At 44.1% G+C, this 108,373-nt stretch overlaps 2 protein-coding genes across 17 annotated transcripts in view; both read right to left on the bottom strand.

The window, feature by feature from the left end:
- Nucleotides 1-218: 218 nt before the first annotated feature.
- LBR (lamin B receptor) lies at nucleotides 219-57,972 on the bottom strand. Of its 4 annotated transcripts, XM_067028382.1 has the most exons (15): nucleotides 57,738-57,972; nucleotides 37,803-37,922; nucleotides 23,122-23,300; nucleotides 21,072-21,287; nucleotides 18,251-18,334; nucleotides 17,801-17,993; nucleotides 16,512-16,708; nucleotides 14,559-14,613; nucleotides 11,426-11,617; nucleotides 10,584-10,687; nucleotides 9,542-9,667; nucleotides 6,353-6,521; nucleotides 3,486-3,566; nucleotides 3,270-3,392; nucleotides 219-2,181 (listed from the first exon to the last, which is right to left on the bottom strand). In XM_067028382.1, exons 3-15 carry the CDS (start codon nucleotides 23,284-23,286, stop codon nucleotides 2,021-2,023), a joined length of 1,866 nt encoding a protein of 621 aa, XP_066884483.1. In that variant the 5' UTR covers nucleotides 23,287-23,300; nucleotides 37,803-37,922; nucleotides 57,738-57,972; the 3' UTR covers nucleotides 219-2,020. The 4 variants fall into 4 exon arrangements, with proteins under 4 accessions (XP_066884483.1, XP_066884488.1, XP_066884499.1 ...); XM_067028387.1 differs by lacking the exon at nucleotides 37,803-37,922 and having other exon boundaries at nucleotides 57,738-57,951; XM_067028398.1 differs by lacking the exon at nucleotides 57,738-57,972 and having other exon boundaries at nucleotides 37,803-37,982.
- A 21,029-nt stretch (nucleotides 57,973-79,001) lies between these two features.
- The window catches only part of ENAH (ENAH actin regulator), a 157,726-nt gene continuing 128,354 nt past the window's right edge, over nucleotides 79,002-108,373 (bottom strand). For 3 of the 13 annotated variants that reach the window (XM_059065678.2, XM_059065670.2, XM_059065708.2), the window contains 11 exons: nucleotides 103,463-103,767; nucleotides 101,478-102,260; nucleotides 99,186-99,490; nucleotides 98,076-98,221; nucleotides 97,856-97,913; nucleotides 96,547-96,595; nucleotides 92,908-92,974; nucleotides 89,992-90,054; nucleotides 86,471-86,549; nucleotides 82,804-82,861; nucleotides 79,002-82,234 (listed from right to left, as the gene is read on the bottom strand). In XM_059065678.2, coding sequence (XP_058921661.1) covers nucleotides 82,197-82,234; nucleotides 82,804-82,861; nucleotides 86,471-86,549; nucleotides 89,992-90,054; nucleotides 92,908-92,974; nucleotides 96,547-96,595; nucleotides 97,856-97,913; nucleotides 98,076-98,221; nucleotides 99,186-99,490; nucleotides 101,478-102,260; nucleotides 103,463-103,767 — 1,951 coding nt within the window. In that variant the 3' untranslated portion in view covers nucleotides 79,002-82,196. The remainder of the gene's footprint in view (nucleotides 82,235-82,803; nucleotides 82,862-86,470; nucleotides 86,550-89,991; nucleotides 90,055-92,907; nucleotides 92,975-96,546; nucleotides 96,596-97,855; nucleotides 97,914-98,075; nucleotides 98,222-99,185; nucleotides 99,491-101,477; nucleotides 102,261-103,462; nucleotides 103,768-108,373) is intronic. The other 10 variants (XM_059065699.2, XM_059065689.2, XM_067028467.1 and 7 more) reach the window with 5 other exon arrangements.

The following is a 108,373-nucleotide window of genomic DNA, read 5'->3' on the forward strand; positions in this document are numbered from 1 at the left end:
CCTCCACTAACCCCTTTCAAGCTCCAACTTCTGAGAGCCTCAATACAAACAGCAGTTTGCCAGGGGTCCCAGTTTGCCTTTTGGATTCCTTGTGGTCCAGGAGGGTCCCAAAGAATCCTAGAAAAAAACAGGTTGGGTGGAGAGTGGTAATCTAAGGGCTCCTGTTTTGGTCCCAATGATCCCAGAGTTACAGGCCAAAAAAAAAAGAGAGATTCCAAAGTGATCAAAGCAACATCTTATTTTCAACTTTATTTCCAACTTAAAACTTCATTATAAAACTTGTCAAATAAACATGTCAAAAACAAAATGAAAAACAAATTGTAGCTGCAGCACTGTGTTGGAAACAGCTCTTTTCTCATTACCAAGGAAAGAATTAAAGGTCCTTCTTCCTCCCCTAAAGCTTCATTGGTGAATCTAGTATAGAATAGGTTGGGACGCCATTTTTTGATGCCAGGAGAGAGGCATTAAAAAACTGCTTGCATACAGCAGTACTAATAAAACACTGAAAATTTCACCAAAACGATGATTAAAGACTAGAGGATGCGGAATGTTCTTCATGATCACATTAATGTAAGTTCAGTTATATACACTTCGAACTGCAGCGTAGAACAAACACTGCATATCTAAATGGCTCATATGTAAAATGTATAATTAAAAACCCAAACATATACACTATATTTATTAGATTCCCCTCTATGTTTAAGATTCTGGAGAACAATTTAACTCTGAATACAAAACCTTAGTGAATTTGCTACTGTTCCATTATAGGACAATTAATAATGAGACTATATCAACTTAAGTAGAATCTAATGGCTAAAGCTACCTTATGCACAGCTATTAAACTAAAAGAAATGATTTTAAACTATTCCCTTAAATTGTATTTAGATAAATAGATTTCTAAAGATGAATACAACACTCCTTTACAGGGAGTAGAGTTTTGTAAATATAAAGGCTATGCAAAATACAGTATAAACTGCCTGAACTAACAGTAGCAAAAACATTTTAATTTAAAAAGTCAAAAACATATAAAAATATTAGCCTTTCAGAAATGGCAAATTTTCAAACACCACTCTGTGTAAAAATGTTTAAATAGTGATGTTATTCCAAAAATATATATTTATTCTATTTGCAACAGCTTATAAAGGCAAACAAACACCTGCGATTGAGGTAGCAAAGCCAAATTCACAAACTTTGGATTAGGAAAAATACCCTTCCTAGTCTTAGTAGCATCTTTCATACAATATTAAATGAATTCCACTTCTTTCAAAATGCTTAGTTTGCATGTAGTACTTTACAAAACTTAATTTAAAATACTGCAAATGTTTGTTAAAAAGATACTTAGTCCCGAAAATTATTTCACATTCAAAATACTATACAGAAAAACCTGAAGTCACCATATATTACATAAAAGCTATGTATTTACAGTTTCAAAGTTGAGGTTAAGCAAACCACTACTAATGGTCTTCATTAAACAGTGTCGACTATCAATCATCCCCCTTCCCGCACAGCACTGAACAGAGAGGACCAGCTTTTACTTTCAAATCACATAGCTAGTAAACGATTTAATTTAATGGGAAACAAATGAAAATTCTCTTCTCTTAATGCAATAAAACATAAATGTACTTTAAAATGTAACGGTGTTTTAATTTAAGAAAAGCCAACTGGACAAAGGAATCAAACTTTGAAAGGTAATCAAAAGCCCTAAACATCAACAGTATTCAGTGCATTTGTAAGACTATTTTCTGTTTTCAGATTTTTAAGGATTGAAAATTTCCTATTAGAATGCAAATTCTAACATCTTTATTTATATTTTCCTTATGTTAATTGTTATGATTTAATAAAAATAAACATGGCTACATTAAAAGACTTATTACTACTTGGCTCTATAGTCCTGCCTCAAAAAGAAAGAGAAACATAAAGATCCTGTCAGTGCAACGAAAGGTTCATTTTGGGTTTTTTCTCTTTTTTTGCCAATGGAAGCCAAAACTGCAGGAGCATTTAGACAGCGCCTAGACCAGGATCAGTAGATGTACGGGAATATGCGGTACGGGACGCGCTGGCAGTACTTCTCCCACGCCAGGCCGTACTTCTTCCTACAGTGGTGTTCATCGCGAGCCTCCCGGTGCACCAGCAAAATGGTGAAATAAATCACGTAGAAATAAGGCAGGATGTGATTGAAACCTGGGGACAGCAACAGTAAATAGTACTAGGTATTTTTATTATCACTACCCAACTACACAGTACCATTTCCTGCTGGTCCCCAAATCGTCTAAAAATGGACCATCCCATTACTTCATTTTCTCCAATGGGGGAAACAACTAAACCAGTTCATAAAATCCCACTAGTGTGTGGCAGGAGGTAGTATTTGAATTAAAAGCTATTCAGAGAACAGTGATTAATCCACCTTAACAATCCTTCAAAATCAGAACCTCTGGGGACCTCCCTGGTGGCACAGTGGTTAAGAATCCACCTGCCAAGGAAGGGGACACGGGTTCGAGCCCTGGTCTGGGACGATCCCACATGCCGTGGAGCAACTAAGCCTGTGCGCCACAACTACTGAGCCTGCGTTCTAGAGCCCACGAGCCACAACTACTGAGCCCACGTGCCACAACTACTGAATCCCACGCACCTAGAGACCGTGCTCCGCAACAAGAGAAGCCACGGCAAGGAGAAGCCCGCGCACTGCAATGAATAATAGCCCCCGCTCGCCGCAACTAGAGAAAGCCTGTGCACAGCAACGAAGACCCAACGCAGCCATGAATGAATGAATGAATGAATAACTTTTTAAAAAAATCAGAACCTCTGTATTTAAAGCAAATCTCCCCGTTTCCTCCCCGCCAGTGCTCGGGAAGAGGACGGCAGGCCAGCAGTGTGGGGCAGGGCGGGCAGGGCTGACACGGACACAAACAAAACAGAGCGCGCCTTTTCTTCTTCTTCAGAACCGAAGTTTTTCAGAATCTACGTACACTGAGTCACGAATAGAAAGTTAATTTCTACGTGTTCTTCTTAGAAAAAAAGCTACCAGGCACAGTGTAAAACTTAAAATTTTGCTTGCAGAAGTTTAGAGTAAAACTTCGGGCTCTGTGAATTCCTAATTCCTCTCAGACGCTGGATGAATGAGGTGCTGGATACACAAAAGCGCAGCACCCAGATGGGGAACGGGCAACCCAAACCTCCAAAAGGCGACACCCAGACCCAACGAGCACACACACATCCTGCGGTGGCCGGAGAAAGAGTCAATCAAATCAGTTCTCCTCTTAAATGCTTACCACATGGGAGGGACCACGCCAGGGCCATGATGAGATCACCCAAGTAATTGGGATGGCGAACAAAACCCCACCATCCAGAAACGAGAAGATTTTTTCCTGTTGAAGTATGGATGGTTTTTAAATCTATACAAAAATAAAAATACATTTTTAATGATCTCTAGACAGACATAAAATCTTTATGTGGTATAAATACTATAAATATAAACCAATACTTACGTGCAAGCTTTGGATCAGTGGGATTTTTCCGGAATGCATTTTTCTGAGAATTTGCACATCGGAAGATTACAAATCCACACACTGTAATTTTTTAAAAATTTCATTTGTTAACAATTTAGATATAATCTTTATTTAAAAGCATCTGTAATTTCATTTAGAAATTATTCCTGTGCTCCAAGGAAATGTCCAAAGTACAGAATAGTTTGATTTCTTAACAATTCAAAACCTCTCAATCTTAGAAGGTCAAAAGAAGATATGATCCTGGTATCTCACTATCATACAGCTTTGATCATCTACCTAGAAGGCAAAACTAACAAATATAGTTACATCCATGAATAAAATCTAATGCAGCCCACATTACAATAAAATCAATACTGGAGTTCATCTGTTAGTTATGATACCTACTGGCCACAACATGAATGCTTTATTAATAAAACTATAGCTCAGAATCTGCACCAGAACAACTTGCACATAAATATATGCTGAATCCCACCGTAAGCCTCCAAGTTGGTAGCTTTATTTCAAATTCCAAAATGTCAAAATTAAGAGGCCCTGACACATCACTATTTATTATCAGTCCTCAATAAAGTAGTAAGAAATAACTCTACTCCCTATTTTTAGCTTAACTGTAAAATACACATATCCTGTCTTGAATAACACACAGGCACGTTTAACCAAACCAATGAAGAAACTAAATCTTCATTTCAACCAATAGCTTGAATTTCTTCTTCTACCATAAATACTGATTAGTGTAGCAAAACTAGCAATATTTGAAGTCCAGTGCTAATTTTCCCTGCCTTCCCTCTGGCAGAGGTGTTTAACCCACAGTGAAACGAAAGAAAAGCCATCCTGAAGCTAACCCACGAGCACCCGGCCAAAGTGTGCTCCTCACTCTTCTCCAGCATCCACCCTGGCCAAGCGGTTCCCTCTGTCCCATGTATCTACCCCCCCATCCCACTTTTCCCCACTACACCATATCCTCCAATGAGTTTACACTGATGCTCCCCCCGAGAGACGCACTCTCTACCTTAAACTCCATCACATTTGGTCTGTAAGTCCCTCCTCTCTAGACTCTTCCTACTCCTCAATGCAGTGTCTGAGCGTCTGATTTCTCCTGTTAGAATGCAAGCTCTAGGAAGGCAAGACCAGTCTTCCTACTTTTTAAGGTGCTACCAGAAAAAGCAGGCACTCAACAGAAAAAATGAATCATTACTAAGACAATAAAATTGTACATTAACTTATTATTTTAAACTAAATTTAATAAATTTTAAAACCAAATGGTTTGTTTAAAATTATGTTTAAAGAACCACTGAGAACCCAAGAAAGAAACATCCATTCTCTTTGTAAGATGCAAGAATCTTTTTATTACTCAACTCATCCGTCACAGATTACTTCAAACTTGAGCCAATCATGGCCATTTAAAAGGGCACGCTAATCACTAATCACTAGAGAAATGCAAATCAAAACTACCATGAGGTATCACCTCACACCGGACAGAATGGCCATCATCAAAAAAATCTACAAACAATAAATGCTGGAGAGGGTGTGGAGAAAGGGGAACCCTCTTGCACTGTTGGTGGGAATGTAAGTTGATACAGCCACTATGGAGAACAGTATGGAGGTAACTTAAAAAACTAAAAATAGAACTACCGTATGACCCAGCAGTCCCACTACTGGGCATAAACCCTGAGAAAACCATAATTCAAAAAGAGTCATTTACCACAATGTTCACTGCAGCTCTATTCACAATAGCCAGGACATGGAAGCAACCTAAGCATCCATCAACAGATGAATGGATAAAGAAGATGTGGCACATATATACAATGGAATATTACTCAGCCATGAAAAGAAATGAAAATGAACTATTTGTAGTGAGGTGGATGGACCCAGAGTCTGTCATACAGAGTAAAGTAAGTCAGAAAGAGAAAAACAAATACCATATACTAACACATATGGTTAATCTAAAAAAAAAAAAAGATGGTTCTGATGAACCTAGGGGCAAGACAGGAATAAAGACGCAGACGCAGAGAATGGACTTGAGGACACAGGGAGGGGGAAGGGTAAGCTGGGACAAAGTGAGAGAGTGGCATGGACATATATACACTACCAAATGTAAAACAGACAGCTAGTGGGAAGCAGCCGCATAGCACAGGGAGATCAGCTCAGTGCTTTGTGACCACCTAGAGGGGTGGGATAGGGAGGGTGGGAGGGAGACGCAAGAGGGAGGAGATACGGCGATATAGGTATACGTATAGCTGATTCACTTTGTTATACAGCAGAAACTAACACACCATTGTAAAGCAATTATACTCCAATAAAGATGTTAAAAAAAAAAAAAAAAAAAAGGTCCAGGAAAGACTAAAATTCAATCCTGATTTTCCAAAAGAGCTCAAGGTTCAGAGAAAACAAGTAACCTGTACACAAATACACAGCTAGTGTCAGAGCTAGCATCGAGCCCCGTTCTCCAGACGCCTTCTGCTACCTAAGATGATATCTTATTATGTCTGTGTCTTCTGTCCTTCCCTCTCATCAGCCTTGCTTTTCTCAGTCACCTCATTCTGATAAGATCTGTAGTTGTGTCTTATTGCTAAATAACTGCTCCCAGTGTATCATAGCATTTTCTTTTACATGACTCTGCCATATTTGTCCCTTTTATAAACATGAACTTGGTTACTTCGTACTTAATTGGGTTGTTGGGACTAAGTGGTTATTTATCCATTTATTATAATAAAAAGAGCCATTCAGACTTGAAAAAAATAAAAAAATAAAAAATAAATAAAAGGGCACGCTATAAGTATGTAGATACCACAGCACAACAGACTCGGCACACAATATTTAATACACAGAGACTGGAGGTTAATACTCACGTTTCAGAGCAATGATTAGAGAAGCCATTGGCCAAGACAGTTCATTTGGATGACTGACTAAATAAAAGGCTTGGAAGCTGTAGGTAAATGGCACCCACACTAAGTCTCCAAAAGCCAGCATGAATCCAAACCCGTCATGGATAATGTCCATGGTTGTCAACAGTGCTTCCTACAAGGGTGTGAAGAGGGGGAAAAGTTTTTCTTAAAGTTTGGGGGACAAAAGCTTCTATGTTTAAAGCATTCAAATAAAGTTCTAGCTTACAGTCAAATTTATAAAGGGCTAAGGGAAAGTACACCAACCAAAACCATTTTAAAGTGGGAGTGGGGATCTGGTTCCCTCGGCACGTGTATCATTCTGTTCTTCTCCTGTCGCTCTACCCTCTCCCTCCACGATCCTGAAACAACAGAGCTGCCAACGCCCCTTGTGCCTCCACGCCTCTTCCTGGAACACCCCACTCCAACTTCAGCTGAAGCCTCGCCCGTGCTGCTTTCCTCAACCCTCCCCCTAGACAAGGCACTTCTCAGATGCCACCACCCACCACCCGCTGAAGCCTGGAGCGACCGTGGGACTGTCCTGTAAATAAGCGACTCTTGCCACTAGACTAGAAGATGGAAGGCGGGGAGCACGGGTTTCCACCTGCCACCCCTGCACCCAGCACACATGCACCAACCTAACTTCTGATAGCAACCTGGCTTTTCGTGTAGCTTTTCCACACTACCCGGCAACATGGGAAAATGCCTGCCTCGCTGCTCAGGGTAAATCAGGACCTGAACGCACTCACTCTCTTGTGGATTTGGTCAGCGCAAGCCAGCAGCCAGATCCCCCTGGACCAGAAACCTGCAGGCCCGGCTCTGGAAGTGGAGACGGCCCTGCCCAAGGGCATCTCTAATCTGCCTCTGACACCAGTACTCACCCCTGACTAGAAAAATTAGCAAGTATAAGTAAGCTCTGCTGAAGAATCAAACCAACGCGGACCTACTGTATAGCACAGGGAACATCACCTATATGAGAAAAGATCCTAAAAAAGAATGAATATACGTATAACTGAATCACTTCGCGGCACACCTGAAACTAACACAACATTGTAAATCAACTATACTCCAATAAAATTAAAATTTTTTTTAAAAACTCAATATTCTAGGTTAAAGAAAACGAGTGATAATCTCCAAAATGCATTTTTTTCCCAGAAAGCAAGCGAAAGGACCATGGAACAGAAAAATGGATGTAACAACTCCAGGCCCTTTGGTTCACCCTCTAGTCAAGAGCACCTATCCTTATGCACACGCGAGCAGGTACAAGAGCAGACCAGTGGTAACCACAGGGCACACGGGAGTGGGCAGTGAGTGAGGGACAAGGTATAAAGAGCTGGTGCCAGCAGGGGCAGAACCCTCAGCCCTACCCAGTTCCTGGGGCCTCAGGGGATTTGCCAGACAGCCGGCGGAGGCTCACAGGAGGGTCATTTATATTTACGCGCGCATTCTCCATTTTCTAAGGAGTGGCACGTGGACACGTAGAAGAATTTCTATCACCCAATCTAATACGAAAATCATTAAGCATCTACTAATTGCCCGAAAGTGTGCCAGATACTAAAGAAAATCGTAAAATCAAGTCCTTTCTTCAAGAAGCCTACTATAATCTGGCTGAGATACTGATAACATATTTTAAAAAATAACTTCCCAACTTTAATCCACTACCCCTGGTGAGAAACTGCCTTAACAGTTTTGCCTTAAAATACAAACATTTTCTGTTAATTAACAGAAATCAATGTTTGTTTAAATCTCTAGAAAATATGAATTTCTAAGTCACTTCAAAAGTGACTACCAGGACACGACAGAACACCAGAAGGAAGAAATTACTCATCTCTGAAAAGCTTCCAGACAGGAAGTTAAAAAAAAAAAATCTCTGAGGTGATAAAGCAACAGAGGAAATATCATCTGACTTGTAAAAGTAACCTACCATCTTCTTATGAGCCCTTTCTTACATAATCAAAGAAAGACCTACAACTGGAAAGACTAAGTGCATTTACAAGAATTGGGATGTTGTTTTTTTAATTTCAAAAGCATGTCTAATTTTGAGTTGACCTGGAATTTTCAAAGGACTCTGTATCAGATGCTCCCACAACCTCTGCAGCTTCTAAGGCTGAGCCCAGATCTGTGTTCAGTGGCAGGAGATCAACAAGAATCCAAATGTGGCTACTTGCACTGGAGGTCTGTTTACCTCAAAAAGGCCCTAATCTCCTCCCAAAGGAAAGGAAGGTTATCAACAAATCAATATCAAGCTTTCAAAGTCATTTTGACGGAATATGACCAAATAAGACAGTTTTTAAAAAACACCTTAAAGGAGATGGACCTTCTCTCAAAATGTCAACAGACTGCCAAGAAAATTTATTTTGTAACATTATGACATAGGGCTGCCAATTTTTTTTTTTTTCCAAACTGAAAGAAAACTCAACTTGGAATTCGGAGAAGATGATGACAAAGATAACAGTAAACGATAAAACAGTTGTAAAACAGACCCAAGGAAGAAATTATTTTCAAGAGGAATATAGTTAGGTGAGACCGAGATTAGCAAACATTTACCATCTTCAAGTAGCAGAAAAAACTGATGATGCATCAACGTATGAGAAGAGCCAAGTGTTAGGAAATTAGCTTTATTTAAACTGGTTTCCTCAATGTATCATGATTTCTGGTTTTATATCCATCTAATTAGAGCTACTCTTTTATTCCGAAACACCAACAATAAAACATCTCCCCCTTTATTTGAGAACTATCTGCCCCCTGACAATCCAAAAAACACTATCTTAATTTGATGCTAATCTGTCCATCCATTTTCATCGGATAGAATCACTAAGAAATTAATGTTAATTAATTCATATAAATAAAGTTTTATTTATGTGAATCGGTCACACCCACAAAGCCAAGATCCACAGATCTTAAATATTTAGTACCTGACAGAGCAGCTGATATACACGGAAGTATCACCAAAGTTCTCGACACCCACCCTCTGTCAGTGCTCACTGTGCGTCAGCTCAATGCGTCACGTGGATCCACAACTCATTTAATCCTCACAAGCCTTGCAGGCAGGTTATATTCTCCTCACTTTGTGTGTAAGAAGCTGAGGCTCAGAGGAGTCAGGTCAATCACCCACACTCGACACCATCTGACTCCAAAGCTCTTAAAATTAATTACCTCATTCCAGAGAGCATCCACCACATACAAGAGCTGGAAACTGTTAACCAAAATCATCGCTAAGGATGGAACAGTGCGCTCCTGTAGCTTCATCTCAGCCAAAAGCATCACCAGGTTAATGACCACCTGAAACAAAAGGGGCAGGTACAGTTTCTACAGAGAGAAAGGTGGTAACTTCCCAGCTGAGAAAGCTGCAGACACCACCTTACCGAGAAGCCACCATCAGTGATATCAACCTCAGGAGTCCCTTGATAAGATGCACCGAGATGGACACTTATTCTGTGGTGTTCTTGCCAAAGACGTATAACTCACTCCAATCATGAGAAAACGCTGGACTAACCCAAACCGAAGGACACTCTTACAAAATAAGTGACCAGTGTCTTCAAAAGTGTCAAGGTCATGAGAGACAAGGAAAGACTAGCAACTGTTACAGACTAGAGGAGACTAAGGCCAAATAACAAATAAAGGCACTGCCGGACCCTGAAGAGGATTCTGGAACAGGAAAAGGCCAACAGCATGAAACATTGGTGAAACTCAAATAAGGTCTAGGGATTTAATTAACACTACTGTAAAAATGTTAATTTGTGGGTTTTTTTCCTTTTTAATTGCTGGTTTTGATGACTATACTACGGTTCTGCCGGATGTTAACATCGGGGAGAGTGGTTATGAAGGAACTCTTTATTTTTGCAACTCTCGAACAAGTCTAAAATTAAGTCAAAATACATTTTTAAAGGGGAGGAAAATACATTTTTTCTTAATTCATACACTATTATTTTCCTACATAAACATAAACTGATATAATCAAAATGAAACAAACTCTTTTAATGTTTAATAACCTGTAACAGGGCACCTTAACCCTCTGGACTATATTTACAGCAAGAAAATATTTTAAGTAGACAGATTTATGCAACGCTGTGATTATTCCTAAAAACATACCACCCACAGCTTACTTTAACATTGTCTACAATCCTTTCTAAATGCAAGACTAATTTGTACTACTGAATTGAAAGTAAAAAAAAAAAAAAAAAAAAAAAAGACATACCCATCCAATCAATCCGGGGCGTAATTCACAGAAGTATTTGAGATCAAAAGTACCAATGCGAGGATTTAACTCACGGCCAACGAAGAAATCATAGACAGCATTTCCTATGAAGGGAAAAGTCCTTATCCAAACAGTATTCCCAACCCAATTATGAGGCTTTAAAATTGCACTGCTGTCCACTCTCCAGGGTCACAGTTCAATCACCTCCAGGAGCCTGGCAAACAGCCAGCGAGGAAAGGCATGGCGGTGAGAGCCAAGAGGGGCCGTGAGGACACAGGGGGCAGGGGATGCTGACCCCATCTGGAAACATCCATGCTGCTATAGGCATGGGGCCTATGGGGCCAGATTCCTAGATTTTGAGGGAACTAGAGCTTTTTAAAATGTAGACTCACAATTTTAAAAATAAGCCACTTAATTTTTTTTTTAATGTTTAAGTACTTTAGGTTAGAATCAACCAATTTGTAATCTCTATTATTTGTTGTTTGTTTTTTTTAAAGGATGTTTACTATTTTGGACAAAAAATATTTGTCCTAAATTGTTATAATACTAATGTTACTAAAATGCTGTAAGTTGTTAAAATGTCTTACTGTCATCAAGTGACTAAAAAAGGAAGAAGAAACAAATAGGAAAGCACGAGGAGAAAAAAAATCAGATTTTCTTCCTTTTATTTTTCTCTAAATTTTTTCACCTTTTTTTTTTTTTTTTTTTTTCCTATTTCTCTTCATCTCTCATAAACTGAAGCTAGAAGAGAATTCTATGAAAGCCTAGAAACAGATGCTGGGGGGCCAGTGGGCTGAGGGTGTGGGAGGCATTTGCGGGACCCACATTCTAACACTGCTCACCAGAGCTGGCCGGCGACAGTTCATCCTGGGGCGCTTTCAAAGCCCTGGCGTAGAGATAAACACTCAAGACCACAGAAAAAACAGTGGCTGCAAGTGCACACTGAAGGAAATGATTGTACACATAATAAAGCTCTACATCCCAGAAGAAAGATGCTCCGACGAGCGCAGATGTCAGGATAAAAGCGTAGAATCCTTGAAAAGAAAGGGGTGGGGGAGGGCAAAAAATTAATGTTAACCCAGGGTTCACATGAGCTTTACGCCGTTATAAAATAATACAACATTATTTTGTAAAATCTTAGTTTCATTATTCAGGCTACAAACACACACAAATATATATGAACGAGCAGTGCCCCTGAGGTCAGCAGTCTTCGATACAGATGCCTTATCTCGCACACAATCTGTGAAATATTCTCACACATTTAAGTTATTATTTTTCATTGTGAACAGTCATCTGCTTTTAATGAAGAGAGAGTTGAAAAGAAGTGCGCAGAAATTCACTATGAAAAAGCTGAAAAGAACCTCAAAATTCACATAATCCAAACCCCTCAGGCCAAAGTCAGATGGCTAATTATTGACAGAGGTGGGCCAAACACACATTTTAAAGCCTTTAGGGCAATGTCAGTGGTTATAAATTATAAATATTTTTACCCCAAATAACTTATCAATAAGGGTTTCAAAGGATCCTGGTCATACTCTACCGCCCAAACAAAGACCTCAAGACCCTGCCCTCAAAGAAGAGGCCACGACCCAAATGTTCCCCAGGGCCAGGCAGGAGACTGAGGGGACCAGCCGAGCGCCGACGTCAGGGAGGGACTGCCAGGCCTACAGATGTTCATTCCAAAGTCAAAAGCACCCACAAGGCCCCACAAGAGGAACTCCTGTTCCGAGCTAGCCCTGCTATGGCTCAACAGACAGAAGCTGAGTGTACTGGCTGCTCTTTCTTTGGACCCAAGACACAGTTTTCCTAACAGGAGCTGAGTGCCTGCAGAAACTGTTCTCTGAGTAAGCAGTCAAATCACATTTGGATAAAAACCGTCTAACACAGAAAAGACGCAGGTGTTATTTCTATAAGAATTCTAAAACCAAAGCTTTTGTAAAGTCAAATGGTCACCTCTAATTTACTACTTAAATCCACATTTCCCACAGTGTCAGGTTTACTCCAAAGAGTAACTTTTAACTTTTTAAACTTTTTCTTTAACTTTGTAAAGCCTTCATTTAATGCTCATAAAATTTATGAATATTAAAGAAAAAGAAGGTAGATGAAGCAGTTTCTTGCTCTCTAGCCTACGTGGATTAAATTATACAAAATGTCTTAGGACTCTCCTTAGTTGATGATGGTAAAATCTCGTAATACTAGAACCAGAGTAACGAGGAAATTTTCAAAGGAAGGATCAAGCAACTAGTTCAGCCACTGCCTGCTTTTTGCTCCGATAGCTCCGGGCCCAGTACCCCTGTTCTCAGCCTCCAAGTGAGCCACGCCCTCAAAGGGAAGCAAAAACAGAAAAGAAGAGCACTTAGACGAGAAGTAAGTGGGTACCTAGAGAGAAGCCCACAAAACACGAAGAACAGCGACAGACCTGATGGCCCAAAGGGAACACCCCCACCCCTCCCCAGACTTGGCCTCACTGAGGCCGCAAGGTGCAGGAGAGAGGGTGCCTTGGAGATTCTAAACCTGGTTCCAGCAGCAAGGAATCTGGTAAAAGTAAACAAAGTAGGGCTTCCCTGGTGGCGCAGTGGTTGAGAATCCGCCTGCCGATGCAGAGGACACGGGTTCGTGCCCCAGTCCGGGAAGATCCCACATGCCGCGGAGCGGCTGGGCCCGTGAGCCATGGCCGCTGAGCCTGCGCGTCCGGAGCCTGTGCTCCGCAACGGGAGAGGCCACAACAGTGAGAGGCCCGCGTACCACAAAAAAAAAAAAAAAAAAAAAAAAAAGAGTAAACAAAGTATCTGACAGTAGCAGCAAGTCAGTGCTAAGCACCTACCACGGGTCAGGCGCTGAGCTAGGTTCAACGCCTCACCCACTTGGCACAAGAGGCAGTCATCTAAAATACCTCTGGCTTCCCTTTTAGAGCCCAGTCAGGTGATTTCAGATACAGTGGATGCTAGATGAGTCACTGAAATAAGCATCCACAGTTCAAAAGGTGAGAAGTGATAGGATGAAAACAGGCCAAGAATTAAAATTTACAATATAATTCCCAAGAAAAGGAAAACAGTCTACCCAATCTAGTTAAAACGGAAAATCATTTAAGGGTGAGTACACTATACACGTATTTCTTAAAAGCAGGTTCACTGTACTTTGTCCAAGTCTTCACGTGCCAGAGGTGGACTGTTCCTCTTACTCAGCACACACTCCTAGCCCAGGAGGTGCCCACGTCAAGAGGGACCATGCCCACTTCTTGAGATACTCATCGAGACTTCCACTCCGACCACTCAGGGCTCCTACCAACAAGCGCCTCCTACAGGCCAGTCCCGTTGCTGGCACCAAGGGTACCACAATGAACACAGCCAAGTCCCTGCCCACAAGCCACCTTCTAGTGGGGAGATCCCAGTGAAGAGACAAGTACACTGATGTCAGGAAGACCTGTCATACAGGAAAATAAAGCAGGGTAAAGGAAAGAAAGGGATCTGAGGGCTCCTCTGAGCAGAGACACGTCAGGGATGAAGCAGCCGACACTTTGGGGGAAAGTCTTCCAGGCAAAAGCACTGAGAATGTAGCCTAGAGACGGCCCGGAGGCCAGTGGCTGGAGCAAAAGAGCAAGAGCTCCGGAGGGCAGGAGTGGCCAGGAAGCCCGCCATCAGTGCAGAACTTCTTAGGCCATGGGGATGACTCAGGATGATGAAATACATAGTCAAAATTGCTTCAATGAGTGATAAATGCTATTAAGAAAATAAAACTGGAGAGCGGAAAACAGTGACTGAGTGGCTTGTTACTTAACGTGGCATAATTTTGACATATTGGCTGCAGGTGCGAGCAGTTTATTTGCATGCTCTTCGGACTACTGAGAGAAATTTACTATTTACTGCTCTGGCATAATCAGCTTTGACAGTTTAAAGAGTGCAGCACCCAAAAGTTTGAGCTATTAAGTCATCAATTTGAGACTTGAAAAAAAACAAAAAAACAAAAAAAACTCACCATTTAATCTGTACTTGAGTCTTCTTCCATCAGTAAGAGGTGTTCCTTCTACAACCTTAAAAGAAAAGGTTTTTTTTTTTTTAATTTAAAATTTAAAAAGCACAACACTTTACCATGATATCTATGTCTTGTAAAATCACCTAAATTTCAACATGCCCAAGGAGGATCACCTTTTAGTAGGAAACTTTAGTAACAAGTCTCAAAAGTCTTCATGGCACACCCTTAGGTAAAGTAATTCCACCTTCAGGAATTTATCTCAAATACAAATCTAGCAATGACTTCTCCGTGTACTGAGACTATTGCAATAGCCACTCTCCCCAATGATCCCATGTGCCACCACAAGACTAAGATGTGTTTTCAAAAACCTGTACATCTAGCCGTTCTCCAGCTCAAAACCCTTCAGTGACTCCCCACTGCTTACGAAGCAGAAAACAACTCCACTATCTCATGTTTGTGTCATCCTTTCAATCGGGTTCAACCTCACTTACCCAATCCCAAGGCCCAATGTGCTATTTGATGATACAGACTCATAGACTTACTTGCTCTGCTATTTATACGTATACGCTCACTTAGTTATTCAATCATTTCATGTGATTCTTTTATCTCCAACAAGAGACCGAGAGCATGTCCACTGGACCATTTCCTCTCTTCATCTGCATCACCCACAGCATCCCCATATAAAAGGTACTCAAGAAACACAGTACTTGAACAGGATGAGTTAAAACAAAAAGTCCACTTGCCCAATGGCAGCTACATTTTACTCCCCAAAATAACTATTCAGAAATGGTGCTATTCATTCTAAATTGTAAAATACTAATATGGTATCACTTGTCTTAGGCCAAACTACTTTACCCTTTCATAAGCTATGAAAGGGAACCCAGGAGAAATGTAGTATCTGTTTGAGATTACAGGATTAGCAAAACCCCACAGGCTAATTTCAAATGATCCTTATCTATTAAAGGTATCTAACAACTACTGCGCTGGGTTTTAGTCTGTGGGAAAAAAATAGATATATAGCTATATAGATATAGATATAGATACAGACATATATATATATATTTAACCATCAAAACTGCTTTTCTCAATAAATATTATCTAGTTTGAACTAGCTTTACCTGAGTTTATCTGAATTTGTGATTTTTTTACTTTAGAGCCTTATCACAAAAATACCTGAAGGTTCACATCACAAGAATCCTCTCTAGAGCCAATGTTATGGTGAGGTTCCAAAGTATTTCAAGTCTGCAGCTCTATCCTCCTATCACTGGCATTTGCCACCCCTAATAAAACTGATCCTTTGGTTTACAGTTGGCAAACTTGCAAAGCTCTAAGAACAAGATCTTTAAATGAATTATTTATTGATTAGGGAATCTCATGTTCTTTTAAATATATCCAAGTAGAGTATTCTAATGAAAGAAGAAAACACTACACTTAGCAATGAGGACAAGTTTTAAAGACACTGCATGAGTCTGAAAAGAACATTCAGTGGTCCAGACAACAAATTTCTAAAAGAGATGAAAATCAGAAACTCATCATATTAAAAAAAGAAAAAAAAAAAAAAGTAAAAGATACAGACTAAAGACCATTGAGCTCAGTAGCTTATCAACTGGTAATTTAAAATTCTGCATCTGAAATGACATATAGTGAGAGGGAATTTTTTTTTCCCAGCCACCTCTCTACCATTAGTCAGACTATTTTGAAAAATGGCTTATTCTTCTCTATTTGGTTTGGAAAGTTACACAAGAACCCTCAATCAGATTCTTTAAGTTTCGCTTAATAAGCATGTGTTACAGAATACAAGAGTAAACGATTAACAAACTAAAACTAAGTAAGTTTGGGTAGTTATGACCAAGGACAGCTTTTAACCTTAAAACTACTATAAACGTCTTTATATAAACATGGGAACGAGGGGAAGAAAATCTCATAATACCATATGCCCCACCAACAAACCCTTACCTTCCCAATCGGCAGTAAGTAGAACAGAGCCTGAAGGAAAAACCAGAGGAGGTAGGCCCCAAATACCCTGGTTTCCCATAAATCGTACAAAGCTGGCAGAGGAGGCGGGAAATTCAGAAGACTGGGCTCTTCCTGTTTACCCATCAACAGCAACAGGAAGAGGAAAGCAGGCAGGCCAAGCGTGATGAGAAAAACACCTGCAAATAATTAGTGAACATTCAAGGCTCTAATTTCAATCCAGGTTGTTTTATTTTAATTTTTTCCAAAGATCACTTGAATTTCTAAGGTCAGAACTCAAGTCTGGCTAGCTGTTTGAAACCAATTTCTAATGCATCGTTAGAAAGTCTTAACTCTACCTGTCACATCCTGTGGGAAAGCAACCACAGGCGTGAAGGTAGTAAAACGGCAAACGCCCAGCACTGAAGAGCTAAATTCCACCTCGGAAACCAAGCTCTAAAACATTTAAAATCCAGCCACTATGGGAGCAAACATGTTGAAACTCCAGCAAACTGAAGACTGGAACATCTGAAAACTATCTGTCTCATCTTTAAAGAACAAAAAACTTTATACCCCTAAGTTTCTAACAATTAAAATAGTATCACATTCACGTTACATGTGCACAGACTTTTAAGCGATGCTGGACACCATCTTTAACAGATTCAGTTAGCCAAGTTATAAATTACAAAATACAAAGCAGTTAAGCCACGCAGGATTCTGAACCATTTAACCAAGAAGTACTTTCTCTTACTAAGTCATAAGACCTCACCAGCTCCACCCACTTAATAACTCCAAGCCTCTGAATGCTTCAGATCTTTGACCCTCAAAAGCAACCTGTCTAACAGGTAGGGTAGACACCATGAACCCACTGGAGGCATGCAGCTTATTCCCAGTGCTACTGCCAAGCCAGGCCCTGTCACGGAGATCTGATGATTGGCAGATTTCCCAGTCACGAATAGCTCACCGTCCTTCCTATATACAACAGTCACACCAAGCTTGCTTTCGTCACTTCTTTGCGCTTCTTTGCTCAGAGCCTATGAAAAGATTGCTAAAAGTTTTCAATAGAGCCACAATGGCACCCTTTCTACTCTACGATAAACCCTCAAAAATGCTCCTACTCAGGCCTTTGCACCTGCTGTTCCTTCTGACTGAAAACTCTTCCCCAGGCTCCCACCTGGCTCACTACCTGGCCGCCTTCAGATTTCCTCGGAGAAAGCCCTTTCCTGCTCACTTCATAGCAACTAGCGTTTGCCTACCCTGCCTGCCCTCCCTAGGCCGGTTCCGATGCCTACCAGGTACTCCTCCAAATTCTAAGTCCTTCTGCCGTGTGGCTGTCACTTCAAAGGTTCTCAACGACGTAGGTCCTTTTGTAGCAGTTTTTTCTTCCTTTGCATCTATTTCTTTTAATTTGACCTCTTCTCTTCTTGGATGAAGGCTATACTGTGTAGGTATATAACTACTCTCTTGTGACAAAGGGAATTTTTCCTATTTAAAAAGTAAAAAGTATTAAATATCTGTAGTCAGTAAGTATCATTAATGCTACCACAGTAACTAATTCAGCATCTTAATGTAGCCATATACACTAATAAGAAGAAATTTGTTAAATTATACTCAGTCTTAATTTAAGGACAGAATCTTGGAAAAGATTCTAAGAAAAATTATGGTTTTCAATGTGCTTCTTTAGAGAAAGTCATTTTAACAAGGAAAAAAATTACCTGAGAGGAAAATGAACCCCTTTGTACCTGTGTGTTTTTGTGAGGTATGTCATTCCTCTCTAAGTGCTCACGCTCCCCGTTATATCTGTTGATGCTATTTCCAAATGGCTTCTAAATTGAAGAATATAAAACATTTTAACCATAAGAATGATAACTTAGTAAAAAGGAACATGATGGTAAAAATTCAGTATTGTGAAACCAAGCAATAAAACCAACCAAAGATTTTCACAGCCGTAATGCTGAAGAATTTCAGCCCACTTCTGTTAAAAATGAAATGGAACAAAATTGATTAGAATTTCCCAATCTTCAAAAGATCGGCTCTTACAGTAGAGGTTTCCACATAAGATCTTCCATCTTTTAAACAAAATTAGACTAAATCTTATAATTTCACTGTTTGACAACAGATGCTCTAATAATATTCACTATGAGAGGTAGATACAGTAAAAATTGGTAAATCAGCTCATTAATTGGTTAAAAAAAAAAAAAAGAGGAAAAGACATTCACTGCCCCCAAACAGCTAATAACAGGAAATTAAGAAATAGTGGCTACTTATGGAGTATTACCAGTAACCTACAAACTGCCTACTTTCAGAATTTCATCTGCCTTATTTCTCTGTAACCTTACATTTTCTCTCTGTAATGTCTCTTTTCTCAATTCAGTCTCTTTCCTTGAATGTCATTCTCTTCAGGCAGTGGAGGAAATTTCTTATTGACTGTACAGAGGAAGGACTTTCGCTTACAAAACATTTTCCAGGCAATGTATTGCTGAAATAGGTGACTTTGCTCCTTTAAAATCACTGACAGATTAATTAAAAAGACAAATATATCTTTTCGGAGCCCAGCTGTCAAAAGACAGCATTAATATAGTATCAAGTTCTAGTTCAAATCAAGGTCTAACTGAGCAGTGACAGCATTCAACATATACTGAAGTTTACCGAAGTGCCAACGAGCCGCTTAGCAGCAAACGGTTTGCTAAAAACTACACTCTCGGTTTTTCAAAGGTCCAATGTGTAATCCACAGCAACCACAAATGTAATCCTGTAACATAGCTAGTCAGCTGACCCTGAACTGTACTGACTGCAAATTGACAGGGTATTCACACAGCGAGGCAAGGTATTGCAAAGATCACAATTAGGAGTCCAAAAGAATAAGGATGATGTGATGTCAAGCTACGTGCAGCCTAAGTACAGTCTTTCACACACGTCACCCCATCCTCAGCTCAGTGATGGGTCCACGGTGAGCCTAGGGCTCAGTGGGCAAGGGGCAAAGCCAGTATGTGGCTCTTGGGCCACCAGGACTATAAGGAGGTCACACTGTAAAAAATATAACGGCCACTGAAAGCTGAAAATGAGGGCTTCCCCGGGCTTCCCCGGTGGCGCAGTGGCTGAGAATCTGCCTGCCAATGCAGGGTACACGGGTTCGAGCCCTGGTCTGGGAAGATCCCACATGCCGCGGAGCAACTAAGCCCGTGCGCCACAGCTACTGAGCCTGCGCGTCTGGAGCCTGTGCTCCGCGACGGGAGAGGCCGTGACAGTGAGAGGCCCGCGAGCCGCGATGAAGAGTGGCCCCCGCTCACTGCAACTGGAGAAGGCCCTCGCACAGAAACAAAGACCCAACACAGCCATAAATAAATAAATTAACTTATATTTTTTTAAAAAAGCTAAAAATGAAATGTGACAGAAAGCATACAGCATCTGTTCCTTACCCTGAGTCACCTGACTAGTAAAAAGAGCCACTAACAGAATGTCCAAACTCACTAGTAATTATCAAAATGCAATTTAAAATGGTGAGTTGAAAATCTTTGACAATCATACTGGCCAAAAAAAAACAAAACGAAAGAGAAAAAAACCTATTAACTATTATACTCAGAATGAGAAAATGGTCATTCATACCCTACTCCCACTGGTATCAACTTTCCTGAAGCAATTTGGCAATATGTAGAAAAGCCTCAAATCTGCTCTATCCATCTGACCGAGCAGTTCCACTTATAAGAATTTATCCTAAGGATATATCAGATGTTGTGTAAGAATATTTGTTTATAATAATGAAAACTTAGAAAGAAAAAAAAAAGCTAAATGTCTATCAACAAGGGAGCTAACAACTGCATTACCTCTATATAATTTATGATAAATCCAAATAATACCATACAACAACAAAAGTGATGCAGGAAAATACAACACAGAAAGCTATGTCCAACATCTTAAAATTTAAAAATCTGACTACAAAACACTATGTAATAATCCAGGTTTTTAAGGTTATCAAAAATCTGTGTGCATTTTATCCAGAAAAGAGGTAACATTAAGTGAACAGAATAAACAACGACCTTTCTTCAATTCTGTTAATTTATAATTTCAATTTGGTCTACTATCTAAAATATTCATTGTGCAAGGTCCTCCAGGCTCTGCACACCCTAATATTTCCAACCTTGAACTCTGAAAGTAAATTCCAGTAAAAGTATCATCTTTGAATAGGGAAAGCAATCAAGTACAATGATACTAAGACAGCAAGAATATGTTTTTATAAGATACAGTTACATCTCATTATTTTCTACATGAACTTTTATTCACTATAAAAACTATTCGGTTCAGTCTATAATCTACATCTACTTCAAGTGTAAACACTGCTTTTTTAAAAAAAGAAACACAATATTAAATTGCACTCCTAACTTAAAAATGTTCTTTTTCATGGTATTTAAAAGCATTATACCTTCTATTCTTCCAAACATTCATTTTTTTAACGTAATCTTTAATATTATTAACTGCAAATCACTTGAGTACACATAAAGGGGAAGACACGATTTGGGCAGGTTAAACACCGTGGAAGGTGGGAGATCTCCCAAACACACGCACCAATACCAGCGGAGTCAGTTTAACCTCCAACATCTCCTTCCTTGCTTCCTTCTTTGCTTCCTTAATGTCAGCCTGGTGCGAAGCTGAGACGGACGGGCGGGAACCTTTTGGGGGCCGACCAGGGGATCGGGAGCGCGACCTGGAGCGGCTCCCTCTGCGTCTGGAGGGAGAACTGGAAGTTGAGCCGCTTTTCCTTTGCCTGAAGGAAGTTAAAGGCTAGAGGGAGGAGAAAAGGCAGAGCTTCACCGTAAGTCCTAACACACGCAGACCCACGCTGCCAGAGGGCAGCCATGGCAGTGACTGCGCCAGCGACTCTAAAACCACCCTGGGAACTCATGGGGTCTGAGCACCCATCAGATGAGGCCAATAACAACTTCAGCTATAATGACCCATCTCTCCCGAGACCAAAGCAGCCTTTCCACCCCTAACTCTTCTTCGAAGGTATTGCCAGGAAATGAATGGTCTAAACCAAGCAGCCGTACATTTCCTAATAACATATATAAGAGATACAAATGACATTGATTAAAACTGAGATGATAGGACAAAAAAAAAAATTGGAACACAAACAATAACAAGAAAATTCATCTCACAGTTTCACTCTGAATAAAACACGGTCAGATCTTGAAAACGAGTCCAAGACTGGGTTACTCAGCCATGTTTTACCCTGCCCTCATCTACTCCCAATATTTCCAGGAACCTAGACCTAAGGAAGGCAAACTACCCCCCAGCCCAAATCCCTCCCACCCATTTTGGGTGGCACAGGAGCGAAGAATAGCTTTACAGTTCTCAAATGACTGCAAACAAAATCAGAAGAAGAATGAAACTTGGTGGCATGTGACAATCACCTGAACCTCAAATTTCAGTGTCCATGAATAAAATTGCATTGGGACACAGCCATGTCCAGAGCTGCTCCTGCAGTGCACGAACTATATTTACAAGTCCTTTTACTCAAAAATGTTGCCAACCCCTGGTCTAGAGCGCTCAGACTGTGATCCATAGGCTGTAGGCTCAAGAACTGTTTGTTACTGATCTACAGCAAGGAATGAAACTGAGAAGAGGTGGGCAGCAATTTTTATAGCACTTTGACAAAGTAATTTTATGTCTATTGAACCTGACAGTGAAAAGTCAGGGTTTCCTTTTTTTATTATTATTATTATTATTATTTTTTGTGGTACGCGGGCCTCTCACTGCCGCGGCCTCTCCCGCTGCAGAGCACAGGCTCCGGACGCGCAGGCCCAGCGGCCACGGCCCACGGGCCCAGCTGCTCCGCGCCACGTGGGATCCTCCCAGACCGGGGCACGAACCCACGTCCCCTGCATCGGCAGGCGGACTCCCAACCACTGCGCCACCAAGGAAGCCCAGGGTTTTATTTTGTACCTTTTTTTTTTCCCCATTTGCCTAGTAATTACAGTATGTTACGTAAATACTTCTATACCATGGACCAGATATTTGCAAGCTCAGGTCCTCACCAGATAGGTTGAGAAGCCTTGGACTCAAATCTAATTAATGTCACTCTCCTGATTAAATCCTCGGTGTCTGGGATGAAGCCCAAACCCCTCCAGTTCTGGCTCCTTCTTTCCCCTCCTCTGGCCCTCGCCCACCACACCCTTTCAGCATTAGTCGTCTGTGTCCCCCGACCCAAGCCTTTGGCATGCTGTCCGCTGTGGAAGTCTCCCCACGCCATCACCTGAGTTTTCCCTATCTGTCCTCAGCACTCAGCTCTGAAAGCCTTCCCCAAAACCCAGTGCCCTTCCCTACCCTTGATGTGCTCCAACACCACGCACAACAAACTGTCACAGAATGACAGAGTGCGTTAAACCAGGGAGAGGACAATGTAAGTGTCTGACTTCAGCAGACTGACAGCTTCTTAGCAACAGGGCACTGTGCCTCATTCATACATTCCCAAAGCCAAAAAACCAGGATCTGACCTAAAGCAGGAGAGTGACCCTACACCTGCAGAGAGCCAGACCTGACTGCTCTAAAGCTTAAAAACCACACCTACAGTGATTTCCCAATTATAAACATGCTCTGTAAACCAAAGGGTGCTTACCTTGATATCACTCTCTTTCAATTCAAGTTCAGTTCCATCTTTGTATTTTACGTTGTAAAGCTGGGAGTTGCTGTCATGGCTCAGAACTTCTACTTCATAATAAAGTGAACTCCCGGGCCATCGACCTCTTACCACCTCACCATCGGCAAATTTCCTACTTGGCATTTTTGAAAATCAGTCTGAATAGTTAAAAAAAAAAAAAAAAATTAGAGTCAGCGCATACACACTTACATTTGTCTTTTTTCACAGATTAAACACTAAAATACAACTTTCCAAAATGTTTAACTGGTCAAGACTCAGGCTACAAAAGCCTCTAGAGGAGAGGGTGAACAGCTCCTATTTTAAAGGTGAGAAAACTGAAGCTTAAAGATGTTAACTGTTTTGTTCAAGGGCATAGAAACAGATGGCATGAAGTGGCAGAGTCAGGACATAGAGGTTGTTCTTTCTGCTACACCATATCTCATTGGGAATCACTTTATACAGCCACTGTACACAGAAGTGGCACTAAGGATTAAATGTAACAAAATATAAAGGCTCCAAATGATTTGCACCATGCAAACTGCTACCCGCCTACAGTAACTATACTTCTTTAATTAACAAGGCACAATCTCACAAAGGACACACATTTTCTGATTGAAAAATCTGCATATACAGTAGTGCCCTCCTTATCCAAGAGGGATATATTCTAAGACCCCCAGGCATCCCTAGTGGATGCCTGAAACCACAGATGGTACAGAGCCCCACACATACTGTGTTTTTTTCCTATACATACATACCTATGATAAAGTTTAATTTATAAATTAGGCACCGTAAGAGGTTAACAACAACAATAATAAAACAATTATAACAATATACTTTAATAAAAGTTATATGAATGTGGTCGGTCTCTCAAAATATGTTAAAGGCACAAATTTAACGCCTTTTCCATCTTAACTAAGCACTTAACCACGCACTGTGGCTGTAACTTTTGCAGTTTGAGGTACAACAGCGAAACCAGCATGAATTTGTTTCCTTCTTCACAATTTCAGATAGAAGATTCGTTCTTACCATAGGTCTTAGCAACCTCAGCATACGATTTCTTTTCTTTCCCTATTAAGCCAAGAATTGTCACCTTTTCGCTTAAAGGAAGCACTTTACGGCTTCTCTTTGGCATATCTGAATTGCCAGCGTCACTATTCTTGTGCTTTGGGGCCATTATTAAGTAAAATAAGGGTCGCTTGAACGCAAGCACTGTGATATCAGCTGATCTGAAAGCCGAGATGGCTACTAAGTGACTAACGGGCAAGACGCACTGGACGGAGGGACGATTCTCACCCCAGGCTGGATGGAGAGGGACAGCCCACGAGTTCACCCTGCTGCTCAGAGTGGCACACAATCTAAAACTTATGAACTATCTATTTCTGGAATTCTCCATTCAATATTATTGGACCTCAGAAAGTGAAACTGCGGATGAGGGGGGATGACTGTAGTCTTACAAAGGTTTAAAGATGTATTATCTAATTTTTAACAGATTACCTTTACTAAACACAGTAAACTACGCAGCAGACTGGGAAAATCAAGGCTGTGTAATTAGCTTTACTATAACCTACCAACAGGGAGAAAACTAGAACTCCAAATCTAAAATGAATAGCAAATTTGGGGTTTTCACCAAGCTTTCAAGTCTTACAGCTGAAGTCTCAAATGCATACCAAGTAACTGCCAACCACATACCTGCACCAGCATCCTAGCTCTTTTTTCAAAAGCCTACAGCAGACATCAACCCCCAGTTATAACCCTCTTCTCTCCATTGAACCAAAACATGGCCCATGAAGCCTGGTATAAAAACAACACTCTAAGAAGCCACAAGCAATCTGCAGGAATTGCCACTTACATGAGGCCTGGTTTTCAAACATCAACTGATTGCTGGGTGCTGCAAGCTCTTAGGTAGTAACGTTTCTCCCTCCTCGGACCAGCAAATTCACATTTCCACAGGACAAAACCAGCGCCTGCCGACAGCTCCAACACCAACTGAACTAGCTGGGCCTCGTCTAAGAAGCAGACAGTAGGACCAAAAAATCTCTCCCTACGTCACCCTCATCCCACCAACTAAGCAATTCCCAAAATATCCTTTGGGCACATATAAGATACATTCCTCACCCAGCTCCTGTCAACAAAAACAACAATTGAGAACTTCTGAAGACTCTCCTGAGTTAAGAAAGGAGAAAGATTACCACACCCCTCCAGAGAAAGTCTTTCCCAAGCACCACATTTCTTCACTGTTAATCGCCTGAGGAAAAAACTTTGCAAGCTTCACTTGCTTAGATAGATAGGAGATAGGTCAGTAGATGAAAGAAAACACAAAAGACTTCGGTGGTGATTAGAGGATGTCAGTCCATTTACACATTAGGTACAAGAGATGGCTTTCTTCCCAAACCTACCTGAGATAGCATCACTGGGGTAATGAGAAAGTTTGGGCTTGGGGGGGGGAGGTCGGGGGTCGGGGCACGGGGAGGACCCCAGACACTCTGGGGATGAAGTCACACCTGGCTGAGGAGTCACGTGAGGGGCACTTGGGAAGCAGAGGGCAGTGGACACCTTGGGACCCGGAGGAGGGGCCCAAAAAAGGAAGGTGACAACAGCAAGTTTTGCCTATTTCAACATTTAGCTCTGAGCCTCCAAACACTGAGAAAGAGGAAGGAAATGTGCCTTCCTTCTCTCGTGCCCCCTCCTTCTCCTCGGACCCCCTAAAATCAAACCACTGCTATTAGTACTTGTTCTCTGACATTGGTCAACCAGGGTTGGCAGAAGGCAATTACATCTTTCTACGTGAAGATGCCACCCGAGTTTCAGACAACTCTTTATAAACTTTTGAAACACAGGCCCTCAGGACTTGGGGGCCACCTAGATTTTTTAAAAGGCCCTTGAGCAGATTCTGTCCTTTTTGGAAAATTCATTTATTGGCATCTTTCCGTTGTACCTATTTTACACCACGCAAACAGTATCTGTGCAATACTGGACACAGGTCAATGCCAAAGAGGTTTTCCTGTTATCCGTTAAATATTTGGGGTTAAACAAATTAAGATAGCTGGTGGATATCTGTTAGGTCTCTAAACTTTTTTTAAAAAAGAATTAGGAATTAAGACTCGATAATGATCTTTCACATAATGGCCGAAAAAAAGAAAAAATAGGAACAAACCAGCACGCTCCTTAGGAGACCACTGTCTCTCACACACAAATGTTCCAAAAGGTGAAACCACCAACATTATGTGCACCTCCACCTTGCACAAGATCCACACAGTGCATCACATCCTAATTCTGCAGGAGTGAATGAGCCAGGTAGGACAGGAAAGCCCCAGGACGTTCGTGCACATCACTATGCTCACCTGATGCGGTCAAAACACGCAGGGATGGGCCTCCCTCAGAAGGGAGGTTTTAGCCAAGTAGGTTGGCAAAGAAAGATTTTGTTTACTGAACACAATGTCTTCATTCCGCATTAGCAGTGGAAACATGGGGACCCTCAGGCTTTTCTCTATTAAGTCACATGCTTGCTAACTTCAGTGTCAATTGGCACCGGAATCCCCACACATATCAGCTCCAATATGTTACTGTTTATCAGCACAACAGAATGTGCTATTCTCTGCTGATCGCAGGGTTACAGAGGCCTTCGGTCATCTTTCCTCACTTTCCCAAGTTAGTCTAAACGTGGTAGAGAAAGGGAAGCTCAAATGAAGTTTGACAGCTTCCCTTTTCAACACCTGGGCCGAAGGCTGGCCTGCCAGGCAAAACCCAAACAGGAACCCCTGGCCTACCTCCTGCCCCTATCGCAGGATGCAGAAGAAACGCCACCTTCCTGGCTGTAGAAGCGGAATGGCCTGACTTCTCCCCTAAGCAATATAGAGAACTGAAGGTAACAATAATTCCCCTCCTACTGACTCTTTTCCCTCCTCCCTAGACAGCTCTCAAAAACTAAACTTGAACTGGACTTGGTGACCAAGTCTAAATTAGCACACACACACACACACACACACACACCCTTTCCTCCATGGCAGTTGCTACAAAGTGTAATCACACACACACACACACACACACACACACACACACCCTTTCCTCCATGGCAGTTGCTACAAAGTGTAATTACAGATTTGCACGTATTTATTCGCAAGGTCCCTGAGGGCTGGGACCAGAAACGTGGATCTAGCTGGGCTCCGGCCCGGTGCATGCCCGTCACAGCCGGTGAGCAAGCTCGCTCGCTCCAGGCTGAACCCTTGCACTGTCCACGCGCTGTCCAATGTATCTACTGGGTTGTTCTGAGTATCCACAGCCTGACTCCCGATCAGACCGTGCAATCATTCTGATGAACCGCCTGGAACCAGGCCCTCTGCCATCAAGCGCTAAGTGTCCCTTGAGAGTGTCGAAAGGTGTCATTACGAAGAATGTTTTTAAAGCCTTTAAGAAGATGAAAAAATAGGACCGAGCTTTAGCTGGAGCACGCAAACCTGCCTAAGTACCCATTTTTTGAGTGTGCGGAAACACCGGGCGAGGGAATGCAACGCGCGCAGCCAGCACTGGAGAGTCGCCGAACTGAGACCGCCACGACCCTCAAGGCCAGTGACAACCAGCGAGAATTAAAGGCCACTTTGCAACCCCACTTCCCCGTCCGCCAGGCTGCCGCGCCTTTTCTGTCTCCCCGAGAGCAGGGCCCACCAAGCCACCGCTAATCTGTCAAAAAGGCGCTCGGAGACGGCTTGGGAGGGCGGGTGCTGCAGGGCGGGGACAAAGGGACCGGGGTGGGTCACCCACCCACACATCCTCCCCAGCCAACATCATTTTACTCCGACGCGGCGCGTCCAAAATGGAGGGAAACGTCTGCAATTTAAAACCGCAGCTCCATTTCCGCAGCTGGCCGGGCCGGACGCACCTTGAGCGTCGCCAGCAGCGGCCCGGACTGACTCGGAGGAGGGGAGGGCGAGGCCGCGGCACCAGGCCCGGCGCCCAGGGACCCCGGCCCACCCACCGCGCCCGCCCCGCGGGCCTCCCCCCGGCCCCTCGAAGACTGCGCCGCGGGGAGCGGGGCAGGGGTACGGACGCTCACCTGCTCCGGACTCCGGCGGGAACACGAACAGCTCCGGGAGAGTTACGGAGGAGCAACCCGGTGGCGGTTCCGCGCGCGCGAGACACTGCGGGCTCTCGCGCTCTCGCGCCCCGCGGTCCCGCAGCCCGGGCGCGCGCCTCCTCGGCCCCGCGCCTCCCCGGCCCCGCCCCCTCCTCGCCCCGCCCCCTGTCTGGCTTCCCAGAGCTCCCATTGGCCCCTCGTTCTTTTGAATAGTGCCCGGCGCTGTCGATTGGTTCTGCAAGATGGCGCGTCCGCCCCGCCCCGCCCCACCCCGCGGCAAGGCCAGCGATGGGGGAAGAGGATCTCGGCGGGTCTGGCCGTGGTGCGGCCTACAAGGCGTATTTGAGCGGGCCTTATCTCAGCCGCCAGGCACTGTTGTAGCCCGCTGAGCGCGCGCATTCCCCTCCCTTTCCCTCCCGGCACTCGCCACAGTTGTCTGGTGATGCACAGTTGGGAAATTGGTGTGCGAAGTGGCTTGGCGAGAGATATAAAAGGGCTATAAAGTAAATTTGCATAGTGATAACTAAAGATCAACTGACCGAGACCGAAAGTACTTCTTGCTAAAATACTATTACTGCTCTCCTTACCGTGTTAAAACAAAAACAAAACCAAAAAAACCCCAGAAGACTCCAGGCCAAGCAGTTGGCTACGAAGGCAATCTGGGGCTCCTTTGTCTTGGCGATGGCTGCACGTCGGTAGAAACTGACCTGGACCGCAGCTTGGGGGCAGTGAGGCCAGTGGGTGGGAGGGGGTTGGTAAAGAATGTCCAAGGGTTCCCTACAGCTCGCAGCGTTCCTAGGCCGACTGCCGTTGAGGAGGGGGATTAACATTAAGTGGAGGTCCTGCAGAGATACGGTAGAAAATATTCAACAACGTGCGGCGTGGAAGAGAAAATTCTGTGCCGTACACAGTGAGATGCCACTTGACGTGGATCCCACAAGTCTGGTTTTACTTGGCCTCCAAAATGCTGAATCATTACATTGTTAACTCTGAATCTGTTATGCATCCTAAATCTTTTTTTTCTCTCCAAGTTATCATTATTGGTTAGTTTGTTTCCTTCCTTTGAGGTCAAGAGTTTAAAGCAGTCCATTGAGGTTCCCCATTTTGCAGTGTGGCTTTTTAATCAACGTATTTCTTAACCCAGCTACTAGGTTAACCTAACTTACTAGGTAAATTTAAGTGAATTTCTATTTTGGAAGCATTATCCATTAAATTATAATAAGTAGGCTTTACCATTTATAGCCCAGCTTCGGGTGCAAGAGCTCTCATTTTCTCACACTTAATAACTACAAAACACCCAGGTTTACTACTACAAAAATAAGAAAAAAAAAATTGAGCTTTCTCTGTCATTCACATCCGGTGTGAATCAGTTCATCCGAGCCTTTCCCTAGAACAAATTCTGACATCAAATTGTCATTGTCATCAAATTGTCATTGTCATCAAATTTGCCCTGGGTGGAAATCTGAGCTATAGGAATGCACACTGCACTTCAAAGTCAGAAAACCATTGTGATTTTTGGCAAAGCCCTCAGCCTCAGTTGTCTTAGCACTTAAGGTGAGATAGTATTAGTGCTACCTCATTTTTTGCAGCAAATGACACAGAAATGAAAACACTGTAGCAGGTATGTGGGGACCTAAGATAGTAACTATTCCTAATAGCCATGAAGAGCTTCATTATTCCTTTCTCCTATCTTCTACATAGAACCAAGATTTCACTGGATTTCCCTTGAGGTACACATTTCCTGGATTTTTTCCACTTATGAAATAAAAGAAGATTCATTAAAAAACACACACACTTCATTTTAAAGGTCAGGTTTATAAAGTCTCGTCATAACCAAATGAAATTAAAAGATCGTAAATCACTAGAGTTAGCGTAGTTAACATTCTACCTTATAAATTTTTAAAGACATTCTTTTCTTTCTTTTTTGTGGTACGCGGGCCTCTCACTGTTGTGGCCTCTCGCGTTGCGGAGCACAGGCTCCGAACGCACAGGCTCAGCGGCCTATGGCTCACGGGCCCAGCCGCTCCACGGCATGTGGGATCTTCCCGGACCGGGGCAGGAACCTGTGTCCCCTGCATCGGCAGGCGGACTCTCAACCACTGCGCCACCAGGGAAGCCCTTAAAGACATTCTTAAAACAGAACTGCTTTTGACATCAGAGAAACTAAAGAATAATTACTGTTTATTTCTAGTTAGTGGATTGGAGCATATTTCAAAAAAATCAGATGAATATCTAGGCTACTTTTCAGTGAAGGAACTGTTGGTATTTTCCTCTCCTTTTTCTTTTTTTAGAGACTACCAAAATTATGTAGACTTGGGAGTGGAGAATTTCCCAGTTTAGTTCTCAGAGAGATGCTTGTCAACCGCAATTAGCCAACTGTGGATTTTCAGAATATATAAAAAGTCACTTGAAGAGCTGTGTCTTGGCATCGGTGTTAAAGTGGCCATGAGTGGCACGGTCCCCTTCTGCACTTACAAGGAAAAGTAGTGGAGAAGCAAAGCCCATCAGCGCTGCCACTAAAACAGCCAAAAAACACACATGGGGCCAGGAAACCAACCTTACATATGAAATACAAAAACTGCAGTGTGCTGTCTTCTGTTGTGCCCATTATTTGGCTCTGCTTCCCAGAGGATCTGGACTGTCATATGTGTCAATAAAATTTTAATGCATTTGTTGTTTTTTATCTAAGTATCTAAATCCTTTGAATCCTCCTGTAGTGCTTTTTTTTTTTTTTTTTTTTTTTTTTGCGGTATGCGGGCCTCTCACTGTTGTGGCCTCTCCCGTTGCGGAGCACAGGCTCCGGACGCACAGGCTCAGCGGCCATGGCTCACGGGCTTAGTTGCTCCGCGGCATGTGGGATCTTCCCGGACCAGGGCACGAACCCGTGTCTCCTGCATCGGCAGGCGGATTCTCAACCACTGCGCCACCAGGGAAGCCCCTATAGTGCTTTTTAAAATATAAGACTGCTGTACCTTCAGTCTTTTGATCTATACTACTCTAAGTGAAAAATCTAACCCGCTCACCGGATTTCATCTTAAAACTTAAAGATCCTTTGTTCAGAAAGTAATTATTATTCAAACATTTTGTTTTTAACATTTGCTGATTAATAACTTTTTTAATAACTTTTTTAAAATTAGTATAAAATTTGTTTTGATATGTTGGGAGTCCTGAATTATTTTTCTGCAGCAAAAATTCATACTTCATAGCATGACATACAGGAAAGGGCTTCAAAAGCTCTTGCCCTCGGGGCTTCCCTGGTGGCGCAGTGGTTAAGAATCCTCCTGCCCATGCAGCGGACGCGGGTTCGAGCCCTGGTCTGGGAAGATCCCACATGCCGTGGAGCAACTGGGCCCGTGAGCCACAACTGCTGAGCCTGCGCATCTAGAGCCTGTGCTCCGCAACGAGAGGCCGCGGTAGCGAGAGGCCCGTGCACCGCGATGAAGAGTGGCCCCTGCTCGCCGCAACTAGAGAAAGCCCCCGCACAGAAACGAAGACCCAACACAGCCATAAATAACTAAATTAAAAAAAAAAAACTAAATTAAAAAAAACCCCAAAAAAACTCTTGCCCTTGTAGATCTTTGTCAGGGTGGGCCCCTTCTGCTCCTTTTTATGCCTATCTTACCTTTCCCACTCACTGCACCCTCCATTTCTACAAAATTTCTAATGGGGCCACAGACATGTTGCTTGAATGCCTTCTCCCTTCTTCTGAGAATGGCCTTCTTGCTCATCCTCAGCAAAGCTTCCCCTGTCTCTCTGTCCGCATGGCACTTCCCACATACACCTGATGTTATGGGCATCCTGGGAGGCAGGAACCGTATTTTATTCCTCTTTGCATCTCTCCCCATTAAAGAAATGAATGATTAGTTAATTATGAAACTGTGTCATCTATGCTCCTCTAAAAGCCGGACTAAGTAAATTCTCTCCCTCTTGGTCTAGTTACTAAGCTTCTACGAGGCTGCATTAAGGCGAGAAGCAATGGAACCTTCGCTGGCACTAACTGTTCCCACTAACTAGGGTAGATGAAGAAGCTTTCTGCCTTGGGAGCACAGCTTGACTGCCCTCCCCTCTGCGCCTCCCTTGCCCTCTGCCACTGGTCCTGCTTCCTCGCCATCGCCATCCACTATGCTGGCTGCTCTTCCCTCTGCCTTGGTCTTTTGTTTGTTTGTTTGGATCTTTTGTTTTGGCCGCACTGTATGGCGTGGGGGACCTTAGTTCCCTGACCAGGGATCGAACCCGTGCTCCCTGCATTGGAAGCGCAGAGTCTTAACCACTGGACCACCAGGGAATTCCCCTATGCCTTGGTCTTGATCTCTGCGCCCTCATCTCTCTCTCTCTTTTTTTTTTTTTTTTTTTTTTTTTTGCGGTACGCGGGCCTCTCACTGTTGTGGCCTCTCCCTTTGCGGAGTACAGGCTCCAGACGCGCAGGCTCAGCGGCCATGGCTCACGGACCCAGCCGCTCCGCGGCATGGGGGATCTTCCCGGACCGGGACACGAACCCGTGTCCCCCGCATCGGCAGGCGGACTCTCAACCACTGCGCCACCAGGGAAGCCCCTTCATCTCTTTTAATCCAGAATATGTTTCAGTTAAGACCCTGCTGTCTGTTTCACGTGGGGTTGCACAACTGCACCAACACAAACCATGCACAGCACAGGTGCTAAACTGTGAGTCCCTGAGGGTGGCCTTCCACCCCTGCCTCCTACCCAGAGTCTGTCCGGGGCAGACTGGGGGCTCAAGTGTAGAACAGAGCGTACTCGTTTATGTAATATGTAATTGCCATGTTGATTCGCTTCTCGCCAAAGCTAAGCCTTAGCCACCAGTGGTACCGTTCAGCACTCACACTTCTCTTCAGTGATTGCTGCGACTCTCTCACTAAAACTGCTCCGTGCCCTCTAGGAAAAGTTGGGGAGCACCTGAAGTGGGCATCCAGGTGGTGAAGAAAGGGACATCATGCGGAGGGGACTAATGTGTAATGAGACCTTGCTGTGTGGAGAGCACTTCCATTCCTTATCTTATTTATGGCTCAAATCAACTCAGTGAAAGAGTTACCATTATCCCCATTTTCAGGATGACAAAATTGAGACTCAGGTCAACAAACTTGCACCAAGTCACACCCAGCAAATAAGTGCTGGAGTGGAAATTCTAACCCGGGTCAAAGGATTCCAGGGCATCTGGTCTTCCCACCGCCTGAGCCCCCCTGATCCCCGGGGCCGCCTCCTGGTTCTCCTGGCCATTAACTCCCAGTTATTATATGACCCCACTGTCATATCAGCTGGACGCTTCACAGGCTGATCAGAATACGGCTTGTGGGCTTTTTGTCTACATTTTGGGGTCACGGAACCCCTGTGACTATGCTCCTCTGAGCACACCTGCTGTGCAAACTTACCCTTGTCTCCACTTTTGATACTTTCCGCCATGACTCTTAATTCTGATGCCCTAATTCTGGACTCTGTAAAATTGCCTGTATGTCTTCCTCTTCCTTCCCTCTTCTAAGGGGCTGTCTTAGAAAATTCACTTTGAGATAGCAAGAGCAGGATCACTGTAATCTTTGTAGTATATTTACTACAGTATCCAGTGCAATTAAATCTGCTTAAAACATGTTTGAGGGCGATGATATAAAATATTTGAGTTGAATGTTTAAAATCAGTTTTGCAGAATTCTTTTAAATTTCTTCATTTTACTTGAGCAAGTGCATCCTAACTGATTGTACAACGTAAAACCGATTTGGAGCACAGTAGTGTATTATTTTATTCAGAACACACACCTACATAAATGACGGACAATACATGTGAATATTATATCTATTAAAACAGATGAAATGTAACTGCAATATAGATGTATTTGAAAGCTGTACGGAATCAGCTTGAACAGCCATTAAACAACTCTAAATATTATTTGACATGAATAGTTGGGCAGAAAAAAATTGCATCTTCATACTAAGTTACTTAAGATATTTCTTTGCTTGTTTACGTTTGATACAGAAGGCTAGGATCCCAGAGATAACCACTGCTATAGCAAAGCAAGTCATGGTACTCTGAACTGGAGTCTTCTCCAGGGTAAGTCACACTGTGGAACAAAATGCCGTTTTTGCCTGTATGAGTACAGTTTTTACATACTTAGATTTCTGAAATCTCAGGAAAATAATCTTTTGTCTATGAAATATAACAAAGTCTGGGACCATTCAGAATGATTCCATTTGTAAAGTACCAAAAGTACAAGATTATAAGCCTTCCCATAGCATTAACCTACAAGATAGCATAACAGCAGCACCCATCAAAAATGTCATTTCTACAAATATACAGCCCTCCTTTTATTTTAATTTCCACTTCTTTTTCCCGTTTTACTTTCCATGATGTTCTCTGTGCTCATTCTGTTGGCCCTAGAGAGAACTCGTATTGCTTCACAAGTCAAGGCCAAGACACCGATCCTGATCGGAGGAGAGAGGCCCCAGTTTCCTTTGGGTCTCCTTCCACTGGCCAATGCAGGCTACTCAGATCCCTTTACATTCATTGTTTTTTTAATGGTCTACGTTTTGAACACACTTTTGCTTCCCATATGCCTACTAGACAATGTATATGCTTGTGAAATAGTCCTAGAGTGCTGACCATGCATTTAACAGGATGCCCTTCTTTATGTTCTCAAAGCATAAAGTCAAACTAGGGAATTCCTATTCTTTATTATATCCAAAAGGGCAATATAAATTCCTGTCAGTTACTTTGAAAATCCTTTGCTCATTAATAATATTCAATAATATCTATAAATACTACCAAATTTTTTTGCTTCTTTTTCTAATTGGGGTAAAATACATATAACGTAAAACTTTTCATCTTAACCATTCTTAAGTGTGCAGTTCAGTGGCATTAAGTACATTTACATTGTTGTACAACTGTCATCGCCATTCATCTCCAGAACACTGTTCATCTTCCCAAACTGAAACTCTGTACCCATTAAATAATTATTTCCCCTTTCTCCAGTCCCTGGCAATCATCATTTTACTTGTCTGTCTCTATTAATTCAACTATTCTATATACCTCATATAAGTGCATTCACAACGTACTTGTCCTTTTGTGACTGGCTTAGTTCACTTTGAATAATGTCCTCAAGGTTCATCCATATTGTAGCATATGTCAGAATTTGCTACCTTTTGAAGACTGAATGATATTCCATTGTATGTCTATACCGCACTTGTTTATCCATTCACCCATCGACGGACACCTGAGTTGCTTCCATCTTTTGGCTATTGTGAATATTGCTGCCCTGAATACGGGTGTAGAGGTATATGCCTTCCTGTTTTCAATTTTGGGGGGGGGTATATATCCAGAAGTAAAACTGCTGGATCATATGGTAATTCTATGTCAAACTTTTTTCAGAAACCTCCATAACTATTTTCCATCGCAGTGTACCACCCACAGGGTACAAGCGTTCCAATTTCTCCACATCCTCACCAATGCTTGCTATTTTCTGGGGTTTCTTGGTTTGTTTGTTTTTGATGGTAGCCATCCTAAGGGGTGTAAAGGTGGTACTACCAATGTTTTAATAAAATAAACATTTATGGGGGCATCTCTGGCAGTCTAATGGTTAAGATTCCATGCTTCCAATGCAGGGTGCACAGGTAGGATCCCTGGTCGGGAACAAAGATCCCACATACCTCGTGGGATAAATAAATTTTAAAATATTTATGATTTTTAAATATTTTTATAATAACATATATGGTTTGTCAAACCACACAAGGCGCCCTGGAAATTTTGATTCAGGATACGCCCATTAGATTAAAAATTATTGCGCTGGGCTTCCCTGGTGGCGCAGTGGTTGAGAATCCGCCTGCTGATGCAGGGGACACGGGTTCGTGCCCCGGTCCGGGAAGATCCCACATGCCGCGGAGCGGCTGGGCCCGTGAGCCATGGCCGCTGAGCCTGCGCGTCCGGAGCCTGTGCTCCGCAACAGGAAAGGCCACAACAGTGAGAGGCCCACATACCACAAAAAAAAAAAAAAAAAAAAAAAATTATTGCGCTAAGAGACTAAGAGGTATTTGTGTCATGCATTTTTTTTTTAAGTACAATACCAGTTAGTGTCATATATAGTATAGATCAAAATTTGTCTAACTTCTTTAGGCCAAGGCAAGAAAAATGTTTGCAAGTAAGTGACAAACTCTTCCCATTTCCTTAGGAAAATATGACTTGAGAAGAGCTAAAATATAAAATATTAACAAGAGTAAATTAACACAAAAGCAACCTATTGCCTCAAGTCACTTTCATCTCAGGATAATTAATTCAAGGAGGAGGAGAATTGAGCTTCAACATGTTTACTCTTTCATGGGACTGTCCTTTGCAAAGCAAGGAAACATTTTTTCATTGGTGAATGTATGAGTAGAGGCCGGTGAAGCGACAGTTCACCAGCCCGGTTTCCGAGGAGGGAAGAGAAGTGTAAAAGCACGTTGGCTGTACATGTTTCGCAGGGTAAACTTTTTGGACACATAAGCATTTAAAGTCCAGTAGCCATCACCCTTTGGAATATACATAGGGAAGTGATAACTAAGAGGCAGGATGGTTTCCTTTCAGTTCCAAGAACCCATGATTAAAAGAGTCAGAGGATTACTGATTTGGCAGGACGGAGTCCCACAGAGAATGCGGATTTCAGAGACTGGGAGACCTGCACTTGAATCCTCGCCTCTCCACCTACACTTCAGACCTTAGGCCCTTAAATTTTATCTTCAGACTGTTTATCTATAAAATGGGGAAAATAATATCCATCGTTCACAGCGCAGTTGTGAGGTTTAAATTTAACAATAAGCAATCACTAAATAGTTCTGATTCATTAATTTGTTAAGTCATTTCATTCAGCAAATATATATGAAACTGTTACGATGGAAGAAATTTGAAGACAAAAGTTAAAACAAATTTTACAACAAATTCCAGTAGTGCCTGGAATTTTTATGTTTATCTAAATGAGATATAAGTTCATACCAGGAAGGGGGATGAAGTACGCTGCTTTTGAGGAACAAGCCTTTCCAACAAGGATCCACATGGCAGTCTGGAATTAGACCGCCTGGAAAAGTTAGTGGAGCCAGCTAGCTATGGTTCAAAACACGCCCTCCCACAAGAAGGAGACTGAGGTTCCAGTTCCCTGAATTAACACGTTGGGCTGGAAAATCATCACCCAATCCCTGATACCAGTGACACTGGACTGACTACTTTATAACCAGATAAGTTCTTTGGCATCCCTAAAACAGCTTAGAGTAACTAAATTGGAAAAATATCTTTCCGAGAGTTTGGAAATACCTCAAATCCAAAAATACCCTCCCCCAAAATACTTGTATTGTTGGTGATTTTGCAAATCACCAGGTGATTCTAAAATGCCAGGGACCATGAAGAAAGTCTTTCAAATGACTCTTTGCCCCCCACATACAAACCAAGGCCTCTAACCTCGTCCTCTGCCTTTAAGTTGATTTGGCAAGGAATACTCACTGAGTTCACACCAGGGCCTTTAAGAGCTTACCAGCGGGTCGGTGTTCACTGAGGATTGATGATATGGGTCCAGAAAGAAAGCAATCGCCACCAGTAGAGAGAGGAGGACATGGGACGTGGTACATACCAGCTTTGGCAATCCGACTTGGGGCTCCTGAAAAATCACATGGCCATCGATGCCCATGTTGACATGAGCTTGCTTTGTCTGGCCACAAGCTCAGCAGTGTTTCATGACGAGTTTCTCTCCCTGTCGATAAGATTTGGATCATTTTTCAATGTTTTCTCCCGTTGCCCATGTGCCAAGTGTTAGAAATTCTGAATACGCTTAATTAATAATTAATGACATCCCTGAACTCCCTCTGCTGGCTCTGCCTCAGCCAGCTATGGCAGGGGAGAATTCTGCTTCTATCTCTTTCACAAAGAGAACAATTTATAATCCACAAACCAAGAGGATGGAGCGGGGGATGCTTTAAAAGTAGCTAGAAGTTGATGGACTGCCAGGTTCACTTTCAAGGCAGAAGTCTGGATTGTCTGTGTGGTTCTTGGCACGGGTAAGTGATACACAGCTCAGGAAACCTTCTAGAACCTTATCGCAGTGAACAGATGAAACCGAAAGCAAAGGGGCTGGAAACTTCTCTGTTTGTCATGCACCTAAGGAGTTCAGAGAGAATAAAACAATATCTGACCCCCTTTGTTTTGTTTCAAGTTTCTAAACAGGAAGAACAAAAAAGGCTTGATTCACATGACAACCACTCCAGCCTGACAGGGCCTGGAGGCACTTGTCTTTGTCCCAAGGAGGAGGAAAGGGCCGTCCATCAAAATGTTTCTGGGAGCACTGCAGAGAGTACCCTGCCTGGATTGGCCAGAGCCCTCAGAGGGCTGTCAAGTATAGATGGGAGGGCTGTCAGGTGTAGATGGAGGGCTGTCAGCTATAGATGGGAGGGCTGTCAGGTGTAGATGGAGGGCTGTCACTTATAGATGGGAGGGCTGTCAGGTGTAGATGGAGGGCTGTCAAGTATAGATGGGAGGGCTGTCAGGTGTAGATGGAGGGCTGTCAGCTATAGATGGGAGGGCTGTCAGGTATAGATGGAGGGCTGTCACTTATAGATGGGAGGGCTGTCAGGTGTAGATGGAGGGCTGTCAAGTATAGATGGGAGGGCTGTCAGGTGTAGATGGAGGGCTGTCACTTATAGATGGGAGGGCTGTCAGGTGTAGATGGAGGGCTGTCAAGTATGGATGGGAGGGCTGTCAGGTGTAGATGGAGGGCTGTCACTTATAGATGGGAGGGCTGTCAGGTGTAGATGGAGGGCTGTCACATGTGGATGAGGCCCAGCACTGCCAGCAGAAGGGCATGTCTTGGCAAACAAAGACTTAATGCTGCATGTCCCCCCTCGTAACTGGTATCACCACACGTCAGAGAGCGTGATGTGTGTGCTGGTTTCTAACTCCAAACTGAAGATGTGCACCATTTCATCATTTTAGTGGGCTTTGTGTCCTAGCCTTCGTATAGGCTCACGGTATAAAGATTTGTTGGATGGATAAGAAAACAAAACAAACAAACAAACAAACAGAAACACTTGGGGGAATGAAAAAGGGTAAGAAAGAATGAGAAGAACAGAGGAAGAAAATGTACCACCCTGGAGGGGTGACGTTGGTTGCTATGGTGACGTGGACCTATTGGCCCGGAGAGTTTCCTGACTGTCCGGATCTGCCCAAGTCACTCTCCAGTGGCACTGCCCCTCAGCGTGCTGTACCCTCACCTGGGGAGGGAAGTGGAAGATTGCTGGCTGCATGCAGGGCCACACCAAAGAAGTGTTCAGCGGTGGGAGCTGGGGTTGTATATCCGGGCATGATTATTTTAAAGGATATACTGGAGGGGAGGAAAAAATAGGGAAATGTGAAGGGTTAGGCCAGTGCTTGGACCTGCCCTCTGTCCTGCGCACAGTAATGCGGGAGCCCACTGCAGGCCAGCCAATATCCGCGAATACAAAGATGCATGATCTACCTAACACTTATTAAAACTCCAGGGCTTCCCTGGTGGCACAGTGGTTAAGAATCCGCCTGCCAATGCAGGAGACACGGGTTCGAGCCCTGGCCCGGGAAGATCCCACGTGCCGCGGAGCAGCTAAGCCCGTGCATCACAACTACTGAGCCTGTGCTCTAGAGCCCGTGAACCACAACTACTGAAGCCCGCGTGCCTAGAGCCCGTGCTCCGCAACAAGAGAAGCCACCACAATGAGAAGCGCGCACACCGCAATGAAGACCCAATGCAGCCAAATAAATAAATAAATTTATTTTAAAAAATAAAAAGTAAATAAAACTCCACTAAGTGCCGGGATCTTGTGTGCAGATAGCTCTATTAATCCTTCCAACAGTCTGATGAGGTGGGAACATTATACCCATTTTGCAGGTGAAAAAACTGGATAAAAGGGCTGACTGACTTGCCAGGTTGACACAAGGAGCAAGTGAGAAGAGAAACCAAGAGTGACTCAGAGCCCATGGTTACCTGCAAGGGGCTAAGAGAGGCCAGCCAAGAGCAGCTGAAATCCCAGCTGGTTCCCAGAGAGTTGGGACGGGGCACAAGATATCCCTGGTGGTAAGTCTGCCCCACCCCTCAGAACCAGTAATTATATACCCAGTGAGAGTGGTGGCTTGCTGTGGGTGTTGGCTCATGAACTGTAGGCACCAGGAAAGCTAGGACTTGCCATGTGACCTCATTATCCATCCCCTCTGCTGGCAACCAGGGCTGTACACAGTGTGGTGAACTCACCCAATCAGTTGCTTGCTGTTTGCGCAGCTGTCTGTGCTCTTTGTAACAACAAAAAACCAGCCCCCTGCAGGGCTATTTGATGTCACAAAAACCCAGCCTCCAAACTCTCCATCAGGAGCTCTTTCTTTTACACCTCCCCTGGGAGCCTCAGCTACACCACCAAGGGAAAAAAAAGAAATACAAGAGATAGAAGATCAACATCTTTATGCATAAGAGTAGCATATTTCATTCCTAAAGGCTGCAGTTTATGAGATTGGCTGGGATTTGTTACATAAATAATTGCAGTTTGTTCTGAAGATAAGGCAATTCTGAGTCGGTGACCAGGCTGGGGTGTCCACCTCACAGAGTCGCCTGGCTATTGTTCAGGGTTTGCTTTTGACTTCATTTCGTGGCATAAAAGGTCGTTTCAGAGCCAACACGTGAGCAGGAAGTGGGCAGGGCTTGTTGTCCTGCCTGGTGGTTCACGAGAGGAGAAACACAGAGAAGTCATACATAACCTCTGCGGTTTGGGGTGTGTTGCAACGTGAAAACCCGGAAGCTTATCTTAGAGGAGGCTGATGGGTCAAAGTCGGCAATGAAGTGGAACCTTTACTGTTGGAAGCTTAGGAGGGGAGTGAGTCTTTGTCCTCCAGAGAAGCACCCAGGTCCTGGCACCTGAAAGAGTCCCCAAAGTGTAACCCGGTCCCATCAGAGAGAGATAGCCAGAAGAGTGTTTACAAGAATGCAAGTTGATTTTTTTAAAAAATAGTTTGATTTTCTCTAAAAATTACCAGCCCTCCTTATGGTTTGAGTTGAGTGAGAAGCACATGGGTCAGTGGTGACAGGAGATGGAGGAGACATGGGTGCCCTGTCCCTCCCCACCCCGTGTCTCAGGGCGTTTCAGTGGCTTGAGCCAACCTGCCTGTTTAAGCCTGGGGATTTGCTTGATCTTGAAAACCTGCCAGGTAGTCTCACAGATGATCGAAAATTGCCACCTGGATCGGTGCTGACACAAATGCTAGAACATACTGCTTCCAGGCTAGCCAGGAAAACTTTTTACCGGAAAATTGCTTGAGAAGAGACCACAGAGTTTCAGTGAGGATATGCCAATTAATGATAGAAACACTTAAGTTTCATGAAATGGGGCATCCTGACGGAGCCACAAGAAGACATACTCTCTGAGAGTCACATCAAAGGCATCCTGAGGGCACAGGCAGTGTGAACCTCACTGGCTCCCAAGGTTTCGGGGACCCATCAAGGGGGAAAGAACACAGCCTCCCTGCAGCTCTCTGCCACCTGCTACCCCTGGCTCAGCAGGTAAATAAGAGGGCAAAAGCAAGACAGGGAGTGGTTCTACCATGCTTATTCGAGGAAACGTCTGAGTGTCAGCTGTCAACATAGTTCCTCCCAAGTTTCTCATCATTCTTAAAGATCAGACACCTTTAACTAATTTCCAAGCACGCCCCCACGGCGGACTATGATGTTGGCAGTTCCCCGAGAGAAGCCCTTGCAGGCTGGTGCCCCTGAAGGACTGGCAGGGGCTGCGTCACCTGTCCAGAATGCGGTCCTCCAGAGTGAACAGCAGAGTCAGTTTGATCTTAATTAGCATTTGGGATATGAATATAAATACCCAGCTCCCAAGACAGGGAGTCCGCCCCGGAAAACCCCAGGATGTGGAGTTCTCAGGGGTTGGGGGCAGGCTGGCCTCCAAAGGCCACAAAGTGCTCTGCAGCGAGCCGGGGTCACGGCTCACCTCTGTCCAGCCACGCCGGATGTTTCCGGAAGTCCCCTCCCAGCTTTGGCCCTCCTGGCTCTGTTTGGTTCCTGAGAACAAAGAGAAGAGCTGTGCGTGTGACGGGGCCTGAGACACATGGGAAAGCCATTGCTGGCTCGGCTGACAGATGTCAACACACACCGGCCCTAAAGCTCCAGGAAGACGGCGCCATTTTGCATGGAGTGGAGGGAATATTTTGATACAGGCGGAGGGGACTATGTCTGCAGAGACCCTGGTTCCCAGCCTTTGGTGTATGGCCAAAGGGACCTCCTGGGGTGGGGGGGATGCTAGGGAGCTGGTGAGCAGGGGGGCTTCTGCCTCAGGGGGCCCCTGCTCTTCCCCTAGGAGCCCCTCTTTGGGTTCCTGTTTGGACAGGACATTGGCTCTGTCGCAGCCACAGGCACTGGTTGGGCTCTGTTTCCCTTGGAAGGTCATCCTGCCAAGTTGTTCCTGGAGCGTTTGGGAAAAGGGCCCTTTCCCAGGGACAGTATTCATTCTGTAATTAAAAAGTTGCATTTCAAAGATACTTCTAATGATCCAAAATACGGTTGCCAGAAAGAAAATGATTCAGTTGGCGCCCCTGAGGCACTGCGTGGTGGGCCTTCTGCACAGCGCCTGGAGCGGTGAGCCCGCAGTAAAGGCTACGCCCGCCTCAGGACGCTGGAGAAGCGGCTTCAGGCATCTTGCAGATTGAGAGCGGACAGACGTTCACTCATTCAAGACGTCACCTCCGGAGCACCTGCGGTTTGCAAGCATTGTGCTAGGGCCAGGCCACAGCCCAGTGGGAGAGACCATGGGGCCCAGAGGGGGGAGTCCAAGTCAGACCCAGCAAGCCGTGGGTGGGAGGGAGGGCATCCTTGCAAGCAGCCCCCTGAATGGAGGGGGCCGGGACTGAACTTGGAAGGATTCCGACGGCACTTGGTATTTAGAACAGGAAGAGGCTGCTTTCCTCTCTCTGCCTTCTCTCCTTTTCCTTCCTTCCTTGTCACCCTGGTTCCACACCACTCCACTGAGTCTGCCTCCAGGGGGACACTAATCCCTGCCCTCCCAGGACCCAGGGTCTCCCTGAGGCTGTGAGGCATCTCCACTGCCCCTCCCTCATCTGCTGCCCTCTGGTCTGGCCTTGACCTCCCTCCCCGGATTAGGGGCTGGTCTGGAATTGGGCACACACCACGGTGAAGTGGTGGGCAGTCACAGCTGGTCAGTCTGTCTTTCTGTCTCTTCTCCTCCAAAGATTCAGAACAGTACCCACTATAACGGGCCTTCTTCACGGTATTCAAAGCATCACCATGGGGTCTGATTTCGTTTTTCCTCCCAATGGAATTGGACTTGGTTCTGGAAACATGATGCATTTTATTCAGTATTTTATTGACCAAAAGCATCTCTTTGGGATCAAGAGATCTTTGGAGACCCACAATGTTCAAGGAAAACATTCAGCCGTCTTAGACACTTGTCTGTCGTTTGCCTCTGGACTTTTCATTCCTTTAGCCCAGAATAACATTTATTCTTTGCTTCATCTGACTGAATCCCAGTGAATGTACCTTGAACCAAGCACACAGCAGAGAATGCGAGGCTTGGGGGATTTTTGCAAAGCTGTCCTGGTTCAGGGTCTTGCAGTTCTCCCAGAAGTTTACTCTCCTGGTGTGAATCTGACTCAGAGATTTCTCACAGCTCTCCGTTCTCAAAAGCCTCTCATTCTCTGGCACTTGGACCCGAGCATTCGGCTATTCGACAGCGCAATAAGCACATGCAGGGCACTGCCTCCCTGCTCCCTACGGTCTGGCCCCTCTGCCGCCGTGATCAGAGGTTTGCAGCCAGACCTTGGCTTCTCTTCCTTCCCAGCCCCCAACTTCCATCCTGTCCCTGCCAGAGATTTAAGGAGAAGGAAGCTCAACCCAGTTGGTTTTCAGCTTGTCTGTCCACTCTAGGGAGGAAAGGAAGAGTCAGCTTAGTGGGGGAGGCCAGGGTCAGCCCTCGCAGGGTCTGGCACCTGGCCGGCCTCTGGGGTCCAGCCCGTCCGTCTGTCTGGACGTCCCTCATGGTGCCTGAGGCCTTCCGCCTTGGCTGCCCGCTGTTGGTGCAGCCTGAGTACAGACCTGGCCCTCCTCACTCACTCTGTGCCCCAGGAGCCTCCCTCAGAGCAGGAATTCTAGAAACACCCTTTCTGTAAAGCTGAATGAGTGAAGGAACCCGCAACAGAGTGGAGAGCTGAGATGGCGGGGCTGTATCTGAGGAAAAACAAATGTGACCTTTCTTGTTTTCAGCCTCTGCCTTTGCCTGGAGCTCTGCTTAATTCAACCTTTTATTTTATTTTAATGGGGAGGGGAAACACTCCACTTTCTCAATCCAGTTAAAGAGGCACCTGTATGCCACTGGGCTGGGCTCAACTGTCGAGCTCACAGGATGGGGAAGAATCCACCCTTGTCCCTGCAGAATCTGCCCTCTCGATTGAGGTCCGGAGAAAGGAGGAAATGTGGGGTGCAAGTACCCGACCACAGGGGGGGTGTAGCTCAGGGCACAGATACCCTTCTCGCCTAGGCCCACCTCCATGCTGTCCCCAGGCCCCCGTGGAGGACTTTGGGGGGGGGTGAGCCTGTGGAAATCATTCTGCAGCTGCATCCCATGCTAGAGCACAGGGCTCTGTGAGCGGTGATTTGGGCCCCTCTGCCTGCACCCTACCTCTCTCAGGAGTCTCGTTGCCTCTCTGGGACCTTGCATCCAGGTCCTTCAAGGTCTGTACTCTCAAGGTAGAGTGTCGTTCCCATTTCACAGATGAGGACAACCAGATTCAAAGAGGTCAAGCGACTTGCCCAGGTTCACACCGTCGGAAGGCTGCAGAGCCGGGCCTCCGCCCTCCGGCCTCAAGGGAGCCTGGCCCTCCTGTTATGCACTGCTGTCCCCACCACAGTGAGAGGAGGGCTCCTGTGCTGGGGAGACGCCAGCAGGGGTGACAGGAGCAGGCGGGGTTCCAGATGGGCCTTGAGGGGTGGGCAGGTTTTCAGCGGATGTAGATAAAGTGGGAAGAGGGCAGAGAGCACAGAGAGAGTGCGTCAGAGAGACAGGAAGTGCAGGCCAGGCCTCAGGGGAGGCTGATGGTCCAGGAGGAGCCCAGGTCATCGGAAGAGGCAGCCCCTGTGTCTGACCCGCCAATCCCCTCTGAGGCAGGACAAGCTCCTGAGGCATAGCTCACCATTAGCCAGTGCAACTCCAGCTTTACCAACTGTCCCAGCCAAATGTCAGGGGAAGGTCACATGTCAGGGGAAGGTCACAGTGGCCCATATAAACCCCACTCTGCTACACCGCTGTGGGCAGCGGCCCTCTCTGATCTGTGGTCTATGCAGTAAGGACCTTTGCAGTAATTTGCAAGGAGAAAAAAGTGGCTTATGCAAAAAAAAAAAAAAAAAAAAAAAGGGAAATTACTTTTTTGGTGCCTTTGGGGGAAGGGCAGGGATAGATCTGGTACTTCCAGTAGAGCTTGATCCAGCGGCTCACGTGATGCCATCAGGAGACAGGCAGCTCTTCGCTCTACCTCTGCTGAAGGTTGGTTTCATTGTCAGGCCCCAGCAGCTCAAGATTCAGCCATCCTTCCTGTTGTTAGGTCCAGTAGGGAACGTCTGACCCAAAGATCCTCTGGAAAGGCTCATTTCATGTCATTGCTCTGCCTGGGACATTTACCCCTTCCCAGTGAGAAGCTCGTGAGTCCCATGGCCGCCATGTTGCTGAGCTGGATTTAAGCCCCCGGCCCAAAGTTCATGATCTAGGAGTGGGGAAGGGGTGCTACTCTAGAGGGTAATCAAGGTACTCCATCCAGGGGAAGCGTGCAGAGGAAAGATGGAGAAAAACAGGGGCTCACCCTACACACATTACAAAACCCAATTCTACCAAAGTCGGTTCTCACCTGGTTTGGGGAACCTGGAGGAGAGATAATGACCTTGAAAATGTGCAGCCCTCTCACCATGGCCTGAGGCCAGGCTGGGGCACCAGGCCTGCCTGCTAGGGCAGCCAGCTGCTAACCAAGCCAGAGGATGGGCACAGATCATGCCAAAGGGAAGCCACACTTGAATTTCAGGGTCAGAAGGTGAGAGGTCAAAGCAGGGGGTCAGGACAAGGTGGGATCAGGCCCTCGGCACCCTAAGCACCCGATCGGGTGGGACGCAGTGTAACACATCTGCCTAAATCTCAAGTTTCCATCTTTTCTCTACAGTGGTGCCACTTTGAAAGGGGCCGGTGGTAGGATCCCTCAGTTGCTTTTTTTTCCTTTCCTTCTCGAGCATTCAAATGATTCCAGAGCCCCAATTTTGCCTTGTGCAACCCACATCAGTCCAAGTTAAAAAGACTTCCCGGGCTTCCCTGGTGGCGCAGTGGTTAAGAATCCACCTGCCAATTCAGGGGACACAGGTTCGAGGCCTGGTCCGGGAAGATCCCACATGCCGCGGAGCAACTAAGCCCGTACTGAAGCCCGCGCACCTAGAGCCCGTGCTCCACAACAAGAGAAGCCACCGCAAGGAGAAGCCTGCGCACCGCAGCAACGAAGGGTAGCCCCCGCTCGCCGCAACTAGAGAAAGTCCGCACGCAGCAACAAAGACCCGACGCAGCCAAAAATAAATAAATAAATTCATTTAAAAAAATAAGATTTCCCCAGAGAATGTTTTCTCCTGTAAGACTGGCCACAGAAACTACTCTAACAGGGAAGATATGAGCTCACCACGTCATCCCCTACCTGCATCTTCCCTTCTCTGCCTCAGCTGCTGAATTAGGGGCAGCTGGGGCTGCCTGGTCCTCTGTCTTGTGCAAATTAGAGAAAAAAACTAAAAGAAAACAAGGAACATTCCTGGGGCAGATGCAGCCCCCCATCAGGGGGGGGGGTCTGAAGCGGGGCACACACAGGCTGGATTTCAGCAGCCACTGCATCTCACCCAGGAGCCCTTGGACAGGGCGCAACCTGCAGAGCTGTCCGTGGCACTTTGGGTAGGTTATAGGAAGGGGAAGGTCCCCGACCCCAGCACAGCAGCACCCAGAGGGGAGGCACAGAGAAGGGCACCCCTCTCTCTGGCACCCCCTCCCCAAGGTAAGAGACTCCACTGATGGAGAGAAATATAACTGTCATTAAAATAAATCAGCAGGTTTTTTTATTTGGCAGAAGCATGGCACTCTGTAGCTTGCAGTGAGTGGTCACCCTGTTTCTCTTTTGATCCTCTCAAAAAGACCTGTCGGGTAAAGGGGCAGATATTTCGCACTTCCTTGTTACAAATAAGGAAGCTGGGATCTAAGGGGTTGATTTGCTTATCCTTGTCTCATGGCTAGCAGGAGGCAGAGCCAGAACTATAAGCCAGGCTTGTTGAAATCGAATCCAGGATTCTTTTATTTGTTTCTATTCTATGTTAAAATAGAAATATCTGACCTGTCAGGAAATCCTGTTAGCTTTACCTCCAAAATGCTGCATATCCAGAATCTGACCACCTCTCATACCCTCACTACCACCATCTCTTGCCTGAATTATTGTAACAGCCTTGTAACTGATCCCCTGTGTCTGCCCTTGCCCTGCAGGCTGCTTTCCACACAGCCACCAATTGATGTTCTCTTCATAAATCTTGAGGACATGTCATGTGTCTGCTTCAAACCTTCTGGTGGCTTCCTTTCTTTCACAGTGGTGCAGAAGGCCATGCCCACACCCTTCACTGGCCTCATCCCCTGACATCCCCCCTCTGCCCACTCAGCTCCAGCCACCCTGGCTTCCTAGCTGTTGGCTTCCACCGCAGGGCCTTTGCACATGCTGCCTTCTCTGCCTGAACATCCTCCAGCGCTGCCGGGTGCTTTCTCTCTCTACTTCAGGTCTTACCCCAATGTTACTTTCCCAGTGAGGTCTTTCTTGACCACTCTGTTGAAAATGACAGCTCCCCACCACCCCATATTCCCTTTCCTTTTCTCCAGAGCCCTTTCCACCCATGTCACTCCATTCACCAGTTTTTCCAAGCTAGAATCGTTCCTGCAGCGCAGGGAGTTTGTCTGTTTTCCCAGTCCTAGAACAAGGCATAGCAGGTGCTCCCCAAATGCTAAGGGAGCGAAAGACTGAACACACTGCCCTGGTGCGTGAGGCAGCTTGCTGTCCTTTCTTCACAAGGACAGATGCGGTGGTGGTGTAATGAGATGCCCTCTGAATAGCAAGTGTGGAGAAAGAAAAGTCTCCCTTCATGGAGTGGTGGCCCTTTGCAGCCAGTCCCCTGCCATTCAGTTACTTCCTCACCCAGTGCTGAGTATCATAACCTGGTGACCTTTTGGAAACCCGCACCTGAGAGACTCTTTTGTTAGGGCAGAACCGTATCTCCCGGAACCTTTTTTTTTTTTAAATTAATTTATTTATTTGGCTATGTTGGGTCTTTGTTGCTCTGCACGGGCTTTCTCTAGTTGCGGCGAGCAGGGGCTACTCTTCGTTGCAGTGCATGGGCTTCTCATCGCCGTGGCTTCTCTTGTTGCAGAGCACGGGCTCTAGGCGCGTGGACTTCAGTAGTTGTGGCTCACGGGCTCTAGAGCGCAGGCTCAGTAGTTGTGGCACACGGGCTTAGTTGCTCCGTGGCATGTGGGATCTTCCCAGACCAGGGCTCGAACCCAAGTCCCCTGCATTGGCAGGAGGATTCTTTCTCTTTCTTTTTTTTTTTTTTTTGGTGGTACACGGACCTCTCACTGTTGTGGCCTCTCCCATTGCGGAGCACAGGCTCCGGACGCACAGGCTCAGCGGCCATGGCTCACGGGCCCAGCCGCTCCACGGCATGTGGGATCTTCCCAGACCGGGGCACGAACCCGTGTCCCCTGCATCGGCAGGGGGGTTCTTAACCACTGCGCCACCAGGGAAGACCTCCTGGAACATTTATTTTAAACTTTTTAAAAAGTTTCTAGGAACTGTGCCTGTCAGAAATCTTCAAACTCCCCTTGCTTTGTCCCCACTTGTCAGACATGCTCTGGGGAGAGGAGAAGACAAAAACGGAGGTCAGGAAAGGAAACAGGGGTGGCTTGGATGGAGGACTGGGGGTAAGTGGACCTCTTCGTCTTTCCTGAGTTGGCGTCCCCTTGGGGATGAGGACGGCTGGGCCAGCCGCCCCGGCAGCCTATAGCAGCAGCCACTCAGAAGCCCCGGAGCAGGTACCTCTCAGCATGGAGCCCCCAGATCCTGTGCTGCTCTTAGGGTCCTTGCTGCCTGGATTCAGGGGGAACGGGGGCTTTCAGGTGCCAGGAAGAGGCAGTAAAGCAGTGGAATAAGACAATAAAACCCAGCATATGTCCTCACAGCCAGGCGGAGAGGTAGGTGCCCAAAGGGATGGTCAAGGAGCAGTGGTGGATGGTAGAGGAGCCAGGGGGCAAGTGAGGTGAGGTGACAGCACTTCCTCCCCATCAGCTCGGCCCTCGGGACCCCCCACTGAGGCCTTGATTTCCTTGATCAATTTAATAAAAACATGCTCCACGGCATGTTTTCCATGTTCACGGCAGCATTATTCCCAACAGCCGAAACATGGAAGCAACCACCGTCCCTGGACAGATGGATGGGTGAACAAAATGTGGTCTATACATACAGTGGAATAGGATTCAGCCTTAAAAAGGAAGGACATTCTGACACATGCTTCAACATGCATGAACCTTGAGAATATCAGGTCAAGTGAAGTAGGCCAGTCACAAAAGGACAACTGCTGTGTGATTCCACTTATACAAGGGGTCTAGTCAAATTCATAGAGTCAGAAGGTAGAACGGAGGTTGCCAGACGCCAGCAGAGGGGCGAATGGGGAGTTGTTTAGTGAGCGCACGTGCAGTTGCAGTTTGAGATGAAATGTTCTGGAGACGGAGGATGATGATGACGGCTGCACAACGTCAATATACTTAATGCCGTTGAACTGTACACTTAAAATGGTTAACAGGGGGCTTCCCTGGTGGCGCAGTGGTTGAGAGTCCGCCTGCCGATGCAGGGGACGCGGGTTCGTGCCCCGGTCCGGGAGGATCCCACGTGCCGCGGAGCGGCTGGGCCCGTGAGCCGTGGCCGCTGCGCCTGCGCGTCCGGAGCCTGCGCTCCGCAACGGGAGAGGCCGCAACAGTGAGAGGCCCGCGTACCGCAAAAAAAAAACAACAACAAAAAAAACATAGACAGCAAACATTTGGACACCAAGGGGAGAAAGGGGGGATGGGATGAATCGGGAGAGTGGGACTGACATATATACACTAATATGTATAAAATAGATAACTAATGAGAACCTGCTGTATAGCACAGGGAACTGTAGTTCGCTGTACAGTAGAAACTCACACAACATTGTAAAACAACTATACCCCAGTAAAGACAGAAAGGGAGGGAGGGAGGAAGGAAGGAAGGAATACTGTGGGAATCACCAGGCACGTATCAGGTGGCAGAAAAAGTTTGAATTACGTATATATTAGGACCAACCCGGGACAAGCTAGAGCATTCCAAACTTGGAACAAGGGGTCCTATATAAAATTAATATTTAAACCAAATTATATAAAAACTATATACAGTTTTTCAAAAAAAAAAAAGAATACTGATGGAGGGGCAAGGATTTGGGGGGAAGGGGACGAGTTTAGCCTGGGACATGATGAATTTGAGATGCCCCGTAACAATGGATTAATGGAACAGGAGCTTGAGAGAGGAGGCCAGGAAATGACAGATTTCCACACCATCGAATATATTTGTTCTCCTTGGGAGCGAATGAGAGCACACGTTAAGAGTCTAGTGGGAAGAGGGGAAGAGGAGAGAAGCAATGATGGAGACCTGAGGTTCCTGATACTTAGGGCAGGGGGCAGAGGAAGAGCGGCCAGAGAAGGAGGTGGGGAACAGTCAGGAAGCAAACGGAAAGGCTCACCGGGGACTGAGCCCTGGGCACCCAGAAGGGGAGGTTGGAGGTGTCAGCCCTTAGGCGGGGTGAGGACAAGCAGCCACTAGGAGTCAGAGGAGGGACATTTCAGATCACAGTCGGGGGAGGAGTGAGTGAGGGTTAGGTGAGGAGACGGGGAGCGCGGACCTATGTGAGAACCACTGAAGACAGTCCTTCTATCGGCACCTGGTAGGGAGAGCAGGAGAGAGAGTGTCTAATCCTCCAGTCCTGGATGCCTCCAGACACCAGCTGAGCCCCCCCAGTGGGTGTCTGTGATCTGGAGGCTCCCGGGTGGCCCTTCCTGCAGCGAAGAATGCAGATGCTCACGGAAGGATACAGGTGACCACGGTCTCTCAACCAAGAGCAAGGAACAGCGAGGGTTTCTGTTTTACTGCTTTGGGAGCATATTCAGGGTTTCAACCATATAGAATAGTTAGCTGAGGTTTGAGGGTTTTTTAAACTATAGAGTATGTTTATTGTGATACAAAATTGGTTGTTATGGGCTTTGACCAAAGTTTGAATTCTGCTCAGAAAGCAGCCTGTGCCACTACTCTTTCTTGTTGGTCATGCTTGAGGAAAATCTGATCTCACATAAAAGCAGCAACCACAGCCAAAATGGCTAGCCAGCTCCCACCAATCATCCCCCACCTGCCCTTAACCTCTGCAAGCTCCTCTCCTCTGCCGCCACGTCCAAACACTCCACATAGGACACTACCTATCCTTCAGGACCCTTTCATGTCACCGCCTCTAGATCAACACTTGCTGAATGACTGAATGACCCATCCACCTGGGAGCAGCTCTCCCCACCAGTGCTTTCAGGTGAAAATGGGGGTCACTTCTCACTATTACCCCAATGAGGGCTCCACCCTCGTTGCTTTTTTTAGCCCAAGAAGCAAAACCTGGGACTTTCCTGTGACTAAGACTCCATGCTTCCACTGCAGGGGGCATGGGTTCGATCCCTGGTCAGGGAACTGAGATCCCACATGCCACGCAATGCAGCCAAAAATACATAAATAAATATCAATAAATAAAATATGATTAAATAAAAATGAAGAAGCAAAATTTTCCAGGGTTGAATTGCTAATCAGCATCTACAGGGTGAAAGTGACAGAGAGTGTGGGTCACCTCCCCCAGCGGGGGTCTTTCACAGCCCTGCTGTGAACCATGGCCACTGCAATGGCCCAGCTAGGGAGGTAATTCCACTTTTCCTTTGAGGCACTTCTCTCCCCTCCAGCTGCCCTTGAGTGTTTTGAGGGGGAACTGCGTGTGGGGCTTCCTGCCCCCGCCAGAGCTAACCCAGAGGGATGGATTGCTTTTGAAGGACCTGGAGGACCCACGCCCTCTCCTTCGCCTTGCATCCACTGTTTGGCCCTCATCCCTTCTCCGTCTGAGTATGTCCACTAGGGTCTGGATGGCAGGTGTGCGGCAGGGCAGCAGCTGGCCGAGGCCTAGAGGGGCTGCTTTCAAACACATTCAAACCCAAATGAGGACAGCCCTCTGTGGCTCCATAGCCCCGACTGGCTCTTTCAAGACCCTGTGCTTTGCTCTCTGGAAGCAGATGGCCTGGTGGAGTTTTCTGGCAAACATTCTGCTACTCTGCTGGGACTATGCGGCCCTCCCCAGTCCCTGCCGGCCGGGTCGGGTCCGGGTTGCAGCGTCTTGGGCCTGCTGGGCTCCCAGACTAGGCCAGAAGAGAACACAAAAGCCAGAGCCAGCGGGAGGAGTACGCGTGCTCACGCCCCCTCCTCACCGCAGGACCCCTGCTGCCGGGAGAACAGAACAGCTTTGTTCTGTGAAAACCAAGATAAAGAATGACCTTGGGGCTTCCCTGGTGGCGCAGTGGTTGAGAGTCCGCCTGCTGATGCAGGGGACACGGGTTCGTGCCCCGGTCCGGGAAGATCCCACATGCCGCGGAGCGGCTGGGCCCGTGAGCCATGGCCGCCTAGCCTGCGCGTCCGGAGCCTGTGTTCCGCGACGGGAGAGGCCACGACAGTGAGAGGCCCACGTACCGCAAAAATAAATAAATAGAAAAGAATGACCTGGCCCTAAACCAGCCCGGACTCAGCAGGTCGGTCCCGCCCTCCCTGCTCTCAACCCCTTTGTCAGGAGTGCATTGGGGAAGGGGCAGCAAAGCATGACAGGCTTTCAGATGATTCGGGGGACCCTCCTGCTTGCAGAGAGCAAAAGCTCAGGGGCACGGGATGAACCTGAGGGAAGGAGGGTCAAGGCCGAAAAGCCTGGATTACTGACCTGGGGACCACATCGTTCTTCCCTTGGAGTCTCCTTCAGCATCTGTACAATGGGCACACGGCCTCGGCCTCAGCCTCAGCCTTCTCACCTTTGATCCTGCCTGCACAGCTCTCCTCAGACCAACTCCCGCCACTTCTCTAGGCCCCAGCGTGGTGGAAAATGCCTCTCCCATAGCTCCCACCCACGGAGAACAGGCCAATTCACCTGAAGAAACACCAGCACCACCTGGTTCCAAATTCCCAGGGAAGAGACTGAATGGCCAGCTGCCTGATGCTCACCTGGGCGGAGGTGTCCTGCTGAACCACGGGAACTGACCCAGCACCAAGGGAGGGGAGGGGGTAAGATGGCTGGAGGTGGACAGGTGGCTGTGATTAAGAGGGTTGTTGTGAACTGGGAGGATGCTCCAAAAACACGTGCACCTGAGATGCTACCTTACAGAGAGGGATGAGGGAAGAGAGACGATGAGCTGAGGCGTGGACACGCTCAGCAGGAGCAGCTGATGCGACTTTTGGGCGTGGAGTCCGCCGGAGTCCAGAGCCTCGAGCTCTGCAGAGGTCCAGCTGGAGGCGCGGATCTGGGAGCATCAGCTTCCAGGAGGCCATGGGGCGGAGATCTCCCAGGGCGAGAGAGTGGGGAGGGCTGGAAAGGGGCAGCGAGGAACACCAGTGAGGAGGCTGGCAGAGCTGAAGGAGGCGGAGGAGGAGTAGCGGGAAAGCAGGAGGAAACCGAGAAAACAGGGCAGGATGGAATCCAAAGGAAGATGGGGGAAGGGCTGGTGTTGTCAGGGCTCAGGCTAAATGAAGCCAGAAAGCTGGGGGTGGGTGTGCACAGAAAGGCCCTGGGAGGGGTGATGCTGAATCTAGAGGGGCAGGTGGGAGATTCTCGGGTGGAGAAGGGGTGGAGCCCAGGCACCCAGGATGAGGAATCATCACATGCAAAGACACAGTGGGCGACTTCCCTGGTAGCACAGTGGTTAAGAATCAGCCTGCCAATGCAGGGGACACAGGTTGGATCCCTGGTCCAGGAAGATCCCACATGCCGCGGAGCAGCTAAGCCCGTGTGCCACAACTACTGAGCCCGCGAGCCACAACTACTGAGCCCACATGCCACAACTACTGAAGCCCACGCTCCTAGAGCCCGTGCTCCGCAACAAGAGAAGCCACTGCAATGAGAAACCCGCGCACTGCAACTAGAGAAAGCCCGCACGCAGCAACAGACCCAATGCAGCCAAAAATTAACAAATAAAATAAATAAATTTATTAATAAAAAACAAAGACAGTGGGAACAGAACACCTGCGGGGCACCTGAAGCAATATGGAATTGGCGGTGAGTGGGATGGAGGCGGCAGAGGGGTGTAGGAGGTGGAAGTGAAGAGGGAGAAAGGAGCCACACCTGGAGAGGTCTCTTAGGACATGCCGAGCTGTCCGTATCCTCTGTAGATCAGGGCTGGCAAACCGCGGCCCACAGGTCGAATCCAACCTGCCGCCTGTTTTTGTAAATGTTTTATTGGAACACAGCCCCACCTAGGCTAGGACAGCGGAGTCCACCGTATGGCCTGAAAATGTATTTGACCCTCTGCAGAGACAGTTTCGTTTCACCACGGAACAAGAATGAACAGGAGGCTGAGATCTTGCCGGCTGCAGGGTAGGCAGCAATGGAGTGAGGGAGGCTGCAGGCAGGGAGTGGGTACGGGGCTGTGGCTCCCTCCTGATGAGAGCTGGTGCCGACCTGAGCTAACGTGGTCGGGGGTGAGGGGGCTTAGCTTTACCGGAATGGCAAATAAAATCCTTCGATTAGTGGTGTCTGCCTGAAGCGCTGGGTTGAGAAAGATGCTGAGGATATAATTCTGCTCAGCAAGAAAGACTTCACTGACCCGTATTGCTTAAAAATAAATAAAAATAAAGAATTCTTCTTGGAATTTGCTCACATCTGAAAATTCTGAACAGCTCCCTTTTTCTCTCCCTCTTAATGACAGGACCTAGGAGGCTTGTCTAGGTGTTTACCCATAGCCCTCGCCTGCAAGCCCATTCTGCATCCTCAGGGAGGAGATGACCAGAGATGGAAGGCGGGGTGGGGTGGGTCCTGAGGCTGCCTGTGCTGCAGACCCCAGGAGCCAGCTCTGGGCTTTGGCCAGCAGAGGCCAGGGGAGAAGGCTCCATGGGTGGAGGGAGAGGCACTGAATGGAGCCGGCAGGAGGCCTGGGCTGTGAACTACAGGGAAAGAAGGCTTAGGAGTCATCCGAGTTGCCTCTGTAAGCAGGAGTGCTGGTCCCAGGGGCAATCTAGGTGTTTGGTGGTGACCTGAGAGTCGACAGAATTAGTTGTGAAGAAGATAATGCAGGTTAGTGCAGGTGGTTAGCATGTGGGCCTGGGTGGGACAGGAAATGGGCCTGTGAAAAGGTGATGGGACAACGCCTGATCGGCTCAGGCTCGGGGAAGGAAATATAAAGCCTCATCTTTTTCTGGGTGAGCGAACTGGGCATGGTGGGGTCCTCCTGTCCAAGTGCCAATGCAGAGGTGCAGGCAGGGCTACGGAGGGCTGTGGCCGGGGTTGGGGTCTGGACCAACCAAGGCTTAGGCATCATTTCCCCTGAACCCTGGGGCCTCTCTTGAGACATCTGTTGACTCAAAGAAAGACGCACAGCATAAGAGTTGTGAGTTTTAAGTTTTATTCAGGGTCCTGCTGAGGACTATAGCCCAGAGACACCACTCAGCAGCTCAGGGGAAACTGCTCTGAAGAAAGAGGGGAAAAGCCAGTTTATATATGATTTTTGGCTAGGAAACACTTGCAATCAAGCATACATCTTGGTAAAAGATTACTGCTAGTCACAAAGAACAGATATCTCAAGTTAATGATTTTAGTGCTGTCTTATGTATGGGAAGATGCAAAAATATAGGGTCATGGAAATTCTTCCTGAGATACACGTCTAACTATCTAGGGGCCCATTTATCCAAAGCACAGGGTGTCTCATCCTGTTTTTTTTACCCTGAATTCCTCTCAGGGGGCACTGCTGGTGGGACTGCAGTGGGTTAAGACTGTGCCCTTGTAGAACTGGGTGGCGAGCCACACTCTTTGTTCTTTGTTCACACATCTTTGGCTCCAAGTGTGCAGGATGGCTGTGAAAAAAACTGCACGTGAGGAATGAAACGGGAGGAATGTTCACTTCCTCAACCTGGAAAGACAGACAGGCCTCACGCTCCTCAGCCAGGCTCTCAGAGAAAAGGAGAGATGGGGACAGAAGGCCGACTGACTGTTGTTGCTTCAGGGGCTGCTGAGGCCCAAGAAAATCCACTTGGGTTGCCCAAGGCCTGGCAGGGACAGAGCCTAGGCCTTGGACTCCTCCAGTGGGAAGGTCAGACTGCCCAGGCGACATGGCAGGTGCCCTGCACGAGTCCACAGAGCTCCCCAGTCTCAAGAGCAGGGCGGGGGGAACCCCTGTGCGTGCCGTGGCCACCCAGGAAGACCCTGTGGGGGACATCTGGGAGCCTCTGGAGGTGGAGGCGGTGCTCAGGAACAGGAGGGGCAGCAATGACCACCCAGGACTGCGGCCAGGCCCCTTCCCGTGTTCCTATTCCCCTGAAATCCTCGGGACTCCTGATGAGCCCATGGAGTTGGGGGGAGGGGTCCTCCACAAATAAAAATTGGACGAGCCCCCGCGGGGAGATACAAGCTTGAGGTGAGATTAATTTAGTTTAGGAAAATGATGTTCGTTGTTTCTTTTACATTCCAGTGTTAAGGTTCAGTCGGGAGTAACAGAGATCCTAACTTTTACCCCCAAAACGTAAAAGTTATTGGAAAGAGGATGAGGAAGCAGCGGGAACCTAAAGACGGAGGTACAGAACAGTGTCCCGGCACTGGAACGCCAACAAGAATGAGCCATGCCCCTTTGCTGGCCTCTGCTTCTTTTCCCCCAGGGGTGGGGCAGACCCAGAGCTGACTCCTGTTGAGCACTTACTGTGTGCCAGACACTTACAGAATGGAGGAGTTTACACGCGTCGTTTAATCCTCATGGCAACCCCATGAGGTAGGTATTAATACTATTACTCCCATTTAGCAAATGTCTGATTGAGGCACAGAGAAGTTGAGTCATTTGCTGAAGGTCACACAGCCAGGACACGGAGGGACATATTCTCCAGAGAAACAAGGGTCATCATGAACTGGATGAGCACTCTAGATGCGTCTTCTACCCCTGGCCAGCCCCCTCCCAATAACGTGACAAGGCACCAGGGAGGACAGGCAGGAAGAAGGCGGACGGGTTATTGTTATCCACCAGTTTACACCACACTTCACACGTGTTCTCATCTCAGCCTCACCACAACTCCCTGAGGAAACGGAGACCCAGCAACGAAGTGACGGGCCTGGAGCCACTGCAGCTGCTGAGAGCTGGGGCCCGTCCAGGGTCTTGGGGGTGTTTTTCCTCACCTCAGCCTTGGCAAGCGTAGGGGGTGCTGCTGGCCCCGTTGGTGCAGCAAAGACAGACTGTGTGCAAGGCGTTCCGACCAAGTGGTGTGTTCAAGCTCTCCAGGTCCTGACGCTACAGGAGAGGAGCGGGCGGGGGGGCGCCGCAGTGAGGTCTCCGCGCTTAGGGAACTTGGATCCACCTGCAGCGCCCGCCCGCGGGAGCCGCCCTTTCTGTGGCTAGGGCTTTTGAGCTCATTTCCTGTCTCGGTTCTCTCTTTCCAGGTTGCGGGGAGGGGACGCACTTCCTTCCACAGAGGATGGGTGTGGCCAGGGCGGAGCGGGGCTGCGGAGAAGCGGCTCGCCCCGCCCTCCGGGGGCAGGAGGTGATGACGGGGGTGGGGGGGCGGCACTGCGGGGGTAGTTCTGACTCCTTGGCTTCCCTTCGCCGAGGCGGCTCCTGAATGGAGGTGCGGGCAGAGAGGCCCGTGAGGCTCTCAGGGTCCCTGGGGGCTGGAGGACCAGGCCTCTCGGGAAGGGTCACAGGCCCGCGATGGACAGACATCCCGCTTGGAGAAGAGAAGGATAAGGAGCTTTCTGGTCACCAGGGAGCGTGTGACCAGGCCCGGAAGAGCCACGCGCTCCCCTTCAGCCCCGTGGATGAGGTCTTTAGAGACCCCTGGAACCGTTCCTTGGCCAGGAGCAGGAGGGGTTTGCACCAGTTGATCCCTGAGGGGGGCTTCCCACTTGTGACCCCCAGAGCTTGCGTTGAACCCCTGGACTGTGTGCAGGAAATGCAAGGAGGGGGAGGGAGGGAGACAGACTCCAGGTGGGCTTGTTTAAAAGTGATCCCTGTTCCTGCCTACACCTACTAAATTAGAGGCAGGGCCCAGGACCTGCATTTTCACCAGCTCGCACTAAAATCGGAGACATACCGCACCGGCCCTTGTGCAGTTCCTCGACCACAGCTTCGTCTGCTCTGCCTCTGCCATTCCCCCAGATCTGCACAGTTCTCCCTCCGTGTCATTCAGGTCTCTTCCCGAATGTCCCTCAGAGAGTTCTTTCCTGACCTCCTGTTTGCAATGTTTGGGAAATACTTGTACTAAAAAAAATATTTGTTGTGAACCTAAAACTGAAATTGAACTGGGCATCCTGTATTTTTATTTGCTAAATGCGGCAATCGTTCTTTTATTAAATTTAATTTATTTATTTTTGGCTGCGTTGGGTCTTTGTTGCTTCACGCAGGCTTTCTCTAATTGCGGTGCGCAGGCTCTAGGCTCACGGGCTTCAGTAGTTGTGGCTCTAGAGCGCAGGCTCAGTAGTTGTGGCGCACGGGCTTAGTTGCTCCGTGGCATATGGGATCTTCCCGGACCAGGGCTCGAACCTGTGTCCCCTGCATTGGCAGGTGGATTCTTAACCCCTGCACCACCAGGGAAGCCCTAAATGTGGCAATCTTGAGGCAGAAGGACTCTGCACCCGCAACCCCCTGAGAGTAGGGCCATTTGGTAGTTGAAGTTTCCAGGAGCAGCAAACAGGGCTGTAGCTGCCACCCCGGCACAGCCCTGCCCTGAAAAGAAGGCAAATCCTCTTCTGGGGCTGTCCTGCATATCTGAAGAGGAGTGTGTAGGAACATCCAGGCTAGGAATTAAACCTAAGTGCTTTCTTCTCCCATATTCTCCTCCTTGGCCCTGCTTCCTGCCTCAAATGCTCAGGTGTTCTGCCTGAGTCCCCAGGTGATCACACACTGCATGGACTCTCTAGACAGGCCTGGGTATACTGTACTCTGGTAAGTGCTCCATGCAAGAATCAGGAAGGGGGAGATCTCCCCCCATCCCCCATGGGTTCTTTTGGTTGCTCTGATAATGAAATTGACACAAGACAGATTAACAGGAGGAAAAACAATTTCATTTGTATGCACAGAGGTCTTATAGAAATGGGACTCCCAAAGTGACCGAATCAGGGTGTTTATATACCATTTTTAGACAAAGAAATAATTATTTGTGAAGCTTTAACAAAGGGCCTCAGCACTTGGGGCTGCAGGCTAATGAAGAAGTAACAAAGTTTGCTAATACAGCTTTCTTGAATTCCCTGACTCTGGTGATAAGGATGCTTTTCTATCCTTTCCATATAGGGAGGATACCTTCATAGGGGAGATTTATTTACCACTTTCAGGGGGAAAGAGGGGAGTCAAAGTGTTTTTCTATGTCATTTTTTTGTCCCACTGGCTGTTTCTCAAATAAGTTTAATTCAGATAATCAATATGCCACTGCGATACATCTTGGGGTGGCCTGCTCTGAGCCCCAAAGGGACAGGGAGCCCCTGCCATAGGAAACAGACACCACAGGGCAGGCTCAGAAATACACAATGAGCTACCTGACCTTCACACCAGTAACCATGAGAACTTGTGGTTGGGGTGAGTTAGGAGTTGAATTGTGCCCTGCCCCCAGTTGGTATGTTGATGTCCTAACCCCCAATGGCCCAGAATGTGACCTTACTTGGAGATAGGGTCTTTACAGAGGTAATCAAGAGGTAACGAGATTATTATGGTGTCCTTATGAGGCGAAATTTGGACACAGACATGTACAGAAGGAAGACCATAAGAAGACACAGGGAGAAGACAGCCATGTACAAGCCAAGGAGAGAGACCTGGGACAGATTCTCCCTCCCAGCCCTCAGAAGGAACCCACCAGCTGACTCCTTGATCTTGGACTTCTAAGCCTCCAGAGCTGTGAAATGATATATTTCAGCTGGTTAAGCTCCCCAGTCTGTGGCACTTGTTTACGGCAGCCCTGGCAAACTAATGCAGGGTGCCGGTCTCAAGAGTCCGGGGCTGACTCTACCCTCTCTGCCCTGGCACCTCCCATCCCTCTATGCACCCAGGTGGGGGGTCTCCAAGGACAAGTTTGTGGTGAAGCCTCAGGTCACCCTGGGCTTCTTGGATCCCTTAACTTTTTTCCGAGCAACAGGCTTGGCTCAGGAAAGCCATTTGGTGCCCCCCAGGTTGGGGTCTCAGCTCTGGTGGCCAACCTCCACGTGGGAAGCATGCCTGCTTGTATAACAGTTTTGCTGGGGAAACTTGGGCAGTGGCTGCAAACAGTTCACTGGGAGCCAAGAATAAGTTTGTCAGGTCTTATTGCCGAAGGAAAGAAATTCAGACCAGTCAGAGTTGGAAACGGCTTTTGGGCACATAAATAAAGCAACATGGAGATCGACTTTCTGGTGTCCAGAGCTGGTCTGTGCTCTCAGGACAAACCTCAATGAGGCAACACACTCACCGGTGGCAAGGACTGTGTTTTATTTCTCTTCGTGTTCCAGTTCTCTTCGTGTTCCCAGCACCCGTACACAGTAGGTGCTCGGTAAGTGTCAGCCCTTCCTACAATAAAACATAAACATCTTACTCCAAGCAGCAGAGAAATGAAATAATTCAGCAAGCTGGGAAGCAGTTCACTTGGTGGTGGGCAATTTGATCTGCTCCTAGTTCTGGAGCAGATATCCAATGCTGGGTGACCTCAGACAACTCTCACCCCCGAGCTCTGGGACTCCGTGTCTCTGTAAAACTGGGAGCCTCAGTACCTGACAGGGCAGCCTCCAGCCCCAAGAATCCTTCCTGGTTTGGGGCTACTTCTAACTGTCTGGGTTGTTCTAAAGTTCTACCTTGAGAAGTCAAAGCTTTCAGAGGCTGGAGTAAAGAATCGGGGAAGACACGCCCACCCCCACCACTAGCAACCCCATCAGGGTTTCAAGGGTGAGGAATCACATGGAGCTGTTGTGGATTGAATGTGTCCCCTCAAAATCCCTGGGTTGAAACCTAACCCCCAATGTGATGATATGAGGAGGTGGGGCCTTTGGGAGGTGATTAAGTCATGAGGGTGGAGCCCTCATGAATAGGATTAGTGCCCTTATTAAAGAGGTCCCAGAGAGCTCCATCACTCCTTCTGCCGAGTGAGGACACAGTGAGAAGATGGTCATCTATGAACCGGGAAGCAGTCCCTCACCAGACACTGAATCTGCCAAGCCTTGGTCTTGGACGTCCAGCCTCCAGAACTGTGAAAAATAAATTCCTTTTGAGCCCTCCAGACTGTGGTATTTTGCTACAGCAACCCTTATCGAATAACACAGGAGAATGCTTGGCTTATTTATTGTGTATCAGGGAGATGAATGCCAATTTTGAGTGATTGTCACCTTGCACCTGCCTGGGGACCCGGGGCCAGAGGAAAATGGGGATGAGAGCAGAAGGGTGAGAGGGTCTGGAGCTCTGCACCTGGTGGGAGGGGCTGGGCATCCTGAGGGGAGGTCCCAGGGCCCCAAGGCTGTGACTCACCATCATTGTTGGCATAAAAGGAAAGAGTAGACAGACACCAGTGGGGGCAGAGAGACCCCGGAGCCAGCAGGCGACCAGCACACTCGGCCAGGCTGGGGGGAGGACAGGACTGGAAGTGAGCGAGAAGCTGGGGTCCAACACTGTCGCCCTGAAGAAGGTGGTGGCCTTCCTGTCTGGCCACTTCCACTCCCAACTTTGCCTGCCAGTCTCACTGAACACATGCTGTGCTTAGGCCCCTATTCAAGCCACCGTTGCAGAGGTGAGGTGTGAGGGATGCGACTGCCTTAAGAAGTCAACCGCACTCTTTACTGGGGGTCCAGGGAGTCCAGAGACTTGGGGGACCACCCCTCTTCACTGGATAACTGGGAGGGCCATGCAGTGAACCTCCTGTCCTCCGGGTGGGGCTGACCCATGGAGGAGGCTGGGTCAGTAGTGGTGTGGCCCCTATTAGGGGGAAGCCTTCGGTTATGGGGCGCCAGACCTGGCTCCAGCCCCCCCCCACCAACCCTCCTCACCTCCTTGCTACCCTGCACCACTGGGGGGGGGGGGGTCAGGCGACTCCCAGATGGGCCCAGAAGGAGCGGCAAGGAGGGTGGTGAGCTGATGGCTACCCTGAGGACGGGGTCAGCCTCAGGTTTTGAGTCAAGGTCAAGGTCACCTTCCTCTCGGCCCTGATTCAGCCAGTGACTGAGCGAGGTGAGGGCACGTGGGCCTGGCCATTTCCCTCCTCCGCTGGCTCCTCTGATGGGCTCCCAGCATCCGCTGGGCTGCGGAGACGAGTGTAGCAGATCCGAGTGGCACTTTGCCAGCTCTTCCTACCCATGTTCTCCACTGGTGATGCTCCCCTGTAAATCTTTTGCTCCCCTAACTCTGGCTCAGTGCTGGCCTCCTGAAGAACGTCACCCGCGGCACCTCTTCTACACCCTCTGCCTCAGTTTCCACTTCACGGGGCAGTATCTGTGCCTCGGGTTCACCCCTGGCGAGGGGCAGGATGACCCGCCCCCCAGGTCCCCGCGCAGCGCCCACGCCCCAGGTGCAGGGAGCTCGGCCAGAGGCTGGCGAGTGAGACGTGTCCTGCGCCACGACGGAGCCAGGCCCTGCGGTGCATCCACCCCCGAAGCCCCCGGAACTCGTGAGCCACCCCCCCACCCCCACAGAGGAGAGCAGATAGCCTCCAGCCCTCCCCAGCGCTGGCCGGGCCTCCTGCCCCTCTGCTAACGCCCACTGCCGTGCATCCCCCAAGAAGCTGTAAGCGCCCTGACGGACCCCTCACGTCTGTCCACATCCCTCCACCCTGGCCGGCAAGGGTCAATGAGCTGCCGTGTCCACCTCGCTGGGCACTTCCTTCCTTTGGAGGAAGCCCGGCTGGCAGAAGGCTCTGGACAGCAGAAATTGGCCTGTCCACGGTCCCCACCGTGGAACCCCGGCGCGCTCCGACCCTCCTCCGCACGCAGCCCTTCGGGTGTGTGGAGTCCCCTCGTGTTCCCTAAGTCCCTTCTCCGGGCTGAACCCCCCCATTCTTTCCATCTTTCCTCACATGACTGGACTTTGAGTCCTCTCAGCATTCTGGCCATTCAGCCTGGCCGTGTTGCGGTTTGCCGTTGATGGCTTTCCGCAAGTGCGATACCCAGGGCTCAACACAGGCCCCAGGAGTGGTCAGATTCCCTGGGCCCGTGGGAAGGCTCTGTGCACACATTTTTGTGGACATAACTTGAGGTCATATTAGCTATCTTGGTCTTAACGCAGATTCTGCGTTCAAAATGCCCGCATTCACATCCCTTCTCAGTCAGTCTCACTTTGGATAAATGACTTAATTTCTCTGTTTCTCACTTTTCTTAACCGTAAAATGGGAATAGCAACAGCACTTCCCAATCCCAAGGCAAAATTCGAGGAAAATAAAATAACGGCTGTTGGCCGGAAGGGGGCGCCACACACCCGCTTTGGGCTGGGGGAGGGTGTCACTGTCGAACGCGATCGCCAGGGGTCGCCCGAGCGCCGCCACCGAGCTCCACGGGCCAGGAAGACCCCGTTAGGCCTGGCAGCTCCATCCCGGCGCCTCACCTTGCCTTCCAGCAAGACTCAGTAGTTCTCTGCAATCCCTCTCACCCGGATGCGGACCCAAACCGCGGATGCTGTGGCCGGTGAGCAGGTGTGAAGGGGAGCGAGGGTCTGATGGGAATCGCGCGGATGGTGTAACGGGGAGTGATGCAAAGCCTTTGAAAGAATGGAAATAACACTCCTCAGAGACGCACAATACCCTACCCCCACCCCCGTGAGCCCCACCACATCCAAGAATATTATAGGGCTGAGTCTAACTCTGCTCTCCAACAGCCTCCTGCCGTCACCTGAGCCTAAGGCCTGCAGTGGCCCCAGGTCGTCACACCCTCCCCCTGAGCACCCGCCTTATATCCCTCCACACTGCATGGGGTGCATTCTCTGTGTTTAGGTGTCGTCCCCCTTTCACCAATGCCCCCTGTCCCCGCCAGGAGCCTACAGACTCCCAGGACAGTGTCTCCTTGGTGGAGCACCCCCAGGGGTCGCCAGGACAGGCTGGCCCAGGTCGGTAAATTAGAAGGCTCTGGGGAATAACAAATGGAATACAGAAGCAGGTCTTTGCATTCAACTTCTTCCCATTGGCAATGAAATGGGGGCAAAACCTCTTTCTGGTCACAGGTGGGAAAGGGCATAAAGTTTCCCTTACTCTTAGCATAGGAGGAAGCCTTTGGATCTGGCCTAAGTGGAGAAAAGTCCTGTTTCCAGAGTACCTGCTAGGTCTTTGGCAGCCAAGGGAAGATCAAGAGGACATATCTATGATGGTTAATTTTATATGTTGGAGTTGACTGGGTTATGGGGTGCCCAGACACGTGGTCAAATGTTATTCTGGGTGTGTCTGTGAGGGTGTTTTTGAATGAGATTAACATCTGAATCAGTAGACTGAGTAAAGCAGATTGCCCTCCCCAGTGTAGGTGGTCCTGACTCAATCAGTTGATGGCCTCAATAGAACAAAAAGGCTGAGGCCTGGGGGGTAAGAGGGAACTCCCGCCTGACTGATCTCGAGCTGGGACATCAGCTTTTTCCTGTCTTCAGACTTGACCTGAATCATCAGCCCTTCCTGGGTCTGGAGCCTGACTGCCTTCAGGCCAGAACCACAGTATCCTGCCTTATCCACTGGAGATTTGTTCCAAGGTGTCCAGTGGATGCCTGAAACTGCAGGTCGTACCAACGAACCGTGTTTATAACTATGTTTTTTCCTCTACATACATACCTATGATAAAGTTTAGTTTATAAATTAGGCACAGTAAGAGATTAACAGCTATAAGTAATAATAAAATAGAAAAATTATAGGGAATTCCCTGACGGTTCAGTGGTTAGGACTCCACACTTTCACTGCTGAGGGCGCAGGTTCAATCCCTGATCAGGGAACTAAGATCCCCGCAAGCCACTCGGCGCAGCCAAAAAAAAAAAAAAAAAAATTATAAAAATACATTGTAGTAATAGTTAAGTAAATGTGGACTCTCTCAAAATATCTTATTGTACTGTACTCACCCTTCTTGTGGTGATGTGAGATGATAAAAAGCCTACCTGATGAGAAGGAGTGAGGTGAATGACGTAGGCATTGTGACGTAGCGTTAGGCTTCCACTGACCTTCTGATACCGTCTGCTTTGGGTGATCTTGGATCATTGAACCATGATGATGTCAAATGGTTGAGTAACAGGGGCAGACGATGTTGACAGTTGGGCCACCCAAGAGGTCTCGAGGTCTCATCACACTACTCAGAGCGGTGCACAACTTATGAATTGTTTATTTCTGGAATTTTCCATTTAATATTTTTGGACCCCACTTGCTCATAGGTAACTGAAGTCGTGGAAAGTGAAACCGCAGATAAGGGGGGGCTACTGTACAACAGGCATGGGTCTCCAGCCTGTTGAGTGCAGATTTGGAGACTTGGCAGCTTCTGTAATCACATAAGCAATTCCACATGCATATATAGTTATGCTATATGATATTCCTTATGATATATATGTGAATATACACAGACCTATTGGCGCTATTTCCCTGGAGAGCTCTAACTAATGCAATATCCTAATCAAAAGAGCAACACAATATTCTCTCCTCCCACATTGGCAAAGACAAGTCCTTTGAGCATATGGAGGACTACTGTACATGAGCAAATCTGTTGAGTCAACATTTCCTCTCTGGAGTCTGTCCTCGGGAACCAGCTGCGTGTGGTGAGGGTGTCTCATGCGCATAAGGAGATTCAGGAGGACATCTCGGTTTCTCCTGCCCAGCACCCTACTGGTCCCCGAGTGGCAAGTGTCACTTCCCTGCCAGTCACATCCTGCTGCGCGAACCGTGGGACTCCTCGCGCTATTGGGATCACTAGCCACTCCCCCACCCCCGCCGCCCAGCCCCCGCTGCTCTCTCTGCTCCTGACTGCAACCCCGTGCAGCGTGCGTGACGTGCAGCGTGCGTGGCGTGCAGCGTGCGTGACGTGCAGCGTGCGTGGCGTGCAGCGTCCTCCCCTGAGCCGTGAGTACAGGTGACCCATAACTGATGCTGAACTCCTCTGTCCAGGGGCAGGCGTCGTGTGTCCAGCCGTCCCCACACCCCTGGGTGTGCATCCCTCCCTCACCAACGTACACCAACGAAACTCCTGTTATTTGAGCTGCTTTTAAGGTGGCTGTTCTGTTACTTATGGCTGGAAGCATCCTGTCAGGTTAGCCCAGGCATCCCGACAACACCCAGTGACCCCTGGCTCGAATGTCTCCCACTAACTCTCTCATAACACAGACTCAGGAAAGCGCTAGGCCAATGGACTTACTCGTTCCTGTATCACAGGTCACTTTACCCGATGGCCTGGCAGCATATGCGGCAATCCAAGCAACACCCGCATCACCACAGCAATACGTCATCCAGGAGACGAGAGGCATCTTGTTTCCTGAAAGGACCATATTCTTTACTTTTCCTCTGAACACTTAAAACAATTTAGATAGAAGGCATTTTCGTTTAGTTTAGTTTTTGATATTTTTAAAATTGAAGTATAGGGACTTCCCTGGAGGCGCAGTGGTTAAGAATCCGCCCGCCAGTGCAGGGGACATGGGTTCGAGCCCTGGTCCGGGAAGATCCCACATGCCACGGAGCGGCTAAGCCCGTGCGCCACAGCTACTGAGCCTGCTCTCTAGAGCCCACAAGCCACAACTACTGAGCCCACGTGCCACAGCTACTGAAGCCCGCGTGCCTAGAGCCCGTGCTCTGCAACAGAAGCCACCGCGATGAGAAGCCCACACGCTGCAACGAAGAGTAGCCCCTGCTCACCACAACTAGAGAAAGCCCGTGTGCAGCAACGAAGACCCAGTGCAGCCAAAAATGAAATATAAATAAATAAATAAATTTATTTTTAAAAAATTGAATTGTAGTTGATTTACAATGTTGTGTTAATTTCTGCTGTACAGCAAAGTGTTTCAGTTATACATATATATATATATATATATATATATATATATATACACATTCTTTTTTCATATTCTTTTCCATTATGGCTTATCATAGGGTACTGAATACAGTTCTCTGTGCTATAGAGTAGGACCTTGTTGTTTTTCCATTTTATATATAAAAGCTGCCATCAGCTAACCCCAGCCTCCCACTCCATTCCTCCCCAAACCCCTGCCCCTGGGCAACCACAGGTCTGTTCAGATAGAAGCCATTTAAAATGATTATGTTTTCCACAGAGGGTCTAAACATGCAGAAGAATGTTAACGCAGGTACTACTGTGGGCTCCGCGGACAGGGACTGTGTCACACAGTTTTATACCTTCTGCAAACTTCACACAGTCCTAGAACCTTAAGGCCTTTTTCTTCTTTTTAAAAACCAGAATCAATTTCTCTCTTTCTTTCATGGGGACCTCTGCACCTCTCCAGAAACCGCGGAGTCTGGTGTGGCACGTGCTGGGATTTCAAAGGGAAAGCGCCCAGTATCTCCAGTTCTTTCCCACCCCTGAGACTTCACCTCCCACCGCGTCCATCTCTCACCTCCAATCCCGCCAGTCTGCAGAGCAGGCCTGCACTCACACCCCCAAGCCCGGCTGATCGCTCTGCTGGAAACCCTTTCCCCACTGTCGCCTGGCAACACTTGCTCCTTGAAGCCCATCATCTGGATGTGGGGCGAATGGACTTTCCCATCAACCCCAGGCAGCATGTATTCTTTCTTCATTTGTGTCTGTGTCATTATATACAACTTGTTACCCATGCATTGTGACTTTGGTTTTGTAAACTAACTTCAGCCCAAATAGTTCTCAGATCTCCTCCCCCTACCCCACGCAAGGGTAGGGGCCACTCTTTAGAGGCAAGTAATACACGCTTCTCCCTCTTTCCCACCTTACAGTTCTAGAGAAGAAAGGGTAAAAAGCATCCAGAGTCAGCCACCTCCTGAAATTTGGCCCTGTGACTTCTATCATTCCATTCTTGTTTGGGTGTTGAGGCTCTTTTGTATTTGTGATGGAGTTTATTGTGAAGAGAGAACTTTAAACTGAGCCATCTTGGAAAAAAATGATCTTTTCAAGCTTATTCACGCTATTTACAAACTAACTGTACCTGACTCCTGGCTGAAGTCCAATTACATCCCGTGCCCCCCCCCCCACCCCCACAACACCTTACAGCTCCCTCTGAGGCCTGAGATGCAGCTTGCTGGAAGGCACTGGCTCCACCGATGACAAGCTGCCTTGTGGAGCCGTCACCGTCTGGCAGGGCTGGTTACCCCCAGTTCTAAACTCTAATAATTAGACAGTTTTCTGGGATCTTAAGCCCTTTGGCATACCCCTCTTGGTAATCATGCTTTTTGAGTTTATAGACCCAATCCTATCCCTGCTGTCCAACATCCATTCCTGCTAAATTAATCCACGAGGATTCCAGGAAAAAATGCCTGAAAATCCAGAACATCAACTCTTCTTGGCCTTTTATTAACTTGGAGGCATTCTGAATAGCTCTCTGTATCCTTTGCTCGCATCACCAGGTTGCAAGCAGCATCTGAGATGCTCTGCCATGAAGTGGTTGGTAAAACAAGGGATCTACAAGGAAAAAAATCCCACTTCTGGGTCCGTCTGCTGCCCAAATCTGAACCTTCTGGACCTTGTTGACCAACGTATCTCAATATTAACAAGAGAATCTGATATTTTCTCGGATGATATTAAGGGAAGAAGTCTTTCCCTTTTTTTGAAAATTTAGGAGAGGAAAGGAGTTTGGGATTTTGAATAGCTCCCAGTTAAAAAAGAATAATTCACCATACGGGCAAACATTTTTGGAACTTAACACTAGAGATTTGTATCTTAACATCCGTTTCAGGCCCTAATACATCTCTGGGTTACCACACAGTGGGTGGGATTACTTCCTCAAATCAAGCAAATTCCCATGCCATAACGAAGCATGTGAACTCCCCCTAGAGGGAGCATTTTTTTAGGAAAAAACAAAAAACAAAAACAGAACAAAAGGCAGCTAGTTTCTAGGCTGCTGGGCATGTACCTCACTTCCTTTGCCCCGAGAGACATTTCTGTAATCTGTAGGTCACAAACAACTGCTCCGTCAGTCTGTGCTTTGTTAGGTGGAAATTTTAAATGAAATAAAATTTAAAAACAATTTCATCGAGTACAAACAACTGAACTGGAGGGGGAAAAAAAGAAGCTTATCTTCAGAGCAAATTCCTCACAATAAGTGTAGACATGAATTGTGTTCTTGGTGAGTAACAGGGCGAGGAATTTGTGTGAGAAAGTCCTTAATTCCATGTTTCAGGGACACAGGATCAGACTCCAGTTAGGGAATCTCACGGAGGCAGGCTTGGTTCTCCCACTTGACCTTCCCTGTGGACGGTGCGCCGTTCACAGAGGGGAGCATGATGGAACGGAGGTGCACTGGCCCTTCCAGTGGACATGGCCGCAAGTGTGACAGTGACTCCATCACTGTCATGAGGGTCTTGAAAAGTGGATCAGTATCTGCTGAAGTCGGACACAGCCATGGGCTACGACCCGGGTACATGCCCACGAGAAGCATACGCCTATGCTCACCAAAGACAAGTACTGGGATGGACCCTCATGGCACTGCTAGCCCCGGTGGTCCCGAGCTGGGAGCTGTTCTATCACAGTAAGAATGGACAACCAACCACCACACACGTTATAAACGAAACTCACGTACAGTATTGAGACACAGAAAATGCACCAGTCCACGGGACTCCCCTGGTGGTGCAGTGGTTAAGAATCCACCTGCCGATGCAGGGGACATGGGTTCGATCCCTGGTCTGGGAAGATCCCACGTGCCGCGGAGCAATGAAGCCCGTGCACCGCAACTACTGAGCCTGCGCCCTAGAGCCCGCGAGGCACAACTACTGAAGCCCGCGCGCCTTGAGCCCGTGCTCTGCAACAAGAGAAGCCACCGCAATGAGAAGCCCGGTAACCACAATGAAGAGTAGCCCCCGCTCGCCGCAACTAGAGAAAGCCCGCGCGCGGCAACGAAGACCTAACGCAGCCAAAAAAAAAAAAAAAAGAGAGAGAGAGAAAGAAAAAAGGAAAAGAAAAAGACATCAGTCCTACTTATTTATTTGGCTGGTTGTGCTGGATCTTCGTTGTGGCATGCAGGATCTTCAGTTGCAGCATGAGAAATCTTATTTGCAGCATGTGGGATCTAGTTCCCTGACCAGGGATGGAACTGGGGCCCCCTGCATTGGGAGCGCAGAGTCTTAGCCACTGGATCCCTAGGCAAGTCCCACCAGTATATTTAAATAAAGCACAAAAACAGCCAAAACTAATCGACGGGGTTAGAAGTCAGGAGAGTGTTCCTCCTGGGTGTGGACGGAAGGGAACGCGAGAGGGCTCTGGGGTCACGGCAATGTCATTTCCTGATCTGGGTGCTGGTCCAATGGGTGCATTTACAGCGTCAAGGCAGTGAGTTGTACACGTAAGTGCACTTTTCTGTGTTTTACTTCATTTAAGAAAAAGAAAAAGAGGCAAAATATGGGGGGCGGGGGTGCTAGCTGCGAGGACTCCTGACGGTAGCCCTGGTGCGGGCTTGGGCGGCTCCTGAGAGGCGGATCAGTCCCCACTGCGGGGACGGGGTGCCCTTTCCTGGGCTGACATTACCTGTCTGCAGGGTCCCAGAACTCCACTCGGTCTCAGGAGCAGAAACAGGAAAGGCCCAACTCTACTATGCATCACGTTTCCAGCGTCCAGGCTTTCCATACAAATTTTTGTTCTGGGGGTCGGGAGTGATCATATACAGAGCCCTAATCATCCAAGAATAATAGAAATCATCTATTATGCGGATTATAAGAAGTCACATCCCAGGTGACTTTTAAATCAAAGAGTTTTGAAGACTAGATCTGCAATGTCTCCCCCCCACAGGGTAGCTTTACAAATGTTAATTAACATCAATCAGTTCAGCGTTACAATACCTCTCAGCCTTTGCTAGGACAGGCCCTGTGAACAGAGAGAAATGGCAGGATAGTGGCTCTTTACACCTGGTCCATGGAGGAGCTGTGAACTTGACCTCCATGACCTCCACCGGTCGGCCGCTGCCGGCAAGGTCAGGGGGGCAGCCTCCAGTTCTGTGATACCGAATGTCTCTGTCAGACCGGCCCATCTGTGGCGGGGACCCTCAGCTGCCTGCAGCCGCCTGTAAAACCCACAAAGCTTGAACTGGAATGATGTCGGAAAACCCAGGCACTTAACTTTCCAGCTGAGAGAACAGAAGCACCAAACGCCAATGCTTGGACCACCCTGCCAGGGGCTGCCTTCCCCTCTGCACTTCTTGCTGGCATATAATTGCCGATGCAGCATCTTAGGATCACACCTCATGAGGATAAGCTCCAAGAGCACATCTCACTTGGATCCGAGGAGCCTGGCAAATCTTTTTATCATAGAGTCTCTTAGAGGAGAACCTCTTCGCTATAGATAATGGGACTGAGCCTGGGATCCATCACAGTCTCCAGGAGTGAGGGAAGCCGGACATCGCAGGGTACCCCCTCCCCCAGACTCCTTTCCTGTGAACCTCGGGGGCTTCTCAGATATTTGAAAAGGGGAGGAGAGGAAAAGAAATTCAGCTAGAAATGAGGCCAGTGAAAAAGGAACCCACTCACGTTGCTCTAGTTCAGGCTATGAAGAGTCTTCTTTTCGCTTTCCTGACTTCATAGTAGGGGGAAAAAAATGCAGAAGTTAAAGTGAGGCCATTAAATGGTCACATAGTCTACATGAATGTACCAGCAAGCTCCTTACAAACCACAGGCTCGCAGATATTCTTGGCTGAAAGGTAGCCGGCCTCTAGGAGATCCAGTGAGAATGGGATGGTCACAGGACAGGAACGTGCAGTCGCAGGTGCCCTCCATTCTCTAGAACTCCAAAGCACTCCCAGCATCTGCACGCAGTGATTTTGTGGTAGCACTACTCCTGGGTTACAGACACTGTAACTGTTGATACTGAAAAGCACGGGGTATTTGGTAGCCCAGAGGCAGCCATTCATCTGTCTGTTACGGTGCTTGTTGAGTCTGGGCAGCGGCCTTGGGTGGCTCCGGTGAGGACGGCACTGTTTTCTGTGGACACCATTAGACAGAAGTGAAAAGCAGCATTCAGGGATGAAAGCAGATTGCTTGACACCCTCCTTAGTGACAGGCTGAAATGCGGAAGGAGGCCCAGAAAAAGCTCTTCAAGCTTTTAGAATTGAGCATATTTTGAGGTCAGAATCACAACCAAGAAAGTGGAACACTTTTTCACATCATATATTTCTGATAAATTAAGAGCACTGGTAAAATAAAAACAAGTCTTCTTTGACTTAAGTATTTCATCTTTTTATTTCAAAACAAGAAAGGATACCAAGAAGCAGAAGAGTGAAACAGTTAAAACCAGCAAAGCTGCAAAGTAGGAAAGAAAGTACAAAGGAAGAAATGGATCCGATTTCAATATGGCTGCTTAATGCAAACACAGGGCTCGGATGCTGCAGACCTAAGAAGTCACGTTAAGTCCAAGGACTTCAGCAGGCTCGCTGACCCATCAGTGACAGGGCTACGCCCCTTTTCTGCTGAACTTAACTTTACACATTCTAGACACGTCATGCACATACAGGTTACACTTTACGGTTACATGAAATTGCATGCAATTCACACAGAATCATTTTGAAGGCACTGTTGTGCAGCAGGAGCTGCTACTTTCTGGCAAGTCCTTCCTAAGTTGTCTTGCAAGTGGTCCTCCTTTTTATTTATTCATATTTGAAACTTTGGTGCAAAACCCTGGTGCCGTCTAATCCCACCTACCCTGCCAACCATTTTGGTTTCATTGTCTCACCCTCTCCTCCACTTCCCTTTCTTAAAGGTAGGCTCCAAACTTGGAAGGTAATGTTTCCTGACAATAAGATCCCCCTTTATTTGGATTTACAAACGATTGAGTCAAGCAGCAATTTACAATTTGTTCCTTGAAAACAAGTTGCTACCAGTTTCTTTTACTCCTGAAATTCAGCAAGGCCCGTTACTCAGAAATTCCATGAGATAAGATACACGAGGTTCTGTATACACATTAAATAACTTCTAATTCCAATTCAAATATGGCCTTGGATATGTTTAAGTCAACCTTAACTTTTAAAGTGTTATTTCAGTCCATACTGCCTTAAGAGGCTCACTCCCAAATTATAAAGCCCTAGATTCATGGGCTGCATGTACTCACATCCTTAGCAAAGAAAACAGCTTTGCATAATCTTTAAGGACATAAATGCACATTTCTAGTTTTAAAATTTTGTAGCAAAGCAGGATACACATGGGGCGCCAACCCATTTGGACCACAAGAAATTCACCTTTAAATTTTACCAACTGGGCTCTTCTACAGGATGCTGTTGTCCTATCAACTAGGTAGGTCTGAAAAGGAGAATGTATTTAACATTCTACATCTCATAATGGAAACGGTGTATGTTGCTCTGCAACCAGAAAGGTTCATCCCCGACTCCCCCACTTCTCAAAAGATAAAAAGCACCAAAAAAGCCTTCCTGTCACTCATTCATATGGTCATCCCAACTCCCCAGAGGTCAGCAGAAAGCACAATGGAACTGATTTTCGTTCAGGTCAAGTACAAGGTTTTGAAAACTCCTCCCACAGGCAAGGCAACAGAAATCCCTAAACTGGAACTTACCTGGATCGACTTCTGCCTGAAGTCCCACTCTGCTCAAGCAGATGGGACTAGGCCTAACTCACCCACTCTCTCTACCCCAGCTACAGACCAGACTTGCAATGCTGCTGTAACTACAGACTGCAGGGATACTTCCTCATTCAGTCTTATCAAGCAAACCAAAAAAAGAATGTCTATGAAAATGTGTAAATACTGTAATTGAGTTTTGAATATTTTGCACCAACTACAGATGTCTCAAGATAGAATCTTCTTACTAGCTTATTCACTTTTGTTAGAAACACTTCATTTTCCCCAAAAAGAAAAAAACACACATTATGAAAAACGTGTCTTATTGCTAAAAAAAGTGAATTCCAAAACACACACATGCCCACCAAGAACAGAAGTAAAAGAACACCTGCAAAACAGGACTCATCTTTTCTAATCCCAAACCCTCCCATTCAACCTCTGACTTTGTGCCAATTATCTTCTCCTTAAGGTCAAGCAAGGACTAAGAACAACATTCACCCAAATGGTGCGGGAGAGTCACCTCGTTGGCCAAGAAACTGCTGTTAGTCTTTTGGATTAACAACAAGGACCTGGGGAGGAATGACAGCTTGTACACTCGTATATAAGAAGGGAAGAGAGGGCAGGGCATTATTCCTCCCATGGATGACAGTGATAGAAGGAACCAAAGGTACAGCAGGCTCAGGGGATATGGGAGCTGCTGAAGTGCATTCCTCCCCAAGAAACAAAGAAGGGCTGCTTCACTCCATCCAGCTCTGCAGAGTGTTTACTTAAAAGAAAGCTACTGGGCCAGAAAATGAATCAAAAGGGCTTTGTCACCGATCTAATCATAACCGGAGCACGGTTTCACGTCTCACATGATCCCACACGGTATCACTCTTGGTCTGTGGGAATGGATGGATGCCTGTGCTTCCAGGATGAGGCCGTGGCCGGGAGAATGCAGACACCTGTAACCCCATCTGTGAAATCTCACGAGTGAGCTGAGGGCCTTGGGGCAGCAGTTAACGTAGCACTAACACTGCATGCGGCACGACTGAAAAATCATCATTTCATCGATTTTACCTTACTGTTCACACCTAGGATGCATGTTTTCCAGTGAATAGGGTCTAAGATTTTGAAACAATTAAAAGCGGCCCTTAGGATCAGAGAGCAAAACTCAGGCCCTTCTTGACAGCTGCTCAAGCCGGCTGGAGCCCAGGCCAATGACCGGTCCACCTCCCACATACAAAGGAAGGAGTGAGACGGCAAAGTGGGAGGAACACGAAGTGTCCAGCCTAAGAAATGGGCAAAGAAGTGGGTTAAAATAAGAATCTTTTAACGATGTTTACTTTCAGAAACAAGGCTATTTTATGTGAGGACCAAATGCTACCCCCTAAAATTCAATTTCAGCAACTGAAACCTATAACGATGAGGTGTCTATGGTAAGCAAACCAAATTGTAAACTCCTTAGCTCAGGCCTGAAACTCCCATTCCCCTTGGTAATAAGTAGGTAGAAAAGAAAATGAAGCCAGATTTTAATACGCCTCTCTTCTGAATATCTAAATCCTCCCAAAACTTTTCTCAGGGGGAGATGATTCTCCCTGGACATTTTAGTGACAAAGTCAGTGCCTACCACCAACCCTTCAAGGTGCAGGACTAACTTAGGTCTACATGTAAGTTCATCACGCCCGGCTTCCACTTGCCCAACCACCACCGCCGGGCAGCCTGGCAGCTTCCGAGGTCCCCCGGGGGCCTGGGTGAGAGCGCTAAGTTAGTCCACCACCGGGAACGGACAAACCTCACACTTGAGGCTACGAGCATCTAGGGAAACTCCGAGACATTTAAAACAGCCAATGCCACAGCAGGCAGAACAAACCGAGTTTACACCTGAGTTCAACATGGTTAATGACAATAAAAATTCCAAATCGGTATTTCTCACATAAAATTTAAATGAAGCAAATTGAAAAATGGCTCTAAAAATGCCCTTAATCTTTAAAAAAGGGACTCAGACTAAGGTTCCAAGGACGTGACTAAGGGCATGAATGAACTACAACCTTAAAAAGCCTTCTGTGGCAATTTCTTTTGTACGATTAAAACACCTTGTATTTTAAGCATAAGCCAAGAACCTATTTTCTCATTTTCTACAGATTTGAATGGAAACTTTGGGACCCGACGGAGAATTAAATATCCTTCAATGTAAACACCTATAAATATACATTTCTTCAATGTAAATTTTCTAAATGCTATTTCCTGTGTAATCCAAAGGACCAACTAACTGCATGCTTTTTAATATATTCTAAGTCTTCTTGGAAGAACAACCATTAACTAAAAACCAAATGCACCCATATAACGTTATTCACTGCCTACATTAGCAATTTCTGTTTTATATATTTTCAAAATTCTGTTATCTATTGCTAAAGAAATCAGTCTTGGAGCCAAAGGGGAAAAAAGTTAAATCAAATTTAAACATGATAAACTATGAGGCTGTGACTTGTATACAGATTTTTACACTTATGGAATGCAAACTTAGTCCTCTAATGAAATATGTAAGTTTTTCTAATAGGTTCTATTAAAATGAAAGCTGTCTTCTCTCAGAACCACTGAGAAAAGGTCGTATTTGAGTTTTTTCAGTTAGAGTTACATGAAAAAGTGATGTAAAAGAACACTCTTTAGATGATGCATATGTCCTCCCTACCCTCAGCTGCCTCCCTGAGGCCCTGATTTCTTCCCTCTACCTAGGAATCCCACAGCCGTATACCAGAAGCTTCCAGGGGCTCTGCTCGCTGCTCAACTTCTCCAAGTATACAACATGCTTCAGAGAAGTGGGGTACATCTCAGTGACTGTGACCTTTTGGCTCAAACACTTAAAATTGAGGATTCAGCTTTATATATTCTTCATGTTAAATTAATCAGCAAGTATTTGAAGCCTACTACATGCCTTAATTGATACTAACATTTCAGCTTAGAGAGTTTATGTGCAACAGATGAATCTATAATAACTGAAAAGTCCTTTTTTTCCTTTCTTGACCTTCAGATATATTGACTTCATTAGATTTAACAAAAATAACCAATAAATGTGGCAGTAATTCTTTCAACATCCTAAGTCATTATGACAATCATTTATTTACCCTCTCACAGGGACTGTTACTTAAAAAAAAAAAGCTCTTTAGAAAGAGATAAATTTACATAGTTCATAACATTAGGAGCTTTCAGTTGTATCTCCTTGCTGATTCAATTTGCTTCTCTGTGAATTCACCATTGGTATCAACAAGGGAGATATCCTAGACCTCCATTTAAGTTGATGCTGCATATCCCTAACCCTCCTAAATTTACTCTAGTAATATTTTTTTCTTTTCTAATTTTAGACTTTTTGAAAATTTGAAGGTTTCACTTTTAAAGTATTATGAACAGATATAAAAACTACTGAGCCTCAAAAATTATCTAGAGACAACATACAGGAAACAAACATAATCCACAGCCTATTTGGAAGTTTGGAACAGAGAAAATCTGCATTCTAGACCCTCAACAGTCCTTTCTTGAGGGGTTACCAACTTTAGCTTCTTAGGCAAATGTGCTTATTTTGAGAGAAAACTACTCTTAAAAAGAAATGTTCTCCCCTGTGTCTTTTTGTAGCCAAAGATACCTGGGAAAATTCTATTCACCCAGATTGACAAAGATTCCTTATGCATACTCCAGAAACATCTAAGTCTAAACATGAAATGGCTTTTCAGTGAAAAGTCAGAGGTATTAGCATCACTAATTTCATTATACTCTCGGGATCCCTTTCTCATCCCTTAGAGCTTTAAGATATACAGATATGAATTCATCTATTAAAAACAAAAACGGTACTACCAGGAACACGTGTGGAGTTTTAATGTGAATGCTGGAGTAAATGTCTTCAGGAAAGCAGATTATGCAATAGCTTCATAAAGGAATTAAGAGCTCCTAGAGAGTTCTTTCACACAGTATGCTTTATATGATGTCATTCTTATGCTTAATCGATAGAACTGAAAGGGTAATAGGGTCATATACAAAGTTAGGATGGCTACAGAAAGGAATCACAGAGATCCTGTAGCACACCGTTGTAAACTGTGCTTCAAAGGGTAACACTACTTAGAACTTAAAGGCCAATTCTTCACAAGGGCACTGAAAGTATATACACATTTAGGAGACAAAGTTGTATCTAGGCAAATTTTAAAGGTTACCACCTGCTACTTCATTCATTTTTGAATGGGAAGTGACTCTTAGTTTGTAGAGAAACATTCTGATTTATACATGAAGGGAAGCAAGAACCCGAGATGGGACAGAGAGAAAAAAATCAGTTAATATGTTTACACCTGTGAACCGGGTAATGACTGCAAACGTCAGTGAGTGGCAGGAACGTGGGGTCCAGGAGGAGGGGAGAGGATGAGGGAGGGAAAAGTTGGGGTCCGGTAGGAGAAAGAAGACAAAGACTGTTGTATTTCTAATGAAGACATTAGAATTTTAAAGCGAACTCAAAATCAGTACTTCGTAAGAGTCAGATAAAACGTACTGCTGCTTATACGTGGGTTTCAAGAACTACATATAGAACACTATATAAACAAACACTACTGTATAAACAAACACTATAGATACAGATTTCACTATATTTAAAACTCAGTACTTGGTAAGGCCCTTACAAGATCCTTCACACTGCAAACTATATAAAGGAAAATTTTAACTGCATAAGTGAGTTTAACGTATCTACGCTGTAGAACAAAATGGAGTAAATTTAAACATTTATCACTCTCTTGACTGTAGGACACTGTACCAAGCTGGGTCGAGAGAAATAAGAACACACATGGAACACCCAACAGCTATTTCAAGCAAAAAGCAGATACATTATCACATATTCCCTTTGTATACATTACTTAGTATTTATGACTTATGAAATCTTTGTAGTGTTGGTATGTAAACTTTAAGTAGTGACGTCATGGACTTTAAAGAGTGTTTTTTACATTCAATACAACTTATTTTAGAACCAACAGATTATGTCAGAAGATTATCTAAGTGTCACAAACAAGCAACACGTATATACTGCAATTTTATTTCAATCGCACAAACGAAGTTAGCATGTAGGAAATTTAAATGAAACAGTATGGTAAAAATAGCAGAGAACCAAAAACTCTAATAAGGAAGTACACCTAAAGCATGAGAATTCAACATTCATTAGTGTTTCATCTTCAGTTTTGATTGACACTTGATGCTTGCAAATTTTGAAACAAACTTTGAGATCACGATGACTATTCTGAAGAGATTTCAGCACCAGCACTAAGATTTGTACATTCAGTTGGTTTGCAATTGACTTGTTAGCCATTTACATAGTGTATAGTACAGATTTGTCACAGGTCAGATCACAGTGTTGAAGGAAAGAAGTACCTTCCTGTAATTAGAAAGGATCCCCTAAACTGCTTAAGACATCCAATGTACAAGAGCACGAAAACCATCATAATATTGTGGCTCCAAGGAACATAGTTTTGATAAGGAAAATAACCTAAGCTTCTGTTTCCCATTTTAATTACTGAAATCTCTAACAATGACAAAACTGTCACATAGGACAGCAAATGTATACAGTAATTCAATCAAACTTCTTGGAAAGAACACATTTAGCAATCTGGGATAATGCAGAACGACGGGAAATAAAACGTGATTCAACACTGGTTCTTTTTGTCATTTTACACAGACATCATGTTAATATTAGACCAAGGCACAAAACGTTTAGTGCATAAACCAGTTTCTTTTTTAAGATCTAGCGTTTTTACCATAGTCTTTTATCTTACTTTGGACCACTTGTACCCAGTACTCTATCCTACTAAAGACTGTTCAACTTAATCAACAAAATCAAAAGTGATTTCTGACCAGATTTATGGGGGACATACACATTTGTATCATCAAAGTGTTTGCATAACCAAAAGTACAATAATAAAGATGAAAATGCCTCCTATTTCTTTTAGAAAGTAGTACTTCATAAGCTTGCTTCATCTTTAACGTCTTCACTATTGGATGACAATGAAGAGTTGATAGAAAAAAAGAACTGTATACTTGAATTATGATAGCTCATCCATCACAGATCTAAAAATGAAGTTTCTACAGAAACAGGAACTATTTTAACAAGGGAAAAAAATTCCCTCATTCAAACCTCTTTGAAGTGGTAATGGCTGCAAACTTGCAGCGCTTAGAAAAACTATGCTATCAACAAGTTCTGTCTTATGAACTTAGATTAAGAAAATCTAGAAAGCAGATGAAAGTGGATTATTTCTTCAAAATTTTAGTAAAACTACTGATAACTAAAGGTTTCAAAGCAAATATGGCACATAATAACTCAAGCATAAATCAAGATGGAGAGCCTGGAGAACTGTGATTTCCTAAAATTTCAAAAAATTCTATCATTGCAACATACAGGATTTCTCCCCTATTTTAATCTTAGAAGTTTCAAAGAAAAGGGAGTGGATAACATACACACACGTGAGCACCCGCACAAACACGCACGCGCGCATGCACGCGCACACACGGTGGTAAGTAGAGTATCTAGTTCCTTCTTCCCACCACCTAAGTCTCACTTTATTTACTAAAAGAAAATTACGCAGGACCCCCCCCTCGCTGTTTTCCCTTTATCTAATGATTTCTGTGACCTTAACTGCTGCCATCATTGTTACTTTTCTAGTATTTCAACATAACAAGGTTCAAAAGCAGCTCTGTAGTCAGGAATGTGTACCTGAATACCTGTATAACTGCAGGGCGCCCAGGTAATAACAACTGCCAAATTCAGGGATGGAACTTTTGAGTTCCACACTAAGATGTAATTCATGTGAAGCTCAGAATCATGTTTCAGACCACTGAACTTACTCAAGTTAAAATACAAATAGCTGAAGACATGATGTAAAAGATTAAGTACTTGGTGCTGTTAACATATTTACCAATTAAAGTCACAAAATATTCCTCATTATTATTCATGCAGATAACTGAGAACGAAGATAGTGCAGAAATTCACTTTAAATAAAAAATTATTCCTTCCCTTCCTCCCGCTCCCCTATACGCTACAAAATGTTTTCCCTGGGACTAGGCCTTGAAAAGGCCACTACATATTAGTTTGACATGCATTACTGTCTGCAGTTTAAAAAGCTAATTTTGTGGTGGTTGTAATTACATTATAAAAATGTCCACGTGCATAAATCTAAAAAAGGCTGAAAACCTACAGTGAATCTACAATATACTGTTTTACATTTGACCACTGGTTTGTGTTATGTAGGAGTCACAGATTTGGTAAAGCATTGTAACAATTTAGGAAGGCATCTAAATCTTTAAATTCTGGACAAATTTTATGTTTGAATCTACAAAATTGCATGAAGGCTAAACTCGAGAGACTTCCTATCATTCTAAAATTCCTCACTCCGAACAAATCATTTTTAGGACACTTTCTTATAAATATCACCCTTTGAAAGCACATACAATTCCACTTGTTCCACACTTTATGATCTTAACCTACATAGGGCTGAACTCAATTATTCATGGAATATCAAATATGATAGGAAGACAAACCTGAGAGAAACATTTACAATACAATAGCATAACTTGCTAAATTCCTCACCACCATTCTCTGAAAAAAAAATTCTCAAGCCTTTCTCCTCTTTAATTTAGCAATGGATTGTGGAAAACGTGCGATTTTCTCTTGACATGAAAGTATTTCAATGCACGGTAATCTTGCCTGACGGATTCAGTATTTTCTGCATAACTGATACAGGAACTCCTATACGACTCTCCTCCATCCCGTTGTAAAGGTCAGAGAAAAGCAGAAAACTGTGAGGGAAACAGCTTATCGCCAGAGTAGTAATGTCTGAAGGCTTTCAAAGTATGTTGGTTTTTCCCTCCTTCCAACTGTTTGTCTCCATTTTCTTCTTACAGCTCACAAGATGTAAGGGTTTTGTTGTTGTTAACACAGTTGTTCTTTGTAGGTTTTTTTTTTTTCTTTTCCTTTCTCCAGATTAAAGTCCTATCTCTCCTTAGTTTGATTCTCTATGCAGTATTTGACTTGCTCAGTTCCTGCCTGATTGCTGGGTAGGAAAAGGAAAAATATTAAAAGTAAATATAATGATAAGGTAAAATAAATGGGTGACTCATTCTTAAGAAATTTGAACGATTGTATTCAAACTCACAGTAATAAAAAGACACACTGATCTTGCATCTTTCATGGCAGAAATCTTTGTTTTCTTATTTTTACGAAGACCACACTAATTTCTATATATTTATATATTCTCTCCATTTTGTACACAAAATGAAAACACCGATTTTGGGGGCTTAAAACAAGAGGTCAGTGGGATGGGATGGATGAACAGAAGTAACCTAGAGAAAGACTTGTTCACCTAGTTTTCCATCTAATACTACTCAACACCGAAACTTAGGAATCTTGCTTACCCCTATTTTCACAAATAATTTCCATTATATGAAGGAAACAGAGCTCCTCCCAGACATCCTAAACCAAGTAAAAGGCAGAATAATATGGAAAAGTAATTGTTTTATGCCCTCAAGCAATAAACTGGGTATTTCTTTATTTGCATTTTCTTTAAAATGGCTATTCTTGAACATTACTCTATAAGGGTAGCAAATTTGTTTAGACACTCACCATCAATGAGCTCTTCTTTTAGCTTAGTTAATTCTTTTCTCATTTCATCTAAAATGTCCTAAAAATATTAAAAGAAAAACATCAGAAATACAGAAAAAAAAAAAACTGTTAAAAAGATTCTTGCTCACATAAAATTTTAAGAATGTATGAAATATTATATATGCTTTTTGTTTCCAGAGTCACAATTTATGTCTTAGAAGATTAACCTTGGTAAATTTTGTTTTAATAGTCTTTGCTTCCCAATCTTTGCTTATTCTAGTTTAGCAAACTATGAAGCAGAATGTTTTCTAAAACTAAAATAATTACTTGGTCATCCAGTGAAAGGTATGATTCAGATAATTTCTAGAAAATGTAATGGCTCTGCTTTTAATCTAGTCTTCTGGGAGCTAAGAGGTAATTCATAAAGAAGTTTCAAGGAAGAAGACATGTGAACTGGACAATCAGTGCTTGGCAAATCTGTCATCTGGTCTGAAGTATGGGGATTCCTTAGGAATTACCAGAGCTGCCAAACTAAGTTTCAAGGAATCTAGGATTCCCCCTGGAGGGCCCTCAGGGGCTGCCCTAATAGGTGGGGAAGGAAGAGGATCGGACCCCGCTGGACGTGCACAGTCCAAGAAGGCAGGGACCAGCCACACATAGCTACTGAGCACTTGAAACGTGGCTAGTCTGAAGCGAGATGCATTGTAAATGTAAAACAGACACCAGATCTCCAAGATTTAGTATGAAGAAAGTAATGTACAATAACTCATTAGTAATTTAAAAATACTGATTCTATCTTGAAAGATAATTTTGGCTATATTAGGTTAAATAAAATATATTAAAGTGAATACCACCTGTTTCTCTGTATTTAATGCGGCTACTAAAAATTTAAAGTACTATGTGGCCTGTGTTATATTTCTAGTCAATAGTGATGTTCTGGGCCCTTCTTCCTCTATGAAAAACAATCCATCTTTACATATTTTGCAAAATCTCTATTTATAAAGTTCAATTTGAAATAATGGATACCCCCTAGTTAAAAAATGAAGACTGTGTAATATGAAAGCTAAAAGGGCTAATAAGGTGACACAATTTTAATGGGTGAAAAACAGCTATCCTTTGGAAGGATTAATTTCAAGTTATTTGACTTTCTTTAATACTGCACACACCTCAGGTAACATTAAATTGCTCTGTGTTTAAGGTTCATTTTTTATTTTTATTTATTTATTTTTTTTTAAATTTTTTTATTTTTTTTGCGGTATGCGGGCCTCTCACTGTTGTGGCCTCTCCCGTTGCGGAGCACAGGCTCTGGACGCGCAGGCCTAGCGGCCATGGCTCACGGGCTTAGTTGCTCCACGGCATGTGGGATCTTCCCGGACCAGGGCACGAACCCGTGTCTCCTGCATCGGCAGGCGGATTCTCAACCACTGCGCCACCAGGGAAGCCCTAAGGTTCATTTTTTAAAAAAGCTTTTCACACTTAAAATAAGGTTGAAAACTATCAATTAATTTAATTCCTTCATTTTCCAATGAGGAAACCGAGGCACAGAAGTTATTATATGGACTAACAGATATCCTTTTTCAAATTAACTTAAAATCAGTCCTAAAATCAAATCTATCTTCTCTTCTAGTCCCTTACTTCAGATTGCCAAGAACTGACCATATTTTAAATGTGTGCAAGTGCTCAATTTTAAAATGTTTTTCAAGAAAAGAAAGCCATGTTTAACACACAGGAAACAAGGGCTCGATTATCAATGACCACATGCTTCTCAAATCACATAACTCAACTGAACTGTTCCAACAGTTTTGCAGTATAAAAATCAGGTTGATCTGAAATTGTTAGTATTTGTCTCTTTAATTCCTATTTAACTTTTTCTTTGAACTCATTATTGCAACATTATTGGTCCCTTTTTAAGCCCCACTCAAAGTTTGTTGGCATTTTAAAAAATTAGTGATAGAATGGGAAAAGCAGACTCCGAAGAAAGACTGGGTTCTTTTTTTGTTGCTTTTTTTTTTTTTTTTTTTTTTAATAATTTAAGTGTGTTAGTTTCTGCTTTATAACAAAGTGAATCAGTTATACATATACATATGTTCCCATATCTCTTCCCTCTTGTGTCTCCCTCCCTCCCAGCCTCCCTATCCCACCCCTCTAGGTGGTCACAAAGCACCGAGCTGATCTCCCTCTGCTATGTGGCTGCTTCTCACTAGCTATCTATTTTACGTTTGGTAGTGTGTATATGTCCATGCCACTCTCTCACTTTGTCACAGCTTACCCTTCCCCCTCCCCATATCCTCAAGTCCATTCTCTAGTAGGTCTGTGTCTTTAGAATGGGTTCTGATCCTGACTGTGGAACTGAGTAAATTTAACTTCCCTGAACCTCAGATGTGCACAACTTGAGTACAAACACTGTTATCTGCCTACTATGAGGATTAGGAGACAATGTCATGCTAATAACCTAGCAAATGCGTAGCACTGAAGCCCACCAGACAGTCAATACATGCCTGCTACAGTGATCTGTACAACTGTTATTTTCAGAGGCTACCCTGAAGTGCAGGGTAAGAAGACAAAGAGTAAATTTTTCACTACAGGCACATCTGTACTCAGGTCTGCAAAACTGATAGTTGTTTTACTAAGATGTCCTGCCTTCCATTTCAAATCTTTTAAACACCACCATAAAAAAAAAAAAAATTATTTGGGCTTCCCTGGTGGCGCAGTGGTTGGGAGTCCGCCTGCCGATGCAGGGGACACGGGTTCGTGCCCCGGTCCGGGAAGATCCCACGTGCCGCGGAGCGGCTGGGCCCGTGAGCCATGGCCGCTGAGCCTGCGCGTCCGGAGCCTGTGCTCCGCAACGGGAGAGGCCACAGCAGTGAGAGGACCACGTAACCAAAAAAAAAAAAAAAAATTATTTACCTCTTCTAGAAATAAGATAGTTCAAGGTTCCAAAATCACCTATTACTCCTTCCATATTCTTTCTGTGTATGTAAGTATTAAATATAATGCATATGTATCCAAAATACGAACAATGTCTTTTTCCTTTTTGTAAAATCGACATAACTGTTCATACTGTATGGTTACCTGTTTCACCTAATGTGGGCAAGTGTTCACAATTCATTGTTCAATATTCTCAGTTATGGTTCCTTAAAAGCTGCAGAGCCCTCCTCCACACTGTATAGTTACATACTTCTATCCTATTTTCTTAACATAAATTCTTGAAAGTGAAATTCCCGGGTTCAAAGGTAAATCATTTATTTTTAAGGCTTTTGGTTTGTTTTTCCAAACTGCTTCCTAGAAAGCAGAAGTATGTGAGGTGAGAGTGCCCGTTTTCCTCACATTCTTGCCAAAACCAGACTTGGTGGGTCCACTTTGGCTGATGATAAGTGAAAAGTGCAAGCCCATTTTTTTTTTTAAGCAGTTGTACACCATTCACTTACATCTAAAGTTCATAATACACCATTAAACCATTCATTGCCCCTACCCTCCACCACTGCTGGCACTTTATGCAAACTTATGAACCAAGACATGAGGAGTTGAAAAAAATAACATAGTACTAATGCCACTGTTTAACTTGTATAAAAAAATATCTACTCTACATTCTTTTCAAACACATTCGCAACCTGTCAAATATATGCACATGGGATATTTTTAAAAAAGAACAAGTACAAATAAAGGGAAGCTGCCACTGGTCGCCCACCTGCTTCAGCCTGTCATAATCCAGTCCCTCCGTCTGGACTCCGTTGGCACTGGGCTGTGACGAGGGTGCAGATTTTGGTCTGTACAAATGAAATTTTCAGGACAGGTAAATAACGCTTAGGATATTTAATGAGTTCATTAGTAATTGCAAACTTACCAACCCAACGCCAGATTAAAGTACATTTCTTAAAACACGAGTTAAAAAGTTAATTGTCCTAATAGTTGCAGAACTGATAAGAACATGTGAAAGTATTTCTCACTTTTCTCAGTATTATCAGTTATTGGTAGAGAAATCAGAAAAAGGTGGTAAGATGATGAGACTTCTCCAGTAGAGGACAACACTCTTGGAGCACGAGGAGGGTAACTGGGTAACATGTGGCATATGGTGATCAGGACCGACGGGAGGCCAGCTGCAACATCCCAGCCCAAGCAAAACAATCATGTTTTCTCCTTTTGAAACTGTACATTATCTACTAAATATCTGGCAAACCAATGAACAGGAAATTATAAAGACTTGAATATGTCACTCTATATAAATCAATTTACAAATTCTATGCAGGGGGAAAAATATTTAATGAGTATGATTTCTTTGTATATATTTCACTCCATTTTAAGCATCAAAACAAATAAGATTTTGGAAAAATGATTATTAAATTAAAAGTATATTCATATCCAATTTGCTATGTGGCTATTTCCCGATGAAGTTTTTATGAAGATGTCATCTGAATTGTCATCTACCTACTTCCATAAACTTATTTTATTTTTTTAAAAGGAAAAGGGAGGGGAATGCCACACAGAAGCAGATGGTCAATTACTATTGCACTTTCAAAAGCTTAGCTTCTGTTAAAAATTTTACATGAAGAAATGTCTTAAGTATTAGGTATATTTTTTTCAAGTCAGTCAGTCATGGCTCCCTCTCCAATTCTGGCAATGAGAGAAAATACTAAGTGGAAAATCTAGAATTTTAATTAGATGGTCCTTTATTTTCAGGTTTACTATATACTAAGTGGCCACTCTTTAAGGGTCACAAATCAATGCAAATGAAAACCATTAGTCAGGTCATATATTTCCAACTTTTCAGAGTACCAATGTTAGAAATCTGAACCAAGATTCAATAGGTATAATAACTTTTTCAGATTTACAATTCTTATAAGGCAGATTCATACTTCAAACCCATAGGCACTGCTTGTGAAGATGAAATATTGAGTTAATCTGCTTTAATATCAAACATGACAACTTAAAAGACTGTTGTGAAGGAAGACAAAGGATTTTATTACATATCTGCTGCTATGTTTATATGAACAAGAAAAATAATAACTTTCAGAAAACCTCATTCAAGAGGCACTGAGCTAGGCCCTGGGTTGGATAAGACGATTTATATGACATACTTCCTTCCCTCTTGAGACAATACACCTTTTTCACTTTGCTGAGACTACTTAATTCCAAAGTCAGTTAAGATGTATTGAGATCCACAGTGTGCAAGTCACAGTGCTCTGGAGAGTCTGGTCTATACAGTAAATATTCATAAAGGTTGACATACTGTGCATTTCATTTACCCATAGTGTCCATTCCTGCTCTCCAGAAGTAAATTATTATTTATTCTGCTTTTCTTTTACATTTCACATTTAACTGGTACAAACTAGCTAACTGTTTTCTCCTAAACTTATACTGGGTTGGCCAAAGAGTTCGTATGAGTTTTTCTGTCAGGTTTTTTGATAAGATGTTACAGACTATCCCTGTAATTCATGTGAATAACTACGGTCTGCTACTTAACCAGGCAGTATGTTATGAATATATCCATATTTAATGAACAATGTAAAAAATTTGTTATATAACAGAAAATTGTGGAAACATGCAATTTTAAAAACTTTAACTCATGCTAACATGCAATCCACCTCCTCCTCCTCCTCCACCACCACCACCACCATCATCACCACCACCACCACCACCACCACCACCACCATCACCACCACCACCACCACCACCACCGTGATAATTAACTAAAGGGGGGAACTTTTCATACTGAAGGAAAGACGTAATCACCACTTCTCAAAAAAGGCTTATCAACATTATCCCAGGGGGCACTACATATGAAAGCAGCAAGGTAACTGAGAAGATTTACAACAGAAAATCTCATTGTTAAATGTTACTTTTCTATGTGCTAGCAAATTTTCTAAATAAGTCTTTTGGTCAAAACAATTAAACCATCTCAAAAAAAGCAGGAGAAACTGTTTCAATATTGTATTATAAACACTTTATGCAGATTTAACTGGCTGACAAAATGAACTTACCAAATATTTTAATCATCTACGGCATGAAAATAATTGTAGCTAATAACAATTTGGCCACACAGAGTCTGATTACAGAACTCCTTACTCACTGCCATAGACACCCCCTCCATATACTATATAATTCATGCTCCCAGTAGACTTGATGGGTATTTTAAAAAATAGATGTATATAATAACATGGGTATGTCTCAGTTATTTCTAACATAAGGGTTTTTACCATAATTGATAACAAAAAAGGGGGATTCTCAGAGGTTTTTATTACTTTATGAGTGTTGCTTCTAGATACCTGCCTATAAAATAACTGTACTACAACTGTTTAAGTCTCTATTCTGCCAAATTAATTCTAAATATGGCTTAAGCACTTGAGGATTTAAAGAAATTGTCAATTTTTTAATTAAGAAAGAAATACATGGCTCATATCCTAAGTTTTCTTAATTAAAAAACGGTATAATAAGACTCATCCTAGAAAAGAAATAATCTCAAGGATGTTAGATGTTAGGTTGTTAAAGATACTCAATATACTGCAAAGTATGTAGGAAATAGAGATTTTCCTCAAATAATAAATTATTCACAATTGTGGCTATAATACTGTCCTGTGTTCCAGTGACAAACAGTACAGGATCCTCTATTCAACTTTTTAAAGCCTTGTCTTATACTCATAAAGAGAAAGGCCTTTAAAATAAAATGCAGGGCTTCCCTGGTGGCGCAGTGGTTGAGACTCCGCCTGCCGATGCAGGGGACGCGGGTTCGTGCCCCGGTCCGGGAAGATCTCACATGCCGCGGAGCGGCTGGGCCCGTGAGCCATGGCTGCTGAGCCTGCGCGTCCAGAGCCTGTGCTCCGCAACGGGAGAGGCCACAACAGCGAGAGGTCCGTGTACCGCAAAAAAAATAAATAAAATTTTTTTAAAAAAATGCAAAAGCTACAAACACTCTAGATATATGAGGCCTTAGATTCCCACGTTAGTATTTCTGATATGTTTATCATTTATATTTATCATAATCCAAATATAAACTGATGGCAGGGAAATGAATACTATTAATCTATTAATTTTTCTCATTAAAATCGCTCAGAATTTTTAAAAAATGTGTTCTAAATACAGCTAAATATGAAAGACTCGATCTTTCTACATCTCTCCCTTGTGGTGATTACCAATCCATGTAGAAAAAGCTCAGCCCTATCCTGAACATATTATTTCAAAGTCTCAAATCACAAAGTCACATCAGGATGATACCTGTGTAATGAATCATAGGACCTGTTGTCAAAAACAATCTGATTTTTCCTTGGAGAATCCCGTCTATGAAGGGGAAAAACCATTTAAAGGGGTATACAATAGAACTTTAAAAATTAATTCTCATTATGTTACTGTTTTATAGGTTTTTTAGTTATAGCAAACAGAAGAATTAAAGGAGTCCATTAACTTTAAAATAATTTTTTTTTCCAATTAAAAAAAATTATTTGGAGACTGAGTCTAGTTATGTAAGGACACTGTTTACTTGACAATTAAAGAGAATTTTAAAAAATCATTACGCAATGGCTACTTTTATAGACTGCAAACATAGTAAAATCTACCTATACAAAGATTCAACAAGTATCAGAACACAACCAAAGACATTTCTATTAGAGTGAATATAAATAAAACTACAGGCTCAAATAAAAAACACAATAAAAATCACTATAGCTTGAAGTATATACATAATTAACTCTTCTCAGGAGGCACATAAAGAACTTTTTCTCCATCTTGAATACAAGATCTGTAAGCTCTTAATAAAAACCACAGGAAGAATTCACAAACTTTCCAATGTTATGTTCCAGTCATGATTTAGAGCATTTTTAACTACAACACTCTTGCTTTTATTCTGTCTGACATCTTCGCTTAATAAATGTAGCATAATGCAATATCTCATGTATATTATAGGATATTAATCCATCTTATCACCAACATAATTTTCACATGGATATTCAGAAGAGAAATGGGTACTTTCAGTACTGTGCAAGAATAAAGTGTGCTTAAATAAAAACAAAAAATGGCCAATATACTTGCTATCAGAAGGAACGGGGTAAATAATTTAGGAAGAAAAGCAATACAGTTATTAGTCTTTTTCTGGTGGCGCAGTGGTTGAGGGTCCACCTGCCGATGCAGGGGACACGGTTTCGTGCCCCAGTCCGGGAGGATCCCACGTGCCGCGGAGCGGCTGGGCCCGTGAGCCATGGCTGCTGAGCCTGCGCGTCTGGAGCCTGTGCTCCGCAACGGGAGAGGCCACGACAGTGAGAGGCCCGCGTACCGCAAAAAAAAAAAACAACAAAAAAACCACAACTGCTTGTAGTGAAATTTTAAGACTTATGTATCAGTGGTTGGATCAAATCTATCAAAAGGGATATAAGTGCTCAGGAAATAATTGGAACGTCTATTTGGGGAAGAGAGGAAAACTATCTACCAGAGCTGGAACATCATTACAATACACTACTAGATATAAGAACCCATATTTGACAAAATATTTTTTCAATGGTGATGTTTAGAGCACTTAACTTAAACTTCCTTTAGAAGTCTGAAAAATCTCTGAAATAAAATTCTTTCCTTCATTAAATGAACCCACCCACATCAAGGAACACATACATTCCACCTGGAGAAGCTTTTCCATGTCCCTTCTAAGGTAGGACTTTTGCCATGAATTTAAGTTTACTTTTAGTCAAGCTCACTACAGAATCCCTATCAATGAGGAAGGGATGAAAGTAGCGACAAAGGACAAATGGCACGTCACAGTTCTGTTCTGATATGCATTTGATAAACCAGGCTTCGTAATGTGCTACTGAAGAAAATCTGTAACAACTACTGGAGATGCATTAGAAGGCCACATCAATTAGGCACCCAAGAACATAAATGTGCAATTTTTCTACTCTACTGCAAAAACATGTTCACCAAAAGCAATTCTGCCGTTTTCTTCTAAAATCAAATATATTCATCTTTCAGTCACTTAGAAACTGAAAGCTTCTATACTTCAAAAAAGCCCCAGTTTCTTTGCAGAGCTTAAATAACTATGTCATCACCAAATCTTTCCACCAACAGAAAGAACCACACAAAAAACAAATCCAAACTTAGATTGAAGCTAACACACAACAGACTTGTGACAATATAAGATCTATTCTTGCATTTTTCTTTATTAGGTTTCTATAATTAGACTCAAGTTTGCTTTTTATGAGGCAAAAATAAGGCAAATAGCTCAGAAAGAAAAGGCGAAAAAACTTTTTAGTCTCTAGATACATACCTTTCTCTGGAAAAAATGAGTCCTTTAAACTGTCTCATAAACCAAGAAAAAGTTTCATCTATGTTTAAAGACCTCTGATATAAAGTTAGTTATGATAGTAAAGTATGCCTGGCTAAGAAGTACTGAATTTGTTTGACCATGCATACAAAGCCACTTGTAGAAACACGAATTAACCAGTCTTGTTTCTGAGCATTATCTTTTCTAACTCGATTATAATCAGAAGTTTCAACTGAAAAATAAATCTTTCTACTTTATAAATTCAAAATTTTAGGTTTTATTTTACTCTCTCTTAAACATTGTAGCTTTTTCTCTCCAGCTGCCTTTCAGTTTAAAACATAAGTTTCTTGCAAAAGCTCAATGTTGTTTACTGATAGGGATAATGGTATTGAGGTTATACAGGAGAATGTCCTGTTTCTTAATAAAAATGCTAACGTATTCAGGCTGAAGCAGCACATATTTGCAAACTGCCTTCCACCTATTCAGAGAGAAGAAAGTGTGGAAGTGCAGATATGAGTTCAAGCCAATGCTGGCAAAATGTTAATAACTGGTGAATCTAAGTGATGGGTACACGGATGTTTGCTATACTATTCTTTCAACTTTTCTGCAGTTCTGAATTTTTTCAAAATAAAAAAATTGGGAGGAATGAAGCTATCTTAAAATTTCAGACAACCTGGGTGACAATAATAAGCATAGGGTAGAATTTAGACAATTACTAATAAAAATACAGGGGGGCTTAGTGGTCATCCAACAGCAATAGGATTATAGATGTTTTATTTGCTCCTTTGGACGATTTCAGATCTACCATTTGAATTTTTTCTACAATAAAAATGCAGGTTTCTTTTCAGGTACAATTCTAAAATAAAACTTCGGAAAAAAATTGATACCTGGAAATAACAGGTGACTTGCTGCCGTTCATTGTACTTGCTCTTTCCCAAGGTTTTCTTGTCGGTTCTTTAAAAATAAAAGAACATAAGTTATTAAATATCCCATATGCTCCCAGAGTTCGGATTCTAATTTGTACCATTTCAGACCCCAAATGAGAAGAAATTAATAAGCAAGTATGACAAGTTTCCCTGGGAAGAACTTAGATTGTTAAATCTAAAATACAATGATTTTAAACACCAGATGGTAAGAAGTTTCTCTAATAAAGATGGGATAATAAGATTAAGAGTAGGACAATTTTAATTAATCAGAATGGAATTGTGAAAATTATTTTAAATTAATAAGGACAGTTTAAATTTATTAGAATGGGACAGTATTAACTGTACTCTTTTAAACTATTTTTAGTGCCAATGGTAAAACGAATAAAAAGAATCTTTAATGTGTTCGTGTACTTCAATATTTAATCTAAATTCAAACAGTCCTCTTGGGAAAAAATTCAAACTCAAAATATATTTCAGAATCATCTGACTGTACTGTACTTCCTTGACTGTCAAACAACGAATCCAATTCTTGCGACTTAGCAGACAACTCCAGTTAAATAAAGTTCCCTCTGAGCTTTTAGTTGATTGTGCTTTGAACTGTTTTTCTAATCTGGGCTGCCTCGCTGATGCCATCACTGGCCTCCCTGGATGACTGGGCGAAATCTGGAGTGGAAGCTTGTCATGGAAGGATGAATCTGGGCCGCATGAGAATCAAGTCTACACACAAGTTGTGCAGAGTTTTAGCTAAAAAAACTGGTCTGAGCTCCAATGTAGCCCCTCAACTGGCCTATGCACATTCTTGCTGAGGTAGCTTGTCCTCTTTTCAAACTGCACATATGCAAAACTAAACTTAAACTCAAACTCTGAAACACTGCTTTTGTTCTGGATTTCTGTTGCATTCAGTCACCTAGGTGTGAAACAAAGTCATCTTTCATCTTGCTTTACTCCCTGTCAGTCAATCAATGGTTACTCCTTCATCTGCATTCTAACAGCTAACACACTCTCTCATTGACCACCACAGAGTGAGCCAGGGGACATCAGATAATCAGAGGAGGTTCACGACAGACAGAGCCAGAAACACATCCAAGAGACATCTGCCAGAGGAGGGGAAAACAGGGAAATCCTGAAGGACAACTGGACAGGCAGAGAATAGCCATTAGGACACTGTCACTAAAGAAGAGGCAGGCAAAGAGACGAAGAAATAATTCCAACATGATAGGATGTAGCAATTGCTACCATTTAACAGTTGGCTGACGTCCTTTCTCAATCAGCCAAACCAGAACTATCCTTTAATCTTCAGAGAGCGCATCTGGTTTTGAGGAAGAGCAGTTCAGTTTGGCTCTGCAGATAGTGAGGCCGTGTTCTCTCTGAGGGGGCTCCAGGTCGGTTTCAGGGGGAAGGACAGAGGCTGGGTTGCCTTCATCGGGTCTTTGGCAACACACCAAATCCTTACTGGCACCAGTTTCCCTATCTTGGTCCTCCCTGATTTCTACGTCACTCTGCTCACAACGGCAATTTTAATGTTCCTAGAACAGTTTCAGTTGTCAACTCAATTCTTTGCAGGATGAGGTCTAAACTCCTGATCTTTTCATAAAAAGCTTTCAACGTTTTACTTCTAACTTGCTTTTCCAAACTTTCTCCCCCAATACTCCTCAAAAAGAACCCTCCATCCTAGTCAGGCAAGCCTACCTGATATTTCCTAGTCTCTTCCAGCTCCAACTCCCCATCTTTGCCCATGACATACCCACTTCCTGAAACAGCACCCCTTCTCTACTTTCAGCTAAGGTAAATACTCTTTAAGGCAGGGTAAAATGTCATTTTTTCCCTACAAAGATGACCCAGATGACTCCAAACTATACAATCTCCTCCCTCTTTGACACATTATTTAATATTCTACACATGGTTGTAAAAGATGAACTTTTCACTTGTGTGTATCTCATCATCCCAGCTGAACCATGGATTTCTTGTGCTTAGGGTGACTTTTTATCTTTCGCTTCTTTTTGGCCTGCCAAGTGTCTGACACGTGGCAATTAGGGGAAAAAAATTTTTTTTGACTGAAACAAGTGAAAAAAAAGAAGGCTCCAGGCCTTCTGAATGAATCCTTAATTTTATAAACATGGCACACATGTGGCAAACACACACACACAAACACATGCAAAATCCATGCTTCAGTTTTCATATTTTAAATAAGGGGATATATGTTAGATAAGGAGTTCTTAACTGGAGTCCATAGAGAACCCTCAGGGAATTCACGAATATTTTGCAATGGTGACTGATTTTGTATAAAAATACGACGATATTTCCCTCCCTGAGAGAAGGTTCATAGCTCTTTTCAAATTCTAAAAGTTTCTGTGACCCCAAATTATAGTTGAATTCTAAAACATCTATGGTTTTAATAACAGCATGTATTTTGAATTTGGCTTATAGAAAATAAAGGTAAAATGTCACAAACCAGAGAATTTTTAATGAAGATAACATAAACTGATTTGAGTCCTATTCAGAGGAAAACTTAATTCACAGTCACAATATTAATTATAATACAGCAATCAGACCGCTGAAGAGTCACTATTCAATAATGAGAATGAGTGGTTATAGACAATTCCCTATAATGGATTCTTATGGCTCATTCTAGATATTAATTCATCAAACTCATCAAATTTACTTATGTCACTTCATTCCAAACTAGGTAAGGAGATGAACAGACAGTCTAGTGCTTAGCCTTTAGTCAAATATGAAGAAATGATATGTACACTGTAACAATCTCATATTCTAAATATGGATATTGTCATCATTAAATACCTCCAGTGAAATGTATTTTGTTAATATTCTAAGTAATATATTCTATGCCCAAGACTTCTCAATGTCAGAAATTTTACTGAATTCAAGAACATTTCCCAAAAGTTTTAAGGAGATTTTTTTATATTATTTTTTTAATTGAAGAATATAGTTGATTTATAATATTGTGTTAGTTTCAGGTGTACAGCACAGTGACTCGGTTATACACACACAGATATATATTCCCTTCCATTATAGATTATTACAATATAGTTCCCTGTGCTATACAGTAAATCCCTGTTGTTTAACATTTTTTCAACCTTACAAATTAGAAGCTTTATTTCCTTGATTATCAATATTATGCAAATGAATGGCTAAAATGACGATTCAATGGGAGAATGTTTTGAGATAGACTTCAATGCTAGTAGCTACATGCTCACATAATCCTTACCTTTAAGAATCAATGACTAAAAATATTTCCCTTTCATATGGATAACATATTTTTCCTTGTTTAAGTGAATAACTTCAAGTCATTAACGATAATATACACGGAATGTGCAAAAATCATGATTTTCAGAGAAAGAGTCATCAGAAAAATACTTTGGATTTTAATAGATCTCCCAATATCGGAAAGCAATTAACAGCTGCTTCTGGGGTCACAAAAGGTAGAGGAAAAAGTCAGTGCTCTCAAGTGTGAACAAAGAACTTGAACATTTTAGGAACTAAGCAGTCACTTTATCCAAACATGGGGAAATGGGGAATTTTTAATTGAGTGTTGATATTTACAGAAAGTTCATAAAGGTTAAAATATAATCTCGAACTTACCAGGTGTACTTGTTGAAGAGGCCTTAGAACTTACAGGCTCTGAATCTTCCTAAATATACAGAAATACATATTAATAATACCACATCTTCTAGAAACCTGTTGTAGACATTTGGTGTTTCACACTTTCTGCCATTTCTCAATTTTCCCTTCAACAATCTCTTCTCCCTTCTACACTAGTTTAGACCTTTTTCTTATCCTAGCACCTCCACCCCTACTCCCACCCCCTGCCACTCCCCATGGCTCCTTTCCTCACGCGTCCTCACTGAGAGCTGTGCTTGCCAATGTGATTAAGCCAGATATGAGAGAGAGATTTGAATGGCATCAAAGAAGGCCAAATGCAGCAGGGAAAACAATTATACTGTTAAACACTAATATATAAAACAAATAAAGCAGAGTCTGCCCTCTGCTAGAGAGGGGGGCACAGCTAACGGCCACAGGGCTCCTAGGGGAAACATTTGAAAACCGTGATTTAGTCTAATTCCTTCATTTTAAATGCAAGGAAACTGGACTTCCCTGGTGATGTAATGGTTAAGAATCCGCTTGCTAATGCAGGGGACAGAGATTCGAGCCCTGGCTGGGGAAGATCCCACATGCAGCAGAGCAACTAAGCCCGTGCGCCACAACTACTGAGCCTGCGCTCTAGAGCCCGCGAGCCACAACTACTGACGCCCACGTGCCTAGAGCCTGTGCTCCGCAACAAGGGAAGCCACCACAATGAGAAGCCCACACGCCGCAACACACAGTAGCCCCCGCTTGCTGCAACTAACTAGAGAAAGCCCACACACAGCAACAAAGACCCAACGCAGCCAAAAATAAATAAATAAATAAATTTATAAATGCAAGGAAACTGAGACTCTAAGAGATTTAAAAAACCCAGTAAAAGGTCAGTCACTCCTTCAATGGTAGGCTTGGGTACAGAATTAAACTCTAAAGGTGAGAATTTCAGTGCTTTTCCCCCAACTCCACACATTCAACCCATTTTACTAAGAATGTCATTAAAAATTTACTAATAATACCATTTTTAGTATCTGAAGAGTTAAAAAGAAACAACTGTTAGTTGAAATTAATTAAGTTCAAACTAATCTTTGACACAATTTCCTGAATGAGCTATACCTGAATTTCACATTTTCAGGTGTAGCAGACTATTTTTATTTTTACTTATTTATTTTTTGCCTGCACCACGCGGCATGTGGGATATCTTAGTTCCCCAACCAGGGATTGAACCCGCGGCCCTGCAGTAGAAGCGCAAAGTCTTAACCACTAGCCCACCAGAGAAGTCTCCATTAGTAGACTATTTTTATTAACTTACATTTTTGTCCTCTTTTTGTTCTGTTTCTATTGTTGATCCCTTTTCAGCAATTCTCCTCCTAGAAAGAAGGTAAATCAATTTTTTAAAAAAAACATCAAGTAACTTAGTGTAAAGCTATGCCAAAAGGGAAGAACTGCATCTAGTTAAATTATACTTAGAATAAAAGTGAGAGGACAAAATCCTCTCAATTCTGGACACATCCATATAATTTCTCACTCACCTCCTGGCCAGCAGGGCACTCATTTCCTCCATTAAACCACTGCCACCTAACGGAAGGGGTCCATTTCCACGACCCGTATCTGTTTTAGATGAGGCCGAATTCACACCAATGGTATTTCCTCCGCTTGGGAAAGAGGCATCCTCCATCTTAATGAGAATATACATATATAATAAACTCCTATGTGGGACAATCCTATGTTTATTAATATATTACATTCAAAACAGAAGGATATATCAGCATTAATTTCAATAAAAACACCTAGATATTATTTTTTAAACTTTAAGGACCAATGGAGTAATTTTATGTATCAGTGAAGTTTTATCAAAGCTAACATCATCAATAATGGGATAAAATGCTATCACACGTCCCCTTGTGTAATACACTGAAAAGGACATAATACGTTGGTAGTAAAAAATGTAAAACCTGCCCCCTAAAATGCATAACTCGAATCAAATCTTAGGAAAATATCAGATAAACCAAACTGAAGGATGATCTACAAAATAATTATATTGTTGTCCTCAAAACTGTCAATATCATGAAAGAGGAGATTGAGGAAATGTTACAGATTAAAAGTAAAGAGACATTACAACAAAATATAACAGGTGATCTTGGAGGAGAAAAAAAATGCCATAAAAGACATTATTGGACAACAGATGAAACTTGAATAGATTTGTAGATTATAGTATTGTATCAATTTAATTTCCTGATTTTGATAATCATGCTGTGGTCATGTAGGTGAATGTCCTTGTTCTTACAAAATACACAGTGAAGTATTTAGGGAAATAGGGGCAAGGTGTCTCTGATTTATTCTCAATTCAGACAAAAAGAGAGAGAGAGAGTGTGTGTGTCTATTTATGCAGAAGGAAACATACACAAAGAATAATAAAGCAAATATGGTAAAATGTTAAGTGTTAACATTTTCTGAATGTTACAGAAACTCTATGATTCTTGCAACTTTAATTAAGTTTAAGTTATTTCACACGATTTTTAGTCAATGAAGTTAATAACATAGGGTTCATAAAATCAGAATACAATAAATTCAATGTTTTAGATACTGAGACAGAATAAGACATAATATAAAACATACAATTAATCAGGAAATGCATTTACCCGTGACACTTTTCTAAGTTTTGCTCCAGCAATTGCAGCTGCAAGTCCAGTTAAAGGGCGATTGTCTTCAGACATGGATCCCGAAAAAAATCCAGATGCAGGGAGGGGAGGAGCAGGAGGTGGCGGGGGAGGAGGGGGTACTTGATTAGGAAGAGGCGGTGGAGGAGGTGGAGGCGGGGGCCCTGAGGATGGAAGTGGAGGGGGTGGAGGGGGTCCTGGGGGAGGAGGAAGTACGGCTGATGCCTGGGCAGGACCTGGTGGGAGTGGAGGAGGGGGTGGAGGTGCAGGTGGTCCCAAGACAATGCCTGAGAGAAAGAAATGTTAAGACCATCAACAACAGAGCTAAGTGACACTATCTGAGGAGGAAAAGCATGTAGAATGACATGCTAAATTAACTTGACTTGAACATTTAGTACAAATTAATGAGTTCAATTTACCATAATATTTAAAGTCCAAATCAGTATTAAAAAAATACTAACAATTAAGGCCAAAGTGTATAACCACTCCCTTTACTGTTAGAGCTTTATTAATAGAACTTTGCAACAGATCGTCTAAATTAGTTTTTGGGTTTTTTTTTTTTTTTGCTCAAGGGCATTTGGTAAATCAACTAAATAAATGCTTATAAAATGTGGGACAGAGGCAGCATCCCTGAAAAGACAAATGAATGTATAGGATGGCAGTTAGTGCTGTTCAAAATAACAGACCAAAATAATCTGGGTAAACCTTAAGAGTTGAGACAATAAATTCTACAACAGTGAAAGCATATAGTTACTTGCTTTCCAAAGTGGCTGAATTGAGAACATGAAAGAAGGGTGGGTCCCAGGCTTCAATATCTCAAAAATATTCCACATTTAAAAGCAATGTATAAAGAGAACTGAGAATCATTGAAGTAAAGGAATCTACCAGAACAAAGTAAAACCTCAAAACAACTATCAGAAATAATTAGGAGACACAGAATTTGAAGTACAGAAGACAAGGGTTAAGAGAGAAATGTCCAGATCTTGTAAAATCACAAAGGAGTGGACAAGAACAAGAACCAGGAGACTGACACTGTAGGTCCTCCCCCTTCCTTAAGGCTTAAAGGGGTATTTTAGGACAAATAAAATGTTATTTGTAAACTGGGCGGTAAGTTTTTTGAAACTGCTAACTTTGAACAGTTACACAAACTGGAATCATAAATTGCTCGAAGAATATAGTGATGGGCTGCATGAGGGGTCATCAGAGCTCTGAGGATACAGGAGGTGGGCCTTTGGACTCTGTCAGGCGAACTGTGTCTCTTTTGTTCCAGAATCACTTTCACAATGATACTGAACTGCACCTACTAGAGTTGTGACTCAACCTTTAAGCAAATTCAGTTAAGTCAACATGAAAAATATACACACAGCAAAAACAAGCCCTTAAGAACTAAGATTTGTCTTTTTAAAGAAATGTTTTAAATCCAGAGACTATAACGCCGTTCCTTTGTAAGTACAAATTTGTTGTCATATTCCTTCCTGTAATCCTTGCTAAATCCTATTTTAAAAGGGAGTGGGTTAAGCATCTTCTTATTTACTTATAGAACCAGGTCCTTCTCTGCTTACAAATAATCCATACTTAGATTACATCCCCCCTTCCCCTGTCACTGTGACAGCAAAGTTCAGGCATAGGGAGTGGGGGGATAACTGGAGAGGATGCTATCCTCTCCCAACTATCCCTTCAGCCTGCTACTTCTTGGAATTTTGGACCATGGATCCCTTTGGGGAACACATCAAGCCTGCCATCCTCTCCACCCTTTGTGCAGAGTTGGGCTGCTCCCCAGGGCTGAGGGTGGCACCCATCCCTGGAAGTCTGATATGAGAAGCCCAATACATACAGGAGAGGCCAAAACGAAATAGGGTCCAAGATCAGAACTGTCCCAGAGGAGACTCCTGGATGACAGATCTAACGACTACAGCTGGGCACTAAACATAATCTGTTTCCCAGAAATTAAAGGAAGACAAGTTTGATTATATCAATATTATCTATTGTGTGGATTAATGTATCAAGTAATGTTTTCCTAGCGAAAATGAAAAGAAACATACAGAGGCCTTCAATACTGAACAGCACTTCTGACTGTGACACTGCAGAAGATATCCAAATCCGGTTCAATACGGAAATCCCTCATACTGATCCTCCAAACGCAATTAATCCAACAGAAAAGAACCCACCTTCGCCTTTTTCAAAACCATCCTCCCCATTCTCTAGGCAATTAACGCTGTGGATGTGTAACATTTCCAAGTGATTAGCTGTTAGTCACAATAACGGAAGCCTTACCCTGCTGGGCTGGAGTCTCGGCCGGCTGAGAGGCTGCCTGCAAGCCTGGCTCAGAAGCAGAGGAGTCTCCCAGCACAGAGGTTAGAGGAGTCTCCACAGAGGCAGGGGCAGCTGCAGAGGGAGAAGGGAGAACACTAGGCTTGGATGAGGGAGTTGAGGCAACAGGGGTGCTTGGAGGAGGAGAGGCTTGAGATCCACAGTGTGAGAGTGGTGCGAGGGAAGGCGGTGGCAGCGCCGCTGGCCCTGAGGTAGGCGGTGGAGACACTGGACACGTGACAGAGTCGAGCAGCCCGCTGGGGGCCGCAGGTGATGGAGGCCTCTGGGGCACAGGAGAAGAAACACAACCGGGAAGGACAGGCCTTGGACCGGTAGCTCTGCCTGGGGGGCTGCTAATCATTACTGGAGGAGACGGAGGGAGGGGCGAGAAACTGGAAGTAGACCAGGCACAGGGCTTCGTAGCTGGAGGTTGAGGAGAGGGTGTGTTCACAGGAGAAGAAGGTTGAGAGTTTTTGTTCAGAGGACGAGGAACTGTAGCATAATGGGGAAGAACAGGGTGGAAGGCTGAACCTAGAGATGTTGCAAAACGTGTCGCGGAGTGTCGAAGTGGTGGTGTAGGGGGTGTGGAAGTGGGTGGCAAAGCGGTCACTACAGCGTAATCAGGAGTGGCCTCTGACACTGGAGCTGAGATGACTTTAGCATATGATGGAGGAGGTGCTGAAGGAGGCTGGCAACTGGCATACTCAGGAAGTGGAGCATGATACAGGGAGCTGTCGGAGGATGGAGCTGGACAGAGGTGGAAAGCAGCGGCGAAAGACAGGATAAAAAAGGAGAGAGAAAAAGGGAGCTAGTAAAGCCACAAAACCAGCATTCAGACAAAATGTACAAATGTAGACTACAGTTAGTACCAGAGAATAAGCACATGGGCAAATAACTAATTTCACCCCAAAATGTCTTAACTCATACATACATTTTGAGATCCAAAAGAGGACAAGTTTTCTTTTACTCTAACAAGTTGACTGATAAATTAAACTGATTAGCTTATCCTTTACAACAAAAATATCGTAGTCTTAATTTTCATTATTTCGTCCACTAAAAGGACATTAACATTACATGAACAAGACCACAAAGAAGAGTAAGTTGTTTTCTTTTTAAATAATGAAGAGAGAAACTAGCAAAAAGTTTACCATAAAGGGCTAGAACCCCCCAAATTCAATGTTTATTTGTGGAAAAGTTTTGTCTTGTTGGCTATAACCCCAGAAAACAATTAGGCAATCAAAAGCAAATGAATGATGAACTCAGAGAACAAACCAATCAACCAGTATTTAATCAACCCACATTGAAACTTTAGATATAGGCCATATGCAATAAAATAATAATTCTTAAATCCTATAATAAATGTTAATTTTAATGAATGTCAAAATACCTCAAATTTTCAGTCTTATCTTAACCCTTATGTCTTTCAATAAAATTCCATCAGATTTAGTAATTTTTATTAATTCTTCACAATATTTGCATATATTTAGATTACTAGTCAGCTCTAGAGAGGACACTTTTTAACCTACTGTTTTTAATTCCTCGTTCAAAAACTTTAGAATACAATCAAACAAATTTCTGGAATGCTACGGTATTCAAGACAATTTAAGCACTCTCAGAAGGGAAATATATTCCAAATTCATCTAATATAAAAATTTCCCATAAAAACACACTTACACTTTATAGCCAATTTATAGGGAGTTAGAAGAATTAGAATGCCAGAATAAAAATTTCCTGGAGCTTTCTTTAAGTCTCCAAGCAATAAAAGCAATAGAAATAAAAAGAAAATGTTAAAGTAGCAATAGCCACATATTTGTTCTAATTTCAGATTGTATTGCTTAATCCCAAGCACCTCAAATGTGAAATATTCTTTCTAATACACGAATACACAAAATGCCATCGCCATCCAAGCTCAGACATCAGGAACACGGAACAATCTGTAAACTTCTTACCGGCATTTGACATTCTTCGCTCTCGCTCCCATTCCAGCTGCTCCCTTTCTAGCTGCTCTTGCCGCTCTCTTTCTTGCCTTTCCCGATCCAGTCTCTCCAGCCTCTCCCGCTCTTGTCTCTCCCGCTCCAGACGATCCTGACGTTCCCTTTCTTGTCTCTCTCTCTCCAGCTGCTCCTGTTCTAGTCGCTCCCTCTCCAGCCTTTCCCTTTCTAACCTCTCCCTCTCCAATCTCTCCCTTTCCATTCTTTCTCTCTCCAGCCTTTCCCGCTCCAGCTCCTTTTGTCGTTGCTGTTCTTGTAGTTGCCTGAAATTAAGAAATTAAAAATATGCAACTGTGGCTACTCACCATTAAAAACCCATTCTTTTCACAATGAACCTAGGAGAACCTTATTTCTGATTTAAATACAAAGCAGTGTAGACCATGCAATCAACATCTCTCTTTCCACGTGAAGGAAGACTACGTTAGATAGAGATGGCTTATGTTTCATACGAATGAAAATAATTTCTCTTATTAGGGTCATTTTGGGCTGCTTCAGCACATTACACTAATGTCTCATTTTATTCTGTACTTTTCATGAATAAAGTGCTGCAAATAAATGAATAACTGAACATACTATTTTAATGACCAAGACATTATTTCAATCATTTAATGGAAAAATCTCTAAATTGTAATTACCTCCCTAAAACAACATCAAATTTTTATTGTATAAATTATATTTTATCATTTTAGAAAATGCAATGGCTAGTCACAGCACTAGCTCAATAAATGTTTGGTGAATGGAAAAAAACAGACTTAAGAAGAAATAAACTTTGAATCATATTAAGTCTCATATCCAGAGGTCAGTATAATTAACATTTTGGCATTCACACTTCTCATGTAAAAATATGCATATAAACCTTAAAAACCAAATAAATTAGAATATGTCCCTAACCACTCTGAAATCTGTTTTCTTCTCTCCCATTTAATATATTGTAAAAGGTATTCTAAGGCACTAAGTACTGTTTTGCACCTTTACTTTTCATGACTGAGTAGTATTCCATTGCTTAGGTGTCCATAGTTTAAGCAGTCTCCTATGATACTACATAAGTTTGCCTAATACTATTACTGATACTACAATAAACATTTATCTTCATGTATCTTTGAACCATTTTCTACCTGCTTCTTAAGGATCATCACCAGAGGCACAGATATGCTAAATGAAAAGATACAAATATCATTTTTGACACACGGTTCCAAATTGTCTTCAGGAACAGAAGCCCAACAGTATATGAGAATGCCCACTTTCCTTTCCCCTCACTAATACGGAACACCATCATTGCTTTTAATCTTTGCTAATATGACTGGATATTATATAACAATTTTCATTTATTTGATTACTTCTGAGGTTGAGTACTTTGCAATCTGTTTACTGATTTTTGTGTTAGTATTAACTGCACATGTTCTTTGACCAGTTTTCTCTTGGGATAGTTAATATTCCAAATTCATTTGAAAGAGTTCTTTTCTATATTAAAGATAATAACCCTTTGTCACACGTTAGTCATATGCATTAACTTTTATTATGTTTATTATGTCTTTGATTTTTAAAGTTTTGTTTTGTAATATGGCTTTAAATTTTACCTAGAAAATCTAGTAATATTATTCCTTTATGTGATCTGCTTTTGATATCCTTTTTAGCCAGTCCTGTCCCACAGCAAGATTATATAATTATTAACACTTTATTTTCATACTTTTATTTTTTACAATAAAATCCTTAGTTCATATGAAACTCATCTTGGGCTTGACATGTGAAGTAGTGACCTTCATCACAGCACCTTTTATCGAATAGTTTATAGACCTAATTTAAGATGCCACATTTACATGTGTTGACTGTTACTGAAGTTCCAGAATGTTTTGGAGCATAGATCTATTTATCCGGCGTGGCACCAGTACCTTGATGCTTTGAAATCTGATGTATACTTTAATATTTAGTAGGGTGCAGCCATCCTTATTACTCTCCTTTTTGAGTTTTTCTAGGTGATTCTCAGATATTTAACTCTTTCTAGGTAAATTTTAGTATCACTTTGTTAAACTTACCCTTTCTGCCAAGACCTATGCTCTCAATTCTATTAACGTTTCATTAAATTTGAAGATCAGCTAGAAAAACATTCACATCTTTTTATCTAAGAAAGTATAGAATGTCTCAGTATTTACTCAATTAAAAATCTTCTTCAACTCTAGGACTTCAAATGATGACTACAAAAATCTCTTTGTGATTATATTACAAACCTGCAAAAGCCTCCTGGATGTGGCTCTATAACAGTTTGCTTTTTACCTTTCATATATAATGTAACAGAGCATGAATATGTCTCCAAGTATCCACCTGGACTTAAACAATTATCTTGCTATAAAAATTAACTCGCCCTGGGGACCTCCCTAGTGGCGCAGTGGTTAAGAATCCACCTGCCAATGCGGGGGACACGGGTTCAAGCCCTGGTCCGGGAAGATCCCACATGCCGCGGAGAAACTAAGCCCGTGCACCACAACTACTGAGCCTGTGCTTTAGAGTCCGCGTGCCACCACTGCTGAGGTGCACACGCCTAGAGCCTGTGCTCCACAACAAGAGAAGCCACTGCAAGAGAGGCCAGCACACCGCAACCAAGAGTAGCCCCCGCTCACTGCAACTAGAGAAAGCCCGCGCACAGCAACGAAGACCCAATGCAGCCAATAAATAAATAAATTAATTAAAAAAATTAACTCGCCTGAAGATTTTTTAAAAGTTACTCATCTTATGCATAAAGTATTTCACAGCATTGTGGGGAAGATTAAATGAGATAATACCGCGACAGCTCTTTACTAAGTACCTGAAGCATAAGAACTCAATAAATGTGAGCTATAGTAATATTTATTTGGAGGTTTCAAACTGAGACTTTCCCTGGACTAGCTAATAAACGGGCTGGATTCTGACTGGAGGCTGACCTTCATGACAGAATGCACGTGCTGCCCTTTGCTCCTCCCAACACTACCAATAAGCCAGTAAGACCTTTCCAGAAATCCCTCCCCTTCATGGTTCCTGAACTGACTATAAAACAAAGGAAAAGCCCAATCCCACTCCTGGGACAACAACACAAAGCTTCTCTCTGGACAGATCATCGTACTTCATCAGTGCAAGAGGAAAACAGAAGACACCTATGGTAGTGCTGATTATGGGCTGGCCACAAAGTTCGCTCGGGTTTTTCTGTAAGATGTTACCGAAAAACCCAAATGAACTTTTTGGCCAAGCCAACAGTTGCTTAAAATACTGACAACTGGGCTTCCCTGGTGGCGCAGTGGTTGGGAGTCCGCCTGCCGATGCAGGGGACACGGGTTCGTGCCCTGGTCCGGGAGGATCCCACATGCCGCGGAGCGGCTGGGCCCGTGAGCCATGGCCGCTGGGCCTGTGCGTCCGGAGCCTGTGCTCCGCAACGGGAGATGCCACGGCAGTGAGAGGCCCGCATACCGCAAAAAAAAAAAAAAAAAATAAAAAAAAAATAAAATAAAATAAAATAAAATACTGACAACTAAATAATAAAATCTGATTTTTATGGTACAGTACTGACTTCATTATACCATTTGATAAATTAGGGGTCAAAGTTTCTGAGGGGTAACAACATCACTGTAGGAATGAGGGCAAGAAATTAGGTATATTCAGAAGAATGTTTTTAATAATAAACTAGACGAAGTTATTATTATTGAATAAATAAACTCAGCTAGGGCTTATATTCCATTTGAAATACACCACATGCACCAAAAAATAAGAGCATGTGAAATGTAATAATCCAGAAGACGAAAGATATACCCATATTATTCTAATTAGAATATATTTGAAAACAGAAGCTAAGGGAAAGTATTTAACTTTTAATGTAGCTGCACCAAGATCTATGATTAAAAAATCCAATTTATTAGGTCCTGTTACATTCCTGTGCCACCTCTTTCATTTTATTTTATCAAAATAATACAAGCACATAGTTTTCAAGTTTGTAAGAAAAAAATAGCAGCCCACTGTTCCAACTCTGCTACCCCGGTTTCCAACACATCAGAGATAATTACTATCAATTCTTTTGGCTGTTTCTTTAGATATGTCAATTCTTTTGACTATTTTAACTTTACACATGTCTACTGGCTTTTAAGATATCTCTTGTAACTCCCTCACCACACACAGGCTTTTCCGAATATAGTCATGGGAGAATACTGATTTCTGGTTAAATCAATATTCAGACACTACATTATTAATATGATAATGTAAACACTGTTCACAGCTGAACCACACAGTACTCTAAGACTACATCTCATTTCTTATCCAAGTTCTTAGTTTTTTTACTCCCAAGTTAACGGCTGCTTCTCTAGACCATATAATGCTTGTAACACAAAAAGTAGGCTTAAAGCACAAGTAGAAGGCCAGGTACGAGTAAAGTGAATCTGAAAGAATTATTAAATAACGGCATTTACAACTAGGGTGTCCTGACTTAAAAGACTGTTCCACACGTCATAATATTCTGGGTTTTCAGTCTATAAATAAGGGAGTACCTACTGATGTAGGGAAAGAGCACAGTGCCAGAGAGATCTCCCAAGCTCACTGACAGATGACTGAAGTAGGCAGTTCATACAGCTGTAGGAGAGTCTGATGACTGTGTATTTTCTTGATTTGAAAGAAAGATGCAAGAAAGGAAGCTGTTCAAAGTCTCTATCTAATTTTTAGCCTGTTTACTGAAAAGAAGCACATCTAAACATATTTCCCAAAGCTGTGTGTCAAACAAAATCTCAGGCTTACAAATCTTTAGTGGAATGAATAATTCCACCTAAATTGGATGGTATATATAAATCTTCTGACTTTCATGTTTTGACTTCTAAAGCAAGACATCTGTATATCTTTTTAGGGAGACAGTTTCCAAAT

The sequence above is a fragment of the Kogia breviceps genome, chromosome 1 (genome assembly GCF_026419965.1).
Source record: "Kogia breviceps isolate mKogBre1 chromosome 1, mKogBre1 haplotype 1, whole genome shotgun sequence".
Taxonomy (NCBI): domain Eukaryota; kingdom Metazoa; phylum Chordata; class Mammalia; order Artiodactyla; family Physeteridae; genus Kogia; species Kogia breviceps.

What these genes read in the sequence shown, in the direction of transcription:
- LBR (XM_067028382.1), bottom strand. Translation starts at nt 23,286, where the DNA reads ATGCCAAGTAGGAAATTTGCCGATGGTGAGGTGGTAAGAGGTCGATGG. An exon ending in TACCTCACAAAAACACACAG is followed by an intron (nt 17,994 to 18,250) that starts GTACAAAGGGGT and finishes CTTTTTAAATAG; the next exon opens with GAAAAATTCCCTTTGTCACA. An exon ending in TCTAATCATTGCTCTGAAAC is followed by an intron (nt 3,567 to 6,352) that starts GTGAGTATTAAC and finishes AAAAAATTACAG; the next exon opens with TGTGTGGATTTGTAATCTTC.